We start from the raw sequence: 136,684 nt of genomic DNA, 5'->3' as shown, positions 1-136,684 counted from the left end.
GGCACCTGAGGAGTTTTCTGTGTACAGTCGCAAGATGAATTAATGAGGAACATCTCTCGCTGCTCAGAGCTTTTAGATAAAGCCTGGGGCCTTCCAGCAGCTTCCATTCATCCAGGCTGTGAAATCTGAGGGCTCCACATGAACCTCTTCACAGCTGCCACTCTGCTGCCTACAGCGTTTGCCGTGGCTTCAGAGTTAAGGATCTGCTAGTGTTCACCAGGTACCCAGCACATACCAGATACTGTGACTCGTGGACATTACGACGGACGCCCACCTGTCCGCCATTGACCGTCACCCAGACCGTGGTTTTTTTGTCCTCAAGAAGCCAGCGCTTATGCCGAGCCAAAGTCACTGGACGACCGTGCAGACAGACCAGGTGAACGTGCGAGGGCTCGGAAGCGTTCTTCTCACAGGGCTCCAGTTGGTCTTCGCTGCTCCCCGATCCCGCCTCCTGCTCTCCTCTGTGCCCGGGTGGTTCTGTTGGCGCCGGCATAGAGGTGATTTAATGGCCACATCTGTTCGGGGGCCCGGGCTGGCCCGCTCCCCACCAGCAGCAGCCTACCTCCCCCCACACATCTCCACACCATCTAGCGGAGAGGAAATTTCCTAATGGATGTTTCATAACCAACGCCGGCGAGTAGGAGCAGCACCTCAAATGAAATTTGTAATGATAGAAAGGACACCTAAATGAGTATTTTAATCAGTAAACACCCGAATACAGATAATTATATTGTTCTTATTTTATTGCGCGGTGCGCTGTTCAGGCCAGCTCTGGTGCTCCCGGGCAGTGAGGGGTAAACAGTGGGAAATGTTAGTGGGGTCCCCAGAGTCCTCCTGCAGCATCCTCAGACTGTGGGCTGTGTGGAGACAGTGCAAGTTCCCAGAAGTGCACTCAAGGAGTGCTCTCTTCATCAAGAAGCTGTTCTGCGGCCCCCCTCCCTCACCGAGCGAGGACCATCTGTTGCAGCCTGTGTGTGTGTGTGTGTGTGTGTGTGTGTGTGTATGTGTGTATGTGTCTGTATGTGCTTGTGTGAGAGTTTGTGCTTGTGTGTATCTATATGTGTGCATGGTTCTGTGTGTGTGTTTGTATGCACATGTGATTATTTGCACATGCGTATGTGTGTGAGACTTGCATTTACACACATGCATTTTGCACGTTGCGAGTGTGGTGAGGTTTGGACTGGAGGAGTAAGCCTCCCCACCTTCGCCACCTGGTTCTGTTGGGGCGCGCTCACACAGATGGGTCCACATCGCTGGAGGGAACCCTGTCTGGACTCGGTTCGGCAGGATAATCTGGGTCACCTTGACAACAACCGCACGTATCCACCAGCGTAGAAATGGACGGACAGACCGGGTCCACTGATGAAAACCAATCAGTACAGGCCGAGAGAAGAGGCTCATTCACCCGAGAGGCCCATTGACTTTGCTCCGTGCTGGGTTTGATATTGCTGTGCGTATTGCTCCTCTCCCCATTTGCTTCCCTGGCATCTCCACAAGCAAGTTAACTGCTAAAATAAGTGATGGGAACTGGGTGGGGTGGGTTGGGGGGGGCGGGCAGAGCAGACAGAGAGTCAGGGGGCTTGCATTTGTATGCATATCATTTCCCAGCGCGGAGAAGGTCACGGAATGAATTGGGAGAGCGTTACAAGTGGATCACGGAGAAAAGGAGGGAGAGAGAAAGAGAGAGAGAGAGAGAGAGAGAGAGAGAGAGAGAGGGAGAGGGGACCGGGAGCGGTGTGGCAACCCTGCGCTCCCCGTGGCAACGTGGGCCCCCCTCCGTGGCGGCGGCGGTTAATCACCCGTAACTGTGGCCTTTAGCTCCTCTCATTAGCGGCAGTGCAGCGGAGCCGTGCCGGATCCATTACGGCCGCCGCCGGTAATGACACTCGATGGGGACCGGGCGGCCAGCCAAAACAGGGCTGGGATGGTTTTCATTACCGGGACGCTCCGCCCCCGGGGGTATGGGGTGGGGGGGGTTTGTGTGGCAAGGATCATCCATCCCTCTTCCTTCAGCGCATTTTGGGGGAGGGGTGACGCCGGCCCCACCGTTTTATCTCTGATCGCATCCTTCCCTCACACAATTGCTATCTGGCCTTGGCACCACCCCCCTTTCCCTCATCCCCTCTACATAATCAGCAACCGGCAGTCCTCTGTCCTTCAGGAAAAGGCCTGCCTTCATCCTCTAACAGTGATGTGGATGTCCCCTCTACCACCCCTCCCCTCCGTTAGATAGGGTGGTTTGATCTTGGATCGCTGGTTGTTTCATCTATTCTCTGGGCTCTTGGTGCATTTGAACTCCCTGTTGAGCGCGACGGTCACTGCTCCCCCTTGTGGCCCCTGTAGTCACTGCAGCCACAGAGGACACCTAGAGGCAGATCTTACGTGAAGCAAAGATCAGAGTCCTGGAGCCTCTTGTCACTCCCACGTACGCACACGTTTCAGTGTGAACTGTTACACAATCCTGTCGCTGCCTGTCATTGGCAAATTTCAGACATTGTGCAGGAACATTTCTTCGTGGTTGAATAACCATTTCTTCGTGGTTGAATAATAATCATTGTGTTAATTGATGTGTGTAAATGTCAGAGCACTTCAATTGCCGCAGCATTTAAGAGAAGTGGAAACATCAGGCCAAAGTCCTTGAAATTCAATAATAACACCTATAGTTGATTGGTAATAATGCTGATGTAGGTGAACATGCCAACACTAAAAAGTTCAGTGAGCGGATATGTCCATTTGGAGAGGGCTTGCCTGAATCAACAGTACATTTCAGCACTGATATTGTGCCTGGTAGAGGCTGGGTTTCCTCTGTGTTTTCAAGAAGTTGCAGCAATAGTATGCCTGCCCAGAATCGGATGTGTAACTCTTTCTGTGACACTACTACATGGTTGCCTAAACCATGCGGGTGTCAAAGTTGTGCTGATGTTGTGTTAACGTTGCGCTGATGTTGTGCATGACGCTGTGTCTGTTGCAGTACATGACCGCCGCCGCGGCTGCTGCTGCACCTATGCAAGGGACCTACATTCCCCAGTACACTCCCGTGCCTCCCACCGCCGTCCCCGTGGAAGTAAGCATGCCCCGCCGCAACCCCAGCCACCACACACACACACACTATTCCAGCTCTAGCTCCTCTACACATATATGATTACATCTATATACCAGGGTTTCCGTTAGCCGGTAATTACCGGTTTTTGCCTGGTAAAATTTACAGAAAACCAATAAATTAAAAACTTACAGGTCAAAATGTCCAGTAATAATGCTCATACAAAACATAGCTATAACGAAGGCTATCCCTAAACAGGACATTCGTAATAAGAGAGCAAAACAGCCTATTAACAGCCTACAGTATTTTTTTTCCCCAAACGGGTGCGCTCCTCTTTTATTGTGCGATACTTGCTACTAGGCCCACTTCTCTCTGCGAAGTGGTCTGGAGGAGGAGAGAGGGAAGCAGCTTATGCGCATTGCAAGCTGCAAAGACACATTGGATGCGTTTAATGTCAAGTCGGCAGCAGAGGACTTTGCCGCAATGAAAAAAAGGAGAAAATAAGATGTTACCTGGTAGTCTATAGGCTACATTTGATGCCATGTAGGCCTAGCCTGTTTTTTTTTAAACAGGTTACAGATGTAAACATCAGGATACAGATGTTTTGTAATAGCCTACATTTTAGCGGCTAATGTTGAGGTTTGGCTCAATCATTACTGTTCATTTTGCTCAATCATTACTGTTCAATAAATAGTCAAACTGATTTGAGGTCGTTGTCATTCTTTCATCAACCTAGATGTACATTATATTTGCATTTTGCATTTGTATCATAGACTGTTATTGAAACATGATCGGCAAGTTTCAGTTTGTCTCGTAAAATGACCACCAGAGTGGCAAGAAAAAATCATAGCGGAAACCCTGATATATATATATACTGGATTGGGGAGGATTCAAATACTTATACCTATACTAAGGGATTTTATTTGATATTTGTGCCCATTTTTGTTTTTTTTCCCATTCTTTCCATTGGTCCTCTGTTGCGGGTGTGCTAGTATGTTATTCAGTACAAGGTCATTCAAAGAGTCCTGGGAAATATGTGGGCAGCGCAGGAACGTAGCCACCCAGCCATCGCATTGTCGCTTTGCTACAGCATCACGCTCAGTGATGGGTCGAAACAGACAGTTCAAGATCAGTGTCAAATTTTCGTCAGGAATCGGTCTCTCTCCCCACCTCGACTTTCAAGGCTGGCATGTGTCAGACATTCACGTGCTGTGGGGTGTTTTTATTCATGTACCAGACAACAAGAAACAGAGTGTGAAATACTGCCCATGGTGATCTGTCTGTTTCCCTGGGCCTCGCTGCTGTACCGGACCAATCCCTCAGCCTCGGGCCGTTGATTAGCAACTCGCCGGGTCTGGCTGACAAGCGCCATCCGTCTCCCAGGCCGCGCGGTCGAGAGCCCGCCGCCTCGTTAATGTGTCAGAGGAGGATCGGCCCGGGCGATCGCTCTCCGCTCACCCGGCCTCCTTCCTGGAGGAACAAGACATCGGAGGGGTCTCGGCCCGACAGGAGCGATCGGGCCTATCAGAGGAGTGGTATCCCACCCCTGCCCCCACCCCCCCAGAGGTCCGTGGACCAATGGGCAGTCCAGCTTTCATGACATCATGAGCTCTGTCAGTAGTAAGACAGGTCGCAAGGCTGTTTCTTTTGTGATTCGTTTATTTATTATCATTTATTTTCTTAGCAGAGAGTGTATCCAGGGTGACTGTCTTAGCTTACATTTTACACATTATTATCCTATTATCCAGTCTGTGGATGGGCACTGTACATGATATGTGCTCAGTGAAGCAATTCTGTTTGACTGAAGCAGGATTAGGATCTGAATCAGAGTTGTTACACTTGGGAATTGTGCTTTAATTGTCTCCAGCAGCTGTGTCCTGTCTTTTAGATGGGTGTCTGCTTCAGGTTGGCGCTTGCCTCTTTGCTATTTGTATTCTGTACACAGCATTGTGGATAAGGGGGTCTGCCAAGTACATACAGAGGGAGGCAGACCTTGTGGTTAAGTGCTTTGCTCCCATCTTAAAACAGTGATATGGAGTATCAAGTGCTGAATTGGAATAATTACTTCTCAGGACCTCTAGGAATAGAATATCAGGTACCCAACACATAGGCTGTGTTATGCATTAATGTCAAAAAACAGTCAAATGGAAATGTAGGGGGAAAATATACAACAGTTGACATTTTGAATCATAACCACCAGGGAGTGGTCACTGATGCCTCACCCCAGACAGTCACCACCACATCACAGGAGACCAGTGGGCAGCAACAGCAGATACAGGTGGAGACCGCCAACGACCACGTTCCTGCCTACTCGTACCAGTCCAAGTGAGTGCAATGCAAAACTGATGGGCAAGGTCTCCCTGTGACACATACAAAAGTATTCCTGTGTGTCCTGTACAACAGCTATCACTGTCTGCACTAACCATTATTTTTATGTGTCTGTTACAGTGCTGATCATTCATTGTGTCTGTTACAGTGCTGACCATTCCTTGTGCCAGTTACAGTATTGATCGCTCCTTGTGACAGTTAAAGTATTGATCACTCCTTTTCTGTTACAGTATTGATCACTCCTTGTATCTGTTAGAGTATTGATCACTCAATGTGTCTGTTACTGTACTGACCACTCCTTGTGTCAGTTACAGCGTTGATCAGTCCTTGTGTCAGTTACAGTAGTGATCACTCATTCTGCCTGTTACAGTATTGATCACTCATTGTCTTCTCTACAATGTCATTGTCTCCCCTATCAGATAACATCGGGACAACAGAATGTTCCAGCAACAGCGTTGCCTTGAGACAGGGGGAGTGCACTGAGACTGTTTCCAGATCTCCCAGTCACCAAAAGAGAACATTTTCTATTTTTCACCAGGCCCAGGTCACAAGGGGAAGGTTTCCTGGGCATGGTGCAGAAAGAGAGGTTTCATCTGGTAGGCTTTGGGACACTTGGGATGAACTGGCCTTGAACTGTTTCACTGAGGAATTTCTCAAAAAAAAAAAAAAAAAGTAAAAAAAGAAAAAAAAATTGAGTGGTCAGGTGGGTGATAAGATCTTTTTTTAAGTGGGAGGGTAAGCAAGTCTGAGAAACAGGCTCTCTTACTCAGATATTAAGCTATTCTATATCTTTTCATGATTTTTTTATTATAATTTGTGTCAAAATTGATTTTTTCTTGAGAACTTCAGCAAGGTTTTTTCTTGAATCTTTGTTGCCTTAATTTTAAGGATGTTGGGGACTATCGCAAAGTGTTGAGTGCAGCGCCTTGTTTAAAAAAAAAAAAAGAATGGATGAATAAGACTCTTGGACCAACTGAATAGTAAAAGAAGCTACCAGAGATGAGCTAGAGAGAGAGAGAAATAATACATAAGCTGTACAGATTTAATAGAGATGATTTTTTTTTCCTTTATCTAAAGAACACTTGTTAATAATTGTCAGTCTTATCAGTCAGTTGCAGTGAAGAATGAGGAGACAATGAGTCAATTTAAGAGAGCAGGCAAATAGGACATTTGAGAAGTTTTTCACTATGAGGAAAAAAATGCTGCATTGCAGTAAATGCAGTTTGTTGCAAAATGCTGAACATGTTTTTTTTTTGTTGATTTGTTTTTGTGTTGTTTTTTTTTTTACAATTCATTTACATGGCGGAATTCCTGTTGATGGCATTAGTGCTTTTTATCTGCAAACTTTTTTATAAGCTTTAAGATGTTTTTAGCCTGCTTTGCTTGTCACACTGCAAAAAAAAAAATGAAAAATGAAAAAAGAAAAAATAGTGATAAACTGGCAATGATAAACTACATAGATACAGTAGGAGCTTACGGTTTGAACCAATCAGCGCAAAAGCAATAGAAGAAATTGTTGACAATTTCTGTAGTCTTTCCTAGTTGTGGATTTAATGCAGCCAAGAGATGGCCGTTTTTATACCAAAGATGAAGAGAAACTCTGAGAAAGAGTTTTTTTTATGTTTGATCTTGTTGTCGGTGTTGTTGCTGTTGTTGTTGCTGACCTTGTTCTTGTTGTTGTTGTCACTGTTGTTGTTTTTATTTTTTTGACCAAAATGGCCGGACCAGTACTTCCTGTTGTCTCTTGGTTTAAACTACCTTCCATGATGCTGTGTCAGTTGCACAACTGACACGCCTGAACGAAGCAATTGGATTCTGCGAGTGGCTGCCGGCGTCGTCGCTTCCGGTCACGTGAGAGACGATCTGTCCGTCGTGCGAACCTAACATTCTTCGCTGCGCAAAAGGGGGCGGAGCCCAGTTAGTACTCCAGGAAGAAAACGCCGGGGAAACACCCGCTGAGAAAAGGAAGAGGAAATGTCACCGACGTGTTGCTGTTCGGCCTTGTCGGTTGAGTGATTTCTATCCTGTGCTTGTCTCTTTCAGAGATAGCTATGACCGATGACCTGTCCTGTATGCTCTGAGTCTCAAGGCTGTGTTGGGAATCTTCCTGTGCTTTTGGTTTGCTTTTATCATCCATCAAATAGACAGGCTAGTCCAGAAAAAAAGAAAATTCTCCATCTTTACATCTCTGTGTATTTAAACTGTATGTCCAGCTACCTCAGTCTTTGGTATTCTACACGTTGGGGGGGAGTACACGTTAATATGAGACTGAAATGTACCATATGTTAGCTGTGTTGGAATTGTCGGTTTCTCAGCCCAGGGCCTCACTCCCGGCTCTGAGTGAGTGTTGACTATAGACCCCCAGAAGCCAAGCGTTAGATAGCTTTCTGGGGGGGAAGTTTGTCCATCATTTACAAACTCTTGTGCCCCTTGTAAAAATCTCATGCAAGATTTCATAGCGAATTGACCTGTCCAAATAGACTTTTCTATTAAGTTAGTGTCGGTGACAGAAACAAACGAAAACATTGCATACACTGTTGTTCTTCAGTTCTGCCTGGGTGCAATAGCAGTGGGTGCAGAACAAAATACAGCAAATGGTGTAAACAATATCCCCAACACACACACACACACACACACACACCTTCACCTCCCAACCCCCGGTAATTGCAGATAACTTTATTCCTGAAGATCGTCCCGGCTGAAAAGTCCGCGGAGCGTAGAGCTCGCTGCCCTCATTAGAGGCGCCGCGTCTGGCATGGCCCGTGGGTCTGGCCCTTCCGCGGCGTCGGCGGTTAGCGCCGTCTCTCTCTCCGACCTCCGGAGCGGGGCTGATGGGCCCGGCTTATTGTCGCGGTTTTCGAGGCTGCCGAGGCGGAACCGAACCAAATTTAGTCATGAGCTCAATGGGCCTCGAAGTCCCAATTTGTCTCCCTCGCAGCTTTAGGATGCCAAGCGCCCCGGCTCCTCTCTTCAATAACGGACGCGATTGTGTTTGCACAGTCGGCGTGGCTCCTGGCCGGGCACACGGGACTTAAGAAACACAGTGTGGTGTGAGTGAAGAATGAAAAAATATCATAGGACAGCTCCAGATTTGAAACGAACAGCATGCGTACAACAAAAATGTTTATAACAATCAAATTCTTTGTTGAGTGCCTTGTTATTTAGCTTCCAACGATTCCAGTTCCCCTAAGGTGCAAAAGCACATCTAAGAGAGGCCATGGTTATTGCACTGGGTTGTGCTTTGATGCTTCAGATTAACAGCTATAACTGCAGTGCTGAAAAGGACTTCATTCACAATGACTGGATACTTCCAGTTAAGTGAAAGGAGAGTGGTGAACCATAGTGAATTAGTGTGTGCCCAGAATTCAGCTATAGGTGTGGTTTTCAGGTTAATTCACAAAAACTCATGTAGGCAATAAAACTCATTGAAAGACACATCAGAGGTTCATTTATAATATAGAGTTCAAAAAATAACATTGAATACATACCCCTACATTCTCAAAATAAAACTGAAATGAGGATAATTTAAAACAAGTATGATTTGAAATAGGATTTGCTTTAAAATTTGTTTCAGAAACTATTTAATGTTCAATCTTTTGGCAGTGATATTGTGCCATGCAACACTATGCATGCAATACATTTGTTCATTCACTTTTGACTCTCATTACAAAACCCTAATTCTGGGCCAAAGCTGTTAAAGTCAACAGATTTTTCATGATAACAACAGTGTGTTGGATATTTGGTACAACATGCTAAATCTCTATTGTCCTTTACAGCTTAAATACACATGGGGGAATTCCTTTTTGCAAGGACTGTTTTGTTTTCTAATTTCCTTCTTTTTCCATGTTTTTGATTCTTTTCTGTTATTTGTCTTTTTTTGTAAACATCTTATAAATGGTGTTGGGATGCAGTGAGGCACATTCTAATTCTTGGTAGGAAAATGCGAGCGCCAGCCAGAGTTCTCAGGAGTTCTGCTCCCTGTACGTCTGTAAGATGTTCCATTGTCCAATTAAAAAGAAAGACCAAAACACTCCTCACAGTCAGACTGGAGAGTGAGCTCACCAGACATTGTGAGCTTTGGTTGGATAGCGGGTGAGCAGCTAACCAATATCAATTGTGAAGTGTCTGCTACAGCACATGTTCACTAGGAAGAAAGATTTGTTTTCCATATACAGCTAATAACCGTGATGAAAACTGTCAAAGGAGACAGACTTTATGAATGTCCTCCAGGCTGAAAGGGAAAAGGACTCCAGAAGTATCCACAGGATCCACAATAGGACACTTGCATCATTTGTAGCAAAAGGCAATGAGTACTTTGGTGCATACTGTTATTTTCCCAACATGCATTGCTCTGTAAGGATGTCAGCCAGCTCTGACTTTATTCAAAGACACAGATCATGTGGTCAGGTCTTAGAGCCCTTTCACATATGCCTACCGAATTGGAACACTTGTTATTTTGCTCTCAGAATGCAGAGACCATGGCCAATATAAAACCTGAGGCCAATCAGGGCCCTCTCCCAGAGAGGTGGATTTGAAAAGGAAATTTAACAAATGTATTCTGGGCAGGAAGCACTATAGTCCACACGCCTGGCGGTAGGTGGCTAGTTACATGAGTTTTCCTCTAATAAATAATCCATTGAAAAAGAAGCTGCATCTCTGCTACTGTCCTACTGTCAAAAAAGAAAGTAAACAGTTTTAATATAGTGTGGATTTTTTTACACTTTATCATTAATTACACATATATAATTTCTAAAGAGTACAAGGACGTTTGTATTTATACACTGATTAGTTTGCAGTTCCTTACATTTAGCACTAGCCATGCAAGGGTATAATATGATCTAGCAGCTGAACCAGACAAAGGTAGCATGCAAACAGCAAAATTTTGGCTATATTTCCTATATTTTGCGGTTTTTATGGCCTTATTTTTCATCAAAAATGATTCATCTGTTTTCAGTGAGCTGAGTGCTCCATGGAATTACAAGACCTGATTTTCAACAGCATGTTTGAATGTTGGGAGTTGTCGTTCGATATGGAAATTACTTCAGGACTCTCTGGGGCGGCAAATGGATTGCACAGAAACAATGTTAAACCGAATAAATTTCTCACACCCCGTTTTGCATGCAAACGATACACCGAAAGGTGAGTGATTAGATTCCGAATGCCATATGTGAAAGGACTCTAAGAGGATCCCAAGATCCCAACAAGGCCTTGGGCGTTACTGATTTCAGCATCTGGGCAAGGACAGACCCTGTAGAATGCCAGACCACATGGGGGATCTTCTGCAGCTATGTTAGCATTGTATTACCATGGGAATTTCGTCCTCTGTAAAACTTCCACACAATGAAGCACTTTTGGTGAAGGGAAAGGCTGCTTTCAAATGGTTCTGGTGGCGTATTGTGTTTGATGGGACAGATCATCATCTCCTTTATCATAACAGACTGACAAAGAGCTGTTCTCTGCGCACCACATGCGTGCTGAGCACAGCCAGGGCATGGCTCTGCCTGTGTTTTAGCGTTTCATGCTGCGCAGATTAGCTGATCTCCAAATCACTCGGATGGCTTGCCCCTTTGACTGTGTCCACCATATCGGTCGATCCACAAGCCGTCAGGATCGGTGATTCCGAGCAGAAATGGCGCAGCACCTGCACAGAGCTATGTGCTAAATCACCACCTCCACCTCTGTTACTAATGGCTGCAGAGGAAAACAAGCTGCCCGTTTTCTTCCTCCTTGCGCTAAGAACGATTGTCACAGTCTTTGTCGTTTCTTTTTTTTATGCATACATTTCCTGCCTTTTTTGAGAAACGGCTCGACCGTGAGATAGCTGCTAAAGAGAATTCTGTAATCAGGAGCCAGAATGTTGGGGAAAGCGTTGACCACTGAACGAACCTGAGCACCGACTGAACACTCATTCCATCCTTATATCCTCAGTACAGTAGTGTAGTTTTCTCACCGATACTGTACTGATTTGCTGCAGCTCACCAGTGGAACTTCACCAAGGACTTTAATCCGTAATGATTCCCGCCAGTCTAAACCCAGCTGCACACTTCACTGAGCTGATTAAGCCTACACTCCCAATGGGTGCCGACAGAACCTACTCCACCAATCTAGGTTTCTTCTTGGCCCGGGAAACTGACATCTCTACAAGAGAGGGAACATTGAGTGAGTCTCCAGATTTATGGTCTGGGTGCCAAACGTCAACCGCGTTCATTCATGCGGGACTGAGAGACATCAAATTACAGATCCTAATATTTTTTCAACCAGCGGCAGTGAAAAGCAGTGGTCTGACACATTTTTGCGAAAAGTGGGCCCAGAATCCAGCTGTGCAAAGCAGAGCACTCAGGTTAAGAAGCTGCCAAGGATATTACCGCTTATTGTTGACCGAGCTTTAACTTTTGTAGCTTTGTCTAGCATCAAGAAAGCCGTGTGACCATGTTAAATTTAATGCTAAAATATATAAATAAATAGAAAGTGATGCTTTCCCTGGGCGACCGTGTTCAATTTAATGATAAAATAAATAAATAAGTTGAAAATAACATGTTCCCTGGGCGTGACAGTTGTGTAGAAGAGTCTTGATGTCAGCGGGCCTAAACAGACCCAGTCTCATTCAGTCATAGCACAGTGCCATCACCGGCCCAGTAAATTGGTCTGTGTGCAAGCCCTGGTGACCCTCATGAAAACATCCCGCAGGGCGGTATAGTAAATTGCCTAGTGTAAATCTGAAGTGACTGTCGACACAGGGCCAGCATAACACTGCCAAGGACTGATCGTCCTCCGCGCACCGGTTCTGAAAGGAATTGTAAATGAAATGAAGCCGGGGCACACAAACTCAACAGAACAGTGTGCGTGTGTGTGTGTGTGTGTGTGTGTGTGTGTGTGTGTGTGTGTGTGTGTGTGTGTGTGTGTGTGTGTGTGTGTGCTTCTGTGTGTGTGTGCACGCATATGCAAGCATGTTCCTGCGTTTTGTCAGTGCATAATCATTTGTGTGTCTGCTCAGCTTTTAAAACCGCACTGAGATTTCAGCCCTGCATGAGGCAAGATAGTGAATTTATTCTCTCGTGGCAGCATTTGATATCGATAGTAACTGATTATGAAGGATAATAGTTCATGCCATTATCCCAAAACCACAGATTTTCTTAATTAAATGTTATATCAATATGGAGCACCCCTACACACATACATAAATGCCCTCCTCCTCGCTGAATTCACTGGGGCGCTATTTTCTCATTGGCTGTGTATCCCATCCCCACTCAGCCTCCCATGAACAGCTGGCATCCCTCATACCTCATTTGAGTGGCCCTTCAGGAGAGACAGTGATTAATGGCGGGCCCCCGTCACCGTGAATGCAAAGGTGCGCCCCGTCCTCCCGCCGCCACGGCGCCGCGTCCCTCAAGCTCTCACAGGTGATAAAGAGGCCTTGGCTGGCTACTGGGACTGGTGCTGCTTCTCTGCATTTAACCCTGTCAGTATCACGCAGCCAACTTGCTCAGGTCAGCCATTTCCAATCAAAGTGTTTGTGTTAATTCAGATGGGTCAGTGATCAAAGACCTTGAGTTCTGAGGTCGCCATTCCACGCCAACTGCATTTCAGCAAAGATAACAAGTGTCTTCCACAAAGTCCTTGGAAGTCCTCAGCTGTTCCAAATGTCAAATTTACCTTTCCCCCAAAGATATGTTAACCGCTACGGATATTAAATTTTTATCTGCTGTTGTTTAGGGTAGGTACTATTAGATTATTAAGTATATTAATACCATTGTTTTTAAGTCCCTGGTGGTTGCAACATTCGTACAAGTTCAGTCATAATTGTAGCTGTGGTTTTAGCATAATGCCAGGAAATCAGCTGTCCAGTTTTAATTAGTTTTAACAAAACTAAATACACAATACGCCCTGGTCTTAGGCAAGAGGAAGTGAGCATGATCTTACCACAGAGCATGACATCATCACCAAAAACAAATTCCTTTATACATTTTGCACAACACTCACTGCCAAATCACAGAGTGAGTGTTTAGCTAGAATCATTTTCAATCAGTCAAAATTGTATCTCATCCTCAAGCCATTTGATATCGCTGTTGAATAGTCATGTGAGCAAGTCCTTACAAAAATAAGGCACGCTGATACATGGGATATATATGCAGCACATATATTTGCATGTATGCAAATAAATGTCGTTTGTGTGTGTGCGTGCGTGTGTGTGTGTGCGTGTGTGTACAGGGTATTTTCCGATATGCGACCAGGATATTTTGACAGACAGTAGAGAAGACTGTCGTTTAAAATGCCATTCACCCTCCGCCCTTACGCGCTAACTAGAACGTTTGAAGAAGGCGACAGCCGCGGCTGAGGTGCACGCAGGCATCGGTTTCAGGCTGGCACAGGCTGAGAGCGCAGGTCCCACCGATTCGCAGATCGAAGCTGAGCGGCAGGAGAACATCTGCGCGATGATTCAGCACCCTTTTCATCCAGCTGAGGCGTAATGTGCACAAAATCGGCTGAGAGAGACAGAGAGAGAGGTGAGCTCTTTCATTTTTAATGGCTGCAAAGGTATCGATTCGCTACGATATCGAGCGCCGATTTGATACGGCGCTTTAAAACGGAGCAAGCTCTCCCCACCGATGTCTGGCTCTAGAAATACAAAGGTATGAGTGGAACAAGAGGAAAAGTTTCTGAAATATTTTTTACCAAATTTCTTAGAAACATAGAGGAACTCTATCAGACGGCGGATTGCTGAGAGGAAGAAGAGCAGTATTTATGAGAACTGTTTTTGTTTTGTTCAGGTGTTTGAGAGAGGACATGACAGATCGGTTCTATGATTCTATGATGCTGTTGTTTTTTGTAATTTCCAGTGCAGTCATGGTTGCGGTCAAGGTCATGCCTCACATTTCTTTGGTTGTGATCTTGAGAATTTCTGTACATCTGTGGATGTAGGGTTTAAACTTCAGTTTTGTTTCAAGGTTTTTTTCCTTTAATGAAGCTTTAAATAAAAAAAATTAAAACAGCTGTGTGAATTTTTGGGAGGGAGGGGAGGTAGATTTAGTAGTTCATGTTCTTAATCCTGTCAACATTTTTAAAACTCTTCAGATATTGTGCATATGTTGTTTGCTCAGCCAAGAGTCAAGCTTTCACATCCTGCACCCTAACCATCACTCTCTGACACAGTTCACCTGACCAGGTAGAGCAGTAAACTCAAATTATGATTATGATTATCAAATTATGATCTTTAACCAACATGCCCTCTAAACAGAGAAACAAATTTCGGAAAAAAAACAGTTTTCAATCTGACCCGCACTGATATTTTGATACATAGCTCAATACAACATAACCAAAGAGTTTAGGGTGAGAGAGGGTGAAAAGGGACAGTACTGGCCAGCCATTCTGCTGTCTTCAATCAAAGTGCAACAGTGAGTGACGGTATCGGCTTTGTGGATGTGCCTCGCTGGAAGGTGGTCTCTAATTGAATTGCTCACTAAATACAGTCATTATGGGATATTTGCCAGCTATTGGCTCCCTGTGGGATGCCTGTGCACCAAGGAACTGAATTTTGGGCAGCTGGAGAGGTCAAGGGTTCGGAGGGCCATTTTGTTTCTCCGAAACCATGTAAGTGGTCTACCAAGAGCAGGCCAGATATACAGTTTAGCTTATCTGGAGAATGACCTTATATTTATGCTATGTTGATTAACCTAAGAACAGACATATTCCCTTCACTCATAACAAACCAATGTACACAATTTCTTTCTCTTCTGAAATTATTTTCACGACCACATAGACGATGGGACAAGCTTGGCACCACCTTGTGGACATCAAAGGAAGCAAAGCCTTTGGCGTTTGTTTGCGCATGCTTGTGTGTGTGTGTGTGTGTGTGCGCGCGCGCGCACGCGCGCATCTGCGTCCGTGTGTGTGTGTCAGAGAGAGCACAAGATCTGCCTGCTAGTTTTGCAGGGCTGTATATTTTCTGAGGCTGTGTTCCATCTGATGGCACCTTGGAAAACAGCCAAGCAAACAGGCACAGTCCGGAGGCCAATGATGTGAGACAGCATGGCCCTGGAGCCAAAGATCCCACACCATCAAACCACGGGAACCAGATGAGATGCAGTTAATCATGTTCCCTTCAGTCTCATTTGTGTGGGAGCACTGTAACTCTGACCTCCAAACACAACAGGTACAGTGTGTCGGCTGACATGAAGCTCAATCTAAACCTGCTATTTTATTTACTTGGCAGGTGCCGTGCTCTTCTAAGGACAACTTGTACTGCCTTCTCCCCACTTGTACTGCTTGGTTATTTACTGACGCGATGTAGGTTAAGTGCTGTGTCCCAGAAAAGGTTCAGTGCAAGTCCAGTTAACTAACAATTTCAGCACATTACCACCCCATCAGGGGAGTCTTGACATTAATGAGGATCTACATAATTCTATGCCTCATTTCATATTTCTTTAATGTGATAATTACTACTACCAGAATAGAAACGTTTTGTGCTACCATCAGACTGTACCACTAGAGGGCAGCATATTAAAACAAATTCGAGAGGATGGATTCACATTTAATGTAATGATTCTTTAGTTAATGATACTGAAAAGAACAAGGTGATTTCCACACAAGTGCTACTGAATGAGTGAGCAGGACATGGCATACAAAAAGGAAAGCTGGCAAATTGGTCAACATGCTCAGTTAGCACTACATTGTCTACAATGTATTCAAGCGTCTGAAATGCACAGATGGGGATAGATTTTAAACACACAGCTGTATGTCTGTGTCCTTACCCTTCATGACTCATGGAAGTTTTGGTAACGATCTACAGTGCTACCTGATTAAGAAGTAGACATTCATTCAGGAATGACAGTCATTAGCCGGTTATTCAATGGTTAATGTTGGCCTCTCCAGAAATAACATACCAGTTCTAAGGAAGCATTTCCCTGAGGAATTACAGTGATTGTATCACAGGCATTCGGAACAGATCCAGCCCCTCTGACGCGCAGAGTGACATTAACGAAACAATGGGGTCTCGTGGGAAACAGCTGGTTTGGTCTTCTCTAAAGGCTTTTTCTTTCTCTCAGTCTGGGAGTGAGACGTCTGCCAGGAGTGATGGGATAACCCTATGCAATGCCCTGTGGACTCTGTCCCATCAGCACCACCAGATCACTCCCCGCACACAAACACACACACACACACACACACACACACACACACACACACACACCCCTCCCCTAACCCAACAACTCCATGTTCGACCAGGGTCACTGACACCTTCATCCACATGCAGTGTACTGCAATGTACTGCATGTTAATAGATCATGTATTCAGTCTAATTATCTGTCTGATTTGTTTTTGTACATATTTAACTCTAAGCCATTGTGAAGGGGGAGCTTGTTTAAAAATATTTTATCTTTCTCAGCTTCATGACAATTATTTCTTCTGAAGGAATTTCAGATCAAGATCTTTCCCTTGTCTATTTTTTAATTGACTGCTGGAGAAAGAAACCCAGAAAGGTCTAATAGTTTGATTGATTTTAATCCAGCAGCTTGGTCAAACTTGAGCTCCTTGTTAAAATAATTGGATTACCTTCAATTAAGAATTTAAAATCAAGAGGTGAGCTTGCATTGATTATAAGTAATGCAAAGTGCCATATGTCATTGGCCATATTTTTGGCCGCTTCATTTCCCCTGCTTCATGATTGGCTGGGGGAAAAATATATCTTCCCTATTGGTTAATTCCGGCTAAACGGCAAATGCTTATTTACCAGATAAACTAGGTATAGCATAGTCTGGTACAAGCCTTCCTTAAAATGTACTGCAGTAGAGAATATAGTTCTGTGGTTTATTTTTAAGGTGGCAATTTCCATTTTTCATCTACAGAGATTTATAGCTCCATTAATTGTTTTACCAGCACACGTAACATGAACCTATACCTTTCATTGTGTAGAAAGAAATCGGTTCAAAATGCTATTTCTGTTGAAGACAATAAACTGTCATGAAGCAGCTGGCGGTCTGACGTATTGGTGTGGCTCTTGCAATTGCACATAGCAGGCTGCAGATTTAAGCGACAAATAAGCGCTGCAGCAGTAGGCTTTAGCAAAAGTACACAACCTGAATTGCTTCAAACTTCCAGCTATATAAACTGTCACTATGTGAAATACAACTCTGCAGAAGGGCAGCCTGAAAGCAGATTATTTAATACAATGCAAACCCTGCATACTCTGACATGCCTGCTCAAACAAATTCTCAAAACAGGATAATGTCTTTGGAACGATTCGTTACTCTTACGGGCGTGTTGTTATTCAGGCTGAAGAGCCTGGCGTTCATTTACTGGTGGAAAATCAATGGTAACAGTAATGAGTAAAACGGCAAAATCTGCTCTCATGTAACGTTTTACCACAAGAAATTAGGCTTTGCAAGTAAAAACAGCAGTATCTCACTTGCCTCAGAATGCAAATTAGAAACAGGTCTGGCTTACAGCTGGCACTTGGTGTTTGGAAGGGAGGTCCTTATATACTTGTGTATTTGTGTACTTGTGTAAGTCTTGAACATCTGCAACAGTGTTTACATCTGTTACTGACAAATCACAACCAGGGCTCCCAATCACCCCTAGCCAGCAATCCACTATGAAGACAGTGACTTCCTGTTTGTCTCTCTGTGTTAGTGCTGAACGCCAGTTCTTCCTACATAGTGGTAAACATTGAGGCTGCCTGTCTCCCAGAGGCAGAAATGTGCCTTACACACACAAAGCCACGCTTTGTTTCTTCCCCAACCCAAACTCCCTCAGTCCCCAAGAGCCAGTGGTGGACATCTGACCGGACAGTCACTGCAGAAACATCTTGTCCGTGAAAGGCCCAGACCCGGAGAGCAGCTCTTAGGCAGCAAAACAGGTGTGTGTGTGTGTGTGTGTGTGTGTGTGTGTGTTTGTTTGTATGTCTGTCTGTCTGTCTGTGTTTGTGTGTCTGTCTGTCAGTCTGTCTGTCTGTGTGTTTGAGTGTGCGTGTGTGTGCGCGCATGTGTGTGTTGTCAGGTAACCATTTTTCTCCCCATGGCTGAGCTCTTGCTCCCTGAGCTCCACCAAGGCTGTGCAGCTGTGTGAGGCATGGCTGCCTTTTGTTTGTTTTGCTCTGTTCTGCTTCCTGATGTGGGTGTGGTTCTGATTCTGTGCCTGCGCTGTAATGGGATTGTGGTCCATTGGCGCTCATGATGTCCATCATGTCAGAAAATGGTGCATACAGCCATGTCAGCCCAGCCAATGGTTTAATCCCTGAGTCCCTGGTTGCAAACTTGTCCATGCATTCAAATTTTCTGCACACAGAGATCCTTAGTTACGCAACGCTGTAAATTTGGTGCTCACTAAAACTGCAGACAAATATTGTAAAAGTAAAATAAATGTAATGCTTATTCTTGCCTGAACTGTGGGACAACGTGCTTTTTGATTGAGATTAGATTGTATTAACAGATCTTTTCAGAGTGTGAACCTAACTGAATCTGGCCCCCAATCTTCATAGACTTTGCCTTGTGCGGCAGGCCAAGCAGACAGAAGGAGGTTTATTTGATTATTCTCCCTATTTCATGCTCCATATTAGAACATTCTTGTGTGCAACTTGTGCAGTAGCTACCAGGTACACAAGCTCAGATCCATTCAAGCAGAACGAGCAGAAGTGTCAGACCATGTTGACAACACTCCCAGACTAGTGAGTGTGAGCATAATGCTATTCAGGCCCTACCAGAAGTTAACTTGTGCAACCTGACTAGACAACAGAAGCCAAGTATACTGCCATCAGTCACTAGTATCCAAAACACATTACAATACTACACATAAAATAGACAGCAGGTGCTAACAAGTAGCAGGTGATAGGAGACAGGGTTTGAGGTGGAACCGAGATGCAGTCTGTAAAGGTGGGTCTTCAGTCTGCATCAGTCTGCAAGATGGCCAGTGATTCCACTCTCCTCACCCCTGTGGGGAGTTCATTATACCGCCGTGGGAATAGTACAGACAGGGATCGTGTCTGAGAGGAGCGTACCCGTCGGGATTGGACATTCAGTTGCCCATTTGCATTATGTAAATGGATTACAGTATATAAGAATGGATGTGATGTGAGTGTGTGGATTCTGACTATAACATAAAGCCCCTCTCTGGCCTTCTGCAAGGCTTTGAAATTTCGGCAACTTTGGCTTGGGAATCTGTTGGTAACTTCTGCTGCAGGGGCTTTTATTTTGAAGTGTGACAGAATGTTCACAGAAAAGGTGACAAGCGCGTGTAAACAGAACTGCAATTTGGTCATTAATTCACATACAAACAACAAAAAGGCTACGTATTTTGTCACAGCGTGCTCACACATCACTGTTAGCAGGGGAAAAAAGAGCAAGCAAGATTGAAATTGCCAATTCTTTAGGTCAAGGTTGCCAAGATTGTTGTTGTTTCTTATTTTTTGTATGTTTTTTTATTTTTTATTACTGCAATCTCTGAGTAAGCAGGGGAAGTTCCAACTGGCCAGATGTGACAGCAAAAAGTTTGGAAAGGCACAGAAAACAGAAATCATACTTTTTCAGCAGCAAAGTAAAGCAGGGAAAAAATGGAGCAGACTTATAAAAATATATCAAGTTCATAACAAAAGCGTATGACGATCACTTGTGCCAGTAGTACTATAAAAGACCTGTTTAAAATTTTATGGGGCAGTTTTAAGGCATAGAAGATACAGAGTAAACAGCCTAAATTCAGTAGACATGAATTGTTGAATGAATGAGTAATAAAGATTGAAATTAAATTTCATGAGGATCATAAGTCAGATATAGCAATCTGCACTAAAGTCAAATGTCGTCAGAAGCCATTTAAATAGCTGAATATCAACTATATCAAAATAAAGTGTACCTCTGGGATGTCCCTACTGTGAAAATATTTTAAAATGGCATTGTTCTTTTTTGTGATTAATTTTGAAGTGAGTTCAAAGCTTTGCAGGATTGCAGTTTTCCAGCATCTTATTAACTGGTATTAAATTACATTTTCTCCAATAATAGTCATTCCTCTTCAAACATCATGATTAAAGTGCATTTTTGTTTGTCAAAAAAACTAATGTGCACCATGGTGTTAGTGGTCATGTGTGTAGGTATTTCCTCTGGCACCATCATTACCCGTAAAAACCATCCATAGACATTTTTTCAGATTTGTTCAGTGTCTCGTTTTGGAGCCAAAGTTCTGTCCTCATTAGCACCTGCATTTCCCAATGTCTGTGAGGAAAGGCACGTTTATGGGGAGCACTTTTCTGCCTTTACTGGAAGTTTGTCCTGTGTTCATTAAATCTTAGTGCTAGGAAACGCATTGCACAAGAAACTGACAGTTTGACAGGTCGGCGGCGGTTTGCAGAACCTTAGCGAGACGCGACGGGCCTGCTTCCTGTTGCTTTGTGAGTCTGCGGGAGAGAGCCCGATGGAGGCAGCGAGAACGGCAACAGCCCGCTCTGCCTTCAGCCACAGACACTTCCAGAGAAGCCAGCTCTGTCTGGGTGGGAGGGGTTTCTCAGAAGCAACTCTCTGGCAGACGAGAAAGTCCTACATCACGAGCTACAGCAAACAAACTCTGAGAGGACATGAATGCTACCCTCACGTTCTCCAAGTACGCACAGCTCAGGACACAGCGCAAATCCTCAGCTGAGGACTGTGACACAGTGACAGTTCGTGGAGATTTTTGCCTGTCCGCTGAGTAGCTTGGTAAACTTCTCTCTACCCTTCGCCAGTGATTTATTGAGAAGTTTGTGCATATCTACTGTGCAGAAACTTGAGTATGTTCTCTAAACCTCTAACTCCAAAGTCTAGGTCTCAACTGTTATGAAGAAACCTGTCTCAGAGGTGTAACAGGAAGCGAATGACAAATGAAAAAGAGGTAGAAAAAGTGGTGAATATGACATATCAGCAGTTTTGCAGTGAGATTGTTTGCCAGTCGTTTGCAAGTAGTCGAACTATTTGAGAAATGGGCAAACAGTCCCCTGCCTCAGCGATTGTTAGAACAGTCATTCTCAAGGTACATTCACTCTATCATCACTAAGCTGCCTTTCTCTCTGTCTCTGCAAGCCCAGCCATTGATTTGACTTCAGCTCAGACTCCCAGAATGCATTGTGCTTTTGAGGGAATATTCAGGAATTAGCAACACAGCAGCAGCAGCAGCAGCAGCAGCAGCTTTTTCAATGTTATGGTAGGCACAGTTATCAGTCATTGAACTTTAAACGGATCAGGGGCAGATGACGGGGGTCTTGGTCAAGACTGGGGTCAGTGGAATTGAGTGCTTCCAGATATTTTAGTAATGCTCAGAATCACATGGATACAGATACAGAATACATGCCATGCAGGAAACAGTCTTCTCTGAAAGCGGTCTTCTAATCGGGCCTGGTTTGTGTTTCATTCCATTCTCCTCCTGTTACGACTTGCTGCAGAAGTCTCAGAAAGCAAATATTTGCGTTTGACGTCATTTAGGTGGAGGGAACCGGCCATACACTCGTAGTTATATTTCATGGTTTTATAATGGGCTACAGAATGATGGTCTCCCAGATGTGGTACTGACTGCCAAAATCAACGTCTGAATTCTCCAGCTGGTTCCTGGGTTTATGGGAATCTCTGCTGAGGAGCTGTGATTTGTGCACTTTGTTACACTTACTAAGGAACTGTCTATGCTCTTGGTCTGATGCAGGTGGCCCTTGAGTGGACTGTGGTGCCAAAACAATAACATTAAAGAGCTTATTAATTATTCACCCAATTAAATTAATTATTCAGTAGAGGTCACCTACGGAGAGAAGATTGCCAATCTTACAGTAAAACTGTAGAATTCTGTAGCTCTTCAATGTTTTCCTCAGTATATAACTTTTGCCTTGTACTGCATGATTTCTAGCTACAGTTTACTGCGCATGTTGTGGATAGGCAATCAATCTGAGAGACATTGAGAGATGCGTCTCCTAACATTAGGGAACACAAATCGAGGCACATGGACGCTCTGCATGACAGGCCGGGGAGGCTGAGTATCTACAGCTTTTGTCAAGACATTCTCCTCCGGAGCGGCACTCATATTCTTCATGCATCTGTGCACAGGTGTGTGCTGGGAAATTCAGAGAGAGCAAGCATGGGAGATGGCCCAGACCCACCACAGCTTGGGCTTGACTGTCCTGCCGCCTCGCCTGTGGCAAAACAAAGAGCAAACAGCCTGGAGAGAGAGGCTTATACTGTTTGAATGCGGCCTTGTTCGAACACCTTGAAAGGCCTCTTTGTGGCTCCGGCCTGATTAGAATACCCCCTCCCAGTGGGAAAATAAAACATGTGCGATGTCTCCATGTCTCCATCCGTTTTTGCTTCCCAAATGCCCTTGCCACAAGTACAGTGCAAAAATTTCCACAGCCTGAGATATTGAACTGCTACGTGGGCTGTTTGTTTTGTTTGTTTATTCGAGCCCTGCAGCCGGGTAGAAACGATTTGCTTTTCAGATGATTCTTAATTCTGTTGCAGCTGGAAGCTCAGCCAAGACTAATAGTGCTGTGCTAATGGTTGGCTCTTTTTCTCTCCGCGCTCTATCTGGTTTTTCGCTCTTCCCAACGATTTTTGGCAGAGCCCAGCGCTTATTGCTTTTCCCTTCGGTGGCTCCAGATATCAGACCTCAGAAGTGGGCCCTGTTGCCATGGAGCCAGCCCCATCAACAGGGGTAAACAGTGGTGGTCATTGGCTGAAGGTGACAGCGTCTCCAGTCTGTGTGCTATGCACCAGAGTGGGTCCTGTGGCAAACACGCTTGTCCTGCAGCCAAGACAGCTGCTCCATCCTGCCCAGCAAGGCTCTGGGAGAGGTTACATTGCATTATTTACATTACTCATATGTATCACGTATACATGTATGTCCAACACTTGGTCTGTGCCTTTTCAGGATCTCGGCCTTCAGGGAGTCTTCCCCTCTCAGGACGGACCATACAAGTACCCAGCAGAACTCGAGGGCAGAGGGCAGAATAGCTTGCCGCTCCCTTTGCCGGTGAAACCATGTATAGACAGGGGTGGAGAGTTAGCACTCTAATGCACAAAAATTCACTTGTGATTGGTCTGGTGGGCATCACTGGGGAAGCGTCCATCCTCCAATGAGCGCCCACTTCACTGTGGTGCACTGTGTAAAGTGTAAAATATAGCAGTGTGAAAAATAGCTGTTGACTGCATGTAAGTGTATCATAGGATTGCATTAGCCCTGCTTCAGCGCTCGTACTTCGGTGCAGAGGTTGCCACAGTGAAATGTGTCCAATGCACGGTTAGTAACTCCAAAAGAGGGCTGCATAAAAGGGGGAAAAAAACATTGAAACCTCTCCAGTGATGATAACATACAAAAGATGTACGACTTGCACAGCCAGCTGTTACAAAATGGCTCAGATTAAAACCAAATGTTTCGTTATTACCAAACAGCATAATACATAGTCACTAATGTGTTCATCCTGCCACATTAAAAAGTAACTCCACCATTAACCCCCCACTGTGACAGTTTTCTCACTGCGTTTATTCCCCCAAAGAAGAAGATCACCTCTAGCTATAGAAAGGAGTATAGCATGCCTAGATTAACACAGGAAAGAAAATGTATGCACACGTGATTCCTAACATATCATCCTCCTAAAAATATATAATACACATAGCACATTGCAATATGCTGAATGTCCAAACTGCCTGTTTGTCTAAAGGCTCAGAAAAGCACTCTACAAAATGCAATCAGCTGGAAATCAGTTCAGCAAAAAGTTCAGGCTTTTTCAAATCAGGAAAAAACTTGGCCTCAGATGTCCATCAAGAAAGTCAGTAGGGTCTGTCTCACTCATGCTGACAGTACACCGAGAAACAAGAAGTCAAGGAATCAAGTAACACCCACAGCAGTTGAAACATGAAATTACAAATCTCAATCCGATGCTTCGTAGACAATTCAACTATACCACAATACACAAAGCTATTATACTGCAGTGTGGCACAATGAATAGGTTACATCAGAGGGCCTTTTACAATACATTATATGCTTTTCAGCAATATATCCAACATACCGTACTAGCTTCTGTAAAAATCATGGATGAGCCCCCCATTACAAATTCATGTGCAGCAACAGAGGGTGGATTACTCAGCTAAGAGGCCTACAGGATGTCCCTCAGTCTAAAACAGCTGTCATTTTTATTTGTTTGAATTTTGGCCTCATGGCCACCAATTACATCTGCTTTGCAGTGAAGGGGCTTGAAAGCGTCTTTTATTGTCCTTTACAACATAATGCATACGGCTGTCATTTAGTTTCTTCCTGCTGGTACATAGGAGGAAAAAGTGTAGGCGTCTCTCCCCATGAAGTTGACCTCAAATAACCCTTAGTGCACCGTTACTTTATGAGGTATGCCAAGGCAAATGTAAAGCGACTTGCAAGGCCATCATGGCTAGATTTACTGAATGTACATCACAGGGACAGCAGGAATAATGAAAAGAGAGCAGATAGTAAATGTAGCAGATGAGCATCATGCAGAAAAACACCTTCTTCATAATAAATCACACATGAAAACTAATAACAGTTTATGAGAGCGACACTGTAGTAGTGTGGTGTGGTGGTAAGGTAACTGAAAGGTTTCTGGTTTGATTCCCTGCTGGTGCACTGCTGATGTAACCTGGGGCCAGGTATTTAAGCCATAATTGCTTCACTAAATATCCAGCTGTATAAATGGATGAAATTGTAACCTATGTAAGCTGTTCGGGATACGAGTGTCTGTGAAACGACAATAACATAATGCAATGACTTTCATAATCTCTGTTCTCCAGTGAAAGATGCTTGTTTGAGATGATACATGTACATCATGAATCAGAGCCTTGTATGGTTTCCTTTCTTTAACGTTTAATTCAAAATTTGTTACGGTTGGATGTGAATAGGATTTTATATCCAAAAAGGATTATGATGTCCTTTTGTGGTCAAGTGCTTAGTGTAAGCCTATTTCATGGCCATCCACCTGTCAGAACAGTTACTGAATCTCCTCTTTGGTAAGTCACAAGACTGAGCCAAAGAAGAGCGTGTTACTTAGCTGTGCTTCTAATTAGGTGAAGTGATTCACTCAAGCGGTCCAAAAAAAAGTTTAAGTCTTTGAAATGATTTTCCTATACACAATCATTAAGCTCACACACTGTGGATTTTGCATGTATAGGTGGTCTGTGGTTTTCAGCAGAACATAATAAGCTTCTGTGGAAAATTGCTGAGATTTTTTTTTTGGAGGGGGGAGTTGTTTGACAAAGTTTCACTCAACATGAATACTCATCTATTGACATCTGTTATTACTGTTTAAAGTGATTGCTAAAAATTAGATTGTTACCCCTCTGTGGAGTCACTCAGAGAGGTAAGATGTGATATTTTAATCTGGTTACCAGTATCCTGCAAGCAATTTCCTCACTTGAATTTTCCTCAAGTTAATGTCGAAAGCAGTCATATATCATGCTTCAAACCAGAAGGAGCACATTTGCCAAGGTGTACCCCAGAAAGTACACAGTACAGGGTTCAATGAATCTAAAGGAGGGCCTTGTTAGATGTAGTAGCCTTGTTAGTCAAAACATGTTCTATGAAGTGATGAAATTGGGAGTCTGTCTTAAACTCAAAGACATGTTCCCCTTATGCGAATAGCTCAAAGACAGAGATGCCACATTGCATGGAGTCAAGTAAAAGAAGGCAAATGGGTGATGCTTCTTTGGATTGGCATGCTTGTTAATCGTGCAGAACACTCAACAGGTTACAGATGGTTACTCAACAGGGCTCACTAGCCACTACTGAGAATGGAACTATAAGCAGAGACTTAACTGTAGCTTTCTGAAGGACGAACTCTTTACAGTTGAAGACCTAAATTCCAGAGCTTCTCAAAATAGATATGGTGTGGTCCGTTTCCTTTCCAGATGTTCAGAATTTTCTCAGTACACATACATGAAAGAGGATTTTTTTGTGTTTAGATGTGCTTAAATGCTTTTCTATTTAGAAATGTACAGTGATATTCACAAAGTAAACACGATAAATCTTTCCACTCCAAAGAGTCTAAGGCCGAGATTTACTTACGTGGCAGTTCACTGGGAGTGCAGACAAACATGTAAAGTACTAAAGTTGCGGAATGCATGAAATGCAGAAAAGATTGTACAAATATTTTAATCTCTCACACATCTGACTGGGGCCTCCTTGAGGCATGTGATATCTGACAAAACTAGCATAGGGTTCAAATTCCATTCTGATGTTATATATTCCGATTAGGTACTGTGTTTGAGGCTTAGGCCATTTTAGGTCTGGTGACTGGGAGTCATCTTTGGCACATCCTAAAGTGGCAAATTTTTTTACATCTTTTTGGGGGTGGGCATGGTGCTATAGATTTAGTCAACTATAGTTGACATTTTTTGTCTTTTTTAGAATAAGCTGTATATACATATGAGAGGGAGAAGGGGGGGGGGGGGGGGGGGGGCAGTAAACCCTATCACTCTTAACCAGCTGGCCTATGCCAAAGCCAAGAAGATGGTACCTTGTTTACCGTCTACAGTAATCTGTTATTGTCTGCTACCTCATTCAGGAATTGGACCATAATAACTAAAAACAATATAAAATTGCATTCGATATATAAAAAAATCTATTTCTTTTCCATCTGAATTAATTGTGTTAATCAATATTGTATGGAATGTGACTGCATATAAACAGAGCAAATGGTTAGGCAGGTATGCAAGAAGCTGTGGAGAAGGCTACCTCAGGGCAGGGCATTGTTTTTATTTCAACAAAAGACAAAGAAGAATGACTCATAATATTAGTATTGTTCCCGCAGCAGACAATAATGTGAGAGGGGCACTTGTCTGTGTGTGATAAGAGATGTTGCCTCGTGCTTCATTCGGAGAGACACAATCGTTCATTTAGGGCTCTCTGTGAAAATTGTGACCCTCCCAAGATTTCTACCCCTCAGTCTGTGAGCATGTGCCTCTTCTAATAAAAGCTTGGATTTACAGAAGCTGTAACGTACGGGGAAAACGGGGGAAAAAACTGGTTTCCTGGTAAGGTTCCACAATTTAGAAAGTGTGCTTCTTGGAAAAGTAATTACGATTCCAGACGGTGAGGAAGTATTGTCATGGTGGATTGTCAGAGCACCGGAATGTTTTTTTTTTCTGTCTTAAGTGGCTCCTTATTAAGTGGATTTGATTCTAAGTTACTTTAAAATAGGACAGTAAAACGGAAGGTCATTGTAACATTTAAGACATAGTGAAAGTATGTACTGTTCTGCCGTTTTATTGTACAGATTCCTTTTCTTATCTTTTTTACATTTTGTATAACAAGATTTCTTTTGCTTGGATCTTTGATCCAGAGGCAAACATATTTAGTGTCATGATGGTAAAGTGCTACTTTTAACATTTTCACATGAATCTGAATTGACTTTGAAGGTCAAAATGCACAGCCCTGTGCAATTGTCATCATTGGGACATACTGAAGCATTTTCATGTTGAATTCATAACATCCTTTTCAAAAGAATTGGTAGCTGTATGTAAATCATGTGTATAATGCTAGGTAACTGTAGCACTCTGGGGCTTATTCTATGACAAATGGGGGCTAAACACTTCAAAATATGACCTTTCCATCAATACTCAAGACCTGATCAATAATTACCCAACAGAGTTGCATGTTATATCTGAGGAAAAACCAGTTACCTCTAAATAAGTAATCACATTACTAAAAGTGTCACTAACAGTGAGGTTTTGATTGATGAGAGGGCCAAAGTTATAATCATTTGAAAAACCAGTGTGATAGAAGATGGAGAAATCAGTGAAATGTGCTCTCCGCCAGGAGTGAAATCTATACCATGAGGTGCAAGGGGAACACATCTGCCATATGGCAATGATAATATGACTCTGGAGCACTGTGTGGCTTGAAAATTCACAATTATCGCAATGATAATTGTGATAATTGTGAACTGGCACCCATGGGTGTGAACTGGCACCCATGATTAAGGGAACAACTGTATTCCTTGCAGTGTAATACACTGTTACTACATAGGGTGGATAAGAAAAAAAACAAAAAGAAAAAAGAAAAAAAAAATTACATTGTGCTAACATTCCCTGCAGTGTGGTAGTTTGGCCTGTAAAGAGAGCTCACAGATGTACTTAGTGGTCATTGTATTTTTAATTTGTTTGTTTTTATGGAAAATGGGAAGTCCTTTTCCCAGCACTTACAATAAAGATCTTTCAGGAAAAAAACTGGTTAGCTAGCGGTCTGTCATCGGGTTTCATCATGGCTTCTTGTATGTTTCACCACAGAGTTCAACGGTCAGCGGGGTTCACTGAAAAGCTAGACACCATTATGTGCTTTTATTTACACAGGAGTGTGTTGACCCACTAATGGAATTCATAAATCACTTTAGACTTTACATCACTGCTTTAATGTGGCCTCCAGCCAAACTGAGTGCATCATGGACATTTGTCTTCCCAGATTATGACCATTCTCACCATTCAGTTTGTTTTAAACTTAGATGAAGATTGATGTTGCTGTGGAAACTATTGTTTGCCCTAATGAAGAAAAATTGAGCAGATATATCCAGAACAGAATCCGCTTAATGTTGTTCTCTGCTACCACAGAAACACCTTAATCAATGGTTAGATTGGCCTGGTTCCTTGGCTGAGCATTAGCGCGCATTAGATTTTTTCATGTTGCTACACGTAAACACAAGTTTGCGTGACTGAAATAAAAGTATCACTTGTTTAAATGCACTGCTCAAAGTTAAGGACAAAGCAGCATAGCATTAAAATTGAATGCCCCATTAAATGTCATCAAGATCTTTGTTACTTCGGGAAATTTCATAGAGCAGACTGGTCTGTGGGGAAATATAAACTTATCCCACTTAACTGCCCGGGCAACTTATGTTGCAAAATAAATTTGTTGTGTGCTTGTTAACAAATTGAACAAAGGGTGACTTTGTGTTGTTGTAAAAGAGCCTGTGCCAAAGCTGTCATCAGTGGGCTGTATATTTACAGCTTTAAAAACAAAATATCCTGGGAGTGTATATCTTTCTTTGCGATTTGGGTCCTACACAGACATTTATCTGAAATCACATGTACTGCTGAAACCATAAAAGAGGCCTCCTTATCACCCTCTGTGTGTGTGTGGGTGTGTGTGTGCGTGCGTGCATGCGTGTGTGGCTGTGCGCGTATGTGTGCCTGTGTGTGGTTTGACATGATTCCCTTGTGTTTGCTGATGGCTGATGTTGCAGGTAAAATATAATTTGTTTTGACATGTGCAGTGTTGAGTCCAGCCTCACACTGAAGTTACAGATTGACTAAAGTGTGAAATATGAAACTTCTCAGACTGAAGACAATGAACTGCACCATTGTATGTATGTCAGCCAGGCATGTAAACAACATAAAACTGAACTCTGTTAAAAGTGCTCTTCACTTTTTTACTGGAAATTAGAGTAACACTCACCTCGTTTTCCCCACCTTACTGTGCAATCTTTAAATTTAACCTGCCCACACACACTTTCACTAGAAAAGTCAGCAACCCCCACCCCCAGCCCCCTGCACCTCAACCAAAAGCAGAACCACAGATGATCCCTCGTCTGAGCCTGTTTGCCTCGTTGTCGATCTTTCCAGCTCAGAGACGCTCTCGGCCTTATCAGCTGAGAATTTCCCGTCAGGGTCCAGATGCTGGCACAGGATGGGTGCCGTTTCCTGCTATGCCACACCCAGCACGTAGCCCCTTTCCACTCCTCCGACCTCTTCACCAGGGCCGCTGGGCCATCCGAAAGCTCTTCCCACCGCAGGAGGACAAGGGAGAAACAGGTTGGAGGGACGCCCCGTGTAGTCCTCTGAGATCCCTGCTGACCCCACTGCTCCTCATCATCTTTCCCCAGAATGTCCAGAAACCCCTTTTTGTTTACCAGGAAATGATTCTATAAAAAGTTATGGCGTTGTCTGGCAGAGTTATCTGTTTGCATACATAAACGACAAAGGTTGGCCCACTTCACAACAGTGTATGAGAGATATTCTACTGTTCAAGGCATCGTGACTACTACTCATGCCATGGCAGTGAGAATGAGAGAGAGCAAGAGAGAGACAAAACATACTGTTGTTTTTGACTGTAAATCAGCCGTAAATATCTTATTCCTTTAGTTGAAAGAGCATGGTGACATTACTTGCGCTAACAAATTCTGGGGACTGGCTATGTGGATAATCTTCCTGAACCAATTGGGTTCCTTCGTTTATATGAAATTTCATTCGGACCACCCCGTTGGATCACAGATATGCTGTGTTTGCGTAACAGCAAACAGATTTGCCTTTGTTTGGTTAAGGCTGTAGTATCGTTTCATTTGTGATATGTATAAAGCTCCTGTTATATATTGTTTATTTGTTTGTGCCCTCAACCAGGAGGTCGGGAGAACTCAATCACCATAAAATTGTTGGGTTGGGGACTCTGAGACATTTAGCAGAGCTCAGTCCTTTGATGAATGTATGGGATAATACCTATTATATGATGCACAATGCACAAAATGGAAGCATACCCTCTTCTGTAACTCACTTCTGATGGTAGAGGTCACATTTAGAATACTAACCGCTAGCTAAATATGGCTGTGCTGTAGAATGTCCTGTGTCTGAAAATGTTGTATTCTGTGCAGATACAGATTCAGGGGATGAGCAAATACTGCATGATATTCAATGTGTTTCAATGATCTGGTCATTAGAACCACTGGTGTTGCCTGCATTGTGGGGGCAGAGAACTTGATGAAAAACCTGAGTGCATTAGGTTATTGGAAAAAACTGACTTGTTCATTTCCGTCTTATACAGGGACCTATCCCACTGAGGCCTTTTAATATAAAAATTATAAATGACCCCATCTGTGCAATATGTGATCAGGGCTTAAGGAGAACTCGTTTCCACGTGTTTATTTGCCGTTGCTAGTTTTTGGAACAAAATTGCGAAATTCTGAAATGACTCCAAAAAATGTATTGCTCAGCCCTCTCTGTCTACTAAATGATGAGTCAAATTCACAGTTGTCTGGCCCACAACATAGATATTCTCCAGGTCCATAACAAAAATGCAGTCTTGACATGCAGTGTAAATCTTCTAATTGGTATCTGCTGATGATCCAGATTTCCTAGAGGTATGTGTAGGTGGTCTGCAGAAAATTTTACACTGGTTAAGTTCTCCTCCAGGACAAAAGGTTTGCGCACCACCAGTCCATGATCATTGCATTTGTATGATAATTATCAGAGACTTTTTTTTAGATATCTGATATACAGAATGCCTTTTTTCATTCTGACCATTTCTTTGGTAGATAAGGCAGTTAATTCCAGCGGAAATGTGGCACAAGTCAAACTGGACTGCATTCAGGCCAGGAGCGGGGCTTTCTGAGAACACGTACATGTTTGACCAGTAGTGCTTTTGTCGTCAATATGTGTAAAATGTCATGAATCCAGCTTAAAGCCTTAATTTAAGGGCTACAGTTTCAGTTAGATGTCAAGTCACAGCGACCAAAATGGGAGCATAAACGATGAACGCTGACAGACTGCCATGGTTGCCATGGCAGCCTCTGTGCAAGTTTTTTTTTTGTTGCTACAGTGACATGCGGTGTGACTGCATCACAAATGCCGATGACAGGCGAATGTCATCTGCCCTTCTTTCCATCACCCCGAGTGTTCTTTCCTGCTATTATAACGAACAGTGCGTGAGCCAGCAGGCTCATTTGTGCAAAGCGCTTATAGTTTGGGAAATGGTTCTCTTTCCTGTGTGGCACACAGGCCCATATGCAGAAGTGGTTAAATGTCCATTAGGACAAGCAGGATGGCATGCCTAGCTTGAGTAAACGACTTATTCTATATCCAGTTTGGTAAACATATAGTCCCTCTGGACTGGGACCATATCTTTGACCGCATTCAGAGTGGCAGTATTCACTTTTGGAGTCACACCTACAGTACGCACATGCACGAACATGTTTGATTTCTCATGCCTTAGACATTTCTTTGTGTTGGAAGATGCCAGGCAGGTTGGCTTCATTCCAGTCTTGCTGTGAGAGCAGTCAGCAGAAAATACAGTGGAAGAGGTGTGGGATGGTTCTGATAAACAGCTGGTTTCCCTTTCCTCTCGCCCCATTGCTTTTGACCATTTGTTTCAGAAACTCGCAGAAAAGGGCAGACATTTACATAAGCATTCAGTAGGGATGTAAATAATTGTGAGATATGTATTTGGTTAACACATTTCCAATGTTGAAAAGTTCACAACTTCAGGCATAATTCACACCTCACTTTCTTTGCAAATACAGCTGTATATTATTTTATCAATGGCAGGAAATTAAAAATATGGCAGCCTTGAGGATTCCTCGTGTTATAATCTGAGTTATAAAATATCTCTAGCATAAATGCATATAATATTTCATACATTATCTGGAATTGGCTCAATATCAAGAGGTGCACATCACAAGATAAAAAGGTCCAGTTACTGAATGCTATACAGAATTCTATTTACTTTATGCTGCAGACTGTGTAACATGTATTTTATGTTGCCTACTGACAACTTACACGTGCAATCAATGGTATTCATAATGGCTACCCCTCCATGCTGCTGCTGCTTGTCATGATTAAGAAGCCAGGCGTAAACACAAGCACTGTGTCTGTGGGTGTTCAAAGCATTAAATGATGGTGACGAGTACAAAACGCTGACATCTGAAACCAATACGCTTCCATGCTCAGACGACCCAGGCCGTGTTCTCGGCAGGCCGGGCTGGAGTCCCGCGGCTGATTAATATCAGGGCAGACGGAAACAGCGCGGTGTCAAATTTGTGTCCCGACTGCAGATGAAAGGCGTTTTGGTCTATAGAGCGGCGGCTGCGGTTGAGTTACGACTCGATGGGAATGTGAGGCCGGCAGGGCCCGGGGCCTGGGAGGCTTGTGGGTAAACTGGATCCATACGCCATTGGCAGAGCCAAGTGATTGGTGTGCCTCTGCGTGTGCCTCTTAATAAACTGACCTGTGATTAGTTTATTTAGCTCCGTGGAGCGTGTGGCGAGTTGGCAACAGGACAACCCGCTTTCAGGATATAACTGAATTTGAATGCAGAGATTAACGGTGCAAACACGTCTCTGTCAAACAAATGTCTCCATAGTCTACCTGACAGGGAACCAAACAAGAAACACAGTACAGGGCCACCCTGGAGTACTGTGGAGACACAATGAGTGACTTCAAGGTAATTTAAGACTCACAGCTTCAAGCGCTCTTTTCTCTTTCAAACACAATGTCATTAGTTACCTATCAGCAAAAACTGTTAGTACAAATAGGCTAGGGGTTTTACTGTACTGTCTCCACGTAGAAGTCTCAATGGCTGCTGTAATCAAAGCAGAGATTGCTGTAATAGAACCACTTGCGGTGACTAAAGGCAACAGTCAGATACAATTTCTGGCCAGGCACCTTTTTGTATGATTGTCAGTAAGAGGATTGTAAGTATTATTGAATATGTCATCAGTTTACATCACATGTTTTTGAAAACTTGAAGAGTCTTCACAGCTTAATCAAAATTCACAATAGCTACTTATTACAGTGCTGTAATTCTAAGACTGACATTACAGCACTGACAGATGACATGAAAAGATTTAAAATTGACTGGAAAAAACCTGACGCATCTTAGGTTGTGGTTTAGGACCTCACGCTGATTTATAATGTCTGGATTAGCTTGTATAGTAGACATAAGGAATGGAGTAAGCCTTCCAGATGGTTTTAAGATCTGTGAATTTGCATTGCATTTCGTGCCTCAACCTCACTTAATTGCTGTTAACTACGAAGTCAAGCTTTGGTGTCCCACCCATTGTAAATCACTGAGGAGTACATGTATATTTTCTTTCATTACATTTGTTATTGTAGCATATGCACTGTTTCCACAGGCCCAAAGGTCCAGTGTTAAATAAGAATTTTCATATCAGCTGTGGAACTCTGTTCAGCGTCCAGCATCACGATAATCTCTGTCAACCACAGCAAACACCCCTCCTTCCCTGTACGGCAGTGAAGCCAGAGAGCAATTCAATTCTCCTTTTGCACCATTTTCAGAAATTCTTGACAGTGATCTCACTGAAAACTGACACCCCCTGACAAATAACAGCCATCCTAATTACAATGGGATGTCTCTACAGTACAGTAGAGATGCCTCGGGTGTCGTTTAAATTGGATGATGCCTTCAGGTGTAAGTGTTTCAGGTGGAACTGTAAGACCAGATACCAAATGATTAGTGGTAATGTCTTTTTCCTGTATTGGACAGTGACCAAAGTCCTGTCAGATGTAATCTGTTGTTACACTGTATTTTTTCTTGCAAAATGGATGGTTCCAAACTGTATTGTCATGGGGGTGTGTGTGTTGGGTGGAGGTTGGGGGGGGAGTCCAGCAACATGAGTGTTTTGTGTGTTGCAATCATAGCAGATTAACAGCAGATGGGGTATACTGTAACCTATTACCTCACAATGACAGGAACAATGGAGCCAGGAGGAGGTTTAAATTAACCTTACTTCTGGCTGTGTTTCAAGCCTTTTGCACAACTTTTCACTGTCAATTGACTTGCAGCTGGCATTGTTAAAAGGAACGCACTTTAAACAGTAATCCGTTTATTACTTGTGAAAGTCAGTCTCATTACTTAAGGGAAATCGGCTAATCTGATTTCTCATGTTACAGCTTGGGTTAATTCCAGGGTAGGCTATCCTTGTGTGTGTTTGTGCTTGTGTGTGTGTGTGTGTGTGTGTGTGTGTGTGTGTATGTGTGTGTGTGGATGGGAGGATGATAATGATGTTGGGCTTCAACCAGCGTCTGCCTCACAAGAATTCAAAACATTAAATTATCAACCAAATAAAAATGTGGTTCTGAGGACTGGCAGCCTAACAATGTTCTTGTGACACTGTACAACTGCAAGCAATTTGTGGCCTTTTTCCAGACAGGAATCACACAACAATAACAAGTTCTATTTTTTATTGGGATGTAGGCTACCATCTACTCATATGCTGGTGTGCAAATAAACCTACTCATATGCTGGTGAGCACATGTTTCATCTTATTAATGTTGTGAACATTCTAATGCACTCACTGAAACAACCAGATTCACCAGGATTCTGAAAATCAGAAAGGAAATTCAGTTGACCAAATATAGAAAATGACACACAGGAAGGTACCACAGACCCACTAATTCCCCACAGTATGTGTTAACATAATTTTGCAGTCATTTAAACAAAATCAGTCACCAGTAATCCTGCCGTACACATGAGGGCCGTAAATATCTCACTCACAGGGGACAATCTCTTCTTAGACTGAAAAATATAGCAGACAGCATGGCTGTATTTTATTCAGTCTCATTAGACAGTTAAGGTTACAGAATGAGACAGAGTAAATGTGTGATTTTTCATAATCACGAGTGAAGCCTCCCTTTTCTGTCATTGTTGTCATCAGAAGCCTTTCTGTCACCAACCCTTTAGGAGGCACACACCCCAGCACAATACTGAGGCTATTATGGGTATTAGTGCTGAAGTGCAGCGGGTGATGATGGATGCCATTATAAAGGTTTGCCTGTTATTTGGGCCTTTCTCTTTAAGCATCGCTGTACGTTTGTTAAGAGAGTGATGCCAAACTGCATGAAATGTTGGGAAGTTGTACTTCTCTTCTCTGAGACGTTGCTTGTTCTTGTATCCCTGCATGTACAACCAGAATCATGATAGAAACCACGAAGTGGGCCATTATTTGCAATTCTGCCAATTTCTTTATTAAACACTGGGGTGCACCGCCACTCCATGGTAGTGTTACCCTTTCTTTTATTGAGTTTTATTGTGTACAGTTATGCACTAGGGGAGTCACATGTTTTCCCAAACCCTGTCACCTCACCGCCATTACTGGGGTGGTAGTGAGCACTCCTTGGCTAACAGGGACTGTCACACCATGTATTGGATATGTATCAGAATTGGCACAGCTGATGCTTCAGGCAGCTAGATTTATGGGTGGGTGGGGGAGAACAGGCCTTCCTCATGAGGCGAACAAGGCAGGGTTGTGCCTTGTGGCTTGGCTCAACCCTTCTATTATATTTCTGTGCGGGTGCATTGATTTAGGCTCATTGTCTGCTCTGTGAATTCCCATTTTAGACCCCGACACACATGCATAAATATACGTGGATATTTCTGTTTGATTGTCCTAGAGCTCGCCCGTCCTCAGCCATGTGTGGGTGACGGCACACTTTCCAACAGCGAGACTCGCTACTTTGAACATCTGGCCTAGAATCCCAAAACAGCCTGGCTACCAGCTTTCAGGCAAGCACAGGACAAAGAGCACCCTTGTCTTGCCAAACTGCCCTAGTGCCAATGCTACGCTAACAGGGAAAGGTCTATCTACACTGCTAAAGCTGCAGTGCTGCACTAACTAGGAGAAGACCTACAATATCTGCACTGATGGGCTTGCAGTGCTGCACCAAAAGGGAAAGAATTTTTTTTGATAACGATAACACTAGCTAAAGATTGCACTAACACATAACACACACTGACAATAACAACACAAATAATACTGACTGAAGATAACGCTAAAAATAACACTGAAAAGATAACACAAACAAATAGCTTTGACATAAGATAACACAAAAACATAACACTGACTGAAGATAACACTGACATGTTACGTAATAGCATATTAATATAGCACTAATGCATGACACAGAATGAAAACATTTTAAATACATTTTCACAGAGCTGTCATATTCAGCTGAATTTACCCACTTGCAAAACTATTCACCCTGTTTGGCAAATGGGTAAATTCAGCTGAGTTGTTTTACATCATGCAATGAATAAGAAAATGCTAAATGTTTTGTAGTAATGAAGTTGCTTTGGAAGAAACCGACTTCTTGATTAATTTTAATACAACTTTAAATACAGAATATAAAGAACAGAATAAAGAGCCGTGTCAAAGGTCCACTGTAACAAGCCTGTTTGGTTAAAAAAAAAACAAAGATCAAAGTCAAAATGTAAAACCTATAGCATCTCTCACAGAGGAACATAGAACACTGCTTCATGTGTTCTCAGCACAGAAATACCTACCTGTATACAGAGAACACATGACTATGGAGGATTGTGTAACATACAGGTCACAAGGTCAAGCCTGAAAACCTTGACGTCACGGTTGAAATATGCCATGCTCTGAGGAGTGAAAACACATGCTGGTTAAGCCAAGCACTTGAAAACTACATTCTGGGTGGTACAGTGGACCTAACGGTTCAGTGTTTAGTATGGAAGGATTTTTTATTGCCACATTGTGGTAACTCTCAATATATCTTTTGTTGATGTTATCTTTTTTCAAGGTAGAGAGAAAAATGTGCAAGGAAAGGAGAAACTTGTTCAGGTTTTATTTCTTCAATTTGAAAAGGCTTTGCATACTGGGAAAAGGAACCTGGTGATTGCATGTGCCAGACACACTCCCCCCATCACCCCCTTGCTATTACCATCATCACCATGAGCCCATGAGCCACAAGGGGGCTACCTGTGTAAAACACACAGGAGAACTGACACTACTGTGTGCTTTCTGACCTAGAGCTGCATGCTTCAAATATACCGAAATTGTTGTTGTTTTCTATTTAAATCTTAATCTTTGACACCTGCTATTATTTGTTGTAACTCCAAGTGTGACTCCTTGTTTCCAAGTCACTCATTTGCCATGACAGAAACACATTTAAACAGGAAAGCAGACTTGCCTTTTTATATGTAATATTTTATGACTTTGGCTTTGCTTCATGAAGGCATGCATTTCATTAGCACATGTATAAGGGTAAAACAAGCACAAATAAATTGAATTTTACCTAATTAAACAGTCCTATTTAAAATGAATAAGCAAATAGGTATGTGCAGATGTGTGTGGGTTGGGGGTTAAGACTTAAAGGATAATAACATGGTACAGTAGTAACGGTAGCCTAGGTTTAAGTTAACTTCATGTCACTTTGTTTATTTAAAAATAACCTTAATCTTTAAAACTCGTCACGTTTGGGCCGCATAAGTTCAAGGGCTAGACAAACAATCTAACTTACACCTAAAGAAAAGTGAGAAACTAGGCAGCTTTGCGAGAGGAGGGTGAGGGGGAAAAAAGTACTGCCCTGTTTAAAAGATTTCCTGTTTCACGAGTGCATAGTGTCTGACTCATAACGAGAAGTGTTGTGTGCTGAACTTTCTTTTCGGAGGGGAGGTAGCGCTTAAAAGGAGGCTCACCTCCTTCACAAGATAAACCCAGCTGGGCGTCGAAGTTCCCGTTCAGATACTTTTTCTTCTTCGTCAAAGACATTATCAACAATTTAATGAAAAAGCGAGGAAAGGAAATACTGGTTCACAAATGGAGCGACTCCGGTTTCCCGTTTTCTGGTGTGGAACGATTCTCTTCGGTAGTTTAGTCTTCATCAGCCATACGGGTAAGTTGAGATCGTTGTTGTGGCTGTCTTTATGATTGTCAGTATGTTGTCCGAGCTGCGTGGTGGCTGCCTGGGGTTTGTATGAGATAATAAGTTACTATTGGGGCGAAACAGCACGACGACCGCTAGTAACACATAGTGACGATACACGACGATACACTGGTTTCCGACTTTGCTTCTGCGTAGCAGGTGGTTTAAAAGATATGTGCAATTAGGAATTTACTCTAAAAATGTGTTGAAAATAATACGGACGTAGTTTTGTTATTAGATGCTTATCCATGTTATTTGATAAAATCGGTTGTGGATTTATTTGATAATAAAAAGCATACATTATTTTTAAATTACGTTTTTGCGGATGTGCATGTTTGTTTGCATTCTATAACAAAGTACACTATAGCCTACTATAAGTTCCACTTGCGCTTTGGTTGGTGTGATTTTTTATGTTCTAGAGTGATTTGACGTTCTTGCATGACAGCGGCTTTGGTAAAGTATTAACTTTGATACACTTAACTTAAATGTAGTTTCTGCAGTTCACCTTTTTAAACGACTTTCTCCCGGGTAGCAACACAATTTAGTCTGTCACTGAACTAGTGACATTCATAGCCAATACATAAAGGCACTCTGAGGAATTGACTATACCTGAGGGGCATAACTTCAAGTAACTGATGTTACATCCTTAAGTTTTGCCCAAAATGCCATTTTCATTATTTGTTACTGGGATACAGAAAAGTTGAAGAATTGTATGGAAACTGAGATGTTTTTTTTTATCATTCATTAAATGAATCCAAGGGAGTGGTCCTTGGTTTTAATAAGTATTTCAAGAATTTCTCTGCGTAATCTTCTGCTTGTCTTACTGTAATCATGTGTTATATGTGCTGTGAATATCTAGAGAGTGTTTTTTAAAGGGCATACCTAAAATGCATTCTACATTATTCATATGAAATCAAATGAAAAGTCCTCTCTGCAGTTGGTGCTAGTCTGTGGGTGGTCCTGAGGTGTCTCCTGACTCTTGTCCAAAGGGCATTCATCCACATTTGATGATACACACAACCAAACTCAAAAATGGCTTCATTCAAGCGCCATCGTCTCGTTCAAGCCTACTCATTACCCTTCCCTTCCCCCACGGTAATTAGACCTTCGATGGGTGACAATTAGCAGGATCCAGCGCCACCACACCCGCCTCCACAGGCTTGGGCGACACACACACACATATGGAGAATTTGGACACACACATATGGAGACCAGCCCCAAAGCTGTCTACCAGACTTAAGCCGACAGGATCTGTAAATAAATCGCATGAAAACAGAGGCCTAGAGTAGATGTTTTTGAAGCATGGCTGTGACGCTGCTTTCGCATGCTGCGGTAGGAGTGACGCTTCTGACTCCGCCCACAGGCTCCAGATTTCAGGGTGCCACACACTCCTCTCTTCGGTATCTGAAACAGCGGGAAGTTTCATGAACTCTCTTTTACGTGTACGTGGCTTTAGAAATATTTTCTGCCTATCTCACCCCGCCATGAAGTACGGCCAGCTAAAGCTGCACACTCCAAGCTAGCTTGTCTGACAGCACAGGCCTCCCGAGGAGGATAGTCATGGTGAAAACCAGCAGCCATGTTGGTTGAGATACACCCACAGAGTGAAAACTGTATGAGGCAGGTCAGGGAAGGGATAATTGTACAGGACGGGAGCAAGAGACTGTTTACACCAAAGCTCGAAGGGCCTCTGAGGAGAGCTCCTAACAGCCATTTTGGGACATGGGTCACATGACCCCAGAGCAGCAGTGTCCATATAACTGTGCGTATAACTGTCCGTATTAGCCGGCCCAACACAGCAGAAGTGTTCCCCTAGCTTAGCCTGAGCCGATTAGAGGAAAGCGAGGAAGTGTTTGTTGTCATTCCCCATCTTTACAAAGCAAGGTTATTGTGCCATATTTGTGACACATCATTTTGTAAATTGATCATGATTTATTGTAGTTTTCTGATTTTTACAGCACTTTTTTGAAAGGTGCAGTGTAAATAAAGGTTAGCAATTAGTTGGTTAGTTGATTGTGTATTGAGTTAGATGTTGTAAATGTGTACTTGCTACCAGTTCATGTGACATTTTTCTCTGCTGACTCACATGGGAGAAGGTCATGCTGTAGTTTGCAGTTGATCTCAACCAGGCTCCTGATGATCATATGAGTTTTTTGGTCCCAAATGGATCCTGGACAAAATATTGTGCTTTAAAACCACATTAAAGTCATCTATTTTGTCCTAAGGACAAGGGCAAGGGTTGAGTGGGTTCTGTGGATGACCGCATTCTTCTACTGATGGTGGACGGTGTTGTTTGTTTTATAGCGGTATACAATTGGATTTTTTCACTGAGACAGCCTTGCATTCCAAAAAAGAAGATCTGGACAATGTGTGTCTGAGAAACTGTAGCCTGCATACTCAAACGAATGCATTGTTTCAGGCAGAGGGAGCTGAATAGGAAATAGGCTGAGAGGCTACAAACAAACTTTCACTATCTGTTTCATCGCATTGTTGCTGGTGCGACAGGTTCCATTTCCTGAATGTGCAGCAGGCCTGTCTGGTATGCGGTCGCTGACAGTGACGCTGACCGTTATACTCCTCCACTGCGAGCAGACTCATACAGATCTCAACATGGGCAACAGCGAGCGGAGTGACATGGTTCACCGCCTTGGCCTCCTCCAAAGTCAGGTGTCTTTCTCTGATTTATGTTCGTGATGAGCTATGAGAGGCCAGAGAGCTGCGTACACAGCTGAAGCCGAAAAGTGTAGAATTTAACCCGGTAGTGCTTCCTCCTTCTGCTCATTCCCTTCCAGGTGCCCTGTATAGGGAAGTACTGTACAGACAATGATATTGTCAGTCAAAGCAGTATATGACCACTATCGTTAAGTCATACAGTATCATACAGTCATACTATCATACATATCATGCAACAGTGCTCATATATTCCACATATTTGCTTAGTTGAAGAGTGACCTTTTTAGCTTGCGAGTTTAACATGTTTTCAATTTAGGGGGGCGACAGTGGCTCAGGAGATAGAGCAGGCTCAGGAGATAGAGCAGTCGACTGGGGATTGGAAGGTCCCTGGTTCGAATCTGGCTCATCCTGGCAGAGTGTCGAAGTGTCCTTGAGCAAGACACTGAACCCCCAACAGCTCCCAGTGGCCAGTTGGTAAACCTGTATAGCAGCCTCTGCCACTGGTAGGTAGATGTGAGGCATATAACTGTAAAGTGCTTTGAGTACTCAAATGAGTAGAAAAGCGCTATATAAATGCAGTCCATTTACCATTTATATAGGTGGATGTTTGCTTTTCAGGTTAAGTAGCTTGCTTAACAGTGCAACATCAGGGGCCTATACGATACTCAAACCAGCAAACTTTGGAGAATGTGCCTTGCTCATTAGCATTACACCACATAGCTGTAGTATGATACAGTGGCTGGGTACAGCACTTACTGGTTCATAGATTCAATTCAGCCAGGTCAGCCAAACAGTAGCACACACAGATGGTTTTTAGTCAGAAAGAGACTCAGCACAAGGACAGGCTGATAACCCACTGAATGGTTGTAGGTACAGCAGGGCACTCTGCTCATAATGTTAAGGGACAGATAACTTTTAAAAAATTGCTTCAGAGCAAGAAAATTCAAAATATCCTCAACCTCTGTACAGCAGTGCATGTGATCAAATAACTGAAACAATGTGACATTGAGTAAAAACTCACAACTGATAACAACACAGATATATTTCATAATGTATTTTATACTGTGGTTGCCTGAAAGGGCTCAGTTCATGTTACTTTGGTAAAATTTTGTGATTTTTCCCACTTGAAATTTGATCTTAAAATCAACACATAGATAAGTACAGTATTTTCATTCTATCGACAAGGAGGTCTTATTGATTGAATCCAAACATTCACAAACTACCTAATCAAAAAGTACATGTCTAACTGCAACACGTCATACATCCTTGCCGTTTGAAAGGAATTTCACTTTTTTCAGCCACATGGCTTTATTTTTCCAACTAGTTTTTTCTTTTTTTAAAATGGAAGCACAGCAAAATACAAACTGTTTGATGTACCTGGACCAATTTCCCTGAAGTCAGCATCTCACAATTAACACTAAGGGAAATGGTATCATAAGGAGATGAAAATTTCAGATAAAAATTGTGTTTTTTCCTAGATGGATGCCAGCAGTCTTAACCTGTACCCGCTCAACTCACTGAATATGTGTCTGTAGCTTTTATACTTTTTCTTTGGACCTGCCAGTCTCACTCATCTGTTTCTGAACTGACCACCCTTCTCAATAGCCTAAACAGTTTGGAATTGTGGTCAGTGTTTGGAAGATATGGTCCACAGGCAGTGTATTTGTGGTCTCAGGTGCAGCAGCCTGACTGGGTTTGGAGCAGTGGAGCAGTGTGTAGGAGTGACTGGTTCAGCGCTGTTTATAATGAGCAGTGAGGTGTTTACCGTGAGCCAGGAAACTGGAGAAGCTTGATGTTTTTTGTCCACCGTCCCGTGTAGGGCCACCTTTGGTGTTTTTTTGGGAGGTCGTTTTGCGGTCGTCTCTCAGGTGTGATGCTCCAGCTGATCTCGACCGGGCTTTGTTTGTGTTTTCAGACGGGAGGCCGAGCATGTATCAGCTGAGGAAGGTGTGCAAATTCTGCGACCTACAGCCCACCGACTGCAATGGCACCGACTCCGGCTCCTGCCTCACCAACTGCAGCATCACCTCCATATGCCCCCAAGACGACGATGTGTGCGTCAGCATCTGGTAGGCAGTGCCCATCCCTGTGGCTGTCATTTTCTGTGGTTGTGTGTTAGGGCATGCACCGATTTTAAACTCTTCTGATTGGCTCAACCCATTCACCGCACCTGCTTCAGCCAATCCACACTGCATAGAGATCTGTGACTCTGCCCAGCCCATTGCCCTGAAACACACAGGGATGGCTGGTGGCAGAAGGGGGAGGCTTCCTGAACCCCATAATGGATGGAACTGCAGGGTGTTTCTGTAACTGTTCTCACATGATAGATGTAAACAAAACAACAAAAAGATACCACAGAAGCATACAACTTTATTCTGCCCTTGTACTCCTTTCATAATAAACGTCAGTACAAAGGACCAAAAGCCGAAGAACCACTGTGCTTTGATGTCCTGTTAGTGCACTGCATATAATTTAAACACAGTTCTATGGATGGCCAGTGGTGACATGTTATTCTCGATAGTTTTCACTTGCAACTTGTATTTCATTATGACAACCACATCTCATGAGTCGTACATTTCCAGGAGGAAGAAAGATGACAATGTGACCATCGAGACGCTCTGTCACAACCGCTCGCAAGCACTGTACGGATTTCTGCTGGACGACTATAAAAACGGCAAGTGTCAGATGAAGGAGAAGAAAGTCTCGGGCTCGCAGTTCTACATCTGCTCCTGTTCCGAAGAGGAGTGCAACCACCACCTCTTCTTCTCTCCATGTGAGTGGAGCAGTTTCCTCTCAGTACAGCACTGTGTGTGTGTGTGTGTGCGTGTGTGTAGGCGTTTGCATGATTGTGTTTGTTCGTTTGTTTGCGCGCATGGATGTGTGTCAGTTTGTATGTGTGTGCGTGTGTGTGTCTCCACGTAATTGTCTCACAAACCCAAAGGAAACAGTGAACTGTAAATCATTAGAAATTGCATCCTGTCCTGGTAAGGTGTTGAAGGTGTGACAGACATTGATGTGGTGTTTTTCCTCACACCAGACATAAAGGCTCCCTAATTATAACCACTCCTCGATAATTGGTAATCATGAAGGAAGTGTCAAGACGCAATAGTCTGTAATTTTATCAACATACAGTATAATCAGGCTTCCATTTACACAGTGATTACACTCTAGAAAAAACCCATTCAGACAGTGGTTATGTAGAGACACCAAGGGAAACAGAGGCTGTTGTTCCAGACACCCGTGATGACCTCCTTGATTTCTTCATTACAGGTTGACAAATTGCGATTGAGTTCAAACTTGCTACTAGCCTGCAGCAATATTAAACATTGCTGCAGACTGTTGTTCGGTTATTATTGATCATAATATAATTTTAATGGTGTGGTTAGAGTGGTAGTGGCTGGAAATGACTAGTTGACATCGAAGCATCTTGCAATGCATACATATTAATACATATTAATACATATACATATTAATCACTTTAATGAAAACAATAAATTAAAACAAACAACAAATAAAACCAATATGAACTGATCATGTCTGGGGGAAAAAATATAATTGGTCATGGATAACTGAACTAAAAAAAATGACTGTTTAAATACAGGTTTGACAGTATGTTGCGTGCCCAAAGGTAAATGGAAATGTAGCAGGTTCTGGTCTGGTGGGGTTCCATAAATCAAACAAGGAGTGTTCTGTGGGTTTGTAAATTCTCTACAGAATTAGAGATTGTTACTGTGGTACAGTGAGATAATTCTTATTTAAGTTAACATGAACTTGTATGAACGACGATCACCATTCATTTAGGCTCTGTGTTTCTGCCTCTCCCAGGGGCGCCCCCAGGGGACTCCCCGTTTGTGTCTGTCATTCTGGTCAGCCTGATGCCCCTGTTCGTCCTGGCCGTCCTGGTGGTGTCCACCTTCTACTGCTACCGGGTGTGCCGGCAGTCCAAGCTGAAGAGCGACTGGGAGACGCGCAAGCGGGGCCGGCGGGGTCAGCGGGACAGCGACGTCTGCAACATCATGATCGACGACGACCGCTCCGACAGCAGCTCCACGCACGCCAACAGCCTCAACCACAACACCGAGCTGCTGCCCATCGAGCTGGACCTGCAGGTGGGCAAGGGCCGCTTCGCCGAGGTCTACAAGGCCAAGCTGAAGCAGAGCGCCTCCGAGCAGTTCGAGACGGTGGCCGTCAAGATCTTCGCCGCCGAGGAGTACGCCTCCTGGAAGAACGAGAAGGACATCTTCTCCGACATCAACCTCAAGCACGAGAACGTGCTGCACTTCCTGACGGCGGAGGAGCGCAAGGCCGAGAAGCAGTACTGGCTCATCACCGCCTACCACCCCCGGGGCAACCTGCAGGAGTACCTCACCCACCACGTCATCAGCTGGGAGGATCTGTGGCTGCTGGGGGGGTCGCTGGCCAGGGGCGTGGCCCACCTCCACAGTGACCTCACGCCCTGTGGACGCCCCAAGGTGCCCATTGCCCACAGGGACCTGAAGAGCTCCAACGTCCTAGTGAAGAATGACCTCACCTGCAGCCTGTGTGATTTCGGCCTAGGCCTGCGCCTGGACAGCTCGCTGTCCGTGGACGAGCTGGCCAACAGCGGACAGGTGAGGCTCACCTGGCTTCCCTAGACCACCCTTGTGGCCTTTGTTACTTGTACTGATATTAGGTCCACTAAAATTCAGCCTTGTCACATCTTTGTTTTACCAAACTGCTCCAGGCGAATGGGTTTTTACAGTGACAGCCTTAATGCCAACAACAGTGGATTCCACATTCACTAACAACCTAAAATCCGTGCCCAAAGGCATGCAAGTTGCAAGGTACAGTTGCTTACAGAGGACCTCTGTTGTTGTTACAAGCTATTTTTTCTAGTTTTTTGTAGGCCCTGCCATCTGTCAACCAGAATTACTGCACCATGCACAGATTTACCTTCACAGTAAAGTATCAAAGAATCAAAGAAAATAGTCTACTCCACAAGACCTACAACTGAATGTTAGCTCATTGAAAACAGGCTAATGTGTGCAGTTAATGTGTATGTTGATGTCAGGCTCCTAGGAAACAGATACCATATAAACTGTGTAGACAGCTTGGTAGATGGACAATCTCTGACCCTTATGTGTTGTCAGATGTCTTTTAGAGGATTATATTATGAGAAATGTAGCAGTCACAGAATATCCAAAAAGGTATTTCAAATTAACCCCTTAGGTTTCTGTAATATAAAAGAGTATGAAATGGACATGCTGCATATGAATTGGCATCAAAGCTTTGTTACTTAAAATTGTGTCAGTGTTAGTGTTCACATAATTTGTAGACACATCACTAAGAATTCAAAGCGACGGTTCATTTAAGCAGATAGTCACAACCCCACCCCAATGCTCTCCCGACAGACTTCCTCTCAGTTTGTCAGTGGGAATCCCTGTGCTGCTCCCCATACCACAGTCCTAAAAACACTAAATGTTTTTCGAAAACTCTGGCCGATGACATCACCTCTCTTGGTAGCTGCAGTGAAAGTGCCACGTGTTGAGGGGAAAAGCTGCAGCAGCGTCACCATTCACACTTCAAGAAAAGAGTGCAAAGTCAGCTCCAAGCGATGGGGCCTTCTGCGCTCCTTTATTACTCCAGCCCACGCTCTGGTGTTCGTCCTCTCTACGTCTCTCTACGTTTCTCTCTCTCTCTCTTTCTCCTTCCACCTCTTCAAAACCAAAATTTCCACCTCTCTGCTTCCGTGACCTCAAATTTCCCTGCCTTTTCTTTGTTCTGTCTTTTTATAGGTCAGGAAAGTTTCCTGTGTTTAAAGAAAAGCTCTCATCTATGAACAAAACGCTGTGGACACCCCTCTTCCTTTGTTTAGGATCTCTTCTTTTTCATAAATTAAATGAATGACAGAAAACATGCATATATTTGAACAAAATCCACTGACTTTGCGCTCCTATTGGGGAGGCTGTCATATATTTGTTTATACAGCTATGATCTCAGGATTTACTGTTAATGATGTGAAATATCACAGACCTAAGGAAGTGAAAATAGTTTTTTTTTTTTCAATCCGACTGCCAGCATTTATGCATATCTGATCTGATGCTTTGATGAATGTGTGCGTCTTTTTCACTTCCTTACATGGGAATTTTTTTGACATCTCAATGCACCTTGACAAATTCATAAGAAAAGTAAAGGTTACAAATATGTGTACGTAAAAAGTGATTGCCTTTATAGATTTCTCAGTACTGCGTTTGTGTTAATGGAACAGACTGTTACATCTGCGGGCTGCCCGTTGTCAAACGAAGCTGCATACTTCTTGTTTATTACCGGTGAATTGGCAGATGTAGAAGTTACATATCACCGCTTACATTACTGCACTGTGTAAATGTGTGAGAACCTGAAAGTCCCTGAAAACTGAAAGGGTCTGGAGTCAGAATAAATGAAAGAGGTGCTGAATCTGAGTCTCAGTCGAGAAAGGTGTTAATGCTGAGTGGAATGACAATCCTTGACTTGCGTACATCCCATTACAGGACCAAAACCATCCAAAAAGCATTCAATCCATTTAAAATTCTACTGGTTGGAGTCTTTCATTTTGGGGCTGAACTTAAAATGTGGAAGGGAAAGGGTTCTTATATCCACTCATATCATGACAGCTGAACTGTCCTTATATCCACTCATATCGTGACAGCTGAACTGTTTGGCTATTTGTCATGTTTGGTTGTCTCCTCTCACAGGTGGGCACAGCCAGGTACATGGCCCCAGAAGTTCTGGAGTCCAGAATCAACCTGGAGAACATTGAGTCTTTCAAGCAGACCGACGTCTACTCCATGGCTCTGGTGTTGTGGGAGATGACATCCAGGTGTAATGCCATTGGAGGTAATGCCACCTGACCCTTACAGACCAAACCTGGGCACGCAAGTGACAGGCAGACTTTTAACAATAAATACACTATTATGGATGTAGACATCCAATCCAGTCGTGAGCAAAGGATCGCTGTTAAACAGAGCGTTCAGTTACAGAATTCAAATGAACTCACTCCAAACCCCTTCTAGCTTGTGCCTGGCATGGATACAAGAAATTTAAAATCTGAAAATCTCAATAAGAGGACAGAAAACTCTGTCCTTCCCAGTTTCCATTTTGGTAAGGATACTGAGCCTGTGTCTCTGTTGACCTTGTTCAGGCCAAAAACAGAAAAAAACAGGAATCCCTTTGCTTAACTAATTAGCGTAATGCTCTTCCTGCTCTTCCTGTCAGGAAATGTCAGGTCGCACTCAAGTAATGCAGATGTCCTCCCATAGCCTCCAGCGCACGGCGGCTGTGTGTCATGTGACACAAAAGGACATGTTTGGCCTCCCCCTCTCTCTCCGTGGCGTTCCGCTCTCTCTTCGCCGACTCGGCGCTGCCGACGGAAAGCGCCCCGCGGCCCTCGGGGCTCCAGTGCCCGCACTTCCTGTTTTCTGTCTTGCTTCTCGCCGGCCGCCTCAAAAATAACTCTGTGTCAACACCGCACAAGAGCGCTTGTGAAATCATGGTGAAGTCCACCGCAGAACTCTTCCCTTTTTTTAGTTCAACATGAAAAAAAAATATATTATTTTCTGGCTATGCTCAAGAGGAAAAACTTGTACTGTTCCTGTTATGCAGAAAATGTATAAAGAATGACTGGAATACTTTGATACATTAGACTGGTCACAGGAGAGCTGTAAGTATTAGTGTGCTATGGATGTTTTTATGGCCAATATTATGTGTATAGACTAGGACCATTTAGAAAGAAAAAGGGTGCAGCATTCAATATAATCTGATAAGGGACTCTTTGGGAAAGGCTCGACGCAAATAAATCCATTGTATTGCACAGTGCCAAAGAACCATCTAAGTTTCAAATAAGAGTCAGTCATTGATTTGTTGAAATAGTTATGGATTTCAAGCCTCAGTTGATTGATTGTTATTTTATAGTTAACTGCATCATAACATTTCTCCTAAAAGACCCATTTTCTTTTCTAAAACAAAATCTGTCTTATGTAAAACAGAATCAGGGTATTTTGTTATGACCAGCATGTGGAGATCAATTATATTTTGACCTGAGCTGCACTTGAATCTCAAATTTGGTCTAAGCCCACTGAACCAATTTGAGGCATTTTCGATTATGATCCAGACCCATAACCTGACCCAGACACCACCTGAAGATGACGTTTCTGAAGTCAGATTCACAGACAGTCCTTAAAGAATATGCATACTCTTTGTTAACACAAATTATAGCAAATTATCAGTCAATCGAAAGAATATTGACTGCATTGTATCTATGATTAATTACCTAAAGCTAATTTTCTTTATAGTATTTGTATCTTTTGATTACAATACAGTACAATCAACCCCAAGATTCAGTCAAAGCTACTAAGTTATCTGGACATAAAGTACAATGTGGTTGATAGAATAGAGACAAATTATCCCAGATTAATCCTGCACCGAATCCCTTTCCTAGGCTGTAGACAGTAACAACACAGAAAGCCAGATCTTACAGTGAAATGATATTCATTCGTGAAAGAGCAGCCGTACATTGCACCATACTGGACATGCAGTATCGCAGTAGTTCACATGACTTCTGTGACCTACTGTTAAGAAAGTGTTATTTGGTTTGTAACTTGGGACAAAATGCACTGTTTCCAGGTAGATAGTTACTCAAATTGACCTTTTCCCATCCTGCTATTAATGTAATAGTAACAATAACGGAAAACATGCAGAAAATTTTGAATAGATCAAACTAGAGAAAGCTGATTATATCCCAAACAATTAGTTAGATCATATTTTAGATTTAGTATTCTGGTTGCGTTATATAAACTCTTTCTCTTTTTTTGCAAGAACACTCACTGTCTTTGTTGATACTGTAGCCCATAAGCCCTGCTGTTTCTGTTTTTTACAAAAGTTATCTTTAAGCTGTTCTAACACCACTGCTTAAAGGCAACACAGTTTTCCGCAAACGTTTGCATTGTTTAACACACCTCAGTTTCATGGGTGCAGTTCCTGCAGTTTATTTCATCGATCTCTTTTACCAGTGGGACGTTTTGTTAACAATGGCGAGCTTTGAAGCCAAAAGAAGGGGGGGGGCAGGCTGGGTGGTTTGGTGGATGAGAGTCTGGAGCTGTACAATATCACCAACAAACAAAGGCATTGCAGCAGAAAAAGTTAGCTTCTGTCTTCTGTCGAAATACTCAAAACAAAATACTCGATACAGCCTAGCTGTATCGTAATGTTTTTCTTCATGCTGGCGCTGCACACAGCAAAATTGACGTTGGGCTAACCACACATTCTCTTTCAAAGTAAGCACGCTACCCTGCTGTCTGGAGTGAAATTGAAGATAAGTTTGAAAAACTTAAACAGTTTGTTTACATGCAGTACTCTTAATGGAGGAGTTGCTTTCTCTTTTGAAATAACTGTATTTCTTAATCATTATGTGGAGCCCACTTGTCAGCGGAGTGCTTCTGTTGTCACACTCAAATTAAGGTTAACTCGGCAGCGGAAATGTTGCCTTTTTCAGAGGCCCAGTTACTCACTCAGCAGAGTCGGAAAACTCTCGTGTAAATTGCTGTTGTCAGACAGGGAGCGTTTCCTGTCTGTAGTCAGAGAGGTACAGGAAAGCCATCACACCTCTCAAATGGAAAGACCAGCTGGGACAGATCATCTGGCTTTGTTTGGTCTGGTCTCTACATCGTGTTAGTTTGCATCTGTATGCAAAGCCTTCAGCCAGTTATATAGCCCCAAGCATTCACACATGCTACACTGTTAAAGCCCTCAGGTAATGAGAGCTGTTCAATGGTATTCCTTCCTACCCTGCAGCATCTGAAGAAGGCCAGGTACAGTGGTTTAAATGATCATGATTAAATGATTTAATACAGCGGCCCTCTTGTTTCACATTTCACATTATTTATGTAATCTAATATTCCTACTGAAGTACAGTTACAATTACTCACACAATACGAGCAACTAACCGCATTCAGAGCTCAAAAGAGCAAGGAAATACATGTCACTTAGTGATATCGACATTGGCCAGGGAAAGTGGATGGTTGTACATATTAAGAGTTTATCAAAAACAACTGCAGGACATCTTATCCAGCAAACTTGGGTCTAATTTTGAAGTGCTTATTGTTTATAGAACACTTGAGATCAGTGGGTGCTTCCCAGAAGAGCCCACTGCTGGGCTGTCGGCACTGTTCTCAGTGTCACTGATCAGTTGTCACCAAAACACAGTGAGTCAGTCCCTCCGTCCTGATGTGTCACCGCACCGTGGCTCAGCTCACAGTGCACGCAGTGCGGACCATCATGATAATGACAGAGCGAAGATGGCTTCAGGCGCTGCGGCAGACTGTCAAGGCCACTCCGATGATTGCCTGGCGCTGTCGTACGCGACTGTCTCGGCACGCGGGACCCATTTCGCAGCTCCAAGAGGTGCTGCTTTGATCCGGGAGGCGCCGCAAAGAGGCAGAGCCTGCCGCGTCCCGGCTCCAACCCAGCTTCCGAAGCCAGCCTGTCCGGAATGTCACTCCTTGTCCGCAGAGCGAGGGCAGGGAGGCCAGAATGCTCTCACAATCCGCCTACCCCGTGTAATTTGGCGTCCCGAATTAGAACCTGGCGGGCGGCGTTTTGCAGCGCAGCAGAGGGGCGCTCCGGCTGTGCTGATCGAGAGGCGAGTGGCTCCGCTCCACGTGTCGTTCCCCGGCCTCTGAGGCTGCGTCCCGCCCAGCGCTTCACCGATCAGGGGGCGGCACAAAACCGTTGCACTGTTTCACTTACTAACTGCAACCATCTCGGGGAAGAGCTGGAGGTGTTGATTTTGTTACGGTCTGACCTGCTGGCTCGGCTGATGTGTGAACAAGCCCTCGCTGTCTTTACCACATGCAAGAAATGCTAAACAAAAGTATGAGGTTTGAATGTGGCAGATAATCTGAACATTCAGATGCAGCCCTCCAGCAAGTGCTTTGCGGAAAGGCACTAGGAGATTTATTTATGGCAAACGGTGCCTTCCACAGGTCATCTAGCCCCAAAGTAATGCAAAAATCTGCCTGGGCATGGTCAGACGGGGGCTCTTGCCCCTGGATTTCAAGTTCAGATTCAAGTACAGTAAAACTGAGGAACCATGCATTTAAGTTTATCTTGCTTCGTGAAGAAGTGGTATGTGGTGTGCTTTTCAGATTTGCAGGATTCGTTCTCTCAACCACATACCACAACACGCTCACCATCTGCTCCCAAACCACTGCATTCTTTACAAGGTGACAGACCCAAGGGTATCCGCTGCTTTCCAAGAATATAATGAAAAATCTCTGTACTGGGTCACCATTTCCCATGTAACCGAAGCAGTATGTTATTTACAACTTTGTTTTGTGAAACATTGTTTGTGTCCTTGACCCCGTGGTATTTAAAGGAGCTTGATGGTCTAAGAAAAAGATTGCGTGATTGAGTCTGAAGGGGGTTAGCATTTGTTTGTTCCCATTGTAGCCGCAATTATGGTACCTCAGGCGATGGAGGGGGGGGGGAGAAACCCCCTTCTACTATAAATCATAAAAGGCGGGTGTGCATTTCTGTTAAAAATTGAAAGGAAGGAAATCCAGTTGTCAGAAACAGGAAATGTCAGTCTGTGTAGCCGTCTGCTCCGCGGAGTCCCTGTCAGACCCTCCGCTTCCTGTCTCTGTGCATCTGCACTTCCTGTGAGCCCCCCGAGCTGGGCAGGGTGCTCTGTGCCTGCTTTTGCACTTGGCAGAACCACTGCACTGACTGCAGCTCACTCACTGAGCAAAACAGGTCTCTTTGCTGTGGATCCCATTAATCCCACGGCATTGCGTCGAACAGTTTAAACGTCCTGTTATTGTTCTAGCTCTCTCGGCGCTAGAGTAACTCCAGTGTAATATTTTACTCCAGATACTGTAAAGACTCTAAAGCAATCAACATGATATTTACAAACATCAGCAGAGGCAAAGCTTCCCACAGGCCCTCTGTCAGATGATCTTTCTGTTTATGGTTTGTGACGTGCTCAGTTACAGTAGCCTTGGAAGCTTTAGTACTAACAGTTGAGCCTGTCCTGTAATCATGTCTAAATAGATTTATGAACTTCAAAGGAAAGCTGTGTTTGTCATTTCGATCCTGCCCAGAGGAGATAAGATTAATGCCAAAATAAGTTTCTGCTGGGAACATCAATTTAACTGTTTATGCCACTGTACGCATGAGCCCTGTGTTTTTTAAAATAACTTTTAATGATAATATATTTTAGCTGTGTCATTTTACTGTAAAATGAGAATAAGGTTTTGTAGAGTGTGTGGTGTTGGGTTTGTCTCTGCATATTCTTATACAAGTAAATCAAAAGATGCACAAATAGCTAAATTTCCATGACAGATTCTCAGCTCGTGCTGCAGATGCTACACATGCTGTGAATCTATTTCTGATTCTGACTAAGCAAGTATTACTCATGGTCAACAGTTTGTGAGTTGTGGTGTAGAATTAATTTGAAACAAGTGTGAGGGTTAGATTAAAATATTATTCCCACGCAGCTAATCTTGTTTGATTTGTTTTCAACCTGAACCTTTCCGTTCCAACGCATTTAAATGCTTGCTCCCTGGAAATTCGATTTGTATGCAGTTCTTAAATTCCGGATTTTATTTCATGCTGTATATTTATTATTGTGATTCATGGCATTGTAAGTTTCCCTGCATATGAATAATTTGTCTGCTTCAGGATTTAATGTGAAGCGAATGTGGTGGGAGGGGCCAGAGGCCGTTCAGAGGGATGTGTTTTGATTGGCTGGTGTGATTCTGATGAAGGGTCTGTGTGTGGTTCTGCCTTTCAGAGGTGAAGGATTATGAGCCTCCCTTTGGCAAGCTGCGGGAACACCCCTGTGTGGAAAGCATGAAAGACAGTGTGCTGCGAGACAGAGGCCGCCCGGAGATCCCCAACAGCTGGATGAACCATCAGGTACCAGCATCTGGACCACACACGTGCATGCTAGCATACACACATACACCCAATCCTATACTGGCTGCAGCCCACCCTCTTGCACTGGTCAGTGATGATCACTCCACTGACTCCGCGGCTCCCCCTACAGGGCATCCAGGTGGTGTGCGGGACCATCGAGGACTGCTGGGACCACGACCCCGAGGCCCGCCTCACCGCGCAGTGTGTGGCCGAGCGCTTCAACGACATGGAGCACCTGGACAAGCTGTCGGACCGGAGCTGCTCCCAGGAGAAGATCCCAGAGGACTGCTCCGTGTGTGAGGGGAAGTAGGCGCTGCTCCCAGAGGTTGGACTCGTAGCTTCGGGCCAGACGCTCAGTGGGTTTCTGAGCAGTCCGCTCTCTCTCTTTCATTCTCCTCTTTGAGACAGCACTGCGCCGTGACTTGGAGGAGGAAGAATTCACTCATATAGAGTTATATTTTCGCCATATCCCAGAGACGCGTCGAGAAGGAAGACGAGCGGAAGATGGACAAAGGAAATACAAGCCTATGCAACCAATGATGTTTACACTTTGTCAAACAGCTATGCATACAGTTATTGTATTATATTTTATTCACAATGAGAGTTTATTGTGCTCAAGCTCTGGAGGATGCCATTTCCCCCACCTCCCGCTTCTGCAGAAAGACAAGAACAGGCCATGTTTGTAACACTAATGATAATCTGGCCTGTTTCAGTTAGGCCATTTTTCAGACTATTGTCCTGAAAGAGGCTAGAAGCACGGCACAAGGGACTCATAGACTATGTTTGATGGAGGATTCTGGGCGAGAAAACCCATCTGACTTGGTTTATCGCAAACAAACACACAATGAACAAGCTCATAAAGCACCCAGGACTGGAAATAAAGACTACTTACTGAAGGCATGCAGAAAAAAGGGATACAGAAATCCTATCCAAAAGACAGGGAACTGGAAATATATCAAGAATATGCTCTGTGTTATTGTAATAACTGTGTATAGTGACAGGGGAAGAGCCAGCACCCTGCCTCAAAGATGTTCATAAACCCTTTTGTATATATTTTGTTTTCAATCTGCCGAATAAAGAACATTACTCGTGTTATTTAGTTTGAGTAAAAAATATTCACTCAAAACATTATTTTTCTTCAAATAACATTTTTGTATTCATATTTCAGGGTTTTCTGTTGTTTTTTACATTGAGATTTCTTAAACCCGCGGAATTTTTATTTTTCTCTCTGTGATAAATGCTCATCTCATTGCGTTTTCTTGGCTCTCTATATTTATTTCTTTCGATGCAAAAAAAAAAAAAAAAACTGAAGTTTTTTTTTGTGTTTCGAGATCATCTGAACAGAGTTACTCAACCTTGGTCCCTGAAATCGTTGCTGTGCAGGATTTATTTTTTTCCATTTAGGAGCTAATCGTCTGATTCATCATCGTTGTGGGCGAACTGATGTAAAATTGATTCAAGCACAGTGATTTACAGAGCTGCAGAGCCTGCTGTATAGCGGCCCTCCAGGACCAGAGTTTAGTTATCCTGCTTGCACATCACTGAGTGACCCCCATCTGTGTCCACTGAAACAGGTGTCAGCCATATGCCAAACATGCTTCAAGCAGTGTCTGTGTAGGTCACCTCCCTCATTCAGAAAAGATACCAATATCATTAAATCCTCATTATCCACAAGCTCTGTCACACTCTTTCAGTGAACAGTTTTGGGACAGTAGTGGAACATAGTAGCTAAGGAACAGTGTTGACCTATAGTCAAAAGGTTCAAATCTTGCTTGACATACAGCAAAGCTGTTTAATCTGATTTGCTTCAGTAAATATTTTGCTGTATAAACAGACAATATGAAAACTGTAGGTTATGTCAGTCAGCCTGGACAGGGAAAATCAATCCGTTTGTGTAATTACTAAAATTACTGAACCTTTGACAAATATAGCTGTTGGCACAAGAAAGCAGTAACTCCCACTCCATCAGGAAAGCGCTTTTTGAAAGCATTTAGTTGCCACGTGCGTAAAGTAGCTCTCTCCTAGGTGAAAGATTAAAGGGAGAAAAAGACATTTATTTTTGTTTCCAGAAAAGACTGGCATGTCTCGACGGCCAAACTTCACTGCGTTGGTCTGTCCCAAATCCCAGCCAGTGCTGGCACCCTTTCCCAGTACAAACCTGTTCCATGCGGGCAGAAATGTGTTGCATCACTTAAAGTCCTGCAGTGTTAGGAATTTCCTCACACAATTACTGATGTCATGCGAATGCTTGCTCTGCCAAGGTTTATGCTCTGTAGTTCAGGCTTGTTCAGAGTCTCATTCATGCCTGACTTCAGACCAACGTGATGTCAGAGTGGTACCTGACCACCGGGCGAAACCAAGCATCACCTTGGTGGAGGTGTGAACTGAACGCATGGGCCTGTACATACACGCTACAATTGCCTCTGTGTTCTCGTTCGTCTGGGTGACACGATGATGAATAGGGTTGAAATTCTATGTTAGCTGCATCACTCAAGTGTGCCTGAACGTGTAGTCCCAATGGGCATCCATGTTCCCCTGTAACAGCCTACTCTCCCAACCAACACGGCTCAAATTTGAGTCTTTCTTTTGGCCGGAAAGCTTCTTGGCTCGTTGCCCGGAACTAGTTTTTGATATACGTGTTCAGTACGGAGGTCAGAATGCCTGTGTGCTACCAGGTTAGACAGTCTGTTTTGCATGTTAATGCTTTATTGCTGTATTTGCTCAGGGATTGTTTTGACGGCCCTTTACGAACAGCCATATTTCCGCAAGGTAAAATCACACGCTTTTATCAGTCATTTTTCCTGGTGTATCTTTATCTGCAGCGTGCACTCTCTGGCAGCCATGAAGAAAAGCCAGATAGAAAAACTGTCTATGCAATGATAATAAGCAAAATGTGGTAAATATTTGTCCAAAATGTAAAATTGGACGTGTTCATTTCATGCTTGCTTGTTTTACAGCACCATATAATTGTATAGTGCTTTTTTATTGGAAAATATGCACTTATATAATGCATGGGGTGATTTGCAAAGATTTGTTGTCGATTTCCTAAATAAAGCTGCCTCATGGTCATTTATAAGAGATACATACTGTATTTGTACCTAAATATGAGTTCTAGTACCTCATATATGTTATCAACACATTAGTTAATATCATTGTTTAAATATTGCATAGTGTTTGTATGCTCTAAAATGTGACTAAAATATAACTCAAACACAAAACAAAAGTAAGTTTGACCCTTTTTTATTTTACTTTTCAACCATAGTATTGTCGTTCACTGTTCTTTGGTGCCACCTGTTGGTGATTCTGTCATATTACAGTTAACCACAAATCTATATTGAAGTATCTGGTCAAAAGTCGAGAGTACCCGGTCTACAGATGTGGAAGCTCCTCAGTCCATTGTAGTAAACCTGTACTTTCTGTACTTGTACTCTAAGTAATTATTAATGAGAATTATATATGATTCATATTGTCATATGTTTCTCTATGCTCTCTGAAAACAGTGCATCACCCAGCATACCTAAACTTTTCATTTCTATCAGTGCTTTAATGGCATTTCTATGAGAGCCCTGAGCCTTCCAAAACTTTCTCTAGATAGAAATGTAACGAATGATAATTAAGCAGTAACACTGGGATTTTGTAGGAGGTAGACTTCCCTTTGACCACCCCTCTGTGTGCTTATGTTTCAGTTATGTCCAATGACCAGTTAAGTTTCAGCACAAACACCTTCACTGTGCTTTTTGGAGGGTATGGTTTATTCCTGATGGAAGCTGTATGCTGTCTCTCCTCACGCACTACCTTTCTAGACCACTAGAGGGCAATCTCTGCAGATTTACTGATCAGACTTCTGATGCAGCTGAAAAAAGACTATCCCAAGACTACCTCCCATCATCTGAGACCACAGGCCATTACCATAAAGCTGCTGTCTCCACAGAACCTGACCAGCCTGCCAGGAATCTGTGTCTTACATGGTAGCAGTACAGTTTTTGTAACCAAAGGGTTTAAAGTCCAAACGCTGAGAGAGGCACAGAAACTGTATCCTTGAGAAAAGTACTTTACTTGAACTGCTAAAGTGAAATGTACAGCTGTACCAATGGAAAATAGATAACACAGAAAGCTAGGTAAGTCACACTGGGTAAGGAAGCAAACAGTAATACTATAAGTCTGCTCATGTTTAACACTTTTAAACCTGTGCAATGTGACTGAGCTAGAAAAGGATGTTTCTGCAGGGAACACAGGAAATGACACAACCCTATCAAGGCAGATAGAATTTAGATTTGATTTACAAAGACAGTGGCAAGACGCTTTGATTTACTCGTGCAAAATATTGGTAATTGGTGTGAAGGTGGTTTTGGATGTTTTTGGATAGCTTTTTTCCTTTCATTACTGTAATTTTTGTGTACAAATGTTTATTGCAGTTTATAGGATGGTGCCTTGGTGTTGAGACTTCATTTTATTATTTCAAATCACACGGTAAGATAATTTATTTGCAAATACGAGCAGTACTTTGGTATAAATAATGAGACCTGTGAGAAAAGTGCAAATGCATGTTATTCCCATACAGCCCTGATATGTAACACTACAGAGACCTGTAGGGAGAAATTCCCAGGTCTGTGACTATGAGGTGCAAAAGAAAGGCACATTTTTTAGTTTTGTTTCAGTATAATTATCCTGATATGTTAGCTGCACACACACAGTACACAGATACCTGGCAACCTTCATGAGTCAGGGTTACCTGGTAAAATTAGGTTTGGGTGTAGTTGTGGGCGGGCTGGTACATATCTCTCTCTCGCATTCTAGCCTACAAACATATCCACAGACACGGCAGCACAGAAACATGTGCACACACCAGCACATTCACACGCATGCATGCCCTTTCGCAAACACACGCGTGCACCGCATACAGATATGCACACAGGCACATGTCTGGAGGACTGTGGGTAGTTTTCCTGGGATTCCTACTGTATGTGGCCTCTTATTTATGCTCATTTCCTCTCTCTCACATTGTGCTCACCGCAGGTTGTTAAAACCGAGACTGCGCCCAGAGCAGCTGTTACTCAGAGCCGTGTTCCCTGCACATGTGCCACCTCCTGCTAATAAACTTCCTGGATGTGGAGGGGGGGGAGGAGACGCACACGCTGGACGGCAAGATGACTCCCCGATTCCAGATTTACGGTAACGCCAGCACGGTAATTCATGCAAAGTAACCCCGGAGGACGTGAATGGGAGCTTCTATCATTTTTATGAGTTGCTATGGCAATGCATATTTCATTTATTAAAGCTAATTTGTGCAGAGAGACTCCTCTTAATACCACAGCTCTAGGTAATTCACCCTTGTTTATGCGGGAGCAAAAAAAAAAAAAAAACTTCTCACACAAAAGGCCTTTGATCGATTTCCAGCATTTCTCTTTTACCGGTAGAACATAGGGAATTTTTTTCTGCAGTTTGTTATTTCATGTCACGCCATATTTGCTTCACTCATTACATTTTGCGGCATGATTTACTCCTAATACTGATCTTTATCGCAGAACGGTGTGTTTCCAGCGCTGCCCAGACTCAGTGAAGCCTCAGGCTGTTACAGAGCTTACAGGCAGGAGACAGTCTCACTGATTGGGCTTGCTAGACCCGGATCACTTTCTCCTCCAAATTTGAGGTTCCCACCTCTTAGAGGAGGCCCTGAAACCTCAACAGGGTGTAACACTTAAAAACACACACCACAGCACAGTGCAGCACCTTATACTACGGATAATGCTATATGCTGAACACAAATGCACTGACATGTTCGCTCACGCATAAATATGCTTACACACGCAGGACAACCGCTACCTCATACAACACACAACAGAACTTAACTCAGAAGATTAGCTAGAACGTTTTAAATTTGACCCACGTTGATGGCACACTCTCTTAGATCTAATTCATTCACTGGACTAGGATGGCCCGAAAAGTCTTTGGGAAAGCCAGCTCCTTCCGAGTGGATGATCGAGGCGATTTTGCTGCGAGCTGGCCGCCCAGTCATTTAGGACCCTAATTGGGGACAAACTTGTATTAATGGAATTACAGATGGCTTGCTCTTCCCTTGCTGGTTCCCGAGGCTGGATCCCTCTGGGCCTCTCGGTGCACGGTCCTCAATGCCGCTGTGTCATTGTGTCACTAATGAGGGGTCAACAGGGGACGGCTGACAGAACAGCGTGGGTTGGCAGGCGGCCCACTTTTCCCTCTGTGCCTTCTCTCTCTCTCTCCTCTCTCTCTCCTATCACTTTCCCCTCTGTCACACTCTATCTCTCCCTCCCTCCCTCTCTCTCTCTCTCTCTCTCTCTCTCTCTCTCTCTCTCTCTCTCTGTCCCCTCAGCCCCACCCACCCACTCTGCTGACCTGTAGATGGTGCTGCGGTGACCGGCTCATTGTGTTAATCGGCTGCACTGTGCTGGTCAATCTGGTATCGATCAGTTCTGTGGAGCTAATGAGCGGGACTGCTGTGGTGCTCGGTCTTATGGTAAATTGCACCAAAATGGCAGCTTTGAAGGGCTGCTGATTTGCATTGTGGTTTCGATGAAAATATATAACACATTGCTGACTTCAAAATATCTATCTATCTATCTCTCTATACTGAAGAGAAAATATGTTAGTTTTGTAAGTTATTTCTAACACAACACAATTAGATTGTAGTTGCTAACGACAGTGCTCATCCAATGAATCAAAATTTTAAAACCTCAGCAAATTACAGAGGACAATTCAAAGTGGCTGTCTTTTTAAAGGTAAAGGAAGGTTTATGTACATCAGCCATAACCCATCCAGTAAAGCGGTTTGCCAGTCCTTTTTAATAAATGATCCGGGTGTCACTTCTCCCTCTATCATGTCTCATAAATAGCATTGATTAAGTAACTGTGGCATCCAAATGGTCATCTAATGTGACCGCGAGTTGCCTTCCTGGATGAAAGATGAAATGTAATTTATATTAAAATGCAGATCATGAGGAATGTATAATCAGGAGAAATGAGAAGTGAACTGGTGTGTTCATTCTGGTTTGCACGGTTGACACTGAAATCCATTTTGTGTTGAGAAAACTATTTTATTACATCAAGCGGAAAAGGTGAAGACTTCAGTGCAGGATAAAGGTGACGTGAAAAGTTGGATCGAGCTCCAACTCGTGGAAAGTACATCAACCATTGATGTATGCTCAGTATTATATTTGTTAAATCAACGTGAATCAATGATTTCAATTTGTTAAATTAATATGAAATGGCATTTTAAGTAGATAAAAACACAGAGAGGTTTGGTTTTGAATATGAACAGAATGAAGTCAGATTTCACAAAACAGCACTGAACAGTGTGCTTTGTTGCCAGAGAAATTTGATCTTTATAAAGACTTACTCACTCCAGATCATGTGCATTCATCAACACAGTGAGAAACAGGGGTGAAATTCCAAAATCAACTCGATTGTATAAAGAACATGCACCTAAAACAGCCTGTTTTCATGCTAACAAAATCCAAGTGCACCTGTCATGGTCATAACAGACACCACAATAATCAAACTCAGCTAAAGCTTTCAGTAGCAGTCCTGGAAAAAATGATGAATTGCTATTGATGAATGGAAAAAAGCAACCGTGTTTTTGTTTCCGGGAGAAGTACAAATAGTCAAACTCACAATAACTTTGTTGGATAGGTTTGAAACCCTCCTCCGTGTTCAATTCCAGGAGTTTCATTGTGACTGGTTATCAGAAACAGACAGCTACAGAACCTATATAAAGGAACTTGTCAGGGGAATTGTTTTATATGAATTTAAGATTAATGCAAAGGTTAGTTGTATGGAAGCATAAGGGATTGAGGCAAATTTGTCAATGTTCACAAATTCAGAAAGAAAGTGATTCTTCATGCAACCAATCAAAATGTTAATCCATTACAGAAGAGTACATTACATGCAGTTACAGTGTGACTGTATGTATTGTGATTAGTAATCATTGACTAATCATTAATGACTACCCAAGACAATTGAGGTACCTCAACAGGCATATTGCTAATTATTGCTCAGTGGGTAATATCTTGACAAAGATTCATCAGCATCTTGTTTCTGGAGGAGTGTATCGCAGTATTATACAAACTGAGTGCTGAAAACGCAAGCCCCTGTGTATACAGTATATAACATTTAAAGGTCTTTTTAAGATTTAAAAAATGTCTGCGGAAAAAAGAACAATTTAATAATTGTGTGATATAAAATGAATTTGTTGAACTTGTTCTAGAATTTATACATAACACCATTTGTCACCCAAGACAGTTTGAAATTGGAGGCATATTTTTCAATATTCAAAACACATTTTTTTTTTTTCCCTGGGAAGACTTCAGCCAAGTTTGACTGTTTTCAGTGAGGCCATTTTTCAACTCAAATGGACTATCACTCTGGTGGTCATCTGGCAGCTTTATTTGAAGCAGGTTCTGTTTTTGACAGGCAAAAACACATGGTGAGTCTTGAGGTTTTAGTTTGTAAAATGTTGAAGAAGGTTTGAATCCATTGCCTAAAGCAGAGGAAAATTACTAGTGGACAGTTGTTGTCACTTAACTATAGTTTGATTGTTGTGATTATTATGATTTTGCATGCCATGATAATTGTGCTTCTTATGATAGCAATAAATATGACGATGACTGTGACGGTGCTGGCGACTGTTACCAGCGCTGTAATCATTCTCATTGTTATGTTCATTATTCTGGACTTATCTGGAGTTATGAGTATATTTAATTCACATATATTTTTTGTAGCAAGCTATTAAAGTTCAGGAGATTTTATATATTTTTTTCCTTTTCCGATAAAATGAGATAAAGTAGTCTTGCCATTTCTGGCATGTTACCCATCGCAGACTAAATTTGGTTAGACATTCAGCGAAAAGGAGAAAAAAAATCCATTGATCACAATAGTCCTGCAAAAACCCAGACTAGTCAGACCAAAATCAGTTCTTCACCTCGTGTATAATATACACATATTTATTTTTTCCACACAAGAAAAATGCCATCATGCTTCAGTTAAGATGGAATTCTTCCATTTGAATTTCATGATGCTATCGGCGTCCCGAAACGAACCTGTTGGAAAGTTATTTGTCACGCATTGTTTCTCCTGCCATTTAGATGATGTCGAGATGGAAATAAAAGTGCTGAACAGCTTCACACAAACCGGTTTCGGTCGCAGTGCAGACTGCTGCAATGTTGACCCAGTCCTGTGACTCTCTGACACAAGCGCTGGGAGCTCAGGTGCGGGTAAATCTCGCCGCAGGGCGCATTTTGCTCTGAGAGGATTGCGCGCTGAGATAAATGGGATACTGCGGATGAGATTATGCGCCCGAACTGCGCGCTTTATGGCCTCGTACTGGCAGGCAGTAGAGGTAAAACTGTGCGTAAGAAAGCGCTTGTCCTGATCGAGGTCTCTGGTTTTGAAACGGTTTAATGCGGACAGGAAGCACTATGGTGCAGGATATTTTAGTGAAATAATCGTCACCAGATTTATAGCCTATGATTTCACGATGTACAACATCACCACTGGTTAAACATGTTAAAATGATATTTTGTTGTAATACGACTGTACTGTCAGTTAATAACCACTGCACTCGTCAGTGAAACAATATTTGACTTTGGGTTCATTGTTAATATTGCGTTCCATTCATTCAGAGTTCAGCACTTCGGCTGTATCTGCAGCCCGTATACCAGTACACGGTTCCAATTTAGCAGGCTTTAAAAAAAACCTAATCTGTGAATTATTTAAACCGGCTGGGATACCACAGTCTGTGCGCAACGCCGTATTACGGGGTATATTGAACGGAAAAGCTGTTTTGATCCGGTAGAAATTAAAGTGTGTACGCGGTCAATGAGGTCCAGTGGAGGCAGAGAAGTGAAGCGAGGCAAGATCTTAACCCACGGTAATAATGTCTAGCTGCACTGGAATACGGCAGCCGAGGAGAAAGGACGGGCGCGGATCAACACTGAATTCGATTATGTGTTCCGTGTGTCTGGGTAACCCTGGCTACCCTTTCAGTTGTCAGCTCTCCTTAATAGTTTTAGACAATGCAGCTGTCCTTCATTACTGGTGATACCCTTCACCGTGATTTGGAGGTAGACATCTGAACCTCTTCTGCATCTCTATGCATATTACAGCATCAACGGCGACCCCTGTCTCTTTCTTTCCCTCTGTTTCCCCTGTTCAATTTTAATGTCATCCATAAAAAACCAGATAAGAGGGCCATTTTCTATAGGTCTGCAGTGTTGAAGCCAAGTAAGGATTTCATGGAGGAATGACACTGAGTGTTGATAGTGCCACGTGTTCAGGTTATTTGGTTCTTCCAGCTTGTCCTCTGTGGGAGAACTCCATGTTAATCTTCAAGTGGGTTCCATCATATTGGCAGATTTCTGACTGGGAGTTTGAGGAGAAGTTGGATGGGTCGATATGCAACAGCTTTGATGAACTCGCCAGGGTGAAATGCCTGTTGCCTCTGAAAGTGTGCACCATATGCCCACTCTACCCAAACTCCATCCTCAAACCGATCATTAAAAAACTGTGTGTGTTAAAGTTTCATAGGTGAGAGCTCATAAATGCTGTTTCTAATCAGCATCACAGCATACCTCAGAGATAGCAGAGATAAGTTGAGATGTAAAATCAGTTTTCAAAAGGATACTACGATTTTTATATATATATATATATATATATATATATATATATATATATATATGAATGCTTGAATGCTTTCTCACAATATATATATATATATATATAGTGAGAAAGCATTCATTCTGCCACTCTGACAATTTGACATTTGCATGGAGTTAAGTGCAAGTTAAGTTCTTGCAAAACCCTTACATAATATAGCTAACTTAAGTGCCTTCCTCTTTCATTATTATGCAAATATATACAAGCAACGCCTTCAGAAACATATGGTGCTTAAGTCTTAATGAATCAGTCTTCATGAGTTCAAACCTGAAGCAGAGTCACCAAATTATACAGTACTTTGCATCATAAAGTACAGACTATGTGCATAAAATTACAGGCCTTGCACTGTCATCATGCATAATGCAGATAAGGCCAAGTTCAGCTACATGAGCAGTGAGAGGCATGCGGGGTACAGGACTGACAGTTCTTGTCCGCATGAAAAGAACATGAATGCTGATTTGTGAATTGTGGAATATTTTGAGGCACAAGGCAAGGAGGACAGGGAGCAGGACTGAGGAAATTAAATATTTAAAAAAATAAATGAAAAGATATAAAAGGCTTTTGTAGAAGATGTCATCAGAGGCCTAGCGAATGAATGAATTGCATTTCTATAGCAATTTTGTGTGTGTGTGTGTGTGTGTGTGTGTGTGTGTGTGTTTGTGTGTGTGTGTCAAGTGGGAATGAATGCTTTCAACCACTGTCAATGTGCAGAACACATGGCAGCCATTTTGAACCGAATGGTCACCACCTATTATATGGAGAGGTAGGAAATGACTAGATTCCTTACTCAGGGATGATTAGATTAATGCTTCACTTGAATGACAGTTTCTCCTACAGCTATTTGTCCCAGAGGAAGGAGTACCCCAAAAGCATTACTTCAAACCAGCCACCTGATTCTCCAAAAAGACCTCCTGACCAAGTCCTAACCAAGCCCAGCACCTCCGGCAACCAGGCAAGAAGACGCCACATGCCAGCATGACTGCCTCAGAGCTGAAATACATATAGCTGTGACACAGTACTCTTCTTGTGTGCTGTAATGGCATATGATGATGTTGAGTAGAGGTAAGAGTGTGGTATCTTGACGCTTTCTGAATGAAGAGGCATCAAAACCACATATAACCATAACCATAAAGCCACAGACAACAATCAACTATCATGTATAGCAAGGATAGTTTTTTATTTGTACAAATGAGGCTTGTAACCTTGAAATATGGGGTTGAAACCTTATCTTTAAACTGCTAACTGCCCAGAAACTAGCTTTGATTTGCATGTGCATGTCGCCCATCTTCCAGTGATTCCTAATATGGTGTACATACATTCACATACATACATTTACATAGTATGGTAGTGTTATTTTTGTATGCTTTACATTGAATGACTTTACCTATAACAACAGATATTGGGTCAAAGTGAAGTACACAACGGCTATGATAGTGATGCCACCACATTAGATGCAACTGAGTAAGAAGGAGCAAGTAACTGATTGGTGGTGTCTGTTTACAATTTTACACATACCCAATCACTCAGCTCCTAAAATGGTGCTCATAAGGTGGTCAGTTTTGTTAGCTCGGTTTTTGACGCAGGGTATCTATCTGCTAAATAAATAATGCCAAGTTTGATAGTAGTAGTATAGTAATAGCTAAATTAATGGGACTGTAGTCTGTTTAGCACAAAGCTGCATAACAGCAGTGCGTTAGAACTTGAAGGCAGGTTTCCTTTGAGGGAAAGGAAAATCAGAGGTGAGGAGTGAAGCTCATTGTTGGGTGCTCTATTGGGGCTGGGGGGGCTGTTATTAAGATAACCTTGCATAGACATCTGAACAGTGTGTTTCCCCCGGTCATCAAAGAACCAGCCAATCAAAGAAGGGGGCTCTGAGGGGCAAGATGAAAAGACATCCTGAAGACAGAGTATTCTTGTTTTGCATTTGACTCAAACGCCCGTGAGCATCTCAGCGCTCTGGCTTGTTCTGTCATGAGACGTGACTGCGGGGGACCTGCCGCTGCATATTCACACGTTTTTCCTTTGTGTCACCAAATGATAGCACAGAAAATAACAACAATCAGCAACATAAGATCAGAGTGTCTTTGTGACCCTATCTTCCTTTTCTGGTGAAAATGTTTTGTCCTAATTCTGTGAAAAGATAGCGGTATGGGCGCTGTAATGTTCTGTGGGTGAGGAAGCCAGATAAAAAGAATTTTCAGTTCCTTCTAGCATGGAAAGCACACTGCGGAGAACAATGCAGATAAGATGCATATCTCACAAATTAAGCATCAGCTCGAAACGAGAAAATAAAACCTGACAAAATGATGCAGATAACATTATTTCCTTAAATGCGACTACTGAACGTCGTTTACAGAATTTCAGGATTTACACTCACTGGGTGCACTGCCAAGGTTTTCTGTAGTCGTCTCTGCATTTGCTTACAGATAAATGAATGTCCATCATGTTAACGCACTCTGCAGACTTTTCAGGAAAAAAAAATACTGTGCATTATATAAATTCTCTTAAAAAATATGACATACAAAAAAGCCACACATTTAATTTCTTTGTCTGAATACTGTGTTATTCCTTCCCATGGTTTGTTAAAGTGCAGCACATGTTAAAAAAGCCAACATGTTTGTGTTCTCAACAACTGGATTTGCTGAGAAGATGAGGGTGTTTACTTGATCCACCGTCATATTCGTGCTTTGACAAGGAAATCTTTGTTGAGACAGCTAGAAACCACATACAGCACTGCGGCAGCTCCAGGCTCCATTGTCAGAGAATGTGCGTCTTTGTTGAATCCACAAGGTAATCACTGAAGCAAAGCAACCGAAAATCATTCATAGTGAAGAAAAGTATTGTGTTTTGGAAGGTGCAAACTGTGCCTGCAGAAATTGACTGACAAGCAAAGTCTGAGTAGGACAGGAGAGTTGAATAGTACAAGCCCGTTTGGATTGCATAGTCTGAAATTGTGTTTGAAGAGCACAGGACGAATTTAGAGGAGGACTCTACTGAATGTCTGTGGTTGGTAAGTGTCCTCTCACAACATGACTGAGCAAAGAGGCTTGTTTAGCCCAGATGACCCCCTTCAGAAAAATTTTGCTTGGTCAGGGGTCTGGAGGCAGCTCTGAAAACAGCACTTCTGATTCTAATTCTCTCCGCAGTCACTTCCCCCCTCCTCTCTCTCTGGAAGCCTGCAGGTGTGGGCTGCCCTCTGCTGCTCCTCAAGCAGGCAGGCCACATGAGCCAGCACACACCGCAGCTGTGTAATTTGATGATGAAACCCGATTTACCTGCTCTTACCTCATGCTCTACTGTAATGTTTGAAGGTCCTCCAACAACCCCCTAAAAAGGCTCTTCATTTCTCCATTCATTTCCCCTCTGATGCTTATCTTCTCTCCATCCACCTATTATGTCTTTATCCCGCTCCTCGGCCCTCTTCCCTCTATCCAACCCCCTCTAACGCGCGTCCCCCTCTCCCTCGCTTGGTGCGTTCTCTCTATTGATCTTTTTCTCCTGTCTACTCTTCCCCCCTGTTTGATGATCCCTCTTTCTCACACTACTACCAGTGCTTCTGTTTTCATTCATCCATCTATTCTCCCTCGTTATCCCGCTCCGTCTTGCTCTCCTCTCTGTTCCTTTATGCAATGCTCCCTTGTTCCGAGCGCCTTATGCTTCCACTTTGAAAAACATTGATTTTGCCTCCGTTCCCTGTGGCGTGACCGAAAAAATTGAATATTTGATTAAAATAGGATTTTCCATCAGCGAAGGGGAACGAAGCTGATGGCATTTCCCCGTTGTGAGGAACGGCTGGGGTCATGTGACATGCCGTATCATTACTGCAAAACAGGGACAGACAACGCCAAGGAGTGTTAACAGATATGAACAGTAACCGAAATGGAATTGCAGCGATTTAGCTCAATCAATCATTCAACTAAATCCTTTGAACATTATAAAGCTGAAAGAAAGCACTGGTTTCTTCGTTATTTAATAAAATAAGCATCAGCCGTTACAATATTCAACATTTACAAGCATCAGTGATTGTTCTTTGATAAATAAGGACTTAGTCGTGCTGTTATCTTAAAATTTATACATCTCATCGGAGCTTAAAATGAACTTTAAGCTCATTTAACTACTCTTCATTGTGTCAATAAATATTAAATTTAGTCGTAATTGGTGTGTCCATCTATACACTTTCCCTGCTTGAGGACAATGTTGTTTCTGAAGGTATAATCCCACGTTAGACTATATGAAATATTCTGGCCAAAACAATGAATTATCAATTGATTGAACTGTTTATTTTCATGTAGTTTTATAACTGTGTATGAAAGCAAACCACCAATTGTATTACAACAATATTTTTTGAGTATAGAGCTTACAAAGAAGATAATAAGTGATTTTCTCCAAGCCGTTACAGAAAGTAAAATAAGCATCCTCTATCATTTCTGTACCTCAGCTGTTATAATTGCAGGTTTGACCCTACAAAATACACCAGCAGTTGCTCCCAGGGAATCAGAACAAGCTGTGAACTGCTTTCTATACAACAGTCAGAACACACAGGTAATTCATAAATCTGGTAAGCATGACTCATATCCCCATTTATCAGAGCATAATGTTATCTTCAGACAGATTGCAAGACGGCATCTCACTTAAACTGCAGTAGTTTTCTCACTTTTGTGTTTGTGTGACCCTGTGCCCAATTGTCAATTTCCCACAAGAGTTTCAACAGAGACAATGCTGACTTATCAGAAAGCATTGCCTTTTTTCTGGCAGGAAGAAGTACTGCCTTTTACGCTTTCGGTGCAGCATGCACAGAACGATGTGCTCTTTGTTCTCTCATGCGTGGCCCCAGCTTTCCCACCTCTGGCACGGGCAAATTAATTGTTAATTTAGTTTCTGATGTGACATGAAATCCATCTGAAAGTACACCAGTCTCTATGGATACCTCCTACCCAGAGATTCTCCAAGGACAAGCAAATGTCACTTACCATGAAAAACAATCAGTCTTGATTATTTCGGGTAACATTTGTGTTGCTTTCTGTTGAACGGAAAAATGGGGAAATATGTGAAAGAGTTCCATGATGACAGGTTTTAATGGAAAGGTCAGTGGGAAGTCTTACTATCTTTTACATTAATATTTTGATATCAGTGTTGTGTAACTTCATTTTCTGTGGAAAGTAAAGTATTTCCTTTAAATGAGAAAAAAAAGATCCCTTATTGTTACTTAGTTTTCCTCACCCTATGCTGATATTGCTCCGGTCCTGAAAGCTTTGCCATTCTCCTTGAATTGATCGTCTTAATTGGTTTAGGATTATTGACAGCGGCTCAGTTTAAAACATTTCTACCCACTTATTTTCTAGGGGGGATGAGAAGGTTGGCGAGTTAACATACATTTCGTAATCGTGTTTTGACATTGGTGAAGCGGGTTGTCTGTCATCGGTGTACTTCCCTGGGATTGGCTTCTGAGGAGCCACCCGTTGGCTCCGCCCCCGATGTACCTGTCGCACTGTGAGAGGCTGACAGCTCTTCCTGTCGGCCCGCCCCATCTGACCGCCCCCCCCCTCCCTTCACATCTGAGCAAGTCACTCAGCGTTGTGCACGAGTGTCAGCTCCTGCCGGGTTGTAATGGTTCTCTGCAGAAACTGCTGCTGCTAATAAATACCGGTGGAGTTTATCGAGAAGATCCGGGGAAGCAAGCCACGTCGAGCGACGGGGCAGCTTGCGCAGGGCGAGCAGGAGACAGGGGGGGTGGGAGTGTTGGCAGGAGAGGGAAGCTCTCTCTTTCCTTCCAGAATACGCCGCTAATCGCGTAGAATAATGGCGGAGCATATTACAGCCACCGACGGCAAGCATAAAGCGTCCGCGAACGCCGGTGGCACGCTCCCGGGCAATAGCCGGCCCAGCGCCGTGGGCGGAGGGGGTAGAGGAAGCCTCTCCGGAGGACTGACGCAGCCGGCGGGGTGGCAATCGCTGCTGTCTTTCACCATCCTCTTCCTGGCCTGGTTGGCAGGCTTCAGCTCAAGACTCTTCGCAGTGATTCGCTTTGAGAGCATCATCCACGAGTTTGACCCATGGTGAGTCGCTAGCTTGCTAAGGCTAGCAAACGATTCTGTCCGCATGCTACTTTGCGAATGTTGACCCCAGCGCTGAGCTTATGTATTTATTCGTGACATAATGTCCCCCGTTGCGTTTCCCACATCAAGCTTAGTTAAAAAAGCTAACTGTGCAGAATTGCAACTGTCTGGCGGGTAATCATCTCAAGTTTTGTCGTTTGGCTACCTGTTTAGCTGTGCCAAAGTTATCTAACGTTAGCTAACTATACCTATATTCAGTAAGTTCAAGGCTTGTTCTGTTTATTAGCTACCTATCTATTACCAGACTTGTTCAGGTTTGACTGAAACATTTTGCCTGGTGCATGGATTTGGTGCCCACGTAGCTAGTCTAGCTATCTGATGCGCATTCATTCATTTTTTTGCGGATGCAGCTGTAGCTAAGCGTGAAGTACTGCTTCCATCTGCTGTTCATACTGCTGGCTACCTTAGCTAGCATTACACAGCCAGATAGTTTTGCCGCTGCTTAATTGAAGATCCAGTTAGGTAGTAAGGCTATCGGTCTTCTGAAGTGGCCAGCCAGTTGTCGAGGAAGCGTACTTTATCGAAGGACAATAACGTGGCGGTTCAAAACGTACGGGGGGGGGGGGGGGGTGAACCCGGAAGCAGAGGCAGCATGTTTGACGCGGTCTCAAGTCTGGTTCGTAGCTGTCACCGTCATGTTTAACACACTTGTCTGTCAAAAACTTACGTAAGCTTTATGGCAGATGGTAGTATAATACTTTGTTGCTAATTCATCGCGGGGAGCTGTCTAACGTTTTGTCAGATGGTTGGCAAACAGCCTTTTGGCAAAGCTTGCCTTCCCAAAATTGCCCCTACTCATGTACAACGGGGGACACACGCATTATCATGGTGGCTGTTTTTCTGGTTCTACTCAACACCGTAGGACAAGATATGGCTAGCTAATGCTTACTAATGATTGCAACTCTAATGCTTGCAATAGTGTGAACAATGGCTATATATAGATAGATACGTGGCTTTTTCCATTTTTATTTTTGAAGTGTGTGTCAGTTACCAGTTTTAGAAGATCGTACCATTGACACCGAATACTTAAAACATTTCGCGACACACCTCAAGTCAAGTGAGCGTAAAAATACGACCAAAGCTTTATCAAAAAATGTAATAAAATAAAAGATTAGGTGAGTACTCAGTCTGTAACCACCCCCTCAATCCAGATCTGTCTGCATAATCAGAAACCCTTAAACCAAGGTCTGTTTCACCAAGGCAGTGAGTACTAATTAAAGATAAGTAGTAGGTAACAAAATGTAACACGTTAACCCGAAAGGATCAATTGGGCATGAATAATTCTGTTATATCGCTGTTCTGAACTCGTATATTGTGAAACACAAAGGTAATATTGTGGCAATAGTGTCGTTAACCAATGAACTAACGTCTCTATAATAATGCATAATATAAATGATTATCTAGCTTTTTAGACCGATTGTCGCATAAGTCCCTTTTGATTGTGACTTAACTTAGCTCGTGTCATCTTTACATTTACGAACCAAGTGCCTGGTGAAGGCAAACCGTAACTGTGCTGACAGACAAGATCTCTTTTTAAAAATAGCTGTGCATCTGCTGAATCGTCCACCATTTGAGAGCCGCTGGCCTAATAAATAAAAGTAAAACTGATGTGGTCGAGGATGGATACAGCTGCTTGTGCTTGTATAACTCACACAACTCTTGGCCCCCCACAATAACGCTAACCTTCAGCTTGAAATATGAGCCGTGCACGTCTCTCTCAAGGATGTCCCGCTGGCACAGTTTCTCGTTCAATACGGAGCTGATGGCGCACGGAGAGATCTGATATCATCCCCATGCCGATTCCCACGGAGTGTGCGGAAAGATCAGCGACAGCTATCGACCCAGGCATCCTGTTTGAGTCTAGTGTTCACATGCTACAGACATGCATCTAGACAACAACTGTATACTGGATGAATGCATATTGTGTAATTGAATATAGTGCAGCTGGTACTGTCTGAATGCCACGGGCTGCGTTCACTCCTGTTTCGCGTGCACCCTGGTTAAGGGCGTGACATCGCAACATGCGTCACAGCACGTGCGAATATCAGGTATCAGCTGTGAACTCTGTCAACCGTGACTCATCAGGAAAAGACCTTTGTGTTAGAGAAAGAAAGAGCTGGGTTTTCAGGAAAGCTTGGTTCCAGGGGGTTTGTCTTCAGTAGCCGCCCTAGCCCCCCTCCCCTTCCCTGACGGCCTGCCTCTTCACCGGGCTGTTGAGTTGAGCAGCAGCAGCAGCTCCATACGCACAACCGTCGTATATCTCATCTCCAGCCTTTGATCTGCAAAGTTGCATCTCGCTGGTAGGAGAGCCCCGCGGATTCTTTGCCAGGCAACCAGGTCTGGCTGCGTGCTATCGGTGGCTTAAGCATATTAACCCTCCATTGATTTGCGGCCCGGGGGGGAGGAACACGCTCTAATCAGCCCATATCTGGGTGCGCGGGGGGCTCTAACGGACACCCCGCGTAATGGAGAGGCTGCAGCGATCATCCCGGGGCCTGCATTACAGAAGCAGTGCTGGGGTGGGCTTTTCCTAATGTTGTGCCTTCCACAAGCAGAGCGGACTGCTGGTTCCTCAGTACAGCAGATGCCCACCAAGTTAATTCCACCTACATGCAGGTAAAGAACAGTGTTGTGGGTCCAGCTACTCTTATGCAAGTAGTATGCGCACTGCAAACAAGTTTGACTAAAACGGTTGGGTGGCAGTGTAGCATAGTGGTAAGGAACAGGGCTCGTAACCAAAAGGTTGCTGGTTAGATTCCCCACTGGAGGTACTGCTGCTGTACCCTTGGGCAAGGTATGTAACCCAGAATTGCCTCAGTAAATATCCAACTGTCTAAAAGGGTAACGTGAAAATTGTAACCTATGTAAGTCACTCCAGATATGAGCGTCTGCTAAATGCCAGTAATGTAATGTAATGCAAAACAGCTCGGGTAAAGTCCTTACTTCTGGGTGCAGGTATGAATACTTGTTAACTACACAGAGTGTGTGCGTTTGCAGCAAAACATTAGGGATTGTAAGAAATCGCCCCATCTATTTGGATTATATTAAATATGCACTTGGAAAGGATTGTGAATTATCCAGTTAGTGTTGTGCTGTTAACACCTTAAGCCTATAGTTAATGCTTGGTCGGACACATACTGTAATTTTGTGCTAGCATGCAGGAGTCCTTCAGGTCATGTCATGGAAATGATAATGTCTAAAGTCAGGATAGCCTGTTTCTTTCCCTCTTTTACTATTTAGCATTAGCAGAACGAAGTTAGTCTCCATTCCCATTATGCTGCATGAGAGGGAACCATCTCTACCCACTACACAGCTGTACTGTCTGCAAGCTGCCGTTTCTCCGCCACCCTTACAAACAGCTTCTGTGCATGGTGGGTTACATGTCCCAAGTGTAAAAAGAGCCCATATTGGTTTCAAAAATGAGCCAATATAAAAATGTCACAGGCTTGCCAAGCTTGTCTGCTCACTCTACCAGCCAAAGAAGTTTCTGTGCCAGGCGAGTGTGCCATTTTATAACCCACGGGCAGTGATGGCCTTTACCAGGTGAAGATGCCTTTTTTTTTTTTTTTTTTTCTTTTCAGCTGTCACAGACAATAATGCATTTTAAAAAGGCAGCTTCAGGAAAGTCACAAGACCATCACTGGATTTCCTCCCAGCATGCCGTGCGGCGCCGAGGCTGATCAAAAATGTCAATGGGTTCCTTTATGTCTCTCTGTGTAGTTTGAACAGACAGTGCGAGATGGAGTGTGGGCCCAGAGGAGTAAGGGAATGCTGAATAGATGACACACAAGAAAGTGTAAAGTACAGTGAAGCACTGTATATATGGATAAGTAAGAGCTGTGAAATATTATGTCATTATGTTTTGTGTAAAGTAATGAAGGCATTGAGGAGTGCCCATCTGCATGTGGCACACTCACTCAGTGTCCTGCCCTTTCTTGTCTATTATGTCATATTTTTGATGCATTTGATGAATTGGGTTTTCAGCTTCAACCCGAAGATTTACGAGCTCGACAGACCCTTGTGCGCATAATGCTTAACAGGATCAGAAGGTGTCCCCTAACAAAGATGACAGGAACGCTTGCGCAAATGTCTTCTGAGCAGCTGAGGGCTTTGAATTGGAAGTAGTTTTTTCTTTTTTTTTTTTTTTTCCACGGTCCTTTTTTTTTTTTCATGGGCAGCATTCAACATCAAAGCCCATGGAGATGCAAGGCCTCCACTTTTTTTTTTTTGCTTGTTCATGTTCAAACAGTTTCTTTAAGTTCAACTTCAAAAACAAAACGTGAATGGAGAATGAGACCTGAGACCCCCCCCCCCCCCCGCAAAAAAAAAAAAAAAAAAGAGAAGAGGTTGATGTCTGGGGGACAACTGAAAGAGTTGGTAATGAGTGCCCAAAACCAACAGCGTGAGCCCACGGCATCGTGGGACTGCACGTTAGGAGTAGCTGGTGTGGTATTTCTTGTCGTGCAGTGCAAGGTTGCTTGGACAGACTGCTTTAAACCTGCTAGTCCTCCCTGTCCCTCTCTTCTCACTCCTTCTGAATTAGAACTGATCGGGCTGCAGGGCAAGAAACAGTCCCTAATGTTCCACTGTTTGACACATTTGAATTGCGGTGCGCTGCCAAAAGAACGCCACTGCCAAATGGCGTTGGCTTCATTTACGATCAGATTGTTCCCTATAAAATGATTAGTGGTGTATCTGACTCTTATAAATTAACACTTTTTTTCAGGAACTCTGCATTTTTGAGAAAGTCGAGGTATTTGAAAATCGGCTTCAGGCGGTGTCAAAGGTTTGCAGTCTCTGCCATCTGTGGCGTGGTATCGCTCTCATACCTTTGAGCAAGGTACTTAAACATTCAGCTCTTGAAATGTATGATATTTGAAAAATGAAAAAAAAAAGTCCATAAAAAGTAAATGAACAGCATAATGTAACTTTGGGAAAAGTATCTAGCCAGACATACCAAGCGTGACAGATTCAGATGTCGTTGCAAGGCTCAAAATCCTTTGTGCGTCCAGTCAAACAGTTTCCCCAGGTTTTTATCTTCAAAGGGCGCCTTGGGTTGCTCTCTAAGGTTAGAGGCCAGGGCTGGTCATTAAAGTGGGTTTTGATGTTAATGGCTGGTATTTTCAGGTTTCTTTAGAGACTATACTGCCTCCATTTCGTGCAACATTAACATGTGTTCAGTGCACTGCTTGTGGTCACAGGACTCGATGCGTGTCTGATGCGTGTCTCATGGTTGTGCATTCCTGTGCTGTGTTGTCCCTGTATCCCCAGGAAACACACGCCTCATTGGCAGTGCAGTTCAACAGCCCTGAATCTGGGCCCCGGTACCATTACTCTTATGTGTTATGTGGAGTGCGGAGAGAAGGCACAGAAGAGCCACGAGGCGATAGCGCAGAGCGATTTGTTTTGTGTTGCTTCGAATCAAAGGTTAGAGGGGTACGGGTGTATGATTAACTTCCCCTTCTTGTTCCGCCTGGAGGCGAGGTGGGTTTGGGGGGGGGGGGGGTGGGGGGGGGGGGGGGGTGACCACTGGCCCTGTTTCTGGTAGTGACAGATACCTCCAGGGGTGCGCCTCCACCTGAGGGAGCAGAGGTGCTGAACGTGGAGGAGAGTTTGAGGACGAGTATGATTTAAAAAAAAAAAAAAAAAGCACCAGCACTGCTGGCGAGGGCATTGTGCGAGGGATTAGCGCGAAAAGAGCCTCCGTCACCACAAACAGCCCTCGCGCCTTGTCTTCCTCTCCCCTCTCCCCCTCGCGTGCGGTCGTGGGCTTTTTGTGCCACGGCTTTTAAGCTCTCAATGCGAGCGGCGGCAAAAAAAGGTTTGCAGAATCGCTCCCCGCAGGGGAAACAAAACCTTCAAGGCCCCTCCACTCCACCTCCTTCAAACAGGCCCTTCACTTAGAAAAGTTAAAACGGAGAGGACGGGGGGGGGGGGGGGGTAAATTTGAGAGGGTTGAGATACTTGTGCTGAATAGGCAATCTCTGACTTGTCCTCTTTCCCCTCAGATTAATTATGCATACCTCTCTTGACTGATTCTGAGAGTCCGAAAGGCAGGGGCGGGCGGGCAGCCACATCCACTGGGGGCCGGGCCACCCCGGCCGGTGATCCTCAGGCCACACGTAGGGCACCCAGGAACGATGACAGCCGAGAGGCGCATCCATCAGAGTGGTGAATCCTTGGCTGCAGAGGGCCTGGTGGTCAGCTCACCACAGTGAGGCTATCAGTATCAGAGGACTTGTTTTTTTTTTTATTGTTGATGTTTTGGAGATGGAAAGACGAAGGAGAGGGAGTGGAGCGCCGAGCTGTAGGGCTGGAAATGGATGGTTTTTACCCCAGTCTTTTCGATCACCCGCTGCAGTGGTGGGGTCTCCTGTTCAGCTTGGTTTGAAAGCTCGTTTGACTGGCCTGGCCTTGCTTCCCCTGTATATACACCAGCTCACGGCCCGCAGTCACTCCACTGCATCCTGCTTTGCGTTTGTCCTCCTCGAGCTGTAGAAGTCCGATGATGTCATTCATTGTGGGACCCCAGAGATTGCTCTCCTTCTGTGGAGGCAGCCGCCATGTCCGCTGCAGGGTTGTACACAGACACACATACTCACAGCCACAGGGTCTAATAGTATAGAGGGGACGCGGAATGTGGAGGCACTTGGGACCCTCAGTGATAATGCATCTGTCTCTTGGACCTGTAGGGTTTGCGTTGTCAGTATTTTTTTTTAGCCAATACGCCACTGAGTTCAGTTAAGTAGACAAACCATTAAAGAACAATAGGATAATAATCAAGAAATAATCCGGGACATTTTTAATTACTGTAGCATTGAAGGAGTATATCTGAAGATGTAACTGAAAGCTGCGAGAAAAAAGTTTTTATTTAACTACATTGTAATGCTGTAACCTGGGTAACCTCTTTGTTCGTTAGTACTGTAAAACTTGTATACATACAGATGCCTGTTTGTTCACGGTATCAGTTGAGACTTTGGGCGTACTTTCCAGTTTGCGGCTGCTGTCAGACAGCATTTTCTGTGGTTTACTCAATAGCAGGTGTCGGATAGGTGTGTTCAAACTGCTGCTTAATATTCCCTTTGAGACGTTAATTCGATTTCTGTACTCCGCTAACTTAATTATCAAATCATTACGTTCGCTTAGCGGACGCTCTTATCCAGAGCGATGTGCGTAGCCTGCAGTTTTTTCGCATGTTATCCACTTACATAGCTGGATATTTACTGAGGCAGTTTCGGTTAAGTACCATACCCAGCTGTACGACATCAGTGGCCCTAGGATTCCAAACCAGCAACCTTTGGCTCACAAGCCTGGCTCCTTACCTCTACGCCACACCGCTGCCACTTTTTACTCTTGGCTGATTCTTGACTTTTTCCATTTGAGTTGAGAGCAATGAAATGATTAACACTTCTCTGCTTCAGACAAGCTAGTTAAAGCTTCTTATAAAAATTCCAATAGCCGAAAGTATGGCCAGTAATGGACACTAAACCTTTGTTTCTTTCGCGCAGTGGTATTTGTTTCACGGTAACAACAGTAACGGGAGATGCAAAGCAACAATAAACTTGCGCAAGTCTGATTGATCCTCTCCCGCATGGCAGGATTGCAGCTGTGGGAGCAGGCTGTGCACTCAGCTTATTGCGGCGGTGTTCCAGTGCGTTCCAGTCAGCCGAGACCAGCAGTGGGAAGCGCTCCTCTGGGTAGCGAGAGCTCAGACAAGACAGAATAGGAAGCATGAGTAATAAGAACACTAGAATGAGGCACAGTTGATCATTTTATTAATGCATGTGTTTAAAGTTATGTAAAATTTAGGTCACGAAGTGAGACCTACGTCAGCACAGCAGCTTTCCCTCGGGACTGAGAACCCCCCACATCCCGAGGGTCTCCTCATATTGCCTATGTACCATCATAAGGCTTAGGATAAGTTACGAGTTACAGGACTGTGTGCATTAGCGTGGACAGTAGTGCTCAAATGCATTGTACAAAAATAAGCACGTAAAGCCATGTCATTTCTTCTGTCTATATATAAACTTCCTTCCGCATCTACAGCTTGACTCATCTTGACTTTTATATAAGCCCATGAGCTGTTAGTATGTATATCTTATTTTCAAAATTCCTGTGCATCAGCCATTCAAATGATGTCAGCACTGTCAATCGTGACAATGAAAGATGCTATATTGGTGGATATTGCCAAAGCCCCATTTGAAATGTGAGGTTACTGATGTCCAGGGACAGATGAGTGCGAGTGTGTGCTCCTGCATGAGTGCGCGCGGCCTATGTGGAAATGTCTCGGGCGTACGTGTGGCTGAAGGTGTTATGCTCTACTCTGAATGACCCCGGCCCCCAGCACTTGCGGGTGTGGTGGCTGAATATGGGTGAACCTCGTGTGAAAGTATCGGTTAGAATAGAAGAGGCCTGAGCAGCTCTTGAAGACCTTATTTCACCCCCCCATCTCCCACCCTCGAAGAGAGCTGCCTCAGTATCATCGTGAGATTTTAATTAGTAAAGTGTAGCGGCAGGCTACCAAACCGTAGCTAGTAAAAGCAGCCTAATGCCACTGCACTGCGGCTCTCTTTGGTTCTGTGATGATCTTTAGCCACCTTTTTTTTTTTTTTCGGATCCTCACACCCTTTGACCCACGGGTGCCCTCCTCTACTGTCCTTAGGGATGACGGGTTGAATTTTGCAAGACCCGAAGAATAATTCATTTGGCGGAACCTGACCGGTAGACCTCCTGCATCTTAGCAATGCTTTTTGATGTTTGGAATGGTAAGAGAGGTGGGGCGTTGGAACCATGGTGGGTCGCTTTAGAACTGAGAGCTCCTGGTTTGCACTCTGACAGCTCTTCACACTCAGGATGGAGAGGAAGTGCTCTCAGCCCTCACAGCGGCTCCAGAAAACAGTAGAAAGGCCTTAAAACAGCTGTATTCCAGAACTATTACAGCGGGAGAAGACTCGAGGAGAGTCAACACAGTGCTTTCTTTGGTCCCTTAATTGTTCCAGGCTATATAGCCATATAGCCTATATGCTACTTCATGCTGCGCTGTTATGAAAAGATAAACAGCTTAATTTGTGTTTTGGCTGTACGGTTCAAGCTTTGCACAGTCCAGTGCCGGAAAAACAAAAATAACATTCACAAAGTCTTTGTGTGGCTTTGAACATTAACACTACCATCTCCTTTGAAATGCCTGACCTCCAGTGGTAGTGAGAGTCTTGGCCTACAGACGGTACTGAGGGGATACTAAAAGACTGGGGAGCCAGGACAGTTGAGCCATCTGTCCTCGGTGTAATCCGGGGGGGTAGGTAGCTGGCAGCGGCACGCAGAACGCGGTTGGCTGGGCGGTTGGCATCCCGCGTCCCTGCTGCTGGAAGAATGGAGGAGTCAGCGAAAGCGCGGCCCTATTGTCCTCGCGGGAGTCAGCTGGAGCCGAGCGCGGCCGCCCTCCTCCCCGTGGCGGCCCATTGTGAGCGTGCAGCCAGACTCCCGTCTCCGGGGCCTGTCTGGGAGGCAGTTTCCTCGCCTGGGCGTTTTGGGCTGTGTTCTGCTTTGTTCACCACACAGTGCTGTTGGGGGGGGGGGGGTGTGTTGGAGTTGTGGAGTGTGTCCTTGTTGCCGGGGGAAGCAGCATCGGCGTCAGCCATGGCGGCAGAGCGATGGGGCCGGCGGGGGGGTTAACAGAACAGCGGCCAGGTGATTGTCACAGGAGCGGCCGTCGGAAAAAGTGGAGCACCTCCCAGGGACGCGGCTGCCAAGGGATGTCACTCATCACAGGACATCAGTGACAGCCAGACGGAGGCAGAGGAGGGAGGGGAGGGAGGAGAGCGAGGGAAAGCAAGGCGTCGGGGACTGACAGCTGCAGCGGATTGCTGTTGGGTGACGGGCTGCAGGGAGCCCGGCCTGCCAGTACTGTCAGGCCCTGCGCTCATCAAGCGGCCCTCAGAGTGACAGGGCACTGGCGTGGGGGGCGGGGGGGGCGAGAGGGGGGGGGTATGATGGCAGCAGCCTGCCCCCTGAGACCTCAGCCAGACCAAAGCTCACGGACAGTTTCTGAAACGCTCAATGCACAGCAACAGAGGTGAGTCAGCGCCCCTGTCGGATTTAGGGAAAGACCGTGCCTGCCAATGCCAGCGAGGCTCCACGGACACTGCGTTTCACTTATGCACAGTCAATTAATTGTGACCCTTTATATTTTTCTTGGACGCCATACAGCACAGTTGCCAGGGTGCGTGCATGCACATTGATTTGGCTTTTTTCCCGCCGCTGCCTCACCAACTCGCAGCTCTCAGCCAGTGATTGATGCATCATCTCTTCCGCCCTCTCTAAACATCAGAAGGTTAGCTCGCGTTCTACCTACCGTGTATTACCCTTAACAGGTGTTTTGCATAGACACCAAGAGGCAATCGAGTGAACGTGACCCAAAAAAGTGATGTCAAGTGTGAAGAAGCTCTTAAACGCCCATTTCTCATAGCCCTGTGATAGAGGGTATGGCTTGTATGTTTTTGTCTGATTTCTATTTGCATATCGCTTTTCGAGAGGGGAACCGCAGTGTTAGTGGAGCCGTGGCTGTAGCTGTGGGAGAAAAGGGACAATGGCTGCCGCCTGTGTCCCCCTGGTCTGGAAGGAAAAGCCTCAGAGCCGAAACCCCGCGGTCTGGCTGGCGGGATCACGCCAGCTTTAAACAATGGAGAAAATGATGATCTGATTGCCACATTTTGAACTGACCCGGTGCTCGCTCTCCCAGAGTAATCTCACATTATACAGATGGTAATGAAGTGCAGAAGAATAATATCCCTGGTGTTTCTCAGACACAGGTTATCACCACAGAGTTTAAAACTAGTGTGGATGTTCTCGGCTCCCTGAGCTGCCTCCTCTCGGATGCCCTGGCAGCCGGGCTGAGCTCCGCGCGCAGGACCTGGCAGGTGTGGGTTATGGGAGTTTATCATTCTGTATCGATTCAGCGAGTTGCAGAGCGTTGCTCTGCGCCTTTCATTGGCTCAGATGACTTGGAAATGTTGGTACTCCTGCAGCAAAGAAAAAGCTGCCTTGCATTCACCGAGTCACTGAAGTGGTTGAGGCACACTGTGGGTCTGGGGTATTTCACCCCAGCTCGTTACATATGACTTAAGTGCTGATGCATCTACTATGCCGTTTCAGGAAAAGCAAGCATGCAGAAGTACGCTTGACCTTCGCTGTCTGTATGATTGACAGCTTGTCCACAGTGAAAAGCAACTATGTCAAGCAGCTTAACAAGTTGCTACCCGGGAGCAGAGATGTGGCCAGTTCCCTGTCAGTTCATGGGATGAACCGAAGTACAGTTAACGTTCGTTTCCTGTGGAGATTTTTCAACTAGTGATTTAATCTGTCAGTTTATTTCCTGAAACGAGTGAATTGAAATGGACTTCACCCCGCCTCCACTCGGGAGGAGATCAAATTCATTAACCACCGTTATTTGCATTTTGAAAGTGTGTTTCCGGGAGTTTTGAACAGTTGCGGTATTATAAATCCATGCTAATTTCAATAGATGGGGGGAAAGAGGGTAAAGAGGAAGAAACGGATAAAAAAATGAAGAACAGGAAATGGAAACGGGCAATGACAATGCAGTGGAGAAAAAGATGAGGGGGAAAAACTGCATTTGTTGGGAAAAGCAGTGTCTATACTGGAGCAAACATTATTTCACAGGCCGTAATGACCGGCCGAATCTCAGAGACCTACTGCTTAAGCTCCGTATGCCAATCATGCAAGGATTTGCAACAAATAATGCGAAACACTTTGTCCGAGAATTGATGGCTACTGTCTGCAGCAGACCTACACAACCTCCGGTCCTCAAAGGCCACGCTGTCTGCATGTTTTCAGTCTAGCCGGGCATTTTCGCCATCTGGAGTGTAATAATTGTCTTAATTTTCATTCCCTTTCTTATTTATAGAGTATTCAAGGAGAGACGGGGTCAAGGAGTGATGCGTCTGGTTTTAGGGCGTCTGAGATGAGAGCTGTTTGTCTGTGGTCTGGGGTGGACTAATGGAAATTGTTGCAGAGCGGAAGATGCAAGTTTTGCAGATTTCTTATTGGATGCCTTTTCCTCGTGAGATCAGGTGTACATTTGAAGCTTAGTCATTGCGGTCTGGTCACATTGTGGTTATTCTGCGCCAGTATAAACTGCACATTACTGGCACCTCCCCTCTGTGTCCCGACAGGGGAAGTGTCAGTGTGGAATGGTGTTTGACTGGTGAATCACGCCCGTCCAGGCTGCCAGGGTAAAGTGGTCTTATTAGAAAGGAACAGGAGAGAAAGCTCCAAAAATGAATCATGGACAGTGAGTTAAAGAGTATACTGAAGACAGCTGACTCCAGAACACTTCAATAAGCCACAGTAATATCCAGCTTGAATATATGATTTCGGCAGCATCAGAGTAATATTTTGTTCACCTGTCTGTTTTACGATATATTAGCCTAAGCAGGCCAGTTGAAAGTAATTTCTTAGTCTATTAATTTTCATTCTGTTAACCGTGGGATTTGGAAGTATTTTAAGCAGACAGTTAAGTTTATGGCAGCAATTGGATGACTTTGGTCTCCTACGCTGTTACTGTCTATGGTCAATGACAGTGTTCTGTGGATTTCATGTCCCCATTAAGGCAAATAATTTCCTTTCTGAGTATTAGGACATTTAAATTGATGGCATGTCATGACCGAAAACCTCTGGTACTCTTTTTTTTTTTTTTTTTTTTTTACGTGTAGAACTAGAATCAGACTGGTTTCTGGTGCTTTTCCATCATCCGTTTTATAGTGTTGAGTCTGTTGACCCAGGTCAGCTCAATTTGCTGTTGTTGCTTGGTCCGCTCTACCTCTATGCAAGCCTCTGGGCAGAGACAGCCAGTTGTGTAGCTACTTTTCCTTTGTGTGAACGCTATGAAACAGAAAATGTACATGGAAGAGAGGAAGGTGCACCTCGCTACAGCTGATCACAGCAAACAGCCAGTAAGAAGTAATGTAATATGAAGGTAGGTTCATTTCCAGGAACTGCAGACTTGGACAGCGGGGCAGCCTCCATCACTAAGCTTTCTGTCATGCGCTGCAGTTCTGGTTTGGGGTAATGCAGTTGGAAAGCAGTAATATCCTATAGTAGGGCTGTGAGTAACTCATAGAGAGAGCTGAAGGTTTCAAACCCGGGGCAGTACTCGCATGGGCTTGATGTATGTGAGCCTGTGAATGCTGGAAACGAAATGAACATTGTTGTCTTGTCCTAACCCAATATTATTTCCCCAGACATTTGCTCTTAAATTTTCCCCCTTACAGGTTTATGTTGGATTTTACTTCTGGCTGACTTCTGAATGGCAGGCCCAAAACTATTACACTCAAAACATTCACTCAAATGCTCACAGCCTTAGATATCAATAAAAATATTGCAGGTTCTGAAAAATAAGCTTTTCCCCTATCTAAGACTGCCTCAGAAGACATTTATTTCGCTATGCTTGAGATGTATCTTTGAGTCTGTGTCTGATACATTAATCCCCTTTGGAAGATTATGTCAGTCATGACAGAGGTTGAACTTCAAGGGCGAGGTACCCCTGCAGGGGCCTGTAGCAGTGGAAACGTGTTGCATGCCCGGGATTTGAGCTCTCCCCTCGGCTTCAGGTGTCACTTGAGCTTCGTGAAACGGGTTGTCTGACGGACCTATTTTAGCTCCCGCTCTGAAATGCTTGCATAAGTGTCGGAGTAGGGATCTGCAGAGATGCTCGACTCTGCAGAGAATGGAGCTCCTCTCTTTCTCACCTCTCAGAAGGCTGCGGCAGTGTTTTGTTACGGACATGCACGAGTTCGGAGTTATCCGTAGAAGTAGAGGCAAAGCTGTGCATTTTGCTTTGTTACAGCTCTACAGCTAATCTCACAGCTCAAACTGTATAACCAGTGTTGGCGGCATGCTTCTTCTCTCTCTCTCTCGCTCTCTCTCTTTCTCCCCCTCTCTCTCCCTCTCCCTCTCTCCCTCTCTCTCTCTCTCTATCTCACTTCTTTTCTCTCTCTCTCTCTCTCTCTCTCTCTCGCGCGCTCTCTCTCTCTCTCTCCCTCCCTCTCCCCCCTCTCTCTCTCGCTCTCCTCTCTCGTTCTCTTTTTGAGTGGGCCGCGAGGTGAGCGGCTAACACCTCAGAGGCGGTCCTCTGCCTCCTCCCCTCCCAGACGGCGCAGTCTCCTTCAGAGATACATCTGCGATCGGCCTTCATCTTTTCACCTCCTCCCCTCTCCCCAGCCAAGCCTTAAAAATAGATTCCTGAAAATTAATAAATAAAGTACATTTTCCGGCCCCAGCTTCAATTTAATTTGTCCTTGAGACGCAGCGCTCAGCGGGAGAAGGAGCGATTTGCCTTCCAAATGCTAATCAATGTCCAATTTCATAATCCGCCTCGTCCTCGCTGATCCTCCTGCTCCGTCCCACGCCGCCGGAAGACCTGACCCTTCTCGTCAGCCATATTTATTTTTATTTTACTTGCGCCATGTTGGTGTGTGTGTGTGTGTGTGTGTGTGTGTGTGTGTGTGTGTGTGTGTGTGTGTGTGTGTGTGTGCGCGCGTGCGGTTCCAAATACAGCGGTGTATTTCTTTGCTTCATTCCCAGTTACAGCGGCTGCTTTGTTTGGACTCGTCGATAATCTCTACCGCCGCCAAGACGTTAAGCAGCACCAAAACTGGCATGCGTCCATCACTGGCGATTGACACAGTTCAGAAGGGCTTAGACTGAAATTACGTGACTCCTGATTGGTGGAAACTCAGGAAACCTTGTCCCCTGTGTACACCCCTCATCCTGTATTCATCTTCTGGCTCTAGGTGTTCATTGGATGGTTAATATATCTTTGCATACAGTGATTTCCTTACTGTGCACTGTGCGCTGTCACAATGCTGCTTAAGTTAAATGTTATTAACATCTCGCTAAAAAGTTGAGTTTTTTGCCATTATTTGAAAAGGTAGTGCGCTGCCCTCTTGCAAATCCCTCCACTCCCCTCAACTCTGAGAGCTTTTGCCCCATGCTGCACTGCTGGTCCCTCCACACCTCACTCTGAGCAATTTTCATCCCCCCTCTCTGTGCTGAGGAGGATGCTGTAATCCCTGTGGCCCGCGCTGAAGTTTAATAACCGCGCATCTGACAGCAGGTCCGGCTATTACTGTTTGCAGTGTGGCGTCTGCAGATGAAGGCAGGTAGCCCCTCAGTCTGCCTCAGAGGCCCAAACGACAAGGCCCCGAAAAACGCAGGATTGATGGGGGGGGGCGGTGGCAGCGGCCGCAGCCGTCGTTTACTCCCCGTAAATGAGCACGATATTTCAAAAGTCCGCGGTGGGTTCCCTGAGAATGGGGTCAGAGGCCCCCCCCCTCGAATCCCCCCGGCTCCTGGCAATGCGCTCGCATGTCTGTCTGCCCCATTTCCTCTCCCGCAGTGCGGTTGCCGTTCGCCAGCGTTGCTGCTCCCCAGTCGCTGCTCCGGAGCAGCGTCTCTTGACGTGCGTGGCCTGAAACGTCTGAGCGCAGGCATTCCGAGCTGCGCCAGTCTCATATCTGCCCTATTCTCCTGCTTTGCACTGAAGGCTCCCGGGGGAGTGTTACCTCCCCTCTGAAAACACCGTAAACTGTTTCGAGTTCCCTTTTCTTCCTTTGTAGAAAGGTTTTATTTTTATGATGTTCTCGGCAGTTAAAAATAATGATGCTTTAAAAAACACCGGGTGTATCCGCACTGGGAAGGTAGTCACAATGTGTTCTCACAGAGATTAGAAAGAGTCGCTGTATAAGAAAAACTTGAATGAGCTGTTGTGTGCGGGATTCCGTTCCGGAGTCATTGTTTGGTAACCCGGAGCTTCATAAGCCCGAATCTCTCAGCTGGCCACGGATGTAGGCTGCCCTCTTCGCCCTCCTCTGAGAGGATCTGCCAGGGACTTGGGGTGGTACCTGGCTTTAGGGAGCAGCAGGAGAACCAGGCTCCTGGAACCTGGAGAAAATACAGGTGCACTTGCAATCCACAGGGGGTACAAAATGTCGTATCTTAAAAAAAAAAAAAAATGTAATAAATGCTATGTAGGCATCAGGATATAAGGAGGTAACTGGGGGTGCACTGTGGTCCATCTGGGGGTGCATTGCACCCTTAAGCACCCCCATAGCGCCGGCCCTGAGGGGAACGAGGCGGAACAATCCCAGAGGCCCCACCCCTGACAGCAGGCCACGCCTGGCTGACCGCCCCAGAGCCCAACCTGTCACCAGCTGTCCCCCGAAATCCAAGATGAGAGACAGACAGAGGACTGCAAGGAACAGGAGCTCTAGTGGATGATTTTTAAAAATCATAATCGGGCTGCTTCTCTCTGTGGAGGGGACCTCTACTCCATTTCTGTAACTGAAAACATTTAATGGTGTGCAAAATCTGTCTTGATCAAGAAAGGTGCATTACTTGCTTGAAGAGAGACTCTTAACGCTGGTTGAATCCCACATTCAGGAAGGGTTTCTCCGTGGCTGGTCTAATATGGAGGAGCTCCAAAGGGATGTTACTATGCTGCGTGCAAATGGGTTTGAGAGCTGCTTATCATCTCAGCGCTTTGAATGTCAAACTCTAATTGCTTGTGATCATTCAGTCTCGTTGGGTTTTTTTTTTTTTTTTTTGACCATTCCTAATTCCTTCACGTCATCAACATGTTTTTCCTACCTCTTCCCCTCTTTGTTATCTGTCATTGCGAAGATTTTTTGCCTGAAAAGTGTTGCTGGGCAAACACTCTTGTCCATAACTCATTTTTTTACACATTATCCATTTATATAGCTTGAGGTTTATAAAGCAGTGGAGTTTGAGCACCTTGCTTGTGACACACCAGCTGCACCCTGCCTGGGAGTTAAACCGGCAACCTCTTGGTTACGCAGCCATAGCTCCTTAAAAACAGTGCCACACTGCGCATCCCACTTACACCACCACAGTCGCTGCAGTGTTGCAGAGGAGTTCTGGCTGTGACTGTTCCCTCCCTCTTCACGTCACCCGCGTGGCAATGAATGGAAGGGGCGCTTGTGATCCTCACCCCACGTGCCCAAAGTTTTATCTGAAAGAAAAGTTGCACCTTTCAAAGCGAGCTCCCCGTCTGCATGTGTGTGGCGCTTCTTAGGGAGATCAAAGAAAGGATGTTAGTGCCACTTTGGAGCGAAGCGCTCGCTCCGATGACGGGTCCCCCCGTCGGAAGGCACCGCTCGCCTTTATTGGAATTTATGAAGTGCATCATTAGATGCTGAGTACACGCTCTCTGGGCCTTTACTGCTTCAAAGAGACCGCTGGGGCATCAGCTCCTTCAAGACACTCCAGCAATTACTGCGGTCCTTAGAATGTAATTAACAAAGTCCTTACTTACCGTGACCTTGAGATCTGACTACTTTTGTATTGAACCTTCCTCCGTCAATGGAGGATTTTTGCTTTGCGTGGCAGTCTTTCAGTTGAAAGATTTCCTTCATCTCTCTGTTTTTAGGGCTTTTAACTTTTACCAGGTATGGCACCCCCCCCCCTCAAGTGCCATCTCCTTCCTGACAGGTTTTTCCACTGTTTTATTCTTTTTAAAGTTAGAATAAAGCTATGAAAACAATTTTATTAAACCGGCTCTTGTCATCCCCTGGCTGTTGAGATCTCATCTGTTGCCTCAGCTGCCTCTCTGATATAGATGAAAACGAGCAGCTGACATCTCATTAGACCCCTGAATCCTTGCCATGCACCGTGGTACGTCATTGAAAGTGTGTGTGTGTGTGTGTGTGTGTGTGTGTGTGTGTGTGTGTGTGTGTGTGTGTGTGTGAGAGAGAGAGTGTGTGTGTAAACTGTGATGCAGCAGAATGATGTGTATTAGACATTAGAGATGTCAACTTCCGTCACACGGAGGCTCAAACCACGTGTTAGTCACCTCTAGTGCACGATGATACATTGGAATCATCCCGATTCTCGTGTACTCATTCCCACGGAGGCACTGTAAGGCACCACCCCAGTGCGGATCGAAAAAGGCCCTGCCTCTTGTTTGCGGAAACCTTGCCTAGCCATCTGCTGTCTCAACCCCCAGTGAAAGGGCCGTTCCCAAATCCCCAGCACCCGCCACATACAGATGGACTTTTTATTTGTCCTCCGCTCACTGCACGGTGCTGAAACAAGAACGGGAGATGAGAAGGAATTGGAACCATCAGCGCTGATTCAGCCCTGGATGAAAAAGGGCTCCAAGATGAATGCCGGTCTGATTCCCCCTCCAGTGAAGCCCCTCTGCGTAAGGGAGTCTCATGTTTGTTAGCGTGGCGAGAAGTTTATTGGTGGAAAGCCGGCCAATCTGATAGCGGGAGGGGGGGAGGGGGGCAGCCAGCCAACCAACCGCCTACTCAAGATAAACCGCCGGGGGTTCTACCCTCGTTTAGAGTGCAGCCACTCTTGTTATCCTAATTGATTCTTACCTTATTGACGAGTTCAAGAAATATGGGTAATTGCACGCTTCCTGAAGTGCCAGGAAGTGGGCTGCTTTTTTCCCCTCGCATTGCAAGATGTTGAACAATTACCAGAAACCCAGCTCTAGGAAGAATGTGGTTACCTTATGTGACCTAATGGTGAAGAACTGTTTCTTCCTGGAAAAAAAAAAACATGCAAAGTTTGCACCCCGGAGAAGGCCATTCTAGTTAATTAACCACTGTTTAATTGATTCTTACCTGTTCAATTGTGCATTTATTACCGAAAGCATGTCTCTGTGGACATCATGAGCAATTGTGTGTCTCATTGAAGAGCATTCCAGTTTTAGTAGTAGGGCAAATTTGCTATAAATAAGCCTTCAGATTGGAACACGCAGTGCAGTGCGATGGAAAATACAAAGAACAGGAAAAACCAGCTTAGACTGAAGAGCTGTGGTCCTGTTATTACAACAGCAGTGAAAACGCCAGCACCTCAATTAAAAGTTCTTTGCCCTCTCATAACCCACCAAATGGCTGCAGAAATAAACTAAGCATCTGAGCTATAACGATGTCTTTTAATTTAAGCTGTATATATACAATAAATGTGTTAACACTATCTGACCCCAGTATTCTATACTGGTGGCATTAATTTCTTTATCAATTCAGTGTAGGCACAATGCATCTGTAGACTGTAAAAGAGAAAGTAATTTAGTATTAGATTTGAGGAGGCAGAAGGATGGTTTGAGCGCCAGTGTAATTTGCCGGTGCACAGCATTGATGGTAATAGCAGCAGTGTGATTATCAGAAGCCACTTTGTCTTGCCTCGGTGTGACCCAGCACAGTTCCTTCCCATAATGCCGCTGGACCCATTGGAAAAGCAATCTGCTGTGAATGTGATCCCCTTGCCCCTGCACTGAACACAGCCCGCGCACGTCCTGATCTGATCCCTGATCTGTGGAATGACGTTGCTGCAGGAAATGACCTGCGCTCTGGTTTGAGGGGAAGGCGTTTCTGTGGCCCCCGGTGCGCTTGACCTGAGTGGGTTCCTGAGCCGGACAGAGGAATGTAATCATGGTCCCCGGCCTGTAGCCTTCTGGTGGCCCCTGTGTGGCATCGTTTGCCCGTTTTCCCTCTGTGTGCCCCTCCTGCCCCGCATGGGGCTCAGAGCTGGGGTGTTAGTGGCGTGTGTGGTGTTCTTTCAGGCAGCCTGGGTGCAGATCTCTCTGCCAGAACTCGGTACAGCTGAATGGCCCTGTCCTGGTCTCTGCTGCCAGTGCCTCAAATCCTCTCCCCCGTCTGCTTTGTGTTTTAGCTGGCCGTCATACACAAGCCATCGCCTTTACACCGTGCGTCTTTGTTCTCCTCCCGGCCTTAGTCTCCTCAGAATGTTTCTGTCCCTCCCTCTGTAACCTGCCTGTGACCCCCACCACCCTCGCCAGATTAAAACAAGCCGTCCCTCTCGCCTCTCACCGCCTCCCTCGGTGTCACTGTAAGTTTGGCCCAGACCGGATTATTTGGCTCGGATGACTCCGCACCATTTTTCCTCATTCCGCGCTCGTATCTGGGAAGACCCGACTGCTCACCTCATGTACTTATGCTTAATGTACAAGTCGGATATATACCTGCCCGCCGACCTCAATTTACCCTCTGCAGAAAAGGTCGCGTTCATTTGTGCTATCTTCCATGTCCAATTACAGCAGTGAGACTGCAGGGAAAACATCGGCCTTGGGTTTCAGTATGCTAAAAACATTCATCCAATGGCAGTGTCTGGTAAACAGGTCATTGAAACTGTTGTAGTTATTTGCCGCTGAGCATCATGGGAAAGGGTACTTCCTTCCTTCCATTGGTACATGCTGTTCCATGTCTTAATGGGGCGGTTGTGCTGCAGTTTTCCTCCACGGTGGCAGCTGAGGTTGTAAAATAAATCATGTGAAGTAAGTAAATAAAAGTTAAACGTCCTGCTGAAATTAAATTTGGCCGTCTCGCGCCGTCCTTTCGTAAGACGAAAAGAAGCGCGCCCGGCAGTGCAGACGCAGCAGGGACCCGGAGAGCCGCTCGGAGCCAAAACCCCGCCGCGCGTGCCATCCCGAACACGGCCCCCGCTGTGGCTCGATCGTGCCGCTCAGTGTGGATGTCGGTGAAAGAGGTCGTCTGAGCGCCGTCAGTGTCGGAGCACACGTCGTACCTCTCCCTCCGCCTCCTGGCTCGGGCTGGGGCCCCCTCGGCGGCGTTTGGCGGAGTCCGGGCCGGCTGCGGGTGCTGGCCGCCGGGAAGCCGCGCGCGCTGTGATTTAGGCTCCCGCAGAGATTGAGTGCAGCTGCACGCTCTTGCCAGTGAGGAGAGAAGAGGGGCGGAATGTGATTTTTTCAGTAACGCGTTTATACTTTCCTCACACGGGCCTTTCAGATATTGGAAATAATACTAGCATCTTTCTAAAAAAAAAAAAAAAAAAAACAATTCAGCATACTTGCAGCCTTATTGTGTGCTGTGCTTAAAAAGGGAATAAATGGTGGTTGATGAATGCCTTTTATTACTGTTTGACAATTCTGTACCCTGAAAAGTACTCCTAAAATATGTAATTGGATGCCTTCAAATGTGGATAAAATTCCTCACACACCATATAAAATCACCCGTTTACACAATGATGCGAGTGCAAAAAGGTACCTGTGTTGTTGAGGCAGATTTATTATGAACCATACACACACATGCACAGGTACACGCATGTACATTGTATTAGCTAACTGAATGCTAACCTAATGGCTTGTAGCACATACTGTTGCTCTTTTAGCAACCAGGCAGCTTAGCTTCCTAAGCAGTCAGCTTCTCTCCAGCTGCAGTATGCCATGACTCAGCAGCACTGAAGCCAGCCAGGCCTCCTCCTGCCAGAGATCACCGAGTTCCTCCTCAGGCAGGCCTCCTCTGGCCAGAGATCACCCTGCTCCTCCTCAGCCAGGCCTCCTCCTGCCAGAGATCAGCCTGTTCCCCTTCAGCCAGAGTTCCTCGTCCATAGACTTTAGCTCTTACACTGTGAGGCACAGCTACAGTCCTCTACACTGAAGATTATGTCAGTTTGTATTTTGTCCTTAGTCCTCATAGGGAGGCTACATCGCAGAACCTCTCTCACTTTGATTAGGCAGCCTTGAGGATGGAAAATTTCTGCCTTATTAGAAGCTCCTCAGGGCTTCCCTCATGGTCGGCTGAGCTAATTACCAGGATTCTGTTGACTCCGTCACACTCACTGGCCCAGGACTTCTGGGTCCTGAGCCAATGATGTCCAGATTCTCTCTCCATCTTGGAAGAATGGCTGGGATGTCTAATGAAGAGGAAAAATTGCATCAAGTTGTGCGGACTATGCTCAGCATTACCTCGGATGTCTGAATGAAGATTCTGGGCTGGAAGAGAGATACGCCAGAAGAGTGCATCTCTGTTTCTCTCTGTCTCTCGCCTTTGGCTCCCTCACAGCGGGTGGAATTACCAGAATGTCTTGTCTTTGGAACTATGAAGGAGTTTAACTGAACTATAGTATAACTGAATCTAGCCTGTTCTTTGCTTTGACCTTAACTGCCCTTTGCGGTCAGGAGGTCTGAGGCAGACCATTTTTACCAATCAGTAGCCCCTCAATAGATAAGACTTCACTATGGACTCAGAGAACGGTTGGCTGATAGCTTTTTAAACGCGCCTCTGATTGATCAACAGTGATGGATACAGGAAAGAGTAGAGCGCCAAGAGGGTTCATTTCAGCAGCATCGGTGCCCCTGTGCACATTGTTACTTTGCTGGCCTTTTGCTTTGGATGTTGATCCCCCTCCACAGTTGATTTATTTGCAGGGAAATGAGTCTGTCACTCGCTCGCCTTTTCGTTCTGACGGCCCTTCGCTCTCACTTAAAGCACTGGGCGTCTCCACCGAGACGCTCCTGGCACGCCGCTCTTCGCGGCTGTTCCCAAAGCAGCTTTACTCATCTCTGAGTTTCTCTCGGCTCGCTGTTGTCTTGCTCCAAGCCGTTGGCATCCAGCCTTCGTCTGAGGTGATATTTAATTGGAACGGAGACAAAGGGTTATTGTGGGGGTTTTTTTTCCCTCCTTCTTCTTCTGGAATTTACTGCCACAATTAAACACGATTCATGCTTACGCTCAAATTATCCATCCATTCCTCCAGCGTAGCCTAGTGTTTGGTAATGCTTATTTGCACTTGGGTCTAATGCCCCCTGAAGGGTTTATTATGATTTTTTTGGGACAGTTCTGGATATTTATGTTACTTTTTCAGTTATTGCAAGGCTGGCAGAAGTGTGCTGTACCATGCAGAGATTAAATGGTTGTGCATTTTTGCCAGCTCTTGTTCAACCACTGAATCTGAGAGGCCTGCTCCAAAAGACCCCCCACCCCATCCACCCAGTCTCACAGCAGCTTCCTGATCAGTTGACAGCTCGACACGGTGGGAGGGCTGTCGATAAAGTTTTTTCAATTTAATTACTTCTTTTGTTACACAAGGAACAGCTAAGATGTGCTCTGATGGTCATGATCCAAAAAGAAATTCACGTTAGAATGGGCACGTCATCTTCGCCATTTTCATCCGACAAATAAATTTAGCAAAATGCCGACAAACGAGTCAGATAAATGTTTTTATACGCATTTAACAGGTTTGTTTACTTTTAATTTTCCTTTAATTGACATCAAAATGCAGCACATATTTACTTTCTGACAGGCGTTCAATACGATGAGCCAGTCGCCCCTCTCCCCCCGTCTTGATGAAAATGAATACATCCAATTGGGAGCATATTTAATCATCAGAAATTTGTTTGCCAAATAGGCGCTTAGTATTCAAAGAACATTTTCAACCTCTCTGCCAATTAAGTGCCTCATTTATTCAGAGCGATGTCCCGTTTTTATTAAAAAGCATTCGTCTTTGTAGCAAGCCTCTAATGTTTCCCAACCAGGGTTTTCTGAGCTGTTTTCTTTGAGCTTTTATCTCCTAGAAGTATAATACAGGTGATATTGGCGGGCAAGCTACCATTCAGTGTGGCGCGATAAAGAGATTTAAGACATAAAACTGAGGCAGCCAAGAGGTTTTCGCTTTATCATGCTAATTACAGGTTGATCTTCCGCAGACAGAGTAATTGAATGCCTTATTATTCCAAATTCCCCACCCAGGCTGAAGGAACAAATTTTAGCCTGTCTCGTACAGCAAAAAGAAGATGGAATTTATGTTCAAAGATACGGAAAGCTAAATTAACATGCGGTTGTGTTTTCCGCCTTTCCCCCGAATGAGTTTTCATACTTTGTCCAACATGCAGATGGGACCTGTTAACCATCTCAGGTGGAGTGCTGTCAAAGGACCAGATGCTAAGCAGGATCCTTCATTAACATTTGTTAAGCTATGGGTAATAAGCGGTTTCAGCAGCATGATCAATAGTTGGTTTGGGTATTAAACAAGGAATGTGCCATGAAAGGTTCTGTGATCTGCTTTTGGAACTTTGAATTATTTGCTATTTGTATTCCACACTTGATCAGGGTGTCTAGCTGTCTACCAAAAAGCATGAATAAATAATACCTTTAAGCGGTTTTGATTGCTTAAGGAGTGTTTGAAGATCGGAGTTTTGCACTTTATTTGGACTTGATGGTTGTTGCAGCACTTGGACTTGTTGCAGTATAACTCTACTTGTTTGTTAATGGAGACTTCAAAATCCAATATGCTATATTTCAGTGGAGGCTATGATTAATTAAGATTTGTATAGCAGTTTAGACCTCTTTTCCCAGCAAACAATGCTTTGTCCCAGTATCAGTAGCAAATTTGAACATGTTCCATGTTTTTGGATGTATTTTCTTAATTCCAGTGGCCGCCAAGTTGTAGCATTGGCAGAGTGACAGAGTGAAAAATGACACTTGCTGAAATGTAGAGTAAGACTTCCTGTTAGGCCCATTGATTCATTATGCCTAGTGACACATTGCACCACATGTTCAAAAAATAAATAATAAATAGAAATCAAAAATTTATTTTTGATAATTGTCTTGGCATATACGTTACCTTATTGAAATGCCTCATTTTATTTCGGTGTAATCAGACTTTTTGTTGTTCATTGATTGATGGCCATGTGTCAGTGCTTCCTGGAGGCTATTTTGAAAGACAAAAAAACCGTGGTCTCATGAGCAACCAAAATAATATTTCGCAGTAACTGTGGCCAGTTCAATAACTGAGAATCCCTGCTTCCTGTAACATGCAGAGATAAATGTCTTGTCTTGTATAGATACACGAACTGCATTACTTGTGTTTTTATAAGAACTCCTTCCCTTCAAAACATTAGGCTTGGTAGGTCTTTATGTTTATGGCACAATCAACTAACCACATTGTGATTATAATACTTCATGTGTAATCATAGTGTAAAATGTGAAAATGGACCTGTTTCTTTTCAGATTTGGTGAAATGAGATGAGTAAGGTCGCTTTCACGCTGCTTTCGCTAGTCAGTGATTCACATCCTGTGTTCTTTCAAATAAAAATTTCTGACAAGTTTTGGTGGTGTTTTGCAGATTCTCAAAGTTCCCTTGAGAATCTGCAGGTATGATGGAGAGTGATACCCTAAATATTGTGGTGTTGCTCTTCACTTCCTCTACTGTGGTGTTAATTGGCAATCTCTCCACATACAGTGCTGGCCAAAAGTATTGGCACCCCTGCAATTCTGTCAGATAATGCTCAATTTCTCCCAGAAAATGATTGCAATTACAAATGTTTTGGTAGTAATATCTTCATTTATTTTGCTTGCAATGAAAAAACACAAAAGACAATGAAAAAAAAATTAAATCAATTATCATTTTACACAAAACTCCAAAAATGGACCGGACAAAAGTATTGGCACCCTCAGCCTAATACTTGGTAGCACAACCTTTGGACAAAATAACTGCGAACAACCGCTTCCGGTATCCATCAATGAGTTTCTTACAATGCTCTGCTGGAATTTTAGACCATTCTTCTTTGGCAAACTGCTCCAGCTCCCTGAGATTTGAAGGGTGCCTTCTACAAACTGCCATTTTCAGATCTCTCCACAAGTGTTCTATGGGATTCAGGTCTGGACTCATTGCTGGCCACTTTAGAAGTCTCCAGTGCTTTCCCTCAAACCATTTTCTAGTGCTTTTTGAAGTGTGCTTTGGGTCATTGTCCTGCTGGAAGACCCATGACCTCTGAGAGAGACCCAGCTTTCTCACACTGGGCCCTACATTACGCTGCAAAATTTGTTGGTAGTCTTCAGACTTCATAATGCCATGCACACGGTCAAGCAGTCCAGTGCCAGAGGCAGCAAAGCAACCCCAAAACATCAGGGAACCTCCGCCATGTTTGACTGTGGGGACCGTGTTCTTTTCTTTGAAGGCCTCGTTTTTTTTCCTGTAAACTCTATGTTGATGCCTTTTCCCAAAAAGCTCTACTTTTGTCTCATCTGACCAGAGAACATTCTTCCAAAATGTTTTTGGCTTTCTCAGGTAAGTTTTAGCAAACTCCAGCCTGGCTTTTTTATGTCTCTGGGTCAGAAGTGGAGTCTTCCTGGGTATCCTACCATAGAGTCCCTTTTCATTCAGACACCGACGGATAGTACGGGTTGACACTGTTGTACCCTCGGACTGCAGGACAGCTTGAACTTGTCTGGATGTTAGTCGAGGTTCTTTATCCACCATCCGCACAATCTTTCGTTGAAATCTCTCGTCAATTTTTCTTTTCCGTCCACATCTAGGGAGGTTAGCCACAGTGCCATAGGCTTTAAACCTATTGATGACACTGCGCACGGTAGACACAGGAACATTCAGGTCTTTGGAGATGGACTTGTAGCCTTGAGATTGCCCATGCTTCCTCACAATTTTGCTTCTCAAGTCCTCAGACAGTTCTTTGGTCTTCTTTCTTTTCTCCATACTCAATGTGGTACACACAAGGACACAGGACAGAGGTTGAGTCAACTTTAATCCATTTTAACTGGCTGCAAGTGTGATTTAGTGATTGCCACCACCTGTTATGTGTCACAGGTAAGTCACAGGTGCTGTTAATTACACAAATTAGAGAAGCATCACATGATTTTTCAAAGGGTGCCAATACTTTTGTCCGGCCCATTTTTGGAGTTTTGTGTAAATTGATACTTGATTTGACTTTTTTTTCTTTCTCTTTTGTGTTTTTTTATTGCAAGCAAAATAAATGAAGATATTACTACCAAAACATTTGTAATTGCAATCATTTTCTGGGAGAAATTGAGCATTATCTGACAGAATTGCAGGGGTGCCAATACTTTTGGCCAGCACTGTAGCTATAGCAGAAATAGAACTTAGTGAAAGAAATAGAACGTAATACGTTTTGTGTCTGATAGGAATTTCCACAGCTGTTGTGCCCTGTACAATCAGATTGGCGTGAGGTGTTTTAACATGTTGTATTTCTACAGGGATAGTAAAAAAACAAAAAAACTAATTGAGGCTAATTGGGAGACAAAACTGAAATTAATTGCGGTCCCGATGCAAAGGCAGTCAAGATAAACTCCTTGAAATATGTGAAGAAAAAGATGTTTCATATGTAGGAGCCATTGCATCACATCAGTGGCATTTAGTCTACCAGAGGGTGATGAGAATGTGCACAGTATTGACTGTTTGTATCCTCAGGTCTGTGGATGGTGTGGAGAAAGGTGCTAGATTAGTTGTGCAGGTCTGAGTTTATGCTCTTTTGCTCTTTGTTGTTGTTGGCCGGACGTGATCTTTGGTGCTTGGCTCAAAACGGCACGCAGTGATTCGTGTCTTGTTCAAAACGAATTATGAGGGATACATGAGGCAGGCAGATGCAGCAGGTTAAAGCCCTTTTTGAGCAGTTGTGATTCCAAGTAAACCTGAGTGCATTTGCTCTTGTGCTGCACATCTTCATGGTGGACCAAAATCATGACGTCAGCTTTAGGGGTCTCCGTTTTAATTAGCATCCTGATGGAACTGCATCATTGTCAAAGTTTCACACACAACAATACAAATGAAGTGAACTACGCTTGTGTTTGTGTCAGACAGGCCAACGAACTAGGTGTGAAAATGCTCTTAAATACATAAACCATGAACCGAAAATGGTGGATCTGACAGGACAACTGGTGAAGTTGGGGAGGGTTGTCCACCTGGTGTATCTGACCACTATGCTGTTCACCATTAATATGACACCTATGTTGTAACACTCAACATGGCCAAAAGAAAAGAAATGTACATGCGTATATGTGGCTTTGTAATTGATTGAATCAAGGATGAAGTATTGCTTGTGATTACTGGAGCCACATAGTGGACTCAACATGATATTTGTAAAGGGAAATGTTATTGTTTGTTCAAATCATTTTTCCGACATTAAACACATCATGTCTGGGAAAACAGCATTTTATTAAATATTGTCTTATAAAGCATAATAAAGCAGTGGGCACGTTTAGAACACAGGGGTTTAAATGGTGCAGACTGAACACATTAAGCCCAGCCCAGGCATTTCTCACATTGACAAAGATGTATTTTTCTAACGGGTAAATGTTGTTAAAATAAATGGTAAAAACCTTAAGGTGAGAGCTTAATCTTTAAATTTTGCCCTTTTCACTGACCTAAAAGCTGGTTTGTGTGTCTGAAATATGGTTCAAACTAAATTTGGTGGGCTTAATGGGTGCCTTTACCGTATAATTCGGTTTTAAGGACACAGTTCCCCAGACACAGTTCAGAGGCTGAAGATCTATTCGCCCTCCAGCGAAGCTCTCACATTATTGGGTGTCATTTGTACAGCGAAATACCAGCCAAGGCCCAGATATTCCCGAGATTTACCGACTCAGACCACCCTGTGCGGCAGAGATGCCATTATCAAAGTGCTTCTCATCATGTCGAGTTGCCCCTCATTATTTCAGCACCATAGAACATGTAGCCAGGGCTGCAGTTTGCTTTGAAAAAAATGATTAAGGAGTGGCTGTTTGGAGATAATGTAATTAGAGACCGCGCTGGCCTCTAAGTTGTAAATTCTTTGGCCTCGTGCTCTGGAATCTGAATCGTCCCCGTCACCTAGCGACCGCCTCCAGCGGTCCACATGAATGCACTGGTCCATCTCATGATATATCTGCAGGCCATCCTCACTGGAGATGTCAGCACAGCCTAGCTTTTCTGAGGCAGAGGACACGTCATTCTCTGAGCGCGCTAGCCGAGGCGGAGCTCGGATAGCTTGTTAGGTGAAAGGTGATGCTGTTTCTGGGAAGCGTGTCCCTTAGACACAACGCCAGTCCTCGCCTGGCCCAGTACCCTGGTCTATCTGTACCGATCAGTGCCAAGAACTGTGTTCCATTTTAATAGGTTTTACGATATTGCGCTGGGGTTTGAACTTCATACCAGGCAGCTTCAGTGTATAAGCATGGATCTGCAAGCAGCCGTTGCTGATCTGGGATCAGAAGCTATTCAGGCCATTTACTCCCTATAAAGCACACTGTGGTGGATGGGCAGTATTACAAAAAGGGGCAATGTACCATTGATTTTGGTACCATCTACAGGCGGCTATACAGACCATTAACTTCATGAATGAAGACTTTGTCAAGTGTCGGGATGTGTAAAATGTGCCCCTATTGGAATGTGCATCTGTGAGGACATTTTCATTACGATGTGTTTAGGGTGTGTAATCTTTTTACATTTGTGCCGTGTTCCTGACCCCCAAGAGCTTCTGCTTCTCTTTTCTTTCTTGTCGACTGAAGTTATTAGATTATGGGGTTTTAGCCCCAGGTCCACATGGCTTATGCTGGGGTCCTCAGAATGTTGAAATGTTCAACATGAAATATTTCTGTAATATGGGAGCAAGGCCGGGGGCCGCTTGTGATAGAACGTATAAATCGTCTATTCCCCAGTATCACGAGTGACATCAGTGCATCAGCACCAAATGGTCCAAGTTGGTGAGCCACACAGTCAAGGCAGAACTGTGTACTGCTTCCAAGTGCAAGGCCATTTTAAAAAGAGGCTGGGGGTCAGAGGACATATGGGGGGGAGGACTGTGCCAAAATACCCGCAACCCTCATGTGAACTCTGTTTGCCATATCCTTCTACCAGAGCCCTAGGAATCTTACCAGACTCCTCTGGTTCTTCTAGTCCTAGAATACGATGTAATCCAGGAAAGGCAAAATTCAAAGAAATTGCATTTAAGTACACAAATGAAATCCAAAGGAAAAATAGGTACAGCCCCTAGAAAGAAAGAAAAATCTCAGAAACCCTCAAAAAAAAAATAAAAAGCCTAAAAAGTGAATTGTTCCTGGAAATGCAAATAATCCTGTTGGAGTGACTTTCCGAAACCTGCTGATGAGTATCCGCAAAGGGCTCAGTGCTGAGCTTGTCTTCGCCACACAGACCCGGTCGTGTTTACGCAGCTGAATTATTCACGGCGGCGCTTTTTATGTCTCCCGGTGATGGGCCGCGGAGTAATACGGATTGGCAAAACGTGCGGGTTCAGCAGAGCTTCCGTGCAAACACGAATAAGGCATCACGCGGCAAGGAGCGAGGCGGGAGCCCGAGAGCCGCAGTGGCCTCCGGAGCGCTGAGGTCTGTCAGAGCGTCCGTGCCCTGGCCGTGGACGGGTGACAGGTGACGGGGGTGACCCGGGACTCGGGTCCTCCGCTGTCACCTCGCTGCACCCGCCTCGGCCATCTCTCTGAGCGCGCTCACTCTTCACAGTCTGGCAGCCACCCACGCACACACAAGGCCAGCGCAGATAAGACTGCCACGCAAGATGGGCAAAGGAAGACTGCTGGCAAGAAATTTGTCACTATTTACCTCTCTATTTATTTATTTATTTATTTATTTATTTTTAACAGAGCTGTAGTCTGAAATCCAACGGAGCTATAGTTTGAGAACTGTGAGCCTTACTTGTGTTGCTGGTGTTTATTTTATAAGTGAAAGTTGTACTTTTTTATTTTTTAGGGATGATCAGTCACTGGAGGGGAGTGTCACTGAATTTTTAAATGCCTCAGTATGGCTTTTACAGTCGTGAATAACATATTTCATTGATGTTTTGGACACTTTCAGAATAGACCTCCAGGCAGCCGCTGCTTGGAGCCAAGTGCTGTGAACATTGCCACAGACGCAGTACACTGGCTTTATTTACCAGTGCTGCACTCATCAGACGTTTTTTTGTGCATTTTGAAGATGATGCTGCTCGGTTTGATGCCATTTTTTTTTCCCATGATGCTTGAAGCACCATATTTTCTCGCTCTGTATACAAACAAATGCTGCTCTTATCTGGGCTTCCGTAGGCAGTCTTTTTTTCTCTCCCTTCTCAATGACAGTCGTAATTAAAGCAGTCATAAACACACCAGAGATAAGTGAATGCTTTGGGTTCTTCGCCTCAGACTGCATTACTGGATCTAATTCTCTGTGTCATTCACCAACTCGCTTTGACACTCACTCACTCGCACATTGGCGCTGCCGAGGACGGTGGCTGGGACCTGCAAATTCAGGAATGGGTTATCAGCGAAAACACAGCTGAACTCCTACCTTCGACAATCTAACCTCTGAGCCACTGAGTTCCAAGACGCGGCTGTTTTATTTTGAAATAAAGCCATTCTTGCGCATGTGACACCTTCGGTAATAATTTGAATTTGTTTGAGCTTGTTCTCTGCCACCTCAATTCCCCTTGGCCAGTCCTCCATTGCTTTCATGTGTCTGGATCCGTGTAGTCTCTGTTGTCATCCTCATATCTCACACTCTGCATTGATTTCAAGTTTCTCCTTGAAGTCTGGCCGAATTTGGGCTTGCGGACTTACTGAATCAAAAGGCCTAACAATTTCCAGCTTTCTAAACTCCCAAGTTGAAGGGAGTGGTGAGTCTTAAATTGGGAGTTCATGAAATATTTATGAGCGGCTTATATCTACCCTGTGGATAGTTGTCTCAATGATGTAAGTGAGAGGTTATGGTTTTGTTAACAAACCCCATTATTTAGTCTGGCTAGGAATTGTTTGGAGAACAAAAAAGATAATCAGAGAGAGTTTGTATGAACCCACCCAGGTCATGCTGTGTAGCATCCTAAAGCATGTTGGAAAACCTGCTCTCCCCGTGAACCATACAGCTCGACTCCTTTATCCAGTATTGGGAAATTGTGATAAAAATATTTCAGGCAATTCAAAATGACTTCGCATTGGTTTATCACGCTGTGCAATTTCTGTGGGCCTTTCTGTAATCAGCCGCGCTGGCCTTTTGCCCCGGGGGCGGCGGGGTAGTGGTGCTGGGTCGAGCGGCTTCTCTCCGCCTTTCTCTGAGGGGGCTGGCGAGTTCACGGGGCCATCGGATTACTCCGAATCCCCGCTCGTCAGCAACCCACCGGCCATCTGTTGAATCAGACGCCCGCCGAGAAGAAGCGGAGCAATCTGCAGGCTCCATCTTGGATGGCCAAACCCCAGCACCCGATGCCAGGGAGGGGGTGGAAGAGGCAATCCCTGATAACACAGGCTTCTGTTTGCAGTCTGTGCACGTACATACATCATATATTCCCTGGGAACAGGGACATGCACTAGTTCATCTCTAGCTGTTCCACCCTGTTCCTGCATAGCAGGGGCGGCAATGGATAACATGGGTCAAAATGTCTGCTAAATGGCGGTAATATAATGCAATGTTACGCACTGGTCTCTGCCCTGTTCCTTTCACATCACGTCAGAACTGACGGGAATGGCCGCGGTTTGGGCCACGTCCCGCAGTAGGATGGGATGTCGGTGGAAGAAAAAAAAAAAAAAAAAAAAAAAAAACCATGTCCGCCACGCGTGACACCGCGGCAAACGCCGCACCTGGAGCCCTCGCCTCCTCCAAACCGCCCAAGGCGCGGCGAATGGATTTCCTTACAAAGAAAACACAAAGGCCCGAGTGTCTCCACCGAGTGTGAAATTGAGTTTTATTTGAGCGCCTGTTGTAGTTCTGAGCGTGTGTACTGACAGCGTTCTGTTCGCCGTCTCTGGCTAATGGCCTGGGTCCGCACGGTAAATGCCCAGGCCTGTTGGTTTTTTTGTTTTTTTTTTGGCGCTTTAACAGAGGGTGCATTCGCCCTCGGTTTTTTGCCTTTTATAAATGAAACTTCCTGACGAGCACACAGAAATGCATTGTCATCTCACAGATGCTTTTGTACAGCGCACAACTGCGACAGCCTCTACACCATTAGGGGCTGAGCTGCCTCGGAGCTATCTCATTACCTCATAAATTCCTATTCAGAAGGATGACAGTAGGGTATATTAGCTGTGTAGGACACGTTACAGCCTAATGACTGTTCTGTTGTGACCTGAACATAGCCAAGCAATGGAAAGGCAAAAATATAGTCTTGAAACATCTCTCTCCCCCCCTCCCCGAATGCTCACTTGGAAATGCATTATTTAACTGTCCATTGAATTTCCTTAATGTTGGCTGAATGTTATATTAGTAAATGCTAAATTGAACTGTTTATATTAAAATAGATTTACTAAATGAGATAAATAAGAGCTTTTAGCCAGCTCACATCTGCTTATTCAAAACAGGCTAATGGTAGCAGTTTACAGTTGTTTGGAAGTAATGTTGGATATCTAGCAACTATGTCATGGGGTTTGCCAATAATGCTGAATTGTTGCTTTTCTTTTGTACTAATGTCCGGATAGTATAAAACCTGGCTTTTTAATGTGTCAGTATTATAACTTGGTAATTATTTCCCAGTTTCCTTGGGAATCCTTCATCATCTCTCTGTTCATAACAAAAATATACATAAAGTGTAAAGACAATATTCAGCATGAGTTATAAATATGGTTATTCCACCATGACATAGAAGTTCGACAATATATTCTTTTAAGAATTTACTTTGCTGTGTTGATAAAAAAAAGAAATGGTGAGTGGCTGTTCCATTATTTGTTTTGCTGAGATTTTTATTCTTCAATTTTTAGTCATTTCTCGCTCTCATAACCTGCATATATGCGTATTAAATTGGTTATGAATCTCACCACTCAGCATACAACATAAACCTTGGTGATACTTGTGTGCAGTCAAAAGCAGCTTCCTCACATCCAAACCCCTGTCATGATGTCTGAGTCATTCTGTTTATCTGAAATGCCAACACTTATTTACAGCTTTCAAGATGGAGATGTCTCAATCAGCGTCTAAAATCACCACCTTTTTGCAACTGAAAAGAAAAGATAGTCTGACAAGTCAAGGTGAATTGCTGTAACAAGATTTCGAGGTTGACCTATTAAAAGCTCCTCAGAAAGTCAAGATTGAAGTTTGATATATTATATCATTCTGTTTCAGAGCCAAACAGATGAATGCTGTGGAATTTTTTTATTTGTTAAATATTTTATACGATTTAAAAAGTCAGGCATTCCCCTCTCCTCTGTGAGGCCTCACCATCTAAGCTTTCTCAGAACTGTATCTTCCTGTGTGTGTGTGTGTGTGTGTGTGTGTGTGTGTGTGTGTGTGTGTGTGTGTGTGTGTGTGTGTGTGTGCGTGTGCGTGTGCGTGCAGTCAACCCTCCATAACTGTGCACGATGCACACACACGCCATCAGATACACCCTACTGCTGCTCTCTGAAATGTGGCAGTCTGAGGCTGCAGGTGTGATGAGCGGTTACCCATCAGATATGGTGCCTTCTTCTGTAACAGTTTGCGGGACTACCCCTAACTACGCCACTTTCACCGCTGCGTCTCTCTCTCTCTCTTCTCCCAGGCTCCTCTCTGCTCTCCGCAGAGTCCAGCCCTCCTTTCATCTGCCTCCGTGTCCATGCTGAGCTGTGAGATCCCTCTCCCTTGTCTTTGCCGGCTTTTTGAACACACTGCCCTCTAGCCCTCGGTGCTCTGTCCGACAGAATCAGAGGCTTCTGGAGCCACATGGGTCACCCAGCCAGGGTACCTCTACAGGAGGCTTCCCTCTCAGAGCCCAATTAAAACCACAAATGTCACGGGCCACTTGTGTCGAAAGTATGTGCGAGGCAAAAGACGTTCGATATGACATTTAAAAAAAAAAAAAGGAGAAAAAAGAGGCCACGCTGAGGCATAGTAAGTAACTCCTAGAGGTTTTGGTGTGTTTAAATTTTATCTGCCATTAATGTAATGAAGATCTGTGTATCAGCCTCTCAGCTTTTTCACCAGCAACACCAGAAGCTGGACAAGCTGCAGTAGGTGATGGGGATGAAGCTGTCCCCTGTCCGGTTGGGTCGGTTTTTATGACCCGCAGCAGTGCTGGAGACTTGGCTGCGGCTCACCCGCAGGGCCCTCCCACGAAAAGCAGCAAAGCCTCCTGGAACGGGGCCAAGGGCGGGCGGCCTAGCCGGAGACCCACCGCCGATGAGCCCTACTCTCCTGTGGGTTGCTTTGGAAAAGGCCCGCTCGGCCCGCAAGTAATCCGTCTGGAACGCGCCGCAAATGGCCTATTAGCGGCCCTGCGTGGAGGTACCAAGAAACTCAGGAAGCGCCAGACCCTCGCTGTTTGCTGTAGGATTGGGCGGGATCTCATTTCGCTGTGGGAGAACGTTACGTCACGGGTCTCTGGAAACAGAGGGGGAGAGGGAGGCTGAGGGCAGGGTTTTGCTTGCCATTTGCACGCCCGCGCTCCGCCGCTAATCCTGTCGGTCGTGATGAGGAGGCTGGCAGCTCCTCGGTGCAACTGCAGGCTTCGGTGGGTTCCCAAGGGGCCTTCCAGAAACGTGGGCGTGTGTTTAGCCCTCTAAATAAGGATCAGTCAGGAGTGGCTTCCCAGCGTGGAGAAGAACCTCCGGTGGTGGTGGGCAGCGAAGAATTAGAAGGTGAAATTTCCGTGTGGGATCCGGTCAACGTTTGTCCTTGTCTTGACTCAGAATTCAGCACTAGAGTTTGGGCTTTTTAAGTTAGTTTGGCTACTTTTATTCTTCATGAACACAGTTCAGCGAGTTCAGTGTTCGACGAAATCAATGAAGCAAATTGTTTTTATTGGGGGGGAAAAAAAACCATTGCTTCAGTTGTTAACTGAAGTCAATGGAAATTGTTGATTGAGTCTGTGTCATGGTTTCGCATTCACTCCAGCTCTTTGTTTTTGCTCGGCGTTTGGGTGTCCTTGCTTCCACACAGCACCCTGGCCATTGAACTGAGACATGTGAAAAACAGGCCATTCACAGAGGCACCAGTTTCCTCCACCATGTAATGACATAATGCTCCGTCAGCATCCACGCTGCTCTATATACAGCTTGTCGGATCAGTTTCTAGTTACGTGGACAGAGAAAGACAGACCCACGTACAGAGGCTTTAAGCGCTGTTCAGACTGGAATGGCTTTTACAGTGGGGTTGTCATCACCTCCTGGGAGCTGCGGTTCATTTTAGTATTCAGCTCAAGTGTGATGTTGATTTACACAGCCTGCTCGGCCAGGTTTTGCTCTGAGACAGCAGAATAAGGAGCAAGAATAAAAATCTTTGGCTGATAGAAAACCAGGCAGGGGTGCTGTGAGCAATTATTTGAAGATTGGGGCTTGGAATAAGAAAAGAGACCACTGCTTTCACAGTTTAGACCGCAGTGGTCAAAGACTGGTGTCAGCATGTCTGCCAACACCAATGGCTACCAAGGAGCTACCTTTTGGTGCCAGAGTTGGTCTTTGGCTCTGTCATTTTCTTATGATGGTAGTGTGAATGCATCTGCTTTCTTTACTTTGAAAAAAATGGAGGACTGTTGCAGTCTTCAGTCAAGGATGCACTGATTGTTCACAAAAATAAATGTTTGCCTCAGGATTTCTGTAGAATTCTTTACCTCATATAACTTACCCAGTTCTTACCAGCCAGTCTGGATTTCACACGCTGAACACTTTCAAGTTCTGCCTCTGTGATAAGATTTCAGAGAATCTGTGGAGTCTCGGCGTCCCTGCGTAATGAGGTCCAGTCATTCTTGGTCTCTGCTGCTGAGAGCAAGCCCTCCCAGACCACATTTTTCCTGAATTCTGACTCCAGTAGTTTTCACATAATCAAAGGCCTATGAAGATTCTTCGAACAGGATGATGAAGGCAGCATGTTTTTAACTATAATTTGAATGTTTGCGGTTTTGCCAAGCTCTGCAGTGAGAATGGGAGGGAAAAAAACGCACCATTTAAGCATTTGAGTATTTCAATCATTGCGTGCACTCCACACAAGTACCCTTGTCCCTGGGTTTTTGATTATACAAGACCGCAGTAGCTATATGTTTTGGTCTCAGAAACCTTGCCAAGGACTGTAGGGTGGTATTGATGCCTGGAGATGTCCTTGAAAGACATAGCGCACTCCAGTGCCGGTTTTCTCTGAAGAGGGCCGCAAAAAATGAAGCAGGAGGAGGTGGAGGGCCATTACCTGCAGCTCCAGCTGGAGGATGCGAAGGGGGACATAGGCGCCGCTGGCGAAGCTTTACCGCCATTTCCGCCTCATTTCCGGCGAGCGAGCAACAGATGAGGTCTTTGGAGCGGCGGTCCATCGGCCGGCGCCAAGCCCGCGCTAATGCATAATGTATAAAAACCGTTAATGCGCTCGGCGGGGCCGCATTATCCGCCCCATCGAGAGACAATCGCGAGGTTTTAAAAAACAAAAAAAATGTACTTTAGCTTCAGTATCTGTGAGATCGTTCGGAAAATAGAGTTTCCGCACAGATACGGGGAAGGGCTGGCAGTGGAGGAAGCGAAAGTGCTCTCTGCAGCCAGCTGGGCCCACGCCACTCTTCCTCAGTGGTTAAGGAAGGAGCAGCAGCTCTGTCATATGGCAGATTTGAATGAGAATGGGCTACGCTAGCAGAGTTCTATGGGAACGAGATTGAGAATGGGCTGCGCTAGTGGAGTTCTGAGAAAGAAATTGATAATGGACGACACTAACAGGGCGGCTCCAGCCCCCTCCTGGTCTGTTGCCTCCATCACCTCTCCTGTTCAGAAACAGAGTGCAGAGCGCTGGGGATGTCCACTTCTATTTCGCTGATGTTAAGATATTCCGCCGCTGACGATAGGCGAATTGGACCCCGCTTTCCCCTTAAGCGCCGTCTGGAACTCCTGCAACAGAAGTTTTGTTATTTCTTTCTGTTTAAATAATGACTCACTGCAAAGAGACCCGCACTCGCTCAAACTTCTAGGCTGGAAGAATGTTATTTCATGCACGGTCCTTTGGCTCTCTGTCTTGAATGCGAATGAGAGAGTGAAACAGTGGAATAATAGCCTTTGTATTTTTTTTTTGATCAGAAAGCATTTGAATTTGAATTCCAACTGATCCATTTTCATATGCTTCATGGCGGAATATGTGGGCGATCGATTGTTTAAAGTCCTTCCTTCACAGTTCAAAAAAGGATCCCCATCTGGCAAAAACAGGGCGTGGTCTCTTGAAGCTCCTGAAGCTGGGTTGTGTATGTTTCATGCCTGCAGGGTGTGTGTGATCTGTTAGATAATCAGAACCAGTGCCAATTCTGTGTGTCTCGGCCCATTGAAGATTAGGCAGGTTTAGCTGTAGTCGTGTGGCTGCACTGTGCATGGCCTCCAGCTGCTGGTGACCGCAGAAGCAGGTTTAGCTCGGGTAAAGGATGTGTCAGGATGTGCTCTGATTGACTAATGAGACGCCATAGTCACGTTTAGTTAATCTGCTCCGCGGAAAGCACTTTGACTGTCTGGACCAGACTCTGAGACGGGGGGGGGGGAGTTATCGTGTTTATCATTTCTCGTTCAAAGGCAGTTTCTCGCACGCTGCTTTGATGCTGTCAAAGCCATTTTCCAGTCTCAAGGCAGAAGTTGACACATCCATTAAAGAACTGTGCGTGTGTGTGTGTCAGTGTGTGTGTGTGTGTGTGTGTGTGTGTGTGTGTGTGTCAGTGTGTGTCTGTGTCCGTGTGTCTGTGTCCGTGTGTATGTGTGTGTGTACGTGTGTGTGTACGTGTGTGTGTACGTGTGTGTACGTGTGTGTACGTGTGTGTCTGTGTGTGTCTGTGTGTGTCAGTGTGTGTGTCAGTGTGTGTGTCAGTGTGTGTGTCAGTGTGTGTGTCAGTGTGTGTGTCCGTGTGTGTGTCCGTGTCCGTGTGTGTGTGTGTGTGTCAGTGTGTGTGTGTCAGTGTGTGTGTGTACGTGTGTGTGTGTGTGTGTCAGTGTGTGTGTGTCAGTGTGTGTGTGTGTCAGTGTGTGTGTGTGTCAGTGTGTGTGTGTGTGTGTGTGTGCGCACGTGTGTGTGCATGTGATGTGTGGATGCTGATCATGGCTGCAGTATTCAGCCTCCCCCTGGCTGCCGCGCCCATCCTTCACAGCCCCCGCTGCACTCAGCTGCGTGTGAGGTAGAGGAGAATCGGAGAGCGCGGGCCCGTCATCCGCAGCGACAGGCCTCCGTGTGTGACAGTGCTGCAGCGGCTCACTCCGCAGACCCGTGGGGTAGGGGGCCCTCTGCTTCCCGCTCGGACAGTGACCCGGGCGCCTCGTTCCTCGTGGGGGGGGGGGTCCCGCCCACTCGCATCGTGTGGAGCGGGCCAAGTCAGCGGCGCGTTCATATAGCGCTCCCTGCAAGCTGTAACATGCTGTCTGCGAGTAATTTGCACAGTGTCTCCCTTGGCATGCTCCTGCCTTGTGCCAGGGAGATGCTCTAGCCAAACTGGCTGTGTAATGGCTCTCAACATCTGTGTAATGGCCCTGTGATGCACCACATTACCATCCACAGTGCCCGCGTGCTCGTCACACCGCCGCTCCCCTCACAAAGCTCTGGATCGGTTCCGAACCAATGAGCAAGGCCGGCCGTCTAGCTGGCAGCCCTCCGTTTCTACTAGTTTGGGAACTTTGTGTCTTGCGGGAGACTTTCCTCTTCAAATGGGCCGGACGCCAAGGTGAAACCTGGCTTGTGTAGCTACAGAATACCCGGTCGGGGGCCGTTTTCATGGTCAGGGATGTTTACCGACCTGTTTGAAAATGGCAGCTCTAATGATTTCTCTGCGAGGTTCGCCCGAGGGCTTCCCCAAGTCCCTCATGCTGCCATTACGCCAGGCTGAAGAGAAGGCCCGAGGAAACGATCCCTCAGACTTTGGATGCGGCGTTTGTCGATTTGTTTGACACTTCCGCCTCGGTTCCCTCTGCGAGCATTTCGCTATGTGGCCTCAGTGCGCGCCACATCATCGGCCATCTTGATTACAAAGCTGAGAGGAGATGAATCGGTAATCTGCAGCAATAATGACTCTTCATTATTATTTTAAACCCGGCAGATAGCTGGAGTTATCGGAGGAAGTTTTGGCAGCAGAACCGTTCTGCAGCTGAGCGAAATAGCCCACACAGACAGAGCATTTGGGAGATTGAGCCTCGGCCTGATTTTCAATTACGTGTAACTGAGCAGCAAGCGTTCAGACACGCCAAAGCGGTTCGGTCATTATTTTCAAACGGGCGTTTGCTCGCGTGCGTGTCGGCCTGAGCAGTTTCGGCGGAGGGGTGCCCAGCGTGCGCGGTGTGCTTGCCCTTGCTCTGTGTTGACGTTATTTGTCCTCGTTACTGACCGGAGCCTCCTCCCTGTCTCGCAGGTTCAACTACAGATCAACGCATCACCTCACCACAAATGGGTTCTACGAGTTCCTCAACTGGTTCGACGAGAGGGCGTGGTATCCCCTGGGCCGGATCGTGGGGGGAACCGTAAGTAGCTTTCTTTCGGCGACACCTCGCCTCTTTGTCACCTGGGTTAACGAGGGAAGGCGCCCGCTGTGCCAGCTGTGGGGACGTCTGTTAGGCGGTGTCATTTACCTCAGCGATCATTGCGGAGCCTTGGTGGAGTGGGTGCGTCGTTAAGGTGACAGATTTACACGCTTTGTGTTGTTTACCTGCGGTTGTGAAATGGCGGGGCGGCCGTCTTGCGTTATCCCCGCCCGATTTCACGCAGATTGATAACCCCCCCCCCCCACCCCCACTCCCCTGTGTGAATCGTTTTCTTCCCACACCTTGTCCATGCCAGTACCCGGATTTTCAGGCTTCCAGATCTCAGCACCCTCGTCACGCTGTAATTACCGTCGCTGGTGGCCTGGTCGCTGTGCCCACCTCAGTAGAGGCAGCATGTAGGCCCGAAAATGTGTGCCTCCTGCCGCGGCGTTCAGCTGGAGCCGCAGCTGCGGCCTCTCCCACTCCGCTCTGGTGCATTTTACACTCAGCGGGGGAGAGGGAGGGGAGAGCGAGAGGGAGAGGGAGAGAGGGAGAGGGGGAGAGAGCTGGGTTCACCTTCTAAAGCAAAGTAACATGGTGCAGTAGCTGGCAGCTGCCAGAACTGGATTACAGCTTCTGGAGACAGGGGCGGGAGAGAATGTGGAGAGCGAGCAAGGCAGCGGACTACCAGGTAAATCAATGCCAAAGCTGGGAGATTTTGAGGGATCGCACCGCGGCTAATTTTCTATTGTATCAGACACTTTGCTCGATAAGCTTTGTTTTCGCCTGTGTTTTTGAACCCTGGCCAAAACTGAGACTGTGAAAAGAAAGTGCTTAGGCAAGCTGCCCCCACAGCTCACACGGGTCTACTGCAACTGGATTTTAAGTCCTGGTGATGTCACTTCTCTTAGTCCTGGAATGCAGGAGATTTACTTGTTAATCACAATGGGCACGAAACCCTGGGAAATTTCGATCGCGATATTAGCTTTGCAGTTTAAAACTGCTGGGGTGAGGAGCATGGCACTCAGTCAGAGTTTAGGTATGTGGCAGGATGCATCCTCGCACCACAGAGGCCTGAAAAACGTGGACCTTTGGTTCAAATCTGGGACATGTGGATGTCCTGTTAAGATATGTTACACCTAATAAAATGTCCGTGCTGTGCTGTACTGAGCACATTTTCCATTTTCCACTGTCTGTGTTTGGAATGTTTGGCATTAGAGTATTTGGTGCTGGTTCCAGTTTTCAATGGATCAAGTGTGCCTTCTGACAGGGGGGGGGGGTAAGGGGGGGGCGCACGGATCAGAGCTCATGTGGGTAGGCAGTCAGAGCCTCTGTTGCTTCTGGACCTCAGAGATTAGAGCCAGTTGAGCAGTGTGCGATACAGGAAGCAAATAGGCTAATCCAGGAATGCTGAAACGCTCAAGTGACTCGATTCATATCACGGATGAATTGTCTTTAAAGATTTATCCCCAAAAACTTTGGGCGCCCGGTTCCATCCCGATACTTCTCCGTCTTTGACTTTCGAACGTCAGCGGTAATAACTTGTGTTGTTTTGATGCACCAAGCAACCCAAGGCCGAAGAGCATCTGAGAAAATAATTTCCGCGGGATTTCAAACGGCGCCGTACCGCTGGGAACGTTTCCCGGCCGCAGAGGAATTCTTCAGAGGCTAAACCTCTTAGATTTATTTTGTCCTGCACGCGCTGTTTAGTCTGAAGCCCTAAACGGAGAGCTCTGTGGCAGCTGAAACTGCCACCCCCCCCAACCCCCCCCAGCAGACTGTTATCTGTTTGCGGAAAGTGTCACCGCAGTGTCATTCCCCACTCCGAGTTGCTAAGAGCGATCAACATCTTAGCCCGGAGTGAGGAGACGTTTAAGTGAAGAGCAGGGTACATCGATCGCAGATATAGTACGGCTGACATTTTTTTTCCTGCTTATTTTCTGATCATTTTGAAAGGCTGTTATGTCTTTATCAGTTGAATATGGCAATGGGGAAGATGATATGTGAAACCACTGATTTCCTTTTGAGCATTTCCCACATTTAACTGAAGAGATGCTGTGGTCTGAGTGTCCTGCACATTTATGGATTTGACCATTTTAGAAAGGAGTTGCAGCACAATCCCCCAGGCACCTGTCCGCATGATGCAAGCACCTGGTTTTCACTGACAGACCTGTGTTCACTGTTTTTCACTCCATAGGGAGGCTATGTGCACGCATACACACACGTACACACACACACACACACACACACACACACACACACACACACACACACACACACACACACACACACACACACACACACACAGAATCTGCTTTGATTGAAGCTTTGCTTAAGCTCTCTGTATTTGTTGGAATTCATTTAACATCTCTCATTGTCTCTGAATAACAGCCGGAGATCTGGCCTGAGCTGTCCTTTCTGTGGCTCCCTCCCTCTTTCTCTGTCTCCCTTCCTTCGTCTCTCTTTCTCTTTATCCCTGACTTCCTTTCTCTCTCCCTCTTTCTCTCTCTGTGTCTCCCCCCTCCTCCTCACTCTCTCCCTTCCTCCATCATGTTCTTACCCTTTTCCCTCCCTCTCTCTTTTCCAGCCCTCCCTCTCTCTCTCTCCCCCTCTCTCTCCCCCTCTCTCCCCCTCTCTCCCCCTCTCTCCCCCTCTCTCCCCCTCTCTCTCTCTCTCTCTCTCTCTCTCTCGCGCTCTCTCTCTCCCTCTCCCTCCCTCTAGATCTCTCTTGCTCTCTCTCCCTCTCTCTCCCTCTCTCTCCCTCTCTCTCTCCCTCTCTCTCTCCCTCTCTCTCTCCCTCTCTCTCTCCCTCTCTCTCCCTCTCTCCCTCCCTCTCTCTCTCCCTGTCTCTCCCTCTCTGCCTCTTTCTCTTCCTCCATCTCCCTCCCTTGCCCCCATCAGACTGATACAGGCTGCCGATAGCTATGACAGCTCCCATTAATTGTGCATGGTGACATAAGTCTCAGTACGCAGATAAGTCATACTGCCGCTGAGAGACAGGCAGATATCACTAATGTGACAGCGAGTCCCTTCTCCGTAGCACTCTCCCTCTGCTCTGTCTCCGAGGGTTGGGGGGGAGACATGTCAGGACTGCTATTTGCTCGCCTCTCCAAACTCTCAGACAAGCCTGAGACCTAAAGGAATGAAGCCAGGGTAACAGTATAGCTCTGTCAGGCCAGTAAGCCTCCCTTTGTAACCTTATTTTAAAAAAAGGGAGAGAGATGAATTCCACACTATCGCTATCAGGCAAGCTCTTGGCGGTGGAAAAGGAATAATTCCAGCATCTGTTGTTTTGGGCAATTAAAGCGGTAATTATTTAGTGCCGATTTTTAATGGGGCGCATTAGCGGGAATGCAGCCCTCAGGACACGCTGATGGGGAGATAATTTGGGAGCAGGGCGTTGTGAGGCGCTGATTGCGGGAGGGCAAGCTCTCAGGGTTCAGACGGGGGCTTGGGGTGATGGAGGTGTGAGGATTAGAGGAGACCTGTGCTAGGCTGGCATTATTCACCTAAACCCAGTCATTTGCCAGCAGAGGTGTAGACACGCCCAGACTGCTGTTGAGCTTAGAGCTAGCCTTTTTTTCCTTTGTGAAGAAAACTGCACTGTGGGTGTGGTTAAGGCTCCACCACCAGGTTATGGGTTCTAATGCCACTGCCGTCACATTTCAGGAAGGCACATTTTTCCCCATTTTCTGTTAACTTTAAAAAGCCCCTTTAAAAAGCCTCACTGGCCTAATGTAATGTAATGTAAAAGCCAGTCTCTGTCCCCTAGATAAAGACAGCTCTCAGAAAGGATTGGACTGGTGAGTAGCCAGTCTGCAGTGTGGGTGTGGTTAAGGCTCAACCAGAGCGTCATGGGTTCTAGTCCCACAAGTCATATCTAGCCTCAGGTTTGATCAGGGGGAATTTTTTAGCCTCTAACCCAGTATTTCTCAACCCTCTCCTGGAGGACCCCCTGCCCTGCATGTTTTAGATCTCTCCCTGCTCCAACACAGCTGATTCAAATGATCAACTCGTTATGAACTCCTGAAGCTGCTTAATAACAAGCTGATCATTTGAATCAGCTGTGGACCTATGGAGAGAGGGTAAAACGTAGGCTCTGTCCCCTATGTAAAGACAGCTCTGATACAGGATGTGGCTGGTGATTAGCCTGTCTGTTTTTGTCTTCCTCCAGGTTTATCCAGGTCTGATGGTCACTGCCGGCCTTATCCACTACGTGCTGAACCTGCTGCATGTGACGGTGCACATCCGGGACGTGTGCGTCTTCCTGGCGCCGATCTTCAGCGGCCTGACGTCCATCTCCACCTTCCTGCTGACGCGGGAGCTCTGGAACCAGGGGGCGGGGCTGCTGGCCGCCTGCTTCATCGCCATCGTCCCCGGCTACATCTCCCGCTCCGTCGCCGGCTCCTTCGACAACGAGGGCATCGCCATCTTCGCCCTCCAGTTCACCTACTACCTCTGGGTGAGGCGCTCGCGGCCGAGGCGGCCGAACCCAGCGGCCCGCGCTGTCGCCTGCCATTACCGCCGTCTCTCTGACGGCAGACTGTTTTGTTCCCTGTCTCTCTTTTTTTTTTTTTTTGAGTCGTTTATTTGTTGTTTTTTCTGTGCTCAATTAGTAGTCTAGACGCATTGTGTGAGAAGCTCGCCGCTCTGTTAAAAAGAGCACTCCAGTCAAAATATATTATTTGAAATGTTGTGTAATATAAATGAAGCATTACCTTGATGCTTTCAAAGCACGGTTAGCGCAAAGCCGAGCCCTCCCCACAATGCAGATGCCGTAAGCGTCACTAAGGCATCTCTGAGCAATTGCTGTAAGTCAGGGGTGAGGAAGTAAATAATTTCCAGAAGAAATATGTTTTAGCATGCATAAACCACATCTTTACGCTCAGTGTCCAGTGGCTAGTTGGTCAGAGACACCTCCTACTTGTAGAGAAACATTGCTCACTCCATCCCATAGATTTTTACCAGTATGCTCCTTTAGAAATGAATATTCTTTAAACAATAGATGTATGTACTTTTTACAGAATCGTATTATTTTAATGGCGACCAGCAGGACTGGTTATGGATGAGCCAGTACCCGTTTACGCAGCTGTATATTCTCATCCAGGTGGACAGTAGACAAGCACAATACCCAACATTAACCACAGTTTCAGGGGGCAGGTGTTACCCGGAGTATCATTCCAGTCCTGACGCATCCCTTGCTTGCGTGACCTCGTGCGGTGACACCGCTCGGTGGCTCGGCGGCGCACCCCGCGTACGCGCGCAAGAGCGAACCCGAGGTCAATATTAAATTAAACAATATTAAACAGGCGAGTTTGACGTTCACCAGATGAGCTCTGACACGCCGCAGTTCGCTATCCCAGCAGCCCCGGCGCTATCGATTTCTCCCTCACGGCTGCCGGGCCGAGGCTCAGCCAGGGGACGCCCGGTCCCACCGTGCTGATATCAAGGAGTCGCTCCTTTTGTGAGTCATCTTCAAGGATTTTTCGAGCGGAAGCGTGCCTGCTGTGAAGGCATAGAGGCTTTTTTTTAAATCTTCCTTGCCCAATTTGCCCTCCTAATCGCCATATATGGAAGGACACGTGCATTCAGGCAATGGGGCGGCAGTGTAGCATAGTGGTAAAGGAGCAGGGCTTGTAACCGAAAGGTTGCCGGTTCGATTCCCCGCTGGGGCACTGCTGTTGTACTCTCGGCCATGGTGCTTAATCCAGAATTGCCTTGGTAAATATCCAACTGTATAAATGGATAAGATAGTAGAAAACTGTAACCTATGTAAGTCACGCTGGATGTTCTGCCATATGCTGATAATTTAATGTAATGTGAAGTAAATGCAGAGCAAGTGTAGACGTTCTTGACTAAAACATTTTTCCTCCGTGTCGGAATGGCATCAAACGCAGCCGCCTGCGCAGTGATGGCTCTTACGAAGAGCTGAAGGGTCAGGCTGCAGGTCTCTTTGATGGTGCAAGTGGGCTGAAACACAGCTAGCTACGAGATCAAACGCTCAACGCGCTCTGGCTCGCGGTTTACCTTGAAGCGGTCGTCTCTCTCTCGCCAGCGTCCACAGTAATGAGGGGAGTGTTTCTTTTGTCTCGCGCTGTAAATACACCTGTAACAGAGAGCCCCAACACAGGAAAGCGCTGTTCAGCCCAGTGTCACAGTAACATCGCTGGGCTGACAGTTACCTTGCTTCTCTTCATTGTTTGGATGGCCCGGCGCCAAACCTCCCATTGCAGTCCCACAATGCTTCGCTTCCTCCTTGTGTCCATGCTCCCTACCACTTATCTCTTTTTAAGCTTCCGCTGTTTCTGGCCCCAAGTAAGTAGGTGCAACAGTTTTAGCCCTTTGGTGTTCATAAACATTTAATTACATACCCGGCAGCTGTCTGAGGTGTGTGTGGAGAGTGTGTAGATCGGGGGCAGGGACAGTACCGCCATTCTTTAGGTGCTGCAGTCATGCAGAATTAAGTTCACCACAGACTCGGAACATGTGGTCAGGTGATTTGTCATCATTTAAAAAAAAAAAGCTAAGCGAAAGGAATAAGATATTAGGCAGATTGAAAGCCGGCAGCCTCTCGGGACTGGACTGGCTCTGCAGCTCTGATCACCGTGCTTTCCATACGATGCAGGTGTCTCCGGAGCCTGTGAATAATGGATTTTTCCAGTGGCACGTTTTACAAGCACTCGCAAAATGGCAGATGCTTTAAAATCCTTTAATTGAGCGAAAAATTCACAGTGTCCTGGCCGCATGTCAGGACTTCCCTATCTGCTCTTATGTTCACGTCAGTTTATTTGGGCATCTTTTTCTACCCTGTGTAGATGCTTTTCTCCTGCGCCGGTCTGACCCATCGTCATTTCTATGTTCATTTTATCTCCTAATAACCCATTCAACTCTAGCGGCTTAATCTTCCCAGGTTGGCCTTCTTCCTCCCCCCCCCCACAATCTATAATTGAATCCTCTCTCACCCAAGAGACGTGCCCTTTTTAACACTAATACTAACAGTCCAACATTTTTTTCCCCTCCTTCGTCATTTACACTGCTGAGGGACTCGGTCTGAAGAGTCTCGGGGCGAAAATGCAATTAGGCAGTCGTGCCGTTGTGTTTTTCTTGTGCAGAAGTACACATTCTCGCAGAATCCCACTCCCCGGGGGGGGTTTCGAGTCACGCGCCCCCACCAGCGCTAGCGACCGCCCTGCCGATGGGAGCCCCCTCGGGCCGCCGCTGCTGTTCGTTAATCAATTCGGAGGTCGAGAGAGGGCACCGATACTTTGTTAGAAGGTTTCTGCAGAGCCCTGCTTTTTTTCCCCTCTCCCCCAGTTGCCCATCCCACTGGAGTGAAGATGCTGTTCGGTCTCTTTCATGTCTCTCTCTCAGTAGACGAGGCAGAACGGCAAACTTGGGCGGGAGAGGGAAGGGAGAAAGCTGTATCTTATACTGCATGTAACTGCTCAGCCATGCTGTGCATCACGGTATCATAGCGAATACCCAGTTGATTAGCGTTGTATTTTGTCAGTGAACAGAATTGAGACGTCGTTAGAATGGAACATATTGAGAAATATGGCGTGTGCAATCCGTCATATCCACCAAAACGGTTGCCACTTTGGCAAAAATCCTCAGCTGTTGCAGAAGGCGTGTCAGAGGGCAGTTCTGTACGGGAGTGGGCGGGGTTATCGGTGGAGACTGCGGGAGAGAGGAGGGGCGGGCCGCCGAGCAGACAGGGCAGCGCAATGAGAGGGCTAGACCTGGCTGGCCTCCCTGATGGAGCCTCTAACGCCGCACACCAGGGGAGCCGTGTGCTATCAGACAGCAATCTGTTTCCACAAAGCTCTTTCTCACTTAGCAGAGATCCAGTTTTTTTTTTCCCTTAAAGCACTAAAGGCAGGTGTCCTTGCAGTCTCTCTCTCTCTCTCTTTCTTTCTGTTTGGAATCATGCCTCTGACTTCATTAGAAGCAAACAGCTGCGCATTGTCTGCCATTTGGACACAGCAGAATACGCCCTCCACCAGGAGACATCTGCTCAGACCCTTTTCACGCTTGATTTTCCTCTGCTTCAAGAAGATTTAGCAGTAATTAGAAAAGCATTTAAAGAGTCCTCCAATGGGTCCACTAATAGCTTTCGCTTAAAGCCGGTTAATTTGACTTTGTCTCTTCCGTAGTGAAGGAGGAACCCTCGCTGAATTATGGATGATTGCTTTGATGAAAAGTGCGTTTGCTCAGCTCGGATTTTTGAAAGACGTGTTAACCCTCTCCTTTCTCTCTCTTTGTGCGTGTGTGTGTGTGTGTGTGTGTGTGTGTGTGTGTGTGTGTGTGTGTGTGTCATCCACACAGGTGAAATCCGTCAAAACCGGATCGGTGTTCTGGACGATTGGCTGCTGCCTCTCCTACTTCTACATGGTGAGTGATGCTAACGGCCGCCGTCGCTATGGCTACAGCTGAGGAGGAAAGTTAGAACCTGTTCTGAAGACGCACGCTGCCCAAAAATACAGCAGCCAAGGATTAAGTTGCCTATATTAGGAACTGAAAACATTGTGACTGCAAGTCGCGTGGCAGGAGGGGGATAAAGAGCACATCTGTGGTGAGACTGGAAGTCACTGTGATAAAACCGAGGGTGAGATGAAACCACAAGAGTGGACAGATACATGGCTGAAAAGAGGAGCGGGCTTTACATGTGTGAGCTCTCTGTCGTCAGAGGTAATTGAGAATGAAGGATAGAAGACGCTCGTCCTCGTCGCACAGATGCTCAGGCGATTTTAGAGGTGACGAGGGAGAGGAATTCGGCTTCCATTTCGTGAGGTAAAAATTTCACAACTCATTAGGAAAAGACGCCAGTCGAGATGGATTGAAAGGCCCGACGCCATCCATCATGTTGAGTATCTGAGCCCGGGGAGAAGAGAATAACACTAACGGTGGCAAAACGTCCCAGACTGAGTAGATTTCTGTTGAGAAAACCTGTGATTAATAACAGAGACTTTGAGGGGATGCAGTGCAGGGTACAGACCCCCCTACCCCTATGCATCTATGGTGAACTGTGCCAGCAGTCCCTGTACGTAAGCCCTGCTGTCAACCGATTTGGCTGCACTGAAGGCCCCCTAGTGGCCGCTCATTGCACTACATCAGGGCCCAGTCCCTTGGCTCTCTCCCATGGTGCTGATATACTTAGAAATAAAAAGGCCCCCCCAGGTTTAAAGAGACGTGACTGAACCTCTAAAGCGTGGAGGAGATCCTGTCGCTCCGGTAGGTGTGATGTAACCGGGCCAGAGAACGGCTTCTCAGCGGAACAAAGTGACGGAACCGGGCCATTTGAGCTGCTCGGCCGAAGAGGCACCGCTCCGCAGAGAAATCTTCCCTTTCCGAGCGGTTCATTACTGCCTCCGCCAGCCCCTTCCCCGATGGCTGTCATGGGAATACCGCCAGTTTATTTATTTATTTTTTCCTCCTGCCTCTCAAAAAGGACTTGCGAGTTGCTTCTTTTGTCTGGCCGGTCTGGTGATTTTGGAGCTCTGTTACTGACACCATTTCGCCGGGTGATCAATAGTATCAGAAACCATGAGCAGCCCCAACCCATTTTGTGTGTGTTTAGGTCTGTGCGGGTATTTGTCTGTGGGTCTGTGTGCGTATTTGTCTGTGGGTCTGTATGTGTGTGTCCATGTGTGTGTATGTGTATGGGTCTTTGTGTGTGTGTATGTCTGTGTGTGTGCGCACATGTGTGTATTTGTGGGTCTGTGTGTGTGTGTGGGTCTGTGTGTGTGTGTGTGTGTGTGTGTGGCTGTGTGTGTTTCTGTGTGTGTGTGTGTGTGGCTGTGTGTGTTTCTGTGTGTGTGTGTGTCTGTGTGTGTGGCTGTGTGTGTTTCTGTGTGTCTGTGTGTGTCTGTGTGTGTGTTTAGAAAGGGGCTCTTCACGCAGCTCCTGTGCCCCAGTGGGGGGGGGTTGGGAAGGGGGTTAGATGTGCCAGGTGGCGGTGTCCGCGGGCTGCGCTCCTCAGCAGTGCGGCAGGGAGATCGGGTCACAGTGACACATGAAGGGCAGACTTCTCCCTTCCTCTGCGCTGCGCTCCGTGTGTGCAGGGAAGAGGCATCCCTGATAAATCCAGCTCTCTCCCGGTCCCCCTCCGCTAGCGCTCAGCCCAGCCGCAGCCCCGCTAACGGTGCTGCAGCGTGACAGCCGCGGCTGAGCCTGTCTGTGTGATCTGAGCCCTGCCTCCCCGCGTTAATCTCATCTCCTCTGCCCCTCTCCGAGCTCCGTCATACCTGCAACACATACACGCGCACGCACACGCACACACACACACACACACACTCTCTCTCTCTCTCTCTCTCTCTCTCTCTCTCTCTCTCTCTCTCTCTCTCTCTCTCTCACACACACACATGCTCACACTCTCTCTCTCTGTCTCTCTCTCTCACACACACACACACACACACACACACACACACACATACAGACGCACACATCCAAAATGCCCACAGCAAAATCTGCTGTCTTTCTTTCCCACTGTAGCCGCAAAACAAAAGCACTATTTTGCTTAATGTTTTTTTACAGTAAGTCAGATTTTTTTTTTTTTTATTTGCTGTGCTACAAAGGCTTCGGTTTGTTTGGTTTCAGGTCTCTGCAGAATAATGTGCACTTCAGATTCTGAACACACACACACACACACTCTTTCTCACACACACAGACACACTCACAGACACTAGTACTCATCATATCCGTCAGAGTAGCTCTCCCACCCGACAAAACGCTGTCCTAAGCTCTCATTGCCACCCCAGTGGTTTCATTTTCAGTTAGCGCTCCCTAAACTCCAGATAACGTTTGTGTCAACATGGGAAAGGATGCACACGTTTCAGCCGTTTCGACAGCGTTCCGAAGTCCTGCTGCAATTACAACTAATTATCGCAGGCTCTCCCATGCAGAGGTGCAGGTGGCAGTTAGAAGGGATAATTACTCTACCCCACTTCACAGGGGAGTGTGCTTTATTGTGAGTTTCCAAACTTTCTTCCCTTTAATGTAGTCTGCGGCCGGAGCAATTAGGTGTAAAATGTTAGCATCCAAACACAGCAGGAGGAGCTGCTTTGAGTGTTGATGTTTGTGTGGGTTCAGATGGTCTTTGCCGGTGTCTGTGTGGGGTCAACTTGTGCGTTTTGGGGTGTTTTTGATCATCTGGGTTGCAGAGAACCGCAGGGGGTTGTTCAGTTGGAGTTGTTGCATTTGGAGTGTTGTTGGTAAACGGGTGCATGGTGTTGCTTATGTTTCTGGTGTGATTGATGTGTGTGTTTGAGGTGTGCTTTCCACACGGGTTTGTAGCGATGTGTTTGTGCTGTGTGTGTGTTGTTGGTACGTGTGTTCTGGTGTGCGGTTGCGGGTTTCTTTGTGAGGTTGCAGTATGTGTGTTTTGAATAGTTTATTTTTGCGTTTGATGTTGGTGTGTGCATGGTGTGTGGTTGGAGGGGCCTGTGTGGGGCTGCAGTGTGTGTGTGTTTTGATTTGCTTATGTATGCCTTTGACGTATGTTTTCTGCCGTGCCGTTGCAGGTTTCCGCGTGGGGTTGCAGTGTGTACGTTGTGACCTGTTTATGTATGCGTTTGACGTGTGTTTTTCGGCGTGTGGTTGGAGGGATCTGGGTGGAGCTGCAGCGTGTGCATTTTGATTTGCCCGTGTGTGCGTTTGACGCGTGTTTTCTGCCGTGCCGCTGCAGGTTTCGGCGTGGGGAGGCTACGTGTTCATCATCAATCTCATCCCTCTCCACGTGTTCGTGCTTCTGCTGATGCAGCGCTACAGCAGGAGAGTCTACATCGGTGAGTGACTGCAGACATCACCCACTGCCTCTAACACGCGCGCGCGAGCCGCTGCAAATGTCTCCCCGTACGTCTCCGAGACACGGCCCAGCGGCCGCAAACAGCTCCCCTATCCGTCTCTATCACCCGTGCGACCGAGTGCAGACGTCTCCCTATATGTCTCCCTCACAAGCGAGCAACTGCAAACAGCTCCCCTATCCGTCTCTAACACAGGGGTGAGCGACCGCAAACGTCTCCCTGTCTGCCACTATTACACGTGAGCGACCACAGACACACCCCCGTATGTCTCTTTCACACCTGTGAACAACCGCAGATCTCTCTCTCTCTCTCTCTCTTTCTCTCTCTCTCTCTCTCTCTCTCTCTCTCTCTCTCTCTCTCTCTTTCTCTATCTCTATCTCTATCTCTATCTCTGGCTGGTGAGTAACAGAGGAAGCATCCACAACCTGTCAGGCAAGGGGGTATTTGAAGGCGCTTTAGAACTAGATAGCCTTGGCGCTTCCACAGGTAGACATTGCATCATATTCACTTCCTGGTCTGTTTTCCTGCAGTTGCGGACCTCTCTAGGCAAGATTGTTCAGTATGTTTTATTCCTGCACGTAGGAGTTCAGCACAAGTTTATAGGTTAAAACCAAGGAACATGAAGGAAAAAACAGAGTACATTATAATATCTCTAGTAGTAAAGATATCCTGAGTCTCATTGGCTGAGAAGAAGGGGGTCAGCCCTTCCTCCCCAATACGCTGTGGCAGCAGGACTGGGCTTGTAACCAGATGAATGCAGTCTGGGTCAGTGGGGCAGTACAGTAGTACTCTTTAACAGGGTGCTTAACCTGTCGTGCTGCAGGATGTATGGATGATTTGTAACAAAAAAAAAAAAATCCTCACCACGCAAATGTAATGGACAGTAATACTGGACAATGAAGTGGAAGATGAGACTGTTAACCTGCAAACAAGCAGAGCCAAGGCTCAGATATATATATTACTACGTATATATTACTCAGCATATATTACTACGCGTGTGCGTATATACACACACACACACACACACACACAGACATACTGTGTTTTTCTATTTATGCTCCATCCTTACTGCTCACTTGTATGAGATCGGCCCCCTCTCTGAGCTGCACCCTCTGTGGCCTCCCTGTCTCTATCTCTCTCACTCACACTACCGCACTGCCTCTTCACACGAGCTGACAGGTGTCGAGCTCAGGACAAAGGGTCAGGACAGGCCAAGACACATCAGCACCACCCCTTTGTGGGGCGATATCTTGAATCCCTTCGACTGTGCAATCAATCAATCAATCAATCATAGCCCTATGCAACACCCAGTCCGAACTCTTCTGCCTCTATCATCTCGGGGAGAGTGATGCCTGCGAGTTTGAACTGTCACGAAAAGCCAAAAGGTTGACCCACTGGATAAGCACCAAAACCGCGAACTCTGCAAGTCAGGAAGCGCTGTTTTGGACGGGAACCAACAGCTTGCCAAGGCTCTCCGAAGTGAATTTGATTACACAGTTACTCTTTTGTTGTCGGTCAGGTCAAGGGTCGCAGTCGTGCTGTCATTTCAGTCCTGACTCTGTATCTCTGAATGCTGGCTCCGGTTGAGCTCCATCCTGATCGCCTGCTCTCTCCCTCTCCTCAGCGTACAGCACCTTCTACATCGTGGGCCTGGTGTTGTCCATGCAGATCCCGTTCGTCGGCTTCCAGCCAATCAGGACCAGCGAACACATGGCGGCGGCAGGTAGGGCTCGTCTGTCTCCTGGGCCTCCTTGGCCAAAAGCCAGCCTCTGAAGTACACAGCAGACCACAGGAGGCAGTCCTAATGTATATAGTGTCTCTCTCTCGCACATACACATACACACTCCTCATCTTCCCCCTCAGCAGTCTCCATTCTCCTCTTAAAGCATCCCCTTTAGATGACCAGGTGATGCAGTTAAAGTTCATTTTGTTGAGGCGTCTGTTTCTGTTTTTGTCGCCTCGCGTAGTCGCTCGGTGAGTGCATTTGTGTGCTAGCATTGGAGTCACGTCCTTTTGGAGGGCAGCTGTCACTGTCTCCGAAGCGTGGGAGCCCTAACGTAATGCCTCTCCGAAGCTCGAGAACAGCTGCCGGCAACGTATGGCGCCCTGTCAACACCGCCTCGCGGGGAAAGAGAAAGGAAGAAGTGATTACACCGTCGAGGGAGGTGCGGAGCGTGGAAGAGCGGCCGCGCGTCTCCAGACCGGCTCTCTTCCGCGAAAGCCGCGACCTTGGAGCGCGGGAGACTCTTGACAGAGCTGCTCTCCCAGTCCGCGGTCCGGGAAAAAGCCGATGGGAGATCGAAACCGTGCTCTTTTCGCATCTGAAGTTAAAATCCGATATCGCCCGCACAGCTAATTCGCGCGCTGTCAGATGCCTGACCTTCATAAGTAATCCCGCACCGCCTCCTCCGGGCAGCAAGGTGGCAGTGTGCCAGCCAGCGTGCAGCTGCGCCTGTGCCGCTGCAGGTGCAGCGGAGTTTTGCTCGCGTTACTGCGATGGTAGTGATGGTAGTGATGAGTGATGGCTAGTCTCCAGTGTTCCTCCGCACTCGGCTTTGATCAGGGGAAACTTGTTTGAATGAGTTTAAAACTTACTCGCTTCTTGTTCCCCTGCCCAGGTGTATTCGCGCTGCTTCAAGCCTACGCATTCCTGCAGTATCTGAAAGACCGGCTCACAAAGCAAGAGTTCCAGACGCTCTTCTTCCTGGGCGTGTCGCTAGCTGCTGGGGTCGTGTTCCTCACCGTCATATACCTGACCTACACAGGTAATACACCTCACCATCATATAGCTGACCTATACAAATAATACACACCTCACCGTCATATACCTGACCTACACAGGTAATACACCTCACCATCATATAGCTGACCTATACAAATAATACACACCTCACCGTCATATACCTGACCTACACAGGTAATACACCTCACCATCATATAGCTGACCTATACAAATAATACACACCTTAGCATCATATACCTGACCTACACATGTAATACACCTCACCATCATATAGCTGACCTATACAAATAATACACACCTTAGCATCATATACCTGGCCTGCACAGGTAATACACCTCACCATCATATGTCTGAATTACACTGGTCATACACCTTACCATATACCTGACCTACACAAGTAATACACCTTATTGTCTTATACCTGACCTACAAATTTAATACGCAACATCATCATATAACTGACCTACACAGATGATACACTTCACTCTCATATACTTGACCTGCGCAGGTAATACATCTCACCATTTATGTTTGTGTGTCCAGGGTACATCGCACCATGGAGTGGTCGCTTCTACTCTCTGTGGGACACAGGGTATGTACCAATGACAACAGCAAATCCTAATCTTCCACTCTGGTGCCCTGTTCCCCCACGTTTTGCATTATAACCTCCAACGAGTGGCTCCTTTCCTGTAGCTACGCGAAGATCCACATCCCCATCATTGCCTCTGTGTCGGAGCACCAGCCCACCACCTGGGTCTCCTTCTTCTTCGACCTGCACATCCTGGTCTGCACCTTCCCAGCAGGCCTCTGGTTCTGCATCAAGAACATCAATGATGAGCGTGTCTTTGGTGAGTTGGTTGCCGCTTCTGTGCCTGATGAGGCATTCCAATTAGCACGGAGTCTCTCTCTCTCGCTCCTCCTCTCTCCCCCCCACTCTCCCCCTTCCTCCATCACTCTCTCTCTCTTTTCCTACATCGCTCCCTCCCTCTCTCTCTCTCTATTTCTCTGTCTCTCTCTCTCTCTCTCTCTCTCTCTCTCTCTCTCTCTTGCTCTCTCTCTGGGTCATATTCTGTGCCTGATGAGGCATTCCAATTAGCATGGAGTCTCTCTCTCTCTCCCCCCCCACTCTTCCCCTTCCTCCATCTCTCTCTTTTCCTACATCCCTCCCTCTCTCTCTTTCTTGTTCTCTCTCTCTCTTATGCTCTCTCTCTCTGGGTCATATTGTACCTGCCTGAGTTCCATACCGGGTACGCCTGTCCTCATCCTGTGAGCACAAGTATGTTTTGGCCACAGATCCAGAGTGATGCCGTGTCCCCTCTTCTGTGGCCGTTCCAGGACAGGCAGTTGGACCCACAGAGAGGGGCTTCACATAGTCTGGCTCCAGTGTAATCAAAACGCGACCTGCCACGTACTCACTGCTGAATTCTGCTGATGGGGAAGCACTGTAGCTGGAGGCGGTGCGGGGGCCAGTCCAGCCGTAAAACAGGCTGCGGCGCTGATCTTTTCTCCCCCTCTGCCGCCCCCTAGTGGCCCTGTACGCCATCAGCGCGGTGTACTTCGCGGGGGTGATGGTGCGCCTCATGCTGACCCTGACGCCCGTGGTGTGCATGCTGTCGGCCATCGCCTTCTCCAACGTCTTCCAGCACTACCTGGGCGACGACCAGAAGAGGGAGAACCCGCCGGCCGAGGACAGCAGCGACGAGGACGACAAGAGGAGCTCCGGCAACCTGTACGACAAGGTGGGGGGTCCGCAAAAAGAGGAGCGACCGGCGGCCCTTACGTAGGGTTAGCGGCCTGGCTGATCGCCGAGCGAACGGAGGAGAAACTCATCAGAGCCCACTTTGTCCAGAATAAATATGCTAATGCTAATCATGCTAATTATGCTAAGCAGATTTTCTCATAACATGGTGATTAAACACTCTCCGCTGAAATATTGAAGCCTGCTGTGTTTGTTGTGTAATTGATGGAGCTCATAGTCTCGGTTTAATCTGGGATACAAGGCCAGTCCTGGGGGGCCAATCAGAGGCCTGCTTTATGTCCTGATCCATACTCATCGATCCGAGATTTTCTCCCTCCATTTACCTGACAAAAGGCCGGCCAGCGTTGTGTCTGTCTTTATTGCTTTTTAGCACTTCGGCGATAGCTGCAGGTTTTGTCTTAAATGTCCGGCACTGTGGGAGCCGACCGGGTGTTAGTAGTTCAGTTCAGACTTCGTTTCCCGAGCGGCTCTCTGACGGCTCTCCGCGGCTCCCCCTGCAGGCGGGGAAGGTGCGCAAGCACGTGTCCGAGCAGGAGAAGGCGGAGGAGGGCCTGGGGCCCAACATCAAGAGCATCGTCACCATGCTGATGCTGATGCTGCTGATGATGTTCGCCGTGCACTGCACCTGGGTCACCAGCAACGCCTACTCCAGCCCCAGTGTGGTGCTGGCGTCCTATAACCACGACGGGTATGTGTGCGAGCATGCAGACACAGACACACAAACACCATCATATACCTGACCTATACAGGTAATACACCTTACTATCATACACACACACACGCACATACACACACACATGCACACGCACGCACATACACACACACGTGCACATGCACACACACACAAACACACACACACACACACATACATACACATACACATACACACACACACACACGCACATACACACACATACACACGCAAACATGCACACACGCACACACATACACATACACACACACACACACACACACACACACAAACTGATTGCATATACCACACACAGCACTCTCACTCAGCTACCTGAAAGGCCACAGGCAGTGTGTGTGTGTGTGTGTGTGTGTGTGTGTGTGTGTGTGTGTGTGTGTGTGTGTGCGTGCGCGCACGTGTGTATGTGTGTGTATGTGGCTGGCTGCATGTGACATTTGTGACTGTTCGGATCCACTTGTGAATAGCAGACCCTGCTGTTCTCTGTGTGTCTGTGTGTGTGTGTGTGTGAGAGAGCGTTTGTGAGACTCGCCTCTCTGGTGATCTCTTCTCCTGGGGGACCGAGGTGATTTTCTATTAGCACAGTGAACGGTGGCTCTTAAAACAGCTCTCTGCCGCTGTGCCTGTGGTCACTGCCTCTCTAAGGGACCAGACCTCTCTGCAGCACCCAGCTACCGCTTTCGTTAGTCAGAGAGGGAGATCCACCGCTGTAGCGTCAGTGTTCAATGCTCCTCTGTCCCCAGCACTCGCGCCCCATATTACAGTTTTGTAATGTCAGGAAGCCCAGGAGCCCTGGTTTCAGCTCTGAGGAGCACAGGTACGCGGGTGAAGTCAAGGTCTGTCCATAACGAAGGGTCTTTGACCTCCTCGTCGCATGTTCCCGGGCAGAACACGCAACATCCTGGACGACTTCCGCGAGGCGTACTACTGGCTGCGTCAGAACACGGACGAGCACGCGCGCGTCATGTCCTGGTGGGACTACGGCTACCAGATCGCCGGCATGGCCAACCGGACCACGCTGGTGGACAACAACACGTGGAACAACAGCCACATCGCCCTGGTGAGCCGCAGGGGCTTATGGGAAGTCGCAGGGGTTTATTTACTAGATGACAGAAAGGGCTGTTGACCTCGAATCTCTCTCCTTGGATTATTTTTCCCTCTCCCGTTCACTCCCCACCCCCTCTCTGACACCCACTTAACCCTCCCGCTATCTCTTTCTCACCCCTCTCCCTCTCCCTCACTTAACCCCCTCCTTCTATCTCTTCCATGCACTCCATCCCACTGGTCCACCACTTTTCTTCCATATATATTCCTCCCTGTCCCTCCCTCCAACGCCCCCCCCCCGACATTACCACCCTCTCTCAATGTCTCCGTTTCTTTCTCACTCCGCCCCCATCCAGGTGGGCAAGGCCATGTCCTCCAATGAGAGCGCAGCCTATCAGATCATGCAGAGCCTGGACGTGGACTACGTGCTGATCATTTTCGGGGGGGTGATCGGTTACTCCGGGGACGACATCAACAAGTTCCTGTGGATGGTCCGGATAGCGGAGGGGGAGCACCCCAAGGACATTCGGGTGAGAAGCCGTGTATAAGCCACGCCTGACTTTCCCTGACTTTTCACGCAGTTTCATTTGCTAACTGGTGCCCTCATCTGAGCTTGCGTTTATGCATGCTGCACGTCTGAAAATTCCTTCTAATTCAGTTCAAGCTCCTTTCATGCTTCCGTCTCAGAGACAGTAAAGTAGTTTTGTCAGACCATTTGTTTATTATTCAGGTTGAGTTTGATATCGAGTCTATTTTGCAATGTATTTTAATCAGGTTCCATTTCATGTAGTTCACTACCCCGGAAAATCCTCTCGCTTCGCTGTATTATGTTCTTGTTCTCTGCTTTTGTTGTTTCTGGAGGTGCATATGTTATGATACAAAGTCTTTTTGACCTTGGAGAAGAAATTTGGAGCTGCATAAACCAATTAATCTTTATCTATCTGTCATTCTGAGCAGAGTCTTGTCCAGAGCAAATGGGAGAACTTATCTCACTTTGTGATTCATTCATACAAAAGAATATTCATTAGTCGACAGTCATTCAAATGAAGTACTTCAGTACACAACAGCTGCACCACACCTGGGATTTGACCTTGCAGTTTTGTCCCCTGACCTTTCGTGACCCTGTTGCTATGTGTGTGTGTGTGATGGAGGCCACCTGTCTCTCTCCCCTCCAGGAAAGCGACTATTTCACCCCACAGGGAGAGTTCCGGGTGGACAAGGCCGGCTCCCCGACTCTACTCAACTGCCTCATGTACAAGATGTCCTACTACCGCTTTGGGGAGATGCAGGTGAGCACCCAGAAGCTGTGCTGTAGGCTTTGGATCCATGGGACTGCACGCTGAAGACAAAGAGTACATTCTGCTCCTACTGAGTTAATATTTTCAGGCCATTTCACAGGTGTCAGTGTTATAGATGTGTACCCCCAGAGCACTGGAATGGTGAAGTAACTGTATCTGTATCTACTGACATTCTCTAAATACTACATGTAGTATTGTGATGTATTTTGAATTCTGTGTTGTAGTGACTGATGTATGGTAGTATACTTGGCTTGTATTGCATTGTCAAGTTGCACAAGTTGACTTGTGGTAGGGCTTGATTAGTGTTATGCTCACACTCAAGGGTCTGTGAGTGTTGTCAGTTTGGTCTGACACTGTTGCTCATTCAAATAGAATGGATACATTTAGGTTCTATTGTGCTGCATAAGAGCGTCTGCTAAATGAATGTAATGTAATGGGCTACATCAGTCCACCCGCTCTCCTGACCGCCCGTCTCACCGCCCCTCTCCCCCGGCTCAGCTGGATTTCCGGACGCCGCCGGGGTTCGACCGGACCCGCAACGCCGAGATCGGCAACAAGGACATCAAGTTCAAGCACCTGGAGGAGGCCTTCACGTCGGAGCACTGGCTGGTGCGCATCTACAAGGTGAAGAAGCTGGAGAACCGCGAGCCGCTGGACCACAAGCCCCGCGTCACCAACCTCTCCAAACAGAAGTACACCTCCAAAAAGGTCAGCGCGATTGTGTGAGACTCGCAGTTACTGCAGAGGGCTGAATTGGGTTTTCCCTATAGAGTGTAATGAAGGCGCATACTTGCGTTTTTTCCTGTTGGGCAACAGTGTAGCATAGTGGTAATGAGCTGGGCATGCAGCCGAAAGGTTTCTGGTTCGATTCCCCGCTAGAGAACTGCTGCTGTACCCTTGGGCAAGGTACTTAACCCCTCAGTAAATATCCAGCTGTATAAATGGATAACATGTAAAAGCTGTAACTTATGCAAGTCTCTCTGGATAAGTGCGTCTGCTAAATGACAATAATGTAATGTAGCTGATTCCAGTGTCCCGCCCCACAGGGATCAACGACCTCCCTCATACAGCAAACGCCATCCCTGTCAGCTCAGATCCCAAGCCGAAATTGAAATCAATACGACTACATTTAGCCTGACTTGCAAATAAAAACTCCATTTAACCGCTGCACTGTTTATTGGCGTAATTGTTGCGTTTACTTACGTTTACTCGATACGAGTACCATGATAAATGTTCCAAAAAGTAACGCATTGAAGCCAAAACAAATGCTTAAGATTTGAAGTAGTGCCTTTGTCATTTACGCATACCGAGACTTAAACGCCCACATGCCACACACATTGACATTCCAAGTGAATGTGTGCACAGGTATTCATCGAGATGAAAACAGCGATTTACGTTTTTACCTTCAAATTCCGTATTGCCCACCTCTGCATTCTGCTGTGTATTTTCCTCTCAGCAATTACATGTGAATGCGCTCTTTGGCATACTGTGGGAAGAGGCACCTCAAGCTTATACAGCAGTAAACAGGGACATAAATTCCACTTGTTTATAATGTCTGCTTTTATCTCTTTTTGTAATCGCAGATCGCTAAGAGGAAGCGCGGCTACATCAAGAACAAGCTCGTCCTGAAGAAAGGCAAGAAACTGAGCAAGAAGGCAGTTTAACCATGAAGACGGGGGGAGTGAAAAAGAAAAAAAAAAAACCAACAGCAACAACAAACAGCGACGACACACAAAGCAAAGCAAGGAACACACCAGGGAAGAAGATGATGATTATGATGAAGAAGAGGAGGAGGAGGAGGAAGGAGAAGAACAGCCGTTGTCTGGAACCCCAGAGCGCGTTTTGCCTTGAGCGCCAGCCCCCGGAGGGCCCCGCTGAAGCAGGAACGGAGGGATGGTCATCGGTTCATCGGGGGGTTAGCCAGCTCCAGATCTGCTTCGATTTTATCGAGAGGACTTTTGTCTTGCTTTCTTTTTTTTTTTTTTTTGTTTTTGTTTTTGTTTGTTTTTTTTTTTTTGTACTTGAATGTCGTGGCGAGGCAGAGCGCTACAGTGATTTTTGTGGTACATACACTATAATCCAATAAATCTGGAAAATAATGATGAAAAAAAAAACATGAATCTGGGAGCAGTTGCAACCAAAGAGCCCTCTTTCTTGCTCCTTGGCAAATGTAAACTTGTTACCTTTTTAAAAATAAAAAACAACAAAAAAAATGATAGTATAGTTGAGTCGAGAACAGTTCCTGACTAATGTACAGATGATGATGTACGATATGGAGGAACGCCAATATCTAGGTACAACTCCTCTGTGCTTCTAGCTTGATTTCATTTGTCCTTACAAGAAAAAAATCAAGAGAAATGTGTAAATATGTTATGTAAAAATGTCTAAAAGGGTTATATAATATATATTGGATTATTGTGATTTTAAATACGCAGTTTTTTTTTTTGTTACTTGAAGTGTTTTTTTTTAATTGCAGCAGAAACAGCGAATGCAATAACTTTGCTGGTAAGGATGTAAGACTTTGGTTTGATGAAGAATGTGAATTTTTTTAAAACCTTTTGTTTATTCCCTTATCACTTAGATTGTATAACCTGCTGCTTGGGTTCAAGAAAGAAGCAATGCTATTTAAAAAAAAAAAAAAAACTACACTTAGTTTGATAATTAATTCTGCCTCCCTCCACCAGAGGGAGCTCACTCATCCTGTGTATGAGGATAGAGATTTACAGGCACATTCAACCCCATCTCCTGCCATTCAACTCCTTCCTATCATTCTCTCTCTATCCAGAATCATTTAAATGCACCGAAGGCCCCTGGTTTAAGGAATAACCGAGACAAGGTTGTGCCGTGGTTTCAGAGCTGCAATAAACGCCCCCTAGTGGCACTCGTCTTTAATTACAGTACAGTGTGGTGGGTCTGTCGCCACGCACTGGCAGTTTTGAAGAAACACCTGCCATTGGGGTTAGTTACTCCAGCCATCCTTATAGGAATGCCATGGCAGTATAGAGGAATGGTCAAGGGGGTTCCGTTTGTGCATTTTAAAAAGGTGACAAGTCTACACGTTAACTGCATAGAGATCTAGAGGGCTTTTGATCATGGACATTTTGCTGCCACTCTGCAGTTTACCCCTTGCTTTAATCACATAATCTATTATGCTTTTTCTTTTTATTTTTTTCCCCCGAACCCCTCTGAAAAAATGCATCTCCTTTGGTGTGCAGATATTCTGTTCTTTGATCTTTTACAAGAAAGAATGCGTTTGTCACTGCTATGCCTTTCGCAGGCTTGATAACTAGACCACCGAACGCCATATCGATCAAGCGCAGCTCAAACTCGTGAAAAAAACATATTTATTTACGTGAATGATGGCGAAAGCAATGGAATGCTTTCTCTTTTTTTTTGTAAGGAGCTGTTTTTCTTTTTCCACAAATTGTAATGTGACGCTGGTGTCAAAAGGTTAAACGTAGGAATGCAAGGGTTTGAGTATAGCCTTACAAACGGGACACGGAAGGTGTACAATTGTTTTTTTGTTTTTTTTTTTTTAATTATTTTTTCTGTTGTCTGTTTTCTGGTTTCATTTCCTCTGCGTTTCCGTGGACGGACCCAGCTGTCTTCTGTTGGTTCTTCCAAGTGTCAGCAGGGTGGAGCAGTAGCCGATCCGCCAGCTCTCCCAACTCTCTTGCCCACCATCGCTTAAGTGCTGGGTCCTTTTTGCTTTATTCTTTGCCCCCCCCCCCCGCCTCTACCCACCCCCCCCAACCCGCCTTTAACCCAGGTTTACATTTTTACGTTGATTCTCAGAAGACTTGGTTCAGTCCTGTTAGTAGACAAAATAAAAACAAAAAACTTTGTTTGTGTAAGAAAGAAATGGTCCTCTGTGTCTTTGGTTGGAATATGGGTTTCAGGTTTGTGGCTGTCGGAGTTGCATTAGGCCAGGCTGTGTTTGAGAAAGGGTGTTCTGACCCGAAACTGGCCACAGCATGACACTGTTACAGTCCCGGATCCTCCAGTACTTGGAGGAATGTCCCACATCTGAAAATCATCTCCCACAACAATCAACATACCCTTAACCATACTGCTCACTCGCTTGCTTGAAGTCATTTACCAATCGAGTTTAGAAACGGCAGTGATCGACCAACAAACCAATCAGCTGCACCGAACAGGTTTGCAGTTTGAATAACGAGACCAGCTGAGTGTGATTGCCATGGCGAATTTATTTTAAACCAACTCCCATCAAGCTACTATATCACAAAGTGTTGCATAGGTTCTACTCAGGTGAGAGAAGAGTTTAGTTCAAGCTCCTGAACACATGACCGTGCTGTACAAACTTAATCGCGGTCCCACCACCCGACTGTTACACACACATTCAGGACACCCCTGTTACACACTTAGTCTTTGCAATGGTCAGCTGAATCCTATAAAGCCTGTCACTACTAGGAGGGATGGGGAAAAAAAAAGAAAAATCAATATAATGTGGTGAAATAGATCAATGCAAGTCAATATAAGTTTGGAAACGTGATTTTTAACAAGGTTGCAAGTGCAGACAGGGCACGAGATGATGAATCTGAATTGCTTTAGTAAATGTCCAGCCAATAAATGTAGCGCTTTCTGCAGCGGTAGCTTATGGAAGGATTTTTCCAGCCTCGCTCCTGTAAGGGGGAAGTTAATTCAGCTGAATGGAAACCCTTGGCAACAGACCGCACAGGGCTGGGCTGGCCATTACAGACGATCTCACAATACCCTCTCAGCGCCAGCCTTTGTGTCCGTTTCTAAACCCGGTGGAGCGGAAGTGCTCTTCGTTTCAAATGAGGCCGGGCAAAATGCCATGTCCACCAGCATCGCAACATAACAGTCCTTACCACTATTGGGCCTCTCAGAATATGTGCATGTATGCCACTTAAATCTAACCCCAGGCAAAAATAATAAATCTGGTCTTACCCTAGGTCAAAGCACAAGGTAGCATTCACTTTTGGGTCTATATATTTGAAATGCATGAGCAACACATTTGGAAGATTTCTCTTTGATCAATGCAGAAATAAAGCTTGTGCTTTGATGTGTGATATTGTATGTGCTTAGATGAGGTGTCTGAATGTACACAGTCCGTTTTAAAACACAGGAAGGAGGACTGTCACTAGCTTTACTGTAGATAACTCTGAACCAGACCCCAACAAGTATTTGGCAACCTTGTTAATATTGTAAAGGTGTTACAAGAAATATTTAAGAAAATTTGGCTTCAACTGTTTAACATTTTCAGAAGTTTTGGCGTGCTGGCTTTTGTGGCAATATGACATTTTACTACTGCTCTTTATCTACTCTCTATCAAAGTACACAGTGATTTGCATTACATAGTTAACGCTGACACTGGACAGTTTAGGCACCAAATATCCTTAAATACATTCACGTTAAAGACGCTTCACCGTGTCCCACTGTTTGTATTCAGAATCAGAAGTCCACATGACTGACGCTGATGGTCTAAAGATGCAGAAACAACAAAGGTGTTTTGAATAATTAGCTTCTGTAAGAAAACTTTAAAGTACTTTTTCCCAGAGTAACGAATGAGTGGTAATGACTGCCATGTACTTAACAGTGCAATAATGATTGACAAGATGGCTGAGTTAATTCCCCCTAGAACGCCTCGCGATTAATTATGCGTTTATCACCCACATTCCTCATTAATCATCCTTATCGCAAATCAACTGCCATTCAAAACTAATCAAGGCTAGAGAGCATTCAGAACAAAATCCCTCGCGCTGAAAATAAGTTGATTTTTATCTCACCCGAAATACAACGGTGCCGAAATCCCATCACATTTTCAATTTCAGAAGAGATGAAAAGGCTATTGTGTTCTCTGACCACTGAAACAGTTCTGTGCTAATGCGATCGTTTGCTTCTGCCTGTCAGCATTCAATATCAGTGGAACGGTCACAAAAACAGCTCTTCTCTCTCCCGCTCTCTACTCCAATGGTAATACTAGTTAAACTACAAAATACAAAAAACAGTCTTAAAAAAATGCCCAGTATGACATATCAATTATTGTATTGAAGTATTTCAAAACAATTATGTAACTGTATGCATAAAATGTACGCATATACTGTAGCATATATAGTAAAATTGCACATACCATTTAAAATACATTCTGGAGTATATGCATACAATTACACATATTAGCAGATTAACATGATCGTTGCAAAAATATTACACATTGAGCATTCAGCAAAA

At 45.3% G+C, this 136,684-nt stretch overlaps 3 protein-coding genes across 3 annotated transcripts in view; all 3 read left to right on the top strand.

The window, feature by feature from the left end:
• Positions 1 to 10,014, top strand: part of LOC118796265 (RNA-binding motif, single-stranded-interacting protein 3-like) — a 155,460-nt gene extending 145,446 nt beyond the window's left edge. Inside the window, exons 12-14 of the mRNA XM_036555068.1 lie at positions 2,972 to 3,064; positions 5,241 to 5,365; positions 5,788 to 10,014. Of these exons, the coding sequence (XP_036410961.1) occupies positions 2,972 to 3,064; positions 5,241 to 5,365; positions 5,788 to 5,791 (222 nt within the window). The 3' untranslated portion in view covers positions 5,792 to 10,014. The remainder of the gene's footprint in view (positions 1 to 2,971; positions 3,065 to 5,240; positions 5,366 to 5,787) is intronic.
• Positions 10,015 to 38,495: 28,481 nt separating this feature from the next.
• LOC118769200 (TGF-beta receptor type-2-like) lies at positions 38,496 to 54,803 on the top strand. Its single transcript, XM_036516229.1, has 7 exons — positions 38,496 to 38,736; positions 43,355 to 43,508; positions 44,022 to 44,212; positions 45,265 to 46,049; positions 48,153 to 48,294; positions 54,245 to 54,369; positions 54,500 to 54,803. Exons 1-7 carry the CDS (start codon positions 38,661 to 38,663, stop codon positions 54,677 to 54,679), a joined length of 1,653 nt encoding a protein of 550 aa, XP_036372122.1. The 5' UTR covers positions 38,496 to 38,660; the 3' UTR covers positions 54,680 to 54,803.
• Positions 54,804 to 70,853: 16,050 nt separating this feature from the next.
• On the top strand, positions 70,854 to 132,388 carry LOC118768975 (dolichyl-diphosphooligosaccharide--protein glycosyltransferase subunit STT3B). Its single transcript, XM_036515970.1, has 16 exons — positions 70,854 to 71,110; positions 111,009 to 111,117; positions 115,292 to 115,579; positions 119,443 to 119,508; positions 122,801 to 122,900; positions 124,543 to 124,641; positions 125,537 to 125,683; positions 126,205 to 126,253; positions 126,355 to 126,509; positions 127,189 to 127,400; positions 127,921 to 128,108; positions 129,018 to 129,189; positions 129,530 to 129,703; positions 130,349 to 130,462; positions 130,970 to 131,179; positions 132,055 to 132,388. The coding sequence occupies exons 1-16, from the start codon at positions 70,854 to 70,856 to the stop codon at positions 132,133 to 132,135; spliced, it is 2,421 nt and encodes an 806-aa protein (XP_036371863.1). The 3' UTR covers positions 132,136 to 132,388.
• The last annotated feature ends 4,296 nt before the right edge of the window (positions 132,389 to 136,684 follow it).

Source organism: Megalops cyprinoides, chromosome 21 (assembly GCF_013368585.1).
Source record: "Megalops cyprinoides isolate fMegCyp1 chromosome 21, fMegCyp1.pri, whole genome shotgun sequence".
Classification (NCBI taxonomy): domain Eukaryota; kingdom Metazoa; phylum Chordata; class Actinopteri; order Elopiformes; family Megalopidae; genus Megalops; species Megalops cyprinoides.
This window is presented reverse-complemented; position numbering and strand designations above follow the sequence as displayed.

Coding starts and splice junctions, on each gene's coding strand:
- LOC118769200 (XM_036516229.1), top strand. CDS start 38,661: ATGGAGCGACTCCGGTTTCCCGTTTTCTGGTGTGGAACGATTCTCTTC. Junction 46,050..48,152: donor AGCTGGCCAACAGCGGACAG/GTGAGGCTCACC, acceptor CTCCTCTCACAG/GTGGGCACAGCCAGGTACAT. Junction 48,295..54,244: donor CAGGTGTAATGCCATTGGAG/GTAATGCCACCT, acceptor TCTGCCTTTCAG/AGGTGAAGGATTATGAGCCT.
- LOC118768975 (XM_036515970.1), top strand. CDS start 70,854: ATGGCGGAGCATATTACAGCCACCGACGGCAAGCATAAAGCGTCCGCG. Junction 127,401..127,920: donor CCGGCAACCTGTACGACAAG/GTGGGGGGTCCG, acceptor CTCCCCCTGCAG/GCGGGGAAGGTGCGCAAGCA. Junction 130,463..130,969: donor ACCGCTTTGGGGAGATGCAG/GTGAGCACCCAG, acceptor CCCCCGGCTCAG/CTGGATTTCCGGACGCCGCC.